This window comes from Cynocephalus volans, chromosome 7, assembly GCF_027409185.1.
Source record: "Cynocephalus volans isolate mCynVol1 chromosome 7, mCynVol1.pri, whole genome shotgun sequence".
Lineage (NCBI taxonomy): Eukaryota > Metazoa > Chordata > Mammalia > Dermoptera > Cynocephalidae > Cynocephalus > Cynocephalus volans.
Window position 1 is genome coordinate 13,534,564 of NC_084466.1, and position 144,179 is coordinate 13,678,742.

The window sequence follows — 144,179 nt, forward strand, 5'->3', positions numbered from 1 at the left end:
TGTGTACAGGATGGATTGACGTGGTGAAGAGATGATGTCAGTGTCCAGATGTCAGATGATAAGCTTCTGACCAAGTGTAGAAACTATGGGGATGAGAAGGAACATCGGAAGAGGGAAGAGATCGACAAAGGACTGGCTGAGAGGGTGAAAGAAAAGGCTGAAAGTGGAAGATGATGCCACATCTTCCCATCTGAGAGACCAAGAAATGGTGATAACTTTCAGAGACCTTGAACTTTGGACATGATTGTAGGAAAAGTAATGCGCTTAGTTTGTGCTCCGGTGGGTTTGAAGTGACAGCAGTGTAATAGAATGGCAGTGTTTGCAGTGGAAAGGTCGCTGGTTTTAGAATAAACCTGGCTGCTAACCCTGGCTTGGTGTCTTCCAGGTTGTGTGGATCTTTCCACGTAATCTGCACTCTCTGAGCCTCAGTGTCCTCCCCTGTAATAACCCTCAGAGCTGTGAGGAGCGTGGTGCTCTATGACAGCAGGTGGCGGGTTGCACTTCTGTGGGTGTTTGCTCTGCCTCACATCTTCCTGTGGGGGATGCCCCCTCTGCTGACTGGGGAGCTGTTAGTCACGTGACCAACTTCTCTGTCACCACGATGAACCCAGGCACGGGCACGTGACCCAATCAGGCAGTCAGAGTCATTTTGGGGAGATGAATATGAATGTTTGGTGAGAAAGGACTCTCTTCTTCTAATATAAAGAGTAGTAGAGACATTGTAAGTCTGATAGTATTACCATCTGGGCTGCTCTGGGGAGAGAGACCACCTGAGAATAAGCTAACACAGAGAAAAGCAAAGATGAGAGGTGCAGAAAGAGGGAAGGAGAGAGAACATCTTGATGATACTGTTTGAACCCTTAGATCAAACAGGCCAGTCATTGGGCTTTCCACCTACATGAACTGATACGAGGGAACTTCAGAAAGTTCATGGAAAGACTCATGTTCTCATTCAATTCTATTTTTCCACAAGTAGAGTTGAAAGAGAATATTTTAAAGTACACTCATATGTATATATATTTTTAATTAAGGTAGTTTAAGTTGGTTTTGGCTCTTGAAACCAAGAGTTCTAATTGAACAGGTATTCAAGAAATACCAGCTAAACAACATTCCCTGGGGAATGGCCCACTAAACTTGCCTGACTTTGTATCCCCTTTTTCTTCTTGCAGATGGCTTGAAGCCAAGTGATAGCAGAAGAGGTTTGAAGAAATCCACAGCATCAAGATAGATGGGGATTTGTGGGCCTTTGAAAGCAGTTATGAAAAGATTCAAAGCCAGAGTAATAAAAGTGATGTGCTGTTGGCAGAGGACAGTAAATAAACCAGTGGAACAGAATAAAGAGCTCAAAACAGATCTGTTGATATATGACAGGCAACACCACAAACTGTGGAGAAAGGACAGATTATTTAAAAGATGGTGTTGGGGAAACTGGTCTGCTATATGCAGGAAAATAAACACTATATCCAAAGATCAGCTTTGGATAATCCAAAATCTAAATGTGAAGGTAAAAATATGAAACCAACAGAAAAAATGTCAGATAACTTTGTTGTCTTAAGTTGGGAAGAACTTATACAAATTCTAAAGGCATAAGCTATGAGGCAAAAAGTTGATGGATTCGAATCCATCAAAATTAAATTATCCTTGTTGACAAAGGACACCACAGAGTGGGAGAAGATAACCGTAATATGAAAATCCAACAAGGAATTCTACCCAGAACAGAGGTCAGCAAACCACAGCCCACAGGCCATGTCTGGCCCTGCCATCTGCTTTTGTAAGTAAAGTAGTGTCGGCACATAGTCCCTCATCCAGTGTGTGCTGTCTGTGGCTGCTCTCGTGCTGCAATGGCAGAGCTCAGCTGGTCAGCAGAGAACATCTGGTCTGCAGTGCCTAAGATATTTACCACCTGGGCCTTTACAGAAACAGTCCATCAGCACCTTATTTAGAATATACAAAGAAATCATCTAGAATACAAGGAAAATATCCAGAACCCTGTAGAAAAATGCGCCAAGAATATAAAAGAGAAAATATGTAGAAATGCTCGAACTCACTATTCATCAGAGAAATGCAAATTATATAAAACTATGAGATAACACTTTACACCCACAACATAGAAAAAATTAGAAAGTCAGAGATAGCAATTGTTGAAAAGGATGTAGGGAAATGGATATTATCATGCACTACAGATGGGACTGCAGACTATGTAGGCTTCTGGAGAACAGCCAAGCAGAACTCAGTAGCATTCATATGTGTACACTCCATGACCCCGCAAATCCCACCCCTGGGTGTAATGCTAAGAAACTTATACCCAGGTCTGTCAAAGAATGTGTACAGGGATGTTCATCCTGGCAGTTTGTGGTAGCCGGCTGTGGGGTCAGCCTACTCACATCCAGTGGAGGAAAGGATGAGTAAGTCCATTTATCATTGGCACATCCAGGGCTAGGCAGCAGTTAGAAGCAATGAAAGAGATACCAGTAGCTGCACGGGTAGGTCTTTAGAGTACACTGTGGAGGAGAAAAGCTAGAGACAGAATGAGATCCACAGCCCAACATTATGTGTATTTACATATGTGCATGTATATGTATATATAATGCATGCACAAAATAATTCTATGTATTTTTCAACATTATTTACATGTCCAAGAAAATATACCAAACACATTACAGGGGTTGGGGTATAGTGATAATAGGAGTGGAGTTTAGAAATTAAGAGAAAAATAAAAGAGAAGGGTCTTACATGTACAGATGATAAAAAGGGAAGGAACTAAATTTTCTGAACCCAAGTTCCAAACACATGGCTGTGAACTAGAAGATCATCAGAAAAAGTGACGGCAGCTTCCAGACTGGAATAGAACTTCGGTGAACTGATAGGACTAGAGATGACGATTTGAGAGTTCTCTGTAGAGTGTTATCACTGGAGCCCTGACATGAATGAACTTTCATAGGTACAAATATTTAACTTTACTGGCTCTTCCACTGCGGTGTATCCCACTTGCACCAGATAACAATCTGTCGCCTCCACGCTCCAGATCCACCCTTCTTTGCCCTGCTATGTGACATCGAAGCTGGACTCTGTCAACATGTCTCCTTTGCTACCTGTTACAACATTAAGTTTTGTCAGTAGCAGGATGTGGAGGGACACTGCAGTTGGAAGGGGCTTTTCTTCCTGGTCCCAGTGTTTTTCTTCTTGCTCCTGCAGCACAGCCCCAGTGGGGCCAGTTAGAGTCCCAGTGGCACACACCTCCAGCAAGTTTCACTGCCACCCCGGTGGGTGTCTTCCTGGCAGTTTTTGCCAGAACCAAAGCAGGTGGTTTTCTGCTTGCCAGCTGCGAACTGCAGTGCCTCAGCAAACTTCTGTCCCATCCAGGGGCCACAGTCACTTAGTCAATGGGTCCTTTGTCTCAGCCTTGGAGGGGGCCCTCTGCCAAGTTTGTCTCTCTTGGATATTTCGCCACAGCCCCAGAGTTTCTTCCTACATCTGCCAGTCCTGCACTGTTTTTTGTTTGTTTTTTGTTTTGTAAATTGAAGGTCTCTTACAGGATCTGCTTCTGTGAGGGGCTGTGACCTGGGGAGAAGGGAGGGAAACCAGCTGGTGTGGGGAGGGTTCGTCTCCACAACAGGCCATTTATACACAGAACGAAACAGACAGGCACAGCATCACTACTGCAGTTAGAAGTTGGCAGCATGGGATGGGGGAGGAAGCGGGGGGAGCAGGAGTGTTTCTAAAAAAAATACAGGCTTCCCCCCAAGCTGGGGTGCCTGGGGGAACCCGGTCTGATTCAACCCAAGAGGAGTCAGAAGATCAAAAGCGGTTTGGGCCGGTCAGAACTGTCAGGGATGGAGGAAGGAGGAAGGTCCAGGGTACAGGGGAGCTGTGTGGCCACCGGGGTGAGGGATGGACCTCCTCCTGCTGGGATCTCCTGGCCCCTCCAGTCTGGGAGGAAGTGGACAGCCTGCGACTGTCAGGCTGTCAGGTCCAGGGCTCCAGATGCTCCAGACAGGGGTGGAGGGGCTCGCAAAGGTTCGCCCCAGCTTCTCTGCCAGGGTGCGGTGGTCCTGGACCTCCTTGCTGCAGTTTGCCCATACTCCATGCTTGGTCCCCGTCAGCTTCGTCCTGATGGCATCCTTAGAGCCGACATATGTCATTTTGCTCTTAAGGAGCACAGAGTCAGAAGATGAGCACCAGGCCCTCCTTCTTGCTCTCCTCGGTCTCGGGTTGCACTGTAGAGGGCGTGGTGGCAGTCCTTGCCTGGTGGCATCTCGACAGAGGTGGCTAGGGGCTGTCACCCACCAAGGTACCCTTGTTCTCTTCCACAATGATGTTCTTGTCTTCAGTCAGGCAGAAGAGCACTTGCCGTGAGCCGTCCTGCTATAGGGAACAGCATGGGAGCCTGAGGAGTGACACCCCTTGTCCTGCAGGCTACAAGGGGGTCCCGTGTGTGTGGCACGGCTCCATGGAAGTTCTTGTTTGTTCACCTTTGGTTGCTTGACAAGGCTTCTCAGAATTAAACAGCCTAACCTTTGGCTTAGTGTGGCTTGGGAAATTCCCTGGAGTTTCTCAAAGGACATGTTAAAATGCATCAAAATGAACCGGTTTATTTAAAGGGCATTGTCAGTACTAAAGTTGTTTTTGGTGCATGTTCCCGGTATGGGTTGGCTCCATTTAATTTTGTCATAAATCTTCCTTGTTAGTGATGTGTGCATGGACCCATTGTGGCTGTGGTCATGCTCTTGTACATGTGGAATGAAGTTATTTTGTTGGATTTCTATCCACATTCCCCCAGGGAGACGGTGGGTCTGGGTGCAGAAATGTTTATAAGTAATTGATCACAACCAGTTACAGATTTCTTTGTTTCTCCCCACTCCCACAGTTTCACTTGATTTACCAAGAACATGTTGTTTCCCTAGTAATAATAAGAATGATATAGTGTGTTTTTGTTAGTTTGAGTAGGATCATTTAACTTTTCACTTTGTCCCCTGTGCTGTTCCCGGAGGGGACATAAAAGGGAAATAAAAGGTATAAACATTGTGATTTTTATTATAAATTAAAATGATCAATATAAAGTATAAGCAATATTAAATTGTTAACCATAACTAATCAATGTTATTAAAATCAAGTATAGTAAGTATAAGTAAAATTAAAAAGGGGTTAAATTGTAAGTTAAGAAGGTTAAGAATTATACTTTAAACTAAAAGTCTGACACTCCTTAAAGCCAAGCATGCTGCTATTGTATAGTTTTCTGGCCACAAGCCACAGGCTTTGGGGTGAACTATTGATGGATGAGTGGGTGCTGTTATCACAGCGTGAGTGCTTTGGAACATTCTGATTTTTCTTTTTCTATAGAGACGAAATAATAAATGTTTTGATTAAAAGATAAGTCATCATGTAAAAGGTTAAGTAAAAAATATAAATAAAGCAAGATTTTTGTGGTTGTTGTCCACACTTGCACTAGACATCTGTGGTCCGTCTCTTCCTTTTCACCAAATCTGCACCACTTATTCAGGTCCAATGAATCCTGCGGAGCTGGTCTCCAGCAAGCACTGCCTCCTTGTGCTCCTCTGATGTCAGTGACATGTGCACCTTCCTGTCATTGAACACTTTGATGATGCCTTCAGCGACAGCCAAACTGGAGGCCTCATTTCCAGAAGCAAAAGGGAGATGTCAAGGAGAGCCAGAGAAGGTGCATGTTTTTAGAGTTCTCTTTACTCTTCTCAGTAGTTGTGATGGTTAGTTTTATGTGTCAACTTGACTGGGCCACAGGGTGACCAGATATTTAGCCAGACATTTTTCTGGTGTGTCTGTGAGGGTGTTTCTGGATGAGATTAGTGGTTACCCTCCCCCGTGTGCATGGGCCCATCCAGTCAGTTGGAGGCCTGGATAGAACAAAAAGGCTGACCCTCCCCCAGGGGAAATTTCCAGGGGGAATTCTTCCTGACTTCTTCCCAAACGGAAGCTTCGTCTCTTCCTGGGTCTCCAGCCTGCTGGCCTCTGCACTGGATTTACACCGTCAGCTCTCCTGGTTCTCAGGCCTGAATTCAGACTTGGACTGGGACTATGCCATCACCTCTCCTGGGTCCCAGATTGGGACTTGCCAGCCTCTATAATATCATGAGCCAATTTCCTATAATAAATCTCTTTCTATATCTACATATAATATATAATATATACCTATATATCTATACAGCTATACTGTAACAAATATATATACATAGATATATATAATATATGGATATATCTCATTGGTTCTGTTTCTCTGGAGAACACTGACTAATAGAGAAGTTAACTCCCTTTTTACTAATTTAATAAATCTTTATATTACATTTTCCCTATTCAAATTACTGATGTGGTTTCTGCCCCTGACTGATTGATATGCTATGCTAACAGGAAAACAACAAGACAAAACAAGGCTTTCCACTCTTTCTTACCCCTCCTTTGCCTCTTCCTCTCAATTCATTGCAATCTGACTCTCCCACTTTAAATTGAATTTCACTGATAAATTCCTAGTTGTCCAAAGAGGCACCTTCCAGGCCATTTCTCTCTTAGCCACCACCTGAAGACGTTCTCCTCCCGGATTTCATCACCTTTCCTTTTGAAGCCAATATGGTTCATACACAGTAGCAGCAGCAAGAATGCTGGACGTGGACAAACCTGCACTGAAATCCCTGCTCTGTCACATACAAGATTTGTTCTTTGTGACCTTCATCTTTGTGAGTCTTGGTCTGCCATCTCATCTGCAAATTTGGGACAATATGGGTAGTACCTAAATACAGGGTTGTTTTCAAGGAAAAATAATGTATGTAAAGCACCAGAGCATAGTAGGTGCTAACAAACGTTAGTTGCTATATTCTCCCAATGGCCCTCCTCTTCCCCTCGGTAGATGCTGGTGACACTAGGTGCCCTTTTCTCTTTCTCTCTGCTCACTATCCTTGAGCAATGTTACTGCACTTGAGGCTTTAACTACTACCTATTTTCACAGTCATGGCTTTTGAACCTATATCACCTCCTAGACCTCTCTTCTAACCCAGATTGAGGTCTGATGTCACACAAGCACCTGTCATGCACAGAAACCCCTTGTGAACTCCATGACCTTGTGCAGTTTCCTGCCTGTATCTGCATGTGTCCCAAGCACAGCTTATTGGACCAGGAACTGTTGTTTGGTCCAGAGCTGCCATCTCTAGACTGGCCACGGTGCAAAGGCTCCTTTCAAATGGGGAGGTCTGACGTGTGGTACTGGAAGACCCAATCAGATCTCTCTGTGGGCTCTTTGAATGTGAGATGGAGAGGAACTTGGTATGGGCAGCCAGAACCAAAAGAAAATGAGAAGATCCAGTACGTAAATCCCTTGTGGCAACCAAACCTAGGGGCAAGTGGTAGCATTGAGGAAAAGCAGAAATAGTCACAGGAGAAGCAGAAACATAGTGAAGCTCTGTCACACACATGTTGGAGTTCCTGGAGCCAGGAGGTAACAAAGAACACCTGATATTGGACTGCGGGAGTCGCGGGGAGTTAATGCTTGTCATGAAGGACATTTCCAAGACTCCACGGAGCCCAGGTGTTGGGATGATTTTCTGTCTTTCTTACTTCTCATCTCTTTCTCTTTCACAGAAAGAAATAGCTTTACATGTATTTTTCTCTGATTATAGAAATAGATGCTCATACTCACCATTTCTTTACAATAAATGCTGTCACCTGAAAAAGGTGAGTCTTCTCTCCTTACAACCTGAAGGAGCTTAAACAACACACCTTCAGAGCCTCAGCCCATCTAGATCTACCCACCAAACCGACAATAGGATATCCTTTTCTGGATGTCTGCAGAATTAATGAATGAGTGAATGAATGAACACACATGCTAAGGAGGAATGAGCCATGTCAGGACACAGCAAAGAAGCAACTGGAAAAGCAGGAGAGAATTAAGACAGTGCATTTCTGCAGATGACAATTGATTCAAGCTTTGGTTCCAAAACATTAGTGGGGATGACAATCACCTTGACTGGCTTCTTAAAACCCAGATTGCTGGGTGCCACCTGCAGTTTCTGATTCAGTAGGTCTGGGCGGGATCTGAGAATCTGCATTTCTAGCAAGTTCTCAGGCGGTACTGATACTGCTGGTCGGGAACCCCATTGAGCACCACCAGAATTTCAAGAAGTAGTGAGTGGCTAAAAAAATTACATACCTCACAGGCTTGGCACTGAGTCATGAACAGATTGAGAAAATTTCTACACTGTCAGTCCAGATAGCAATTTCCAAAGGATGGCAGATTTGCTGCTTCCTGCCCCTTGAAAAAATACCAAAAAAAAAAAAAGAGAGAGAGAGAGAGAGTATTCCTATCCCCTGAGATTACTCCATTGTCAAACTTTGCAGGTAGGGAGGGAGAGCCCTCTTCATTCAAGCTGTTGTCACACTGCCCCAGCACCCAGCCGTAATGGAGGGGCGGAGCTGGTTGATGTGTCATTCAGTGTCTGTCTCCCACTGAATCCTGCACTTTCAGCTAAACCCACTGCAGGTCAAAGGCATTCAGTGCAATGAAGACTTTTGTGCTTGGATTCCAAATTTCCATAGAACAGAAACTAAAAATAATCAAAATCCTTTTGAAAGGTGGTTAAGAGTCATGTCCTGAAAAGAGCTGTTATTTGCACATCATCCAGGTTAGAGTCAAATTGGAACTAAGGAAGTAAAGGCTCTAGAGCTCCCTCAGGTGGATGTTTTAATTTCAATTCTGTCCCCACATTAGAGCATATTTCATTACTTACTAGATATGGGGCTATTTCAGTCCATTTGTGTTGCTATAACAGAATACCTGACACTAGGTAATTAATAAAGAACAGAGGTTTATTTGGCTTACGATTCTGGGACAGCTACCTCAGGCTGCTTCTACTCATGGCAGAAAGCAGCAGGCAGCTGGTGGGTACAGGCAGATCACGTGGAGAGAGGAAGCAAAAGAGAGAGAGAGGGGAGGTGCCAGGGGTCTTTTAAACAACCAGCTCTCATGGGAACTAATAGAGCGAGAACTCACTCATTAATCCCCCACCTAGGGAAAGCATTAATCCATTCATGAGGAATCCACTCCTGTGACTCATACTGCCACATTGGGGATCAGATTTCCTCTTGAGTTCTGGGAAGACAATATGTCCAAACTCCATCAGGGACGTTATTGGTTATCTACCATATGAGTTTCCTAGGGCTGCCATAACAAAGTATCAGCACTGGGTGGTTTATGTAACAGAAGTCTATTCTCTCACAGTTCTGGGGCTAGAAGTCTGAAATCACGGTGTCAGTAGGGTGATGCTCCCTCTGAAACCTGAAGGGGAGAATCCTTTTTTGCCTCTTCTTAGCTTCTGGCCATTTGCTGGCAATTCTTGGAGTTGCCTGGCTGCAGCTGAGCACTTCAGTCTCTGCCTCTGTCAGGTGGCGCTCTCCCCCAGTACGTCTGTGTCTTCACACAGCATTCTCCTATTCTTATAGGGACATCAGTCATATTGAATTAGGGGCCTACCCCATTCCAGGATGACCTCATCTTAACTAATTACATCTGCAAAGACCCTATTTCCAAATAAGGTCATGTTCTGAGGTACTGGGGGTTAAGACTTCAACACGTCTTTTGGTGGAGAGACAACCCATGATTAATACCTACCCAAGATCCTTTACTGTTTTCTGTTTCCTAGTCAAACCTAGATTCTTCTAAAAAGTGTATATTAACTGATACACCTATGACTGAAAATATCCAAGCAGACTGGGAAGACCCTGCCCATGTGGCAATGGCTGGTCCCAACAAGTCACCACTCCTTGGGCACGAGAGTAGGTACTTGGGCTAACTCACAGAATATGCTCTTGAAGAGCTTCTGGTGATGGAGAGTCCAGGCCAAGCAACAAGCCTTTAAAAGACAGGGACATCAGAAGGCATGTCCAGTCATGGCTCATCTCAGATAATTACTTTGCTAATCGTCTGCTTTCCTGCCTGTTCTCCCCATTAGACTGTGAAGGCTGGCCTTTTTATCCATCTCAGCTCTTGTCATAAAACCTAGCACATACTAGGTCCCTGAATATTTTTTAAATGTTTATTTTGCTAAATAAATCCTTTTTCTGCTCTGTGGCAAGCTGTTATCTGCCCATGTCACAGAATGAGCACTAAAACAACAAGGGGCAAGGCGGGATTACACAAAAAGAGCAGACAATGGTTTCCCCAACTGGGAGCTAAGGAGGTGGACGCAGAGCTTGGGGACAGCTGTGGGTGATCAAGCTGGGGGCACGAATAAGACAAAGTAGCAAACCCTAAGGCAGGAAATCCTGGACTGTCATCAGAAGGTCTGGGTGCCCCTGGGCGCAACAAGTAACAGTGGGTCCCAGGTATGTGGATGTGTATCAAGTGGGGCTCAATGGCCTTGGAAGGGGGTCAGCTCACGGGATGACTTCAGCTCAGCCCAGGAATGACAGGCTGAACCAGATCCACAGGGCTTTCGGATGAATGCTTGTGCTCCACCCCCACCCCCAATTTATACGTCAAAGCCTAAATTCCCAATAGGATGGTATTTGAGGGTGGACATTTGGGAGGTAATTAGGTCATGAGGGTGGAGCCCTCACGAACGGGACGAGTGTCCTTAAAGAGACACAAAAGACATGCCTTCTCCGCCCTCTGCCATGTGAGGATACATCAAGAAGACAGCTGTCTGTGAACCAGGAAGCAGGTCCTTACCAGGCACCGCATCTGCTGGCACCTTGATCTTGGACGTCCAGCCTCCAGGACTGGAAGAAATAAATGTCTGTTGTTTAAACCACCTGATTTATGGCACTTTGTTATAGCACCCAAATTAAGATAGGTTAAGTCAGAGATTTAGTGACAGGTTCCTCCCCGTCTGTCACTGATGCATAAAGTTGGATGGGAAACGAAGGAGAGCTCTGTGGACCCACTTATGTATTACAAAATAGCTATGCCAGGAAAAATTGTCAAAGACCAGCAAAGGAGACTATTAGTGTCCTTCAGTGAAGTTCTGGGGGTTGTCCCCCAGACCATCCAGGGTTACTGGATCCTGGAGGGATGCGCGTGCATGTTTGATGCTCTTTACTTGGACTAGTTTACAATTCTGGAGAGAAAGTCATGCAAATGTCGCCTGTTCACAGCAGTGCCAATGAGTCCTGTTCATTGTAATGCAAAATGATTTTGTCCAGTAGAGAATATAAACCTCCGTAAGTCTAAATCTCGACCTGGTTTTAACTTCTTGCTGGTTCTCTCATTAATTAATGAGTTAAGCAAAAGCTTTCACATGCAAGCATTTTACATTTGTATGAGAGTCACAATTTTACGTTTTGGAAAATCATACCTTAACAGATAAAGAGGTAAAGAGGAGTAAAGTGGGGGAGGCGTGGATGCCTGAAGTTTCCATGGTTTGACGCAGGCATAGGTAATCATGGGAAAGTCAAGCTGGTGTTGGGAAAGGATGAGACAGCAGCCTGCTTAGGAGAAAAATCCAAAAGAGGTGATGTCTGTCATTGGGCCTTTCCAATTCTCCTTTCTCTGACCTCCTAACACTAACTTTCCTCACCTTGCTGACCCTAGGCCATGTAAACCTCTCTCTGGGACCCCCAGAGCCATTCCTCGAGATTCCCAATTCCTCAAGATTCAAAATTTCTTCCTCTTTTCCCAGCAGGACCATCAGCCCAACCAACAGGCTGAAACTGAGAACACCTCCTACAGATATATTTTTTTCTCTTCCTTTATTTAATTTAAAAAAATTTAAACTTGCTAATTTTTTAAATTGTGGTAAAATACAAATGTTTATCATTTTAACCATAGTCATACAAACATTGTCCATAGCCATGCCAGTGAGCCCTGTTCATAATAATGCAAAAGAATTTTGTCTAGGAGAGATAAAGCTTCATTTGTCTCCAAAGTCTATATTTCATTTGATCTGGTTTTAATATCTTGCTGGTTCTCTCATTAATTAATGAGTTAAATAAAATCTTTCACAGTTCAGTGGCATTTAAGTGTACAGTCCAGTGGTATTAAATACATTCTCAATGTTGTGTAACCATAACCTCAATCTGTACGTAAAATGTTTTCAACATCCCAAACTGAAACTCTGTACCCATTAAACACTAACTCCCCATTATCACCTCACCCTAACCCCTGGAAACCATCATTCTACTTTCTGTCTCCATGAATCTGACTAATCTAGGGACCTCATACGAGAGGAATCATATAGCATTTTCCTGTGTCTGGCTTATTTCACTGAGCATAATGTCCTCAAAGTTCATCCATGGGGTAGCATATATCAGAATTTCCTTCCTTCTTATGGCTGAATAACATTTCATTGTATGCGTATATACCACATTTTGTTTATTCATTCATTTATTGATGGATGCATAGGCTGTTTGCACCTTTCGACTATGCTGCTATAATTTTTTTCTCTTCTTTTTGAAAGAGCTTGTTTAGAAGGAGCTTAAAAAGATCTCTCACTGGGGCAATGTGCACAATTTGGGAAATAGGAATTCTACTTTGCCTGTCCTCATCCTCTCAGAAACCAGGATCTGCAACCAGGCACCCTGCTGCTGAAAGACGGCCATCCTCCGGCACACTCTACTGCAGAACATGCCAAGGAACTCTGGGCACCTCCCTTCTGTCCCCATCCGAACAGCTGGTATAGTAGTCTGCTGGGGCTGCCATCACAAAGTAGCACAGACTAGGTAGTTTAAACATCAGAAATTTATTGTCTGAGTTCTGGAAACTAAAAGTTTGAGATGAAGGTGTCGGCAGGATTGGTTTCTTCTGAGGCCTCTCTCCATAGCCTGCAGATGGCCGTCTTCTCGGTTTCTTCACGTGGTCTTTCTTCTCGTGCATCTGTGTCCTAATCTCCTCTTCTTATAAAGACACCAGTCATATTGGATTAGGGCCTACCCCAATGACCTCATTTTAACTCAATCACCTCTTTAAAGTCCCTATCTCCAAATGCAGTACAGTCACATTCTGAGGTACTGGGGGTCAGGACTTCAAAATATAAATTTGGTGATGGAGGGAGGGCACATATTAGAAAACTCAGCCCCTAACAGCTGGTAGCCACATTGATAGCATATCACTCTCACACACCCTGGAAGTTTTTAGTCTGCTGGTTTGACAAAATCGAGCTTGTGGAATAGGAATTCACTTATATCGATACAGCCTGGAATCTGCTTACTGGACACAAAACAATTTAAATCAAGACCAAAACCGCAGAAATCCCCGGGAGGGAATTGCATTAACTCACTGACTTAAATACATCCTAGAGCAGGATTTTCTGGCTGCTTCCTAAGAAGAACTTTTATTTTCCCTAAGCAGGGGTGCAGGGCATGTGGTGTGGGAGAGGAGCTGGTTGCAGACATTGTAGGAGCCTTCGGCTAAACTGCTCACCTTCCCTGGGCTTTGGTTTCCTCCCCTGTGAGAGGGAGGGGCTCCGTGATTCCAGCAGCCCTTAGACCCTCCCTTCTTAGACGTGGGCCAGGAGCTTCAGTGTCACCTGGAGCCAGTGGGATATGTGGATGCTCTGGACCCATCCCAGGCCCCTGGGTCAAAATCTGCATCTTAAGATCTCCAAGTGATTGAGATGCACAGCAATGTGTGAGAAGATCAGATTTAAGACCCATGGGGAGAGACCAAAGAGCCAGTCCCTAGGAAATTTAATTTCTCTTTTCCCTTGTTTCCTCCCCTCAGAGAGCAGGTTGGAGGAAAGATGTTTGTTCCTGCTTCTTAGCCACATAAACACACACAGGCACGTCCTGCACACCAGCCCACTACTCACTAATCCTTGACCAAGAGATCAAAGGAACTAACAAAGACCAACAGGATTAATGGCTTCACTGTGGAGCTCCCCCAGCCCCCTGACTGTAATCTGCCATAGACCCATGTTAAAAAAATGGAGAGCTGAGCTCAATGGTAAAAAAAACACACAGCCCAGTTAGAAAATGGGCAAAAGACAAGAACAGCCATTTCACCAAAGAAGACATACAGATGGCAAATACACACGTGAAAAGATGTCCAACATCATTAACCATTAAGAAAATGCAAATTAAAACCGCAGTAAGATGTCACTACATGCCTATCAGACTGGCTAACATAAAAATTACTGAAACACCAAATGCTGGTGAGGATGCAGAGAAATTGAATCACTCACACGTTCCTGGTGGGAGTATAAAATGGTACAGCCACTCTGGAAAACAGTTTGGCAGAAACTAAACATGTAACTTACCACATGACCTGCAATTGCATTCTTGGGCATTTACCACCCCACCCCCTACCCCCAAATAAAAACTCCCTGGAAATGCGCCAGGGATCCTGCAATGTGTGAGTAGATAAATAAACTCTGGTACATCCATGCCATGGAATATCGCTCAGCAATAAAACAGAATAGGCCATTGCTACACACAACAACCTTGATGAATCTGAGATAATAACACTCAGTTAAAAAAGCCAGTCCCCCAAAGTCACATACTGCTCGAGACCATTTATAGAACATTCTTGAAATGACAAAATTATAGAGATGAAGAACAGACTAATAATGGGAGGGGATACGGGATGTAGGTAAAGCTGCAAAAGGCAATCTGAGGGATCCTCGTCATGGTGGATGGAATGTTCTGTATCTTGAGTGTCAGTGTCAAAGTTCTGAATTTGATATTTCACTATGGTAAGATATTACCATTGGGGGAAACTGGGGAAAGGATACACAGGATCTCTTGTAACTGCGTATAAATCTACAATTATCTCTGAAAAAGAAAAAGAAAAAGAAAGAATTCTCTTCGGGGGGAGGGAGTAGGAGAGAGAGTGAGTCCTGGTCCCCCTTGATGATTTCACACTTGGGGAGTGCTGGATGCTTTTGCTGGTGAGGGGTAGGAAGGGGAGAAAGATAAGTCAGGGAGAAAGGAATTTTATTTTCTAGAAAGCCCTACATTTCTATGTGAACCAGGCACATAATCACCTCAGAAAAATAACTGGTCACCAAAACCCAGCAGCAACACTTCAGAACCTTCCAGAAAGCCTAAGAAACTACTAAGTAAGTCTCCTGCCCGCCAGTGGGCCACGGGTCAGAGGCAAGTGTTGTCAGCAGGCTGTCCTTCTCAGTCCCGCGGACACTTGGGTCTGCGGCTTCTACACGTGGGCATCCACACGTGGGAGGTGTCTGTCCGGGTGTCACTTCAGCCATTCCACCAGGAGGGCTCAGGCCTTCCTTGCGCCCCAGGCCCCAAGCAGCTTCTAAAACCTGCCATTGCCTGGGGAGCCCCTCAGTTCCCTTTGGAGACAGGAGGGAGCTTGTCTCCCCAAGGATGGTTACTTGCCACAGACTGAGAGTTCTGGAACGTCCCCCTCGGCATCCCACCCACTTGAATCTTTGCCCTCGACACTCCTGGATGTTCACAGGCTAACGCTGGCTTTCTGCCCTGCCCTGGAAGACATGAAAATGAATGTGTGAACTGAGGGCCCCCCTCTGAGCACCAATTCTATCAGGAGGCCACTCGGGTTTTTCAGGGAGCAAGTGGCATGGCGGCAGGGAGTCACATTCCGTCTCAGGTTACCAGTCAACTGCCACACCCTTTTCTATATTTGATGGGTGTATCTGTTCGCCAGAAAACCAGTAGATTTGGGTTCCTCACCCAGCAGGTCCCAGTCTATGAGGATGGCTTGGTCAGCCTCCAAAGTGGTCGCACCACTGTCCGTTCCTTTGACTGGAAGGGACTCAGGCTTGCCCATCACCACCCAGTCAGCAACTTGCACCTTCAAAACAAGCTACAGGCCAGTTCCTTCTGAGATGTGGGGGGCGGCGGGGGGATGGCAAGATTAGGGGCGAGACACTCCCGTCTCTGCCCATAGGTCACATCCTCTGACAATTTCTCTCCTTCCCATAGGGATCACATTATGCTTTTGAGGAAAATGAAGAACTATGTTACTATATGTTACTCTTTAGAATGCATAGAAAGTATAAACATTATAGAAATCCTGGTAGAATTAGAATATTGCAAACGCTAAAACATTGTGTTCATGTGACTAGAACACTGTGAGGGACAGAAGTGGCTGTGGCTTATCATAAAATGGCATCTTTACCCAATTCTCTTTCACCCTTTTGTCACTTGCTGACAGAATTTCACATATATTTATTGATACATAATTACAGCAACCTAAAGCTTATATATCTGAATGTAAATGTAAGTCACAAAGGATAAGAGTAGAGGTGTTTCAGAGCTCTGAAACAGGCTCCAGGTTCCAGTGCAAGAGGGCATCTCGCAGGCCCTGCGTGAGGCCTCTCCTTTCCTCAGCAGGGCCTTCACCCAACACCACTCTGAGCCAGGTGCTGGAGGCTCGAGAGGGTGTGTTTGGGGAATTGCTGGAACCTGAAGTCTGCATGGAATGCAACTTGAGGCACCTGCACACCTGGCCCCTCCTTCTGAGCACAGGTGAGGGAGATAACAAAGGGGCTTTCCTTTCAAACCAGCCCCAGTGGGGTCACTCTGGAGCCATCAAAACAGCCACAGCCCAGCTTCTGGGTGAGTGGAGGAAGCAGCCACCACAGGGGAGCAACATCAAGCATGCTGAGAAAAACTCACACTCCCCACCTGTCCACACTGATCCTTGCAGTTTTTTGATTTTTTCAGGAAACAAAGCTTCCCATTCCTCTGTTAATATAGTTAAAAATGCAACCGCTCAGAGATTTTTTTAAAAAAAAACACAAATAACATTCACACTTGAGGTAGAAATAAACCACACTGTTATTTCCCCAGAAATGCAGCTTTGATTAGATCAGACCGGGGAGAGCGCCGGCTCCGGAGCCAGGCCTGTAGAAGCAGTGTCCGCACACACCGCCACTGCACCTGCCGGCCGGCCAGCAGGGTGCTTCAGAGACCACTGATAAGGGGCCACATTTCTGGGAAAAATGTGTGGAGTTAGTTGGGATCTGGCAGTACTTTTATTAGACTTTTTGTCATCTATGTACTGACTGGATAGTTGAGGCATGACGCAATAGTCTCCTCTTCAGATTTCTGAATACACTCACTTCTTTTCTCCAATAGGTCCTAAGAGGTGGCTTACACTACTTTATATATTGATTAAATATCAAAGAGGTGTCATTTAATAACACTGTCAGCTTTGTATTAATATGCCGAACATACTCTGCACAATAACACCATCTCCACAGTTGCGTTTTTAAAACGCTCACACCAATTTTGAAACCAAATATTATTAATATTGTCAGTTAAATGGGTATCCAAATAAGAGGTTTCAAGTACGTAAGTTAAAATTGAAGGCCCGATTTCTGGAAGGATACGTAGGAGACGGTTAACAACGGTTAACAATGGTTGTCTCCAGGGGAGGGATCTCAGTGATTGGGGAATGAAAGAAGACTCAATTTACTTTATAACCTTTTGTACATTTTGAATTGTGTACCATGTGCATGGATTACCGATTCCAATGAAAAAATTAAATACCTAGAATCTAAGTTGAAACTTTGAATACTGAATACCCATTAAACGGCTTTTTCTAAAACATTCAAAGTAAAGGGAAACAAGCTCTGCTATTTATGAGCCCTCCCGCCTCCTCCCGGCATTTCAATCGCTATGTATAATTCCTTCAAGAAACCGAGTAAGCATGTGTGGGAGTTACAAATGCTTTTAATCATTCCCCCCCCCCAAGTTTGACAGAAGTGTGGCAAGAAGGGCCATCTGTTTTGTTTGAATGAGAAATGACCCAGCATTCTGATTTCAATTAGCCTCTTTGTAGCTTCATGTTTGGGCTGGTTCCATGGGTAACAGTTCAAACTAAGTGTAGAGAGGAGCTGGCCAAGTTCTGCCAGTGCTGATTTGTTTTAACAACTGTCAGTGAACATAGAACAAGTGTACAAGACAATGTTGCTGGATGCACATTAAAATGCATAATTTTACAGAATCAGAATAGCACGTTCTAGAATCTGAGAGCTAAACAAAATATTGAAATAGTGTCTTTAAGTTATTACATTAAACAATTTAAATATTTAAAATCAATATCACTTATCTAAATTCCTAGTTTCAGTCAATAAATATGACTACTATATGCAAAGTACTGTTATGCTCTGGGTGTGAACCAATGAATAGTAGGGGTAGTTCCTGCTCTTGTGACTGTGATCTATTTGGGAGAACAAGCCTGCAAAGTCAAACAATAACATGAGTAATATTTAAGACAATGATGGGAGAGCTGTCAAACAACGGGTATGTTACGAATTACTATGAGTTCAGAGGGTGAAAAGGGATTGCTGTGGCCCAAGGCTTTACACTGGGAGGGATTTGCTCAGTAGTGCCAGAGTAGGACTGAAATACACCTCCACGTGACTTGAAAGCCTGTGTCCCTTCCACAGCATCTCTCTTTGTATATTACACACACGCTCAGGTGCACACACATGCACATGCTGCACACATATTGGAGGTTTACAAAGATGGGTGCAGAGCTTCTAGAATGTTTAAAGGTAATCCAAAGGTGCATTCCTCTATCCAGCTGTCACCATCTCCCAGGGTGTGTTTGTCAAAGTGGGGGGTCATTTTGGATGGTGGCTGGTTTGTGCAATTCCAGTTTAATGACTGACACATTTTCCTTGAGTGTAAAGCAAATTTCATTGCACTTGGGTGTTCCTAGTCCTTACCAACTGGTTTCTTGATGTCCTGAGAGAAAATTCTACCACCTTGATTCTGTAGCTTCATCAGTTTTTCATCACTTTCCCTCTCCTCAAGTGGTTAGCAAAATTCTTCAAAATCACATCATCCAAGGCAGAGTAGTAGTAGCAGCAAACCCGGAGGGTGGCCACATGAGAAGGGATCCTGCGGCATGGCTGTGGCCCAGCGGGAGTGTCACGGGATCTGAGTCCCCAGCTCCTTCCTCCCTGGCACTGCTGAGGCAGGAAACATGGAGCAACTCTACAGTGTGGCTACCCCTAGAATTCCTACCTTAGCCTACTGCTATACGTGAGACGCCCCAGTCAACATGACGCAGCACAACTTGTCTGGCTTTAGCGTTAGCCAGAAAGCCTTGTTCACTCTGGCCCAACACATCTTCGATTCTCTCTGATAATATTGCTGACCAAAAACCATACAGCTTATATTTAGGTAGAAAATCACATTTGAATTCTAATGTATACAATGTCATTGATTGTAAGATATCACTGAAAACATTTTAAAAAGTGAAACTAATCCTTAAATCTATCATTTTCAACTTATATCTATCATATTTTTAGCTCTTTTCAGAGAAATTAATGACCTATGACCTATAATAGTGCTATTTATCATGGTATATTTACTTATTACATTTACCATTCATGCAGCCTAGACTGCTTTTTGCTAAAAATATCCAAAGGAAATAATAGAAGTTTTTAGAGCCATGTGTTCTTTACAAAATGGAAAAATTCATTATTAACGAGAATGTCAAGTAATCACTGGGTCCAAGAATGAAAGGGGAAAAAAAGGATAACCAAATCCAAGAATGCAGATATGAAGTTCAAATGAGGAGGCTGAACAAATCCAATGGAATTCCAAAAGCTAAAGGAACGTGCAGAAACAGTGACTTTTAGTGTGTAGACTGCAAATTACATAGTTAAAAAGAGAACAAATCAGTAGATGGAAACAGGTTTTGTTCTAAGTAAAAATATATGGGAAAGAAAAGCATTTTCTACATATAGATCTTATTATAGGCCATCTATTTGTGCTATAGGGAAAAAATATACATGGAAAAATTTTCTTAATGACATAAATTTACATATTAATAAAGTATGAGAATGTCTTGTTATCCATAGGCAGAATGTGAGGAATTCCTTCTGTTAAGAGGTTATTTATTCTGTTTATTAAAACTCAAAAGCAGGCCTTTATACAGCCTTCTAAAGTTTACAATTAAAAAAATCTTTAAGACCTGTAATGCTTTATAATTTTTAAACTGTTTTGTGATTTCTAGCATTATGAAATTTTAGATAGTATATATTAAGGTCTTTGAAAAGTATAAGGCCACCCTATATAATGGCATTACCTACATGGTCAAATTAGCCAAGAGTCTGGACAGAGAAAATGACATAACTAGGTGAATTTTGAGTGACAGGAAAAGGAAAAAAGATTCTGAAGAATTCATTTCTTAATTCAGAAAACACATGGCTGCCTCCTGTGTTCAAGGCACCATGGCAACCACAAAGAGTAAGACAGGGTCTCTGTCCCAGAAGAGTTTACGCATTTTACTTAGGGGGAGACACACCTGATAAATAATTGCACTGTAGAATATGAAGGAAGAGATCTTTATTCATGTGGGTTTTTAAAAACCTTTCCAAATAAACAGCTGTTTCATTTTTTTTCTAAGCAACTTTGGTTACATCAGAAACAGCATTTCTCAAACAATTATCTGGCCACGGAATACACACCCAGCCCAGAAAAAGCCCTCTATCCTCTCTGGGGTATGATTCTCCATAATTGCTCTCAGAGAGGCCCAGCTACGGCACTGACACCCTTGTGGCCTTGCTACCACCAGACTGCCTCTGCCAGGTGTGTGGGAGCCCTGGCCAGATTAGTGCCACCCCGGACAACAAACACTGAGTTTCCTCTGACAGGGGAAGTGACCCAAGAATGAATTCCCTGTAGCATTTGGTTCAATGGATGGTTCTGACTTTAAGTGCTGATTCTGGTAAAATAAGAAAAGAGAGAATCCTTACTGATATTTTTCACTAGATACAGCATCATTTTAGAAGGAGGTGTACATTATTGGCTTAGCAGTGTACCCACCCCAAATTCATGTTGAATTTGGTACTAGTACTTCCAAATGTGATTGTATTTCAAATTAGGGCCTTTAAAGAGGTAATTAAGGTTAAATGAGGTCATATATGTGGGCCTAACCCAGTCTGATTAGTGTTCTTATAAGAAGACATTTGGACACACGGAGACACAAGGGATGTGCACACATAGAGAAAAGACCATGTGAGGACACAGGGAGAAGGTGGCCATCTACAAGCCAAAGAGAGAGACCTCAGGAGGAAACCAAACTGCTGACACTTTGATCTTGGACCAGCCTCCAAAACTATAAAAAAATAAATTTCTGTTGTTTAAGGTACCCAGTCTGTAGTATTTTATTACGGCAGAACTAGTAAACTAATATAGTTATTAAAACAAAACAGATCAGTATTAAAAACAATTTGTTTTATTTTTATCAGATCTGAAATAAGGCTTTTGGAAACATAAGATTTATATGTCATACAGAACTTTGACACAACTGAATTTGTAACGCCTTTAGGTTTTCTTCTCGTCACCAATAATCTATCACAAATTCTAATATGCTTTAGACTTTGTGTAGTAATGACCACTGTCTGATGTGGTTTGCTTTAAAAAGCCCTTAATTAGTTCTACATGTTTTAACATTAAATTCTCTGTGTTGTTTTGTTACACTTTTATGAAGGCTTTTTCTCATTTCCTAAATTAGAGACACCACATGAGCAAACAGTTTAGTGTGAACGGAACATGTTATGGAGGGAGGGGAACAGCAGTGTGGCCCTCTGCTTGAGGGCCATCTGTGTGGCATGTTTCATCATGTGAAGAACATGCGAAGAACAGGGGACCTGCCAGAATTGGCTGCAGTCATCCTGGGGAGATTTCACCACAGGCCTGTGGGGAGGGGGTGGGCAAGAAGCAATGATCTGAGGACTTGGAGGTAAAATGCACAAAACTTGGTGGCTACATGAACGGAGGTGGCCAGCTGACCTGTGAGGTTCCAGCTCAGGTGATTAAGTAGATAACTAGGCCCCTGTGGAGATGGAGAATCCAGGATGAGGAAGTTTGAGGTGTAGAGAAGACATGCTCACTTTGTACTTCAGGAGCTTGAGGTTCCTGAGGAACACTCAGGTTGTCCAACAGCAGGTGGCTATATAGCTGGAGATGCAGGTAATGATTATAAAGATGAGAGTGAAATTGGACAGAGAATACCAAGTGAGAAGTAGGCCAAAGATTCTTATTGGGCAGGCAGAAGAGGGAACCCCCAAAGGAGACAGAGACAGACGGCAGGCAGAATTTGGAGGAAAAGAACTGGACAAGTACAGTGTCTCCTATTTTAATGCTCTTCTCCAGAACACATGTAGGGGGCCAAGACGTGTGTATGACAATCTCCTTGCAATTCTATGCAGGTGGTTTGAGAAACACTGCTTTAAGGACAAGGTCTCCAGGAGAGACTGAGTGTCATGTCCACAAAGACCTAGTAACATCAGGGCTGGATGAGGTGATTACGTGGGTAGTAGAGACCTCAGAAACAACATTTGCAGTAGAATCCCAGGAAATTGAGAAGCCAGAATGGCAAAGACAGATGGCAGAGATGAGGAGAAGAGGTAGAAATGGATCAGAGGTTTTGTTTTGTCTTTATAACTTGAGCGGAAAGTTAGGTATATTTAAAAACACAGAGAATGGACAGGGAGGGTTTGAACACACAGAACAAAGGAAAATTGAAGGAGGAACATGTACCACTCTTGAAAAGACAGAAGAAAATGAGCGAGGCTATAAATAAGTTTGGGTGAAGGCACAGTTAAAGCACAAGACTATGGGAAACTCTAGGCAGCTGGGGAGCTGCCTGAGTGCCTAGGGGACTTCTTGACGTGTTGGGCAAGGAAACAGGCTGCAGAAAAATGAACTTGTTTAAATAGTGCTCAGGACAGTTCCGCAAAATGGCTAGATCTCTGAAAATGTCCCAAGTAGACAAAAGGAATGAATCTCTCTAACATTTCTTCATCAGGAAAATACCTCCGTTATCTTGTTTCCAGGTCTTTGCTACATGCCCTTTTTAGCTATTAGGGCTCATGGAAGAGACTGCTCCCTGGGGTTCTTGAATGCTCACATCTCATCACACAACACAACTGGCTTTATCCTGGGGTATATGCGAATTAAGGAAAAGGACCCACCTCCATGTGCCTTAAGCAGGCGCTGCTTTCCTGGAGAATGTGCTGACCACATTTGGGAAGCTGGCCCCGCCAGACAGCCATGGTCAAAGGCACCGAGAGGAGACTGCTTTCTCAGCTGCCCTCATTACCCGTCTGGCTGTCCTCGTCATTTTCTCCTTCCTTGGCTTTCGCCCTCCTAAGTTTTTTCCTTTAATACTTGGACGTCATTTTCCAATTGCCTTTCCATTGTTTGTGTGAAATACTTCAAAGCACAAAGAAAAGTTACACCAAAACAATAAGATGACTGTTTTTAATCACTAAGCTAATTGCTCACTGAAGGAAAAATGAAATTAAAGAAACTCTGATCAATAAAAATAACCTGGTATCTGAATCAGAAGTTTTTGCTTTTTTAAATAAAACGTTTAATTTATTTAGCCAACCAGCCTATCTCAATGGTACCTTAACAGAATTACATATAAAAATTAAATACACTACAAGAGATATATAAAATAAAGTTGAAAGAAACTTTTCTATCTTAAATCCTCTACGTGAGAGATTAAGAATGACTAGAGCTCCTTCACTCTTCAAAACCAACTGTTTTCTTTAAAAAAAGATAACGATATAAAACCATTTAGTAAGAAGCCAGCAATATCATATAAGCAACAGCTAGTAATTTAAGTTGTAAGTTTAATGATAGTATCTAATTTGCTCTCATAAGCAGCAAGCAGTGAGCCCCTAAAATACAAATGAATATTCTCATAGATATAAACAGCCTGATACTTTTGAAATCACCCCACATATCTATATTCCACATAAATGGATTTCAATAAGTCAGATGAATGCCGAAGGGAAATAGTGATTTCATAACCATAAAATAAAATTGTTTGTGAAATCCAAATTAAAACAATGTAATCATAAAGATGAAAACTTGCCAGTAATTGCTAATATATAGATCATAAAACCTGACTTTAAAAAAATCAAAAATACCATATTATAAAATCCTTTATGACAATGTAGTAAGGCCCACCTTAAGTACTAGACTTACATCATTTATCTGACTAGATATGCATGACTAAAATTTGTTACTGCCTCACAGTGAAAATTTTAGACAAAGTCCAAAAGACTGAAATTACCCTTAGATCGAAGCTCAGAAGGTATTACAACAAAATTCAGGAAAATCTGATAAAGCAATATAAATCATTTTAAAACACCCTTGGTAATATTTACAGTCTCCTTGAATATATAACAGGTAATGATGCAATGAAGATGTTTTTTACAATATTTATTAAGATAACGAATTTATAAATTGAAAGACTCAGAGGCACATAGTTTAAAAGGCCAATACCATGGGAATAGTGAAGTCAACACAAAAAAGTAAGAAGATACGAACAGTTACAACCAATACAAGATTTTTTTTAAAAGCCATATTCCCCCCAATGAGCACATCATAGGAATCATCCTTCAAAATTACCATGATAAAAAGTTATTTCCTTCAAAGAAAAATAATTCTTTCCACCTACCGAGCCTAGAAAATCCTATTTACAATTAACTGTCCTGCATTTAATCTGTATTATTTAATATGGCCTCCTCTATTCTGCCATTAGAAGTTCTGAAATTTTTATAGCTACTGTATTTACAAATGCACATAATATTTAAATTTGCTCTTCATTGAGAACAACTGAATATATACTTAATCAAATCACAATACAAATGCTTTAGTGTTGAAAACACCTTTTGTGGTGTATGGGAAGAGGTGTATTTAGAATTATGTTGTTTCTGAAGCTTTACTAGGCCAATAAGTCTGATAAAACTCAAGGTAGTCACAAAAACAGGTCTTTGTTGATGAAGAATTTAATTTATTTCTGTTTTAACTGGACACACTGGGTTTCTTCAGTCAACCTTCACCACACTGTATATTTTGGTAACAAACCAAAAGCATGCAAAGAAGCCAATTGTTCCTATAAAAGAAAAAAACAAAAATAAACCTCTGTTTAAAGGAAGTTTCATAATTTACACAGAAATACAGACTTAAAATGACTGGTTCCTTAAAAAGTTCACAAAACAATTAACTATTACCCGCCAGGAACATACCACAGATCCATAAGCTTTTCTGAAAAATATACAACCACCTCAAATCAAGTTTCTTACAGAAATGGATAGAATTTTTTTTTACTATAAAATCACCTAAGCTTTTTATAATACACATTATTTTCCTTACTACATGCAAAAGACTGAAATTAAAACTTTAAAAAAATTCCAATTTCTATTCCTACTTAAGAATATTTTATCACAAAATGGAAAACCACTACTAAAATTTTTTCAAGGCATGATATGAATACTCTAAATTGAATGTCGACTTAACAAAGCTGCATCCCAGCTGAAAATGAAAAGTGGTGTGGTTCCAGAGAATAGCAGCTCCACCATGAACTGTGTACATCATCCTTGAGCAAGTTGACTGAAATCTCCAAGCCTATTTCTTTATCTCATTAAACACAGGGATACATTTATCTGCCCTAGCTGCCTCTACAAATTGTTATATGGAGTAAATGAGTTAATTCATGAAAAAATATATGTATTGATTTTCACGTATCTTCACCAGTCTAGATTCCAAAGAATTTGAATGTGAGACGAGGGCACTCAAACAATGGAACAAAAATGGGCTCAAAGGGGTCAAGTGACTGTCTCACATCCACATGGCTGGTAGGTATGGACAGAAAGCAAATTCACATTTTCTGAATTCAAGTTTTAATACTACTTTAAACTATACCATGCTTAGACTTACTAAACAGATTTATTAAATTCAGAGACTCCATTTTGCAAAAGAATATATACTAAATTGTAAAATTGCCTAACATTTAAGAATAAACTGAGGCATACCATTTTTTCCCAGGATCATCATGAGAAATATTCAGTAGGTAGGGGTGCAGACACATGTAGAAAGAATATGTATACCCCTTGTATAAGTTTTATATTTCAAGTCCCAACAGTTTTACATGTAACACACAGAAAAAGTATCAAAGGAGATTTTCTAAATCAAGAGATAATACGTGCGACATTACTGTGGGAAGATATAAACATTCTTATACTCAGTCTCACATTGCACATGTACTGAGGACCTACTACGTGCAAGGCAATATGTGTGTTTTGCAGAACACACAAACATACCTTTTGCATATTCAAAAGGGTCATTATTAAGGCTTGGGAAGAGGCTGGGGTTAATTTCAGAAAAGCAATGGTGAAAACATAAATATATTTAAATAACTTTGTGGTTAGCAAGAATTTCAAGATGACAGGAGGAGATATTTTAAGATGAGAAAAACATTTTATCACTATCCTGGCAACCTTAAGAAAGTTAAATTTAGTTACTTAATTTTCTTCTTAATATGGGATATAACATACATATGAGAAGTAGCATCTTTCCTTACATGACAGAGTAATTATTTTTGTTTTGGAAAATGGACTGATTTAAATAAAACGGTGTCAGTTTCGAGTTCTGAAGCAAATGCAGACATCCCCACACTTCAGAAAAATGTGAGGCATTTAAAGGCTCACTACTCTTACATAAAACCCCTTCCACAAAGTGAAATACACATTCAATTTGATGTGGCTCTAGGATTCAGATCACAAAATTTGCTTAGCTCAGAATGAGTGAAAACATGACACTTTAAAAATAAAAAAAAATAAAGTTTAGGTGATGGGTAAGTTATCACTTTATCATGTTGCCTGTGAAAACAACAGATAATTCACTATGGTTACTATTTTTTGTTTATAGGCGAGGAATAAATTATTCTATATATGTATTCATGGACACACAAACACAGAAGCGCAAAAACGTAATCCCTGTTTCACAGCCACTGCTGCTCTACAGACCACTTATTAAGACTTACGGCTGTGGACCTAAATCTATCAGATAGCACCAAGATCTGCACCCCACTATGTCTGATCAATGATGTGGAATACAGAATTGATGTAAGTGCCTGTAGCATGTTACACAGCAAGGGCACTTCAAAACCCTATCTAATGCTCTGAAATGTTAACAGATGAGTAAAAAGTAGAACAGTTCTAATAAAAAAAAATTGTTTTTTTCTTCCTGGCTCCTATATTTCCTCATATAATATGCATGACAATCTTACATAAAATTTTAAATGTACATTTTGAGCAATATCACTTTCTGACAAAGAACAATCCCCAAATTTTCTTTTTTTCAGTTCAGTTACTCACTCCACACGTGTTTACCAAGCACCCACAGGGCTCTGAGGTACAGAAAACTTTTATCTAGTTGGACAGAGAAGATATACATATACAAGTATATTTCAAAAGTTCCTGGAAAAATAGAATTGAAAGATAAGACAAATCTTTCCACGAGCTTTTAAAAGTACCCTCATATAAAATAGATACCAAAGCAATACACATTATATCTCATTTAGGTACTTGAATTTTAAAGTGGAGATAAAAGCTTCTAATTTAAAATTTCTAGAATAAGGAGTATCCTATTATCTTTTCTTGATATCACCTATTCTCAGCCTCGTCTTGATTTCACCTCCCCAATCTCTACTTACTTCTAAACTTAGGTAGCTATAGCTTTTTACCCTATTTCTGAAGTGGCTAAAGAAAGACTGTGTGTACCACTAAAACCTTGAGATGCACTAGCCCAGCTGCCCCTGCACTTTTAGCACAACAATGAACTCTGTTTAGCGGGCTTCCCTTAGCTTCTGTTTCTCATCTTCGGTTTACTGATCAGGAACTCACAGGTGGGCAGACTAAACTATGCCTAGTTGTACTGAGGACCAAATGCAGGAGCACTGAATACAGATGCCTTCATGTGTTTCATACAAGGAAAATATTTATAGTTTGTCTAAAAACCTACTAACTAAAAATAATGACTTAAATTATATTTTTACCTGTAAAAAGAAAGAAGATCAAAACCATTATCATGGTATAACCAAAGTATAGAATTGTACTTGCTGTTCCTGTGATTTGCAGTTTTGAAAAGAAGTAGTGTATTGCATATATTAAGAAATAAACTGCAGTAAAGCCACTGGTAAGGAATGAACGCCACTGCCAATGATAATCCTAGGGAGAAAAGAAAAAAATTAAAGAACAAGAACTACTTTGCAATTAATAGATAACATGTAGCTGAATAAAATTACAAAGCAAACACAGTTAAGTGAAAGAGCCCTCAAAATCTAATTTTTGCTCAGTTTCAGGCTCTTACTCCTGCTGAACTTTACCCATTTCCATCCTCACTAAAGTGCTAAGAAGCACCCCATCTTTGGTGGAGCTACTTAAAGACTGGCTAAAAACATGTGGAAAAAGCTTAAATTGTTTATGAATAATAAAGCATTAGGCTATATTTTAAAACTTACACTTCCCAAAGAAAAGCAACATACAAATAGCTTATTTATACTTACGTGGCTCAACATTAATACTATTTATATTAAAGTCCAGTCAACTCTATATTAGGAAGAAGATTAGTCTATTAAGGCCGGGTTGAAACCCATTTTCAGTTACTAACATAATTTAAACAAGGCAGATTATTAAAACAGCTATTCTTTAAGTAAAGTGGCTTATAGCTTAGCAGAAGATCTTTTAAAAGAAAACACTTCACTGTATCTGCTACCCTTTGGAATATATGAAAAATAAATATATTTAAAAAGCAACCCAACATTAGAAAATCCTAAAGAATCTATGCACAAAAAACAACTACTATAAATAATCAATGAATTCAGCAAAGTTGCAGGGTACAAGACCAACAAACAAAAATCAGTTGTGTTTTTATACCACAGCAGTGAGCAATCCAAAAAGGAAATTAAAAAAAAAAAAAAAAAATCCATCTAAAACAGCATCCAAAAGAATACCCAGAAATAAATTCAACCAAGGAGGTGGAAGACTTATACAATGAAAGCTATAAAACATTGTCAAAAGAAATTACAGAAGACCAAAACAAATGAAAAGACATCTGTGTCCATAGATTGGAAGACTTGTTAAGATGGCAATATTCTCCAAAGCATCTACAGATTCAGTGTAATCTCTATCAAAACCCCAATGATTTTTTTTCCCCCCAGAAATGCAAAAGGTGATCCTCAAATTCATATGAAATGTCAAGGGGCCCAAAATAGCCAAAACAATCTTAAAAAAGAACAACAAAGTTGGAGGACTCACCTTTCTTGATTTCAAAACTTACTACAAAGCTACAGTAATCAAAATAATGTAGTACTGGCATAAAGACAGTATATGACTATATGACCACCAGAATAAAATTGAGAATCTATAAGTAAACCCATACATCTATGGTAACTGATTTTTGATAATGTTGCCAAGACCATTAAATGAAAAAAGAACAGTCTCTTCAACCAGTGGTGTTGGTTCAACTGCATATCCACATACAAAAAATGAAGTTGGACCACTACTTCACACAATATACAAAAATTAACTCAAAATGAATCAACAACCTAAATATATCAGCTAAAACTATAAAACTCTGAAGAAAACATAGGAATAAATCTTCAGAACATTGAATTTGGCAATGATACTTAGAAATGACACCAAAAGCACAAGCAACAAAAGAAAATAATAAATAAATTAGACTCCATCAAATTAGAACTTCTGTGCAAAGGATATTATCAAGAAAGTGAAAAGACAACCTACAGAATGAAAGAAAATATTTGCAAATCATATATCTGATAAAGGTCTAGTGTTTAGAATATATAAAGAACACTTACAATTCAACAAAGAGACAAACAACCCAATTTTAAAAAATGGGCAAAGGACATGAATAAACATTTCTCCAAGGGAGATATACAAATGACCAACAAACACCAGAAAACATGATCACCATCATTAGTCATTGGGGAAATGCAAATCAAAACCACAATGAGACACTACCTCACTAAGACAGCTTAATTATAAAAAAACCTGGAAAATATGTGTTGGCAAGGATCTAGAGAAACTGGAACCTTTGCATATTGTTGGTGGGAATATAAAATCGTATAGCTACCATGGAAAACAATTTGGTAATTCCTCAAAAACTTAAACAAAAAATTAATATATGGCCCAGTGATTCCACTTCTAGGTATATACCCAAAAGAACTGAAGATGTACTCAAATAAATACTTGTACACAAATGTGCACAGTAGCATTATTCACAACAGCCCCAAGTGGAAACAATCAAAATGTCCATCAATAGATAAACAAATAAACTGTGAATATCCATACAATGGAATATTATTCAGCCATAAAAAAGGAATGAAGTACGAATACATTGTACAATATGGATGAACCTTGAAAACATTATGTTAGGTTAGAAAAATCCAGACACAAAAGGCCACATATTATTATGATTCTTTTTATATGAAATGTCTGGAATAGGCAAAACCATACAGACAGAAAGCAGACTGGTGGTTGCTAGGGTCTGAGGGAAGAGAGAAATGAGGAATAACTACTTAATGGGTATGGGGTTTTATTTAGGGGTAATGAAAATATTTTGGAACTAGACAGAGGTGGTAATTATACAACACTATAAATGCAGTAAGTGCCACTAAATCATTCACTTCAAAAAAGTTATTTTATGAAATGTGAATTTAACTTCAATTTTTAAAAATGCAAACCAAATTTGACAAAGTTAAATTTTATCTCCTAAACAGAAAATAACTATATAAGAATAGATTTAACATACAACCTAATCTTTAAAAATCATTTCTACCTATTACATGAGAATACCATCATTTTGGTGTTGCCATGAATATAACTTATTACAATGTAATCATAGAAACTTTTAAATGAATTCCTCCCTAGTTTATTTCTACTAAAATTTCAGAATCTAGAAATATTTATATTACAAAAAAAATTAATGTTTAAGCAGATGGTTAAACTCAGTGAAAATTTAGCATAACATGCTATTCTCAGGAAATTAATATTTTAAAGTCTCTAATTGTAAGCTCTGAATAAATATACTGAACTATGACAGAACTGGGACACTATCTTAATTCAAACCTAAAGATGGCTACATTCGATTTAGGAATACAGGTCAATTTCTATCGTAATAAACACATATCTACAGAAATTATCTCAATAATATTCAAACTACAACATGGCAAAGTTATAAATACTGTTTACAGATTAACATATGTGAACACTGCTAATACATACCTCTGCACATAGGTGGAAATAGCAAAGAAGTATAGTTGCTTCAGAACATGTAATAACCAGAATGATAAACACCAGAAACAGGAAACCAAACATGTAATACATCTGATGTGACCTACAATCAAACACATCAAGATGAAACTACAAATATTTTCTCTTTGACAAAGTACATGATACAATCTTCATTTTTCTTAAACTTAAAAGGCTTTCTTTTTCTCTCAACTAACCAAAGACAAATTCTCAGAGGTCCAGACAGTGAAGGGGTGGAGTGGGGCAGGGCAGAAGGATATGGTGATGTCACTGGACTTTACCTTCCTGCTTGGGTAGAACCTGAAACTCCTATTTGTTCACATATGGTTAGTCTAGTTGGCTATCAGTGAGTCAGACACATTTGATTAAAAACATAATAGAAAGGCAGATCCAAACTAAAAAAAGGTTACATTTGGTACATATGGTTTCTTACATATGATTAAAATCAAGTGAATATGGAAAATTACTATAACAATTGGGAAGGAAAGACATGTTCTAGGATTAGAGAAGTCGAAGTGCCTAGGGGTGGGATTTCTGTTCCCCGGGCAGAGACCAGTGCCCACAGTGGCCTCATGGTCTGTGTGGCCAGGGTCTCGTGCTGGTGGTGCTCACCCGTGGTGTAATGCACCAAGCAGGAGAATCTTAAGTACATACGTATTCAACTCCAGTAAAGAAACCAGTCTTCAGAAGCAGAAAAAAAAAAAGATATGATCTAATCACTAAAAAGTTCAAATTCAGTTGTAACTTTATGCTACCTCAAACCTTGGTACTTTCTGTAACATCTGTCAGTGTGATCAAATAATGATCATAATGTACTACTGTGTGTGCGTGTGTGTGTGTGTGTGTGTGTATACAGTACAGGAGAGTGGCTTAAAATTACCATTTGTTTGGCCATGCAAACAAGAAATCAGAGAATGAAGGCATCTGGGGATTGGAAAGGACTTCGAAGGTCATCTACATCAGCCCTTTCTCTAGTCCCCTCCATCAAGTGCTCAGATGATCCCTCTGAAGGAATACACATCAGTTAGTTAAAAACACAAGTGTGGAGAGACTTTGGCTAATTTTCTGTCACACAGCAGCTGTGTGACGTAGGCAAATTACACAACCTCCAAAGCCTCATTTTCATCTCTGTAAAATGGCGGATAATACCCACCTCATAGAGTTCTGAAAATTAAGTAAGATTAAGAATTAATAATTGCTATTATCATTGTTATTCTTTTCCCCACATAGAAAAGACAAAATAATCTTTTGTCTCAAGATTTCTGGTTATTGGAAAGCTGCTTACATTTATAAGATATAAATAGTAACCACACAAACAAACGGAAAAAGCAAGTACTATATATAATCATAATGAGAATAAGAGGACTTTGCCTTAGCTTACCATATACTATTCAGAATGAAGAAAAGCTGTATAAAGATGCAGCCAAAGGGCAAAATCCCTCCCATGATAATACCAGGCAAAGGCTTTGTGTAGAACGACTGCTCAGGAATCTGACGTGGAATCTGATTGGTTCGAACTGGGTGTTCAATGGCCTTCAGTAAAGAAAGAAAGAAAGAAAGAAAGAATTCATAATTATTTAGGTATTTTTAAAATTCTTCTTTGTACAAGATTTTTGCCTGCTTTTTCCCAGCTTCCATGCTGACACTAACAATAAAAGTTTACTTAAGCCATCAAACTAAAATTTGTATTTAGAAGCAATGAACCAGACACTAATAGGTGCAGTTCTCACTCTGTCTACTGGGACGAGTCACGACTGTTTCCAGCAGTTATCCACTGACTAATGGCTTTAGACAAAGTAGGAAATACACAGGAGATAATATAGTACTTGGGAAATAATAGTTAATAAAAAGAGAGAGTTACGTTTTTCATTTTAATTATATATTTACTGTAAGAAATCAGCTGGTTCTGAAATTTTTGTCAACATATTTCTATTTGGAGGTGGGCAATGTCATATTTATTAAAATTGCTCAATTTTACTAAGACTTACAAAGAAGACAATGATGGCTATATGAAGCTTTTTAGCCATTGGTGATGTTTTCAATTATTCTCCCTTTCATGATGTACAACATGGTGGTATAAAAATAAGTGGAACTTAGTATCTAAACATAGCTATGTGAGGGGGGAAAAAGGATACAGATGTAGAAACTCATTTTCTTGCAAAAAAAAGTTCAAAACATTCTTCTATAGCTTTTGTGATGATAAATCAAAATTTAAAACGTGGTATTTTCACTGAGATCATATTTCTGCAGGTTAGATTATTTTGCATGTGGATGCACATGAATATAGGCAGAGAATCATTATATCGTTCTTCAATATTATGTATTTTTAACTTTTAATGGGCAAATTTTTGGAATTGTAAGTACTTATTTAATCTATGAAATTAAAAAAAATTCAAACCCTGTCAGGTTACTGTTTATGACATACAGATTTAAAATAATACATTAAACAAAATGTCAAAGAATTGAAAAGTCTGTTAGGATTCTGGCATGACAGGTGCAGCAGAGACTATGAAGCAGGACAATTTCTGCCAGGGCAGGTCCCCCTCACAAAGCAAACTATACTATGTAATTCTTTTAACCTGTGGACTTGACATTTTCAGAGAAGGGTGGGCATAGTGAGGTGGATTAGAGAAGGATACTGACAAGACAGAAGAATAAGTTCTGATTTTCCTCCTAGCCTGAGGGCAGAAGGGGGCAACAGAAGTGAGAAAGGCAAACTAGAGGGAGGGAGAGAGGAAGGGAGAGAAAACACAGGTAGGACCGAACCTTGATTATAAGCTTCCTTAAAATCAAATATTAGCAGGTAAGCATACAAAATTTATTCCAAAGCTACCTATCAAAAAAAATTGCTACTCTTAATTTGTAGTCACTATTCTTCAAACTTCACTTCCTAATCCTTTGTTTACTTAGTTATGTGTAGCACAAACACTTATTGCAAGGAAAAAAATACACGTACTTTTTAGGTTAAAAAAAGTTAAAAGAATTTATTTTTAATGTCAAAAATTCAAAGGTTTCATTAGTTTATATAAGCATTTCTTTCCCAATTAATCTATATTAGTTACCATTTACTTAAAAAGCTCTGAAATCTAAGTTTACATCTGTAACCTCTCTACCACATTCTTAAATGCTACTACTATTTGAATGCTTCAATTTTCTATGAAATCCAGATCCCACAGGACAAGTTTATATCTTCTAGACACTTTTATGTCTTTCAAGGTGGCATATGCTAATTTCCACAGATGAAATTCATTTGAATAAGTCAATACGTATAAACTTACATTCTTCTTAAAACCAAAGTATGCACCAATAAATGTCAGGGGCACAGATATGCAGAACCAAAGGGCCAATATGGCAACCAATGTTCCGAAAGGAATAGCTGCTGAAGATCCTTCTCCCCAGAGAATCAGATTCATTATAAAGAAGTCAGCAAAAACAATCCTGAAAGACACAACAGGCTTCTGGGTAAAACCAGTGTTAGAAGCAAAATGGTAGGAACGATAACGTGATTAATACTACAACTTCTACGTTTCTAATATATATGCAAAGAAAGTGAAATTGCTTAGTCAGAGATTATGTGAATTTAAAACTTTACTAGAAACTACCAGATTACTCTTTAGATTGGTTTTGCCTGACAAACTCCTACTAGCAGCTTATGTAAATTACCTCTTTACATATTTTCATGACCCTTAGAATTGTCAAATTTGTCCTTTTAACTTGTATTTCCTATTGACAACTGTGGCTAGCATCTGGTGTTTGTTGGCATTTTAGGTTTTACCTTCTGTGACTTGCTGGTTACATCTACTGCTGATTTTTCATTTGGGTTGCATGCCTTATAGTCGTATATATGAGTTATTTATATACTCCAGTTTTTAATTCCTTGTAAAATATCTTATTCTCCCACTGTGGCTTTTTCTGAACCAAAACATCTGAATATGTGCAGTTAATTTCCTTTCAGTCTTTCTTCTGAGTACACTTTTTAAAACATGGCTGTAATCATACAATAATCAGTTCTATATATCCCACACAGTTTTAGATGCATCATTTTTTTTCCTTTATTCTTTGTGTATCTTGTTTAAGAGAAGAAAGCCTTTCCAAACCTGGGATCATGAAGATACTCTTCTATATCTTCATCTAATAGTTTTATGCCTGTTACATTTAGAACACATACCTAGAATGGATTTTATATGTGTGACATAAGAATAGAATTTTTCTCCCTTCATAAAGATAATCAGTGGTTCCAGCACGATTTATTTAACAGCTCCTCTGGCTTGTAATGCCACATCTAGCATGCTTCCATGTACACATGGTCTGTTTCTGTGTTCTCTAGCCTGGCAGCATCTGGACATTTCAAAACATCTTCATAATACTTGCTCTTTTCATCAAGTAATGAGGTTGACATGGCTTGAATATGTCCCCCAAAATTTCATGTATTAGAAGCTTAATCTTCATTATAACTCTTAAGAAGGTCGGAAATCCTATTATGGTAATTGAAAGGTGGGGCCTTGAAAAGGTGATTAGATCATGAGGACTGTGCCCTTGTGAATAGATTGATCCATTATGGAGTAATGGCTGTAGTTCTCATGGCTTTAAAAGCAGAGCAAGTGAGGAGCTTGGCTCTCTCTTGCCAGCCATCTACCATGTGATAGCCTGTGTCTCTGTGGAGAGTCACTGCCAACAAGAATGCCCTCACCAAATGTGTTCCCTGGACTTTGGACTTCCCAGCCTCTGAAACTATAAATAAATTTCATTTCTTTATACAGTAGCCAGTTTCAGGTATTTCTGTTATAAGCAGCAGAAACAGACTAATACAATGGTGAATATGTCTCTTACTAGTTAAAAATCTTTGTAGACTTGTCATATGGATCATGCATATTTCAACAGGTTATTTCAGGTACTGTGTGGGTTTTCTGTGAATAGAGTCCTCTTCCCACACAACTAAAACTATCATTAAAACATTTAATAGATGATTGGTGTCATTTGGGATCTTGGAATATTAACTGATCTCTAGCCCTTCTGTCACTCTTTTTATTAATTCTACAAGTTTTACAATTAAAATTTGTTGGTGTTCTTTGTGTACAAATCATATCACTTATAAATAATAGTATGATCTCTATTTTTTAGGGATGTATTCCTCTTATTTCTGTTTCTTGCCTTACTGTGAGTAGAACTTAGATAACTGAAGCCATAAAAGTGATTTAACAGAAATGTTTCTGATCTTTTATTATTATTAAATAATGTTGATTTTGAATTAGAGATAAGATTTTTTTAATATAAGGAAATATTTTTCTCTTCATTAAATTTTTTTAAAAAACGTGGAAACAATGTTAAATATTATCAAATGCCATTTTGTTGCATCTGCTGCAATAATTATATGCAGTTATTTATTTATGTAAAATTTCAGGACTAGATTTCCTGTTATTAAATGATCTTTCTATTCTTAGGAAAACACCAAGTCCCCTCATCCCTGGAATACCTGGGTTCTTAGCTCCCTCTCTCTACTTACCTCACCGTCCTGCTGATGAACACTTACTTTAAAGGGTGGGATGAAGAATATAAATCAGAGAATGGTTGATCAGAGATATAAAAAAGAACCAGCATAGGATAATTTCTTGATGCCAAAAAAGGAAGGAAGAGTTTCAAGGAAAAGGTGTTCACATGTTAGACAATATAGAGAAGCAAACACAGAGAAAATGGTTTCTAGATTGGAAAATGGGAACATAACTGGTAACCTTAGAAGTTCCAGTAAAATGATTGGGAAAAATACAGATTACATCAGTTTACACTGCAAATGTATGCTGAGAAAATGGGAATGGAAAAGAAATAAGACAGTAGAGGGGAAGATGCTTATGGGAAGCTCTTTTTAGGGTTTGGGAGGCCTAAGCATTTTTGTAGGAATAAGGGAAGAACGACATGGACAGAACATATGGAAAGGGAGCAATGGAAGATGTCAAAGACAGGGGGAGGACTGAAAGGCAGGATTCTGAGGGAAATCAAAGGTAGATAGTCTTCGTAAGGAGGAACACTTTTTGAGTTGACAGAGAACATAAAGGCTTGAGAAAAGCATGAAAATCTGAATAGAACATGAATGGCTGAGAAGGACATGGATTTTCAATGGAGATGATCACAGAAAATATTTATCCCAAACACGTACAAAACCCAAACGTGTACAAAAAATGCTGCTGTTATCACGCTTTTATTTCTGGTTTCTAGATTTCACCTTTGGCTTTTTATTCTGCTGCCTGGTTCATGTGCCAATTCTCATTCACCAGAAATGTGGAGGATAGGGAGAAAGCAGGTTCTATTTCTAGGACCAGAAGCCTGTCGGAAACTTGAGATCAGAAGCTGCCCTCCAGAAAGTCAAAATTTTTGTTTATCTAATTTGTGGTGACTGTTTATTTTTGGTACATGTTACTCTACTTAATGATATAAACTCTGAAAAGTGGCAATAGTTTTTGATAAAAATCCAAAAATCAATGCTTGCCTGAACTATCTTCAGGTGAGTATCCCTTCCTGTGATTTGGTCAAAAGCTTTAAATGCAGCCTTATATGACAACATGTCAGACTGACCACTACAGACTAAAAAATAGAAAGACTTTTAAGAAAAATGAAAACATTTCTTATGTCTATAGGTACCTTCCCCAGATAAGGCATGTAGTAGGCACTTGGCAAATGTTTATTAAATATTCACTTTTTACTCCTTCGCAAAAATTAAATTAGTTTTCTTAGGTACGTGATTTAGAGACAGAGAGGATTAAAGACTCAAGAGACTGAAAATTTGAAGACTAAAACATGACTATGTTAAGAAAGTAATTACTGAAAAATTCACTTACCCAGGACAAAGAAATGATGTCAATAAAACATTGGTTTTCCACTTCTCACCTCCAAAGGCTATAGAAGGAAACAAAATTGGTATAAATACAGAGTTAACTTTAAAACAAACCGAACATCCATATTCTGAGTCTGGTATCTTCCAAACTGTCAGGCAGCACTGGGTGCTCATTCCTAGAAAATACTAGTAAATATGACATTCTATGCCCATATCGAATGATTCAAATCTGAGATGCACAGCATGGGACCGCCTTGAATAAGTCCTGCTCTGGAGAATTTTGTTTCTGCATAAAAGAAGTCCAATATTAAAGGAAAGTCATCCAGACCAGATTTTTTTTCTTTTAACCTCAAAACAAAACAAACCCCTTAAATCCTAAGCCAGTATTAGTCAATGAGACTGAGATAGATAGGGCAGACTGGGGATTCTCATTTATCTTGCTGTCAGTTTCAGAATTTGTTATAAAACTAGGGATCTTCAAACCTGACATGCAACACATTTCCATTTCCATAGTAGGTCTGAATCTTCAGGATTCCTCTAGCATTATGGTTTCTGGTAGGGGGTGGGGAGATGAATGTGTCAGGTAAGGCAACTAAGAAGAGTTGAAGAGTTACGGCCATCTGACAGAACAAATTTGCTTAAAAACTTTTTATTCTCCTTTGGGCTTCTCCAACTTGGGTTTTACTTATTTTTTTACTTTAAAAGAAAATCAAATACTGAAGTTCATAGAGTAAAAAAATACTTCTCCGCTTCCAGTTTAAAAGTTGGAGATGAACCTGCCTGAGATCTGAGAATACCTTTGCTTTCTAAAAAAGTTTTAACATAGTTTACACATAAGTTTAAGTACCATTTCCCATAAAAGAAAATGATAAAATTGTATACACATATAAATAAATAATACATAGGATATGAATTCAGTGTTACTAATAAAGAGACTTGTGAAATTATTAATTCTGGGTTTAATACAACTCCAATCAAAATTCAAAAAATATTTTTTGAAACATTAGAAATGATTCTATAAAATGAAGTATTTTTATGATGGGGCCACGTGAAGCACCTCTCAGTAATGTTTTGCCCGATGAACATGCAAACTGGTGTGCAGTGGGGAGACCTGAAGGATGGAGAAGCATTACTGGGAGAAGTGTGGACAGGCATGACTGTGGGGAGGCAGGTGAGAAAGCACACAGCCTGGCTGAGAAGCTGACAGAAGGCCAGCATGGCTGAAATTGTGAGAAAGGGGGGCATGGCATGAAAAAAGGCTGGTGTGGCAGGCAGGGCTCTGACCATATCTCACTTGTGTTAAAATACATATGACCACCCTAATCCTATGTCCTTTAGAAAAGGGTGAAAGAAAAAAAAAAAAAAAAAAACTTGACAAAATTCACAGAAATTAAAACACACTTACATATACATACATACAAGGTTTCACATATTCAGGAGAATACTGTATCTGGCAAAGTCTAGCTAATATTTCTACTTTGGGCTAAGACTACCCAACCCCACCTTAAGGTCACCTATGGAACTCTACTGTGTTTTACCTCAAACCTTTTTCATATCAAAAGACCACGGGGAATCACTGTAAATTACAAATGACTGATGGGGCTATCTAGATGGGAGTTTAGCATTCCTAAGTAGGCCAATTCTGGCATGCACTCCCCTGCCATGTTGCTTTCTGAGTCGTCTAATCATAGTTCATCAAGACTCTGCAGCCCTGACCCATTGTTCTTTGAGCTTTATTTTACTTCTGGAAAGCAAGAATATAAGAGATTGTAACTAATGATATCACAAAATAGTGCCATCTTAATTTAGTTTACTTTTATATTCAATTGATACGACATTAAGTATGACCTTATATATGTATACTTATATATTACTTGTTTTAGTTAAGAAATCAGTGATACTCATTTGTATACATTCTTCCTTTATTAGTCTATATATGCTTCAATGAATGTAGCAAATCTAAGTTGTTCAACCCAACCTGTTAAGCCAAAGCTTGAAAGAAAAGGAGGAGGAGGAAGGGGATATGGATAAGTAGCAACTACATTTGTTTATTTCACTGTTTAAGCATTTTTGAAAAAATAAATCTAGGTATAATCATCCATATCACAAAAGAAATCACCCACCAGGCTTCTTTTAACTAAGGACAGACACCTACAATACAAACTGTTTACAGAGCATCACCTATCTGACACATAGGCTCAGACCCATTGCTGTGGCAGATTCAATTCCTGATCTGACACCCAGTCACAGTAGTTTTTACTTACACTTATAGAATCTGGCAGCAACATAGCCTGCAGGCGTGCCCAGCAGCACCCACAAGACCACAGCACATGTCATCAGTGCTCCTCGATTGGCAGGTGACAAAAATCCCAGGCAAGCAAAAACTAAAAAATAAGTCATTAGAGGTTATTAATATCACTGTTTCCTTTCTTGTGGAATGATAGAAGAACCCTCTCATTTTTTAAAACAAAAACCAGATACAACTTCATGAAAAACCATACTTTCTCCCATACAGTTATACCAAACAGTTATACCAAACCTGAGGAATATTTAATGTACTGCATCAATATATCATACATAAGGCAAACCCTACTTCATAAGTTTTTTGTCAGGGTCCATAAGACCCCATCTTTCCTGTGATTGGGGGAGGCTGACTGGATGTTAGAGTGCTTTCAGCTCTTCTGAGATTCCAGTAGGGCTTTTAAAATTAACATTAATAAAAATATTTGCACTGTGAAATACTCCTACTTTTGTTTCATTTAAAAATACTGGGTCTCCTGGGAGTGAAAAAACCTTACAACAGTCAAACATAAGCAACAAGACAGAATCTACTCAAAGAGCAAAATGGAGGAAAAGATTTCACAGTACCATTAGCTTTCTGAAAATGAATTACTGAAAAATCTGGTCAATGCTTGATTAACTTTGTTTGCTTTTCTCTGTATAACCCTTACTGCTAATGAAAATAAAAATGCTATCTTATTCCATAGAGATTCCCAGCTTTAAACTGTGGCTCAGAAGTTATGATGTGCTCAGAATCCCAACACTAGTTAGATATTGCCAAGAAGAATTTCCAGTGGCTTTTTAATCCCAGCAGTGAGAAAATCTCCAGTGTTCTCCCACAAATGTACATGAACAAGCACATACATGACCAAGCACACATACCTTCTGACTAAAACCAAAGTCATGATCAGCAGGAAACAAATCAGGGTAGTTTTAGAAGATCAACCTGGATTTCAGCTAAGCTGCACCCCACTACTCCTCCCCAGGCCTGAGAAATGGGCTGGCCTTAAGCAGGAAGTTCATATTTGAGGACTAATGGAGAACGATTCTTATCATTTCCTGTCCTAGACTCTCTGAAACTTCTTTTCCTTACAAGTTCATTTTCTAGCTGACCCCAGCAAGGACCAGATGGTGGCAGAAGGCAGCTCCTGATAAAATTTTAAAGCAAAATTTTACCTTCAAGCATCTATTCTGTTCTAAGTCCACCATGGCTCTCTGGCATCCAGGGCCTTCATGCTATCCACTGGCTGTGTCCAAACCCTGTTTATCACACCTTCTCCCAACCTACTCTCTTCAGTATAATATACTTAAAATTCTAGCCCTACCTATCAAAGCTGTATGCTGTTAGAACATTAAAAAAAATGCTCTAGTCTTCAAATTGAGGCTGGAAATGAGTCAGTGGCTCCCAAATTTATTCAGGTGCAAGACATTTAGAAATGATAATCCTCTTTGCAAAGCATTTATATAGTTAATTCCATCATAAAAATATAGAACACTTTGACTAACAAAATGACTATAGTATTATGTATTTAATATGCAATCAAACATAAGAACAAGTGTTCACTAAAACGATTATTAAAAGGTCAGCTGTTTCTGAATTCTTCCAGGAATATTCATTTGCTACTACTGTTCACCAACAGCAGGCATAAAGGAAAATATGGAAAATGTAAGTAAGGAAACAGCCTAAGTGATTCATTTTCAAGAAAAGCTTAGCAAAGTTTGTTTAACCACCTCACCCCATTCCCAGAGAGTCCCCCTGAGTGGGCAGAACTCAGAAGCAGCACATCACTCTTGAGCAATGACTTCTCAAGATGGTAGTTAGTCACTAGCCCTTTGTTCTCTTCATTTCCTGGTTCTTCTCCCTTCTCAGGACTTTTGGCAGGCCTTTTTTGTGGACTTGTCCTGAGCCATAAGACAAAGGAATGCCTTACAAGGGGGTAATAAATCTTAGATAAAGTCCAGGAAGACTGTACACCCCATATTACTCAGCCAATGAGGAACTGGGGGAGGGACTTGCGCACTAGGGAATAAATCGCTTGCCGTAACTGTTTCGGGTGTGCCCCTGTGGCTGGGCAATACCTTTAAGGGAGGTCTATTGAAAAAAAAAAAAAGATTGTCTTAATTGACAAAAATTTAAGTAATAAAATTTTTAAAGCTGTTCAGGTGGCACATAGAGGAGATAATTTTTGTATAGGAAGATCTTTCTTGAACTGCTAGAGAAAAAAAGAAGTCTTGCTTCCTAAATTCTCCCTAGATGAGAAAGATCAACAAAAAGCTTCCTGCCCCACCACCTCTTCTTCCCTCCTCCCTCAGTGGAAGCCAAGAATGTCTTGGAATCCTAATCAGACTGCTCCTTCCCCCTGAAGGCTGGGTGGGACAGTCAACCTCAGTGACCCTGATTCCAGATCACCCAGATTCAGACCCAGACAGTCCCTAAGGACCTAACTCATCTAGCGCTCAGTGCCACCATGACAAAGGCTTGGTCTCAAAGGAACTGAAGGGAGATACCAAGAGTCAGCCTTTGGGCACAGCTAACCCTTCCCCAAGTCATTTGCAGTCAAAGCACACAAATTTTGAGAACTGAAGGACTCTTAAAAACAGTCTAGCCTAGCAACCTCACTTAGGAAAACTGGTTTTCAAATAATTTTTTTTTTTTTAAGTATTTTCTACTCTTTCACCTAATACTTACATAGAGTCACAAAAGTCATAATTAAAATCTGTGTCCCGGATCCTAGAAAGACTGATAGCAGCATCCCTTTTCTTGGAGGACGGAATATATCACCATGAACTAGTTTCCAGCCAAATTCTTCCTGGGCATCCTCCTAAAAAGGGAATGAAGTCAATTGAATTGCCATGTGTTGTCACCAAAACAACCAGATAGTTTGTTCACTGTTGAATATGCTGTTACAGAAAAAGATTAAGAAAACTTAGAAATGTTAATTATCTATTTCAATTTTGAAGGATAAAGCTTGACTCACGGAACTTTATCTGGCTTTTTAAAATTGTTTTTAAAGAAATGTTGTGTGTTAAGGTCTATATTAAGAAACCTGACAAAGACAATGTGATTCCCACCTAGTTCTACTCTAAGTCAAGCTTTGTGATCCAACTTGATGACTTAATTTTTAATCATACTCTGTCCTTTTCAACCTACATTTATTAATCTCCATAATAAGCAGATACTACTAGCTCTCATATTATAGCTACTCTGCTAGTACAGTAAGTTTGGCTATCAACACATTAATAAGTTGCTGTTACTGGACCAAACTGTGCACCTGATCTCCAGACATATATCCAAGTATCTAATCAACAGCTCCACTTGGTTGTTTAAACAGACATCTTGAACAGAATTATCCACAACTGAACTCTCACACAACTGATTCTCTCTCCCCACCTAAATTGATTCTTCCTTCAGACTTCCCCAGTGAATAAAAACTCCATCCTTCCAGCTGCTCAGTCCCCAAAACCCGAGTCGTCTTTGATTTTCCCCTTTTTTCACATCTTGCATACAAACCTTTAACAAACTCTGTACCTCTATCTCCAAAATACAGATGCTCCACGACTTACTTATAAGGGGTTATGCCCAGATAAATCCACTTTTGGCTCACAATATTTTCAACTTACGATGGGTTTGTTCAGATGTAACCCCATCCTAAGTCGAAGAGTGTACTAAATGCCTATTACTTTTGCACCATCATAAAGTCAAAAATTGTAAGTTGAACCATCGTTAAGTGGGGAACTGTCTGTATATACACAAGACCTCTCCCCTGTCACCATAACTTATGGGGAGATACTGCAATACACACTAAACTGGTCTCACCATTTCTGCCCTTGCCCCTGTGCAATTGATCCTCAATACAGCAGCCAGAGGGATCCTTTAAACCAACCAGGTGATCTGAAGCAGAAACCTGAGGTCATTCACTGACTTCTCTCCCTCTTCTACACTCACCTTAGCAAAGTGGTCAACCAGCTGCACCTCATCTCCTAAACAGGAGGCATCTGTCTGTCCACTTCCTTCCTCTCCACCCCCCCACCCCCACCCCAAACAACATCCCCTGTCTCTGGGAATTCTGTAAGAGCCTCATGACTGGTCTCTCCAATCTTGCTTTGCTCTGAACAATTCTCCACATAACATTCAAAGTAATTTTTCTAAAATACACATCTGGCCAAGTCACTGCTGTTTAAAGTTCTTCAACAGTTTCTCAATGACCTTTAAATGACTCTCAATGACTGTAAAGCTTACAAGCCCTTTAGAATCTGGCCCTGCTTGCCTCCCCAGCCTCTTAACATTCACTCCAGGGTACATCTGTATCCCTCCCTCAAATTCCCAAACTTCTATCTTTGCAAGCAGTAGACAGTGCTATTGCTAACATATTACATGTATATTTTATTTTTTAGTGAATATAAATCAACTGAAATTTGAAACATGGAATATTGTATGTAGGTATTAATCCTGTTCTTACAATGACTAATTTATAAAATGATTATTTCCCTCCCCTTGATATGAAATACTTCCATACACGTAGGAATTAGACTCTATTTGGTCATTTACTAGGAAAGTACAAAGTTGAAGTATTATTAAAAGTACATGGGGCCGACCCTGTGACTCACTCGGGAGAGTACGGCACTGGGAGCGCCGAGGCTGCAGGTTTGGATCCTACATAGGGATGGCCAGTGTGCTCACTGGCTGAGCACAGTGCGGGCGACAACAAGCCAAGGTTACGATCCCCTTACGGGGGGGGGGGGGGGAGACACACACACACACACACACACACACAAAATAAAAAATAAAAGTACATGGGCTTTAAGTGGATTAAATAAAATTATATCTGTGATTGGCTTCAAAAAAACTGGGAGGGGGGAGTAGGTGGGATTCTAAAATGAAGCAAGACTAAACATGAGTTAATTGTTGGACCTAGGTGATGGGCATACTTTGCTTTTGTGACTGTTTAAAAAATAGCAGAGAAAAGTACATGCACTTCTTCTTTTAGGTAGTGCAGTATTAGATGAGGAACCCTTTCTGATTACTTTTTAAATAAAATAGGCATTAAAAAATCCAAAGGGTAAAAGTGAAAACTAAGTTTCCCCCAGAGAGCCAGGTCTCCTTTTCTGGAGCAGACCAAGGTGACTAGATTCTTGTTATCCTTGCAGAGATATTCTACCTATACGTAAGCAAATGCATGAATACATTTTGTCTTTTTCTGTTTACAAAAATGGTAGCACATTATACACATTATTTCATACCTTGCTTTTTTAGTCTAATAACATCATGAAGGTGCTTCCACTCTTTAAAATAAAGAATTACCTCATTCTTTTTAATGATTATACAGTATTCCATAATGTGGATATTCCATAATATATAAAATCAGTCTCCCATTGATGGGTATTTGGGTTGCTTATAATCTTCTGCTATTTATAAACAATAATGTATTTGTTGTCTTAAAATAAGCAAAAATAATAATAAAATCTTTTGCATCCAGGTTAATTTCCAAGAATGGAATTGTTGGGTCAAACTGTATTATAAACTAAGACAATTATTGCCAAATTGCCTTCCATAGTTTACACCACTTTACATTCTCATGTCTCAATCCCTCAACACAGGGTCACACCAAACATTTTAATTTCTGCCAAAGTACCACGAAAACAAACAATATTGCATTGTAGTTTTAACTTGCATTTCTCTTATTATGAATGATGTCACATCTTTTTATACGAGGATACTTCAGAAAGTTCATGAAGATTTGTATTACCTTTAAATTCTATTTTTCCATGAACTTTTTGAAGTACCCTCATATATTTAAGAACCATTTGTATTTTTACAGACTCTCTTTTCAGGCAACTTGTCCAGTTTCTTACTAGACTACTGATTGCTTCCTTAATGATTTTACTTCTTTCTTTATTGAGGAATTACCTGTGATAGATGTTAAAATGTTTTTCCCTGTTTGATATTTGTCTTTTTTTACTTTAAGGTATTTTTTCCTATTCGGATCTTTTCAAATGTAGTCATCACAGAGCAATCACTTCTTTTATGGTTATCATACTTGTAAAATCCCACCCTTTGCTAAGATTTAAACAAAACTTCCCATGTGTTTCTCTGGTATTTTATAGATTCACTTTCATTTAAATCATTAGTTATTTTAACCTAAGAAATAAAGTTGGAATCTTCATTTTTTTTTTTTCCAGATGAACACCTAGTTTATCCCAATACTACTTGCTAAATAATAAGTTTTCTTCCTGTTGATACATCTTTGTTAACTTCCAAATGTGGACTCATTATTATTATATATAAAAATGTTTACTTGGAATTACTTTGCTCACCAATCCTTATAAATCTCCCTTTAGATTGGTTTCATTTTTGAATTCCCTCTCTCTGATTCCATGTGTGTAAATGAGTAGATGGAATTATTAATAGTAAAAGTCTGTTTGTGATCAACTGTCTTTGCTCATCTGAAGAGGGTATTTCACCTCCATTCTTGAAAGATAGCTTCCTTGTGTAAGCAATTCTATATAAATTTTAATTTCTCTCACCAATTTAAAGATATGTAGTCTTTGAGCTTCTATTGTCAATCTAATTGTCTTTCTTCTGTAGAAGCTCAGTCTTTTTTGAGTCTGGCTGAGATCTCTTTTCTCTGGTGTTCTATGGTTTTGCCACAGTTAATCAAGAGGTGGATTTCTCTTTATTTACTCTACTTGAGATACATTGTTTCCTTTATCTATGGATTATCTTTCATCTGTTCTGCAAAATTCTTATCTGTCACTTTTTAATATATTTTATACTCTGTAACTAATAATTCCGATATCTGAAATCTCTGGGGGTCTATATCTGTTATTTACTGTAAATTTCTGTGAATGGCTCATATTTTATTGATCTTAAATTGGAGGAATCCTGTGAATCTAAATGTGGGAGACTTTCTTTCAGATGATTTCTATTTGATTCTGCCAAGAATCAGAGGTACTAACCTAGAACCATATTGGCCCTCCTTCTAGAATCCAAGCTTAATCTAGAACACTGAGGCTCAGCTCCTTGCTACTGACTCATGGGATGGCCTTCTGCTATGGTCTGAATGTGTCCCCCAAAGTTCATGTACTGGAAACTTAATCCCCAATGCAGCAGTGTTGAGAGGTGGGGCCTAATTTAGGTGATTAGGTCATGAGGCCTCTGCCCTCATGAATGGATTAATGTCATTACTGTGGGAGTAGGTTAGTTATCTCAAGGGTGGGTCTGTTATAAATGCGAATTTGGCACCCTCTTGTGCTCTTGCCCTCTCTAGCTCGTCTGCCTTCCACCATGAGATGACATAGCATGAAGACCCTTTCCAGATGCCAGTGCCACGTTCTTAGACTTCCTTGCCTTCAGCATTGTGAGCCAAATAAATTTCTGTTCTTTATAAATTTCTGTGGTATTGTTATAGCAGCTTAAAACAGACTAAGACAACTTCCAATTGATTAAAGACTTGATAGAAGCATCAACCCACAGGGAACCTCAACCTTTCAGGTTTATACTGCTTCCAGCTCACTTTTTTTGGGGGGTGAGTTGAAGTAGGGGGAGTCCTTGGATACCTCTGTTACCTATCATGACCAAGCAATGCATCAACAAGTCTGGTACATCAAGGACTGACTGATTTATTTATTAATTCATTCAATAAGTATTTATTGAGCATCAGCTATATGCTTGGCACTGTTTAAAACACCAGACATACTACAGTGGGTGTAACAGAAAAATCCCTGCTCTCATGAGTACGTGTTCTCATTGGGAAGGCAGACAATAAACAAAATCAGTAAGTAAAATACATAGTATGATAGATGGTAATAAGCATTATAGAGAGAAAATAGGAAGTAATGAATATGTGAGTAGGAAAGGATGTAATTTTAAGTCGGGAAGATCTCCAAGGGAAGATTCACATTTCAGTAGAGATCTGAAGGAGGTAAGGGAGTCGACACGGAAATATCTGAGGGACAAACATCTGAAGTAGGGAGAACAGCAAGTGTGAAGGCTCTGAGGTGGGAAAGTGTGCCTGCCATGTTTGAGGAACAGCAAGGTGGCCAGTATGGTTGGAGGAGAGCTCTGAGAGGTAATACAGGGCCTTATAGGTCATTGTACAGACTCTTACTCTGAGCGAAATAGGAAGTCACTGGAGGGTCGTGATTGGGAGTGAAATACTCTGACTTATGTTTGAGCAGATTCACTCTGTCTGGTAAGGTAAGAAACTGGAGGGAGAATACGAATGGGAGTAGCATCAAGGGTTCGAATCCCCATACTGGCAGCTGCCCCCCAAAAGAAGAACAAACAAAAAGAATGGGAGCAGTGTCACCACTGGCCTGTATTCCATACAGCAACTCTGTACAAATTAAGAAAAAAAAAAACTCCATTAACAGCAATTATTTGGAATAGCCAATTATGAACATAGTATTTTGAAATTAATTGTATAAAATATTTAATAAGAAACAAAATCAATAAAAATCATAGAAAAAAGACAGCAGGGTAGAAATGTTAAAAGTGTGTAAATACTAATATGTTCTTTTTCCAATCAGAACAGAACAGTAAGGTTGGAGGGAAAGCTGAAGAAGCTGGGGAAGAGAAAACAATGAAAATTTGAGTTTTCTGCATTCATTAAAAATTACTGTGATTCTTGTGAAAATTTTATTATTGTGGCTGCTATAAAATGAAAAAGTATAAAACGTATATTATTTTACAACTTAAAATGTTTGAGAATAAACGAGGCTAGCCCATTAAATTACTTTGAATATACCAAAAAGTTGAAATAATATAAATTCATTTAAAATTAATTTATTTTTCAATTTTATTTACATTTATTTTTGTGGGTTATAGCATGTTATTTCAAAGTGGTGGAAAACTGGGTACAAAACTAAGCTATCTACTCTAAGTGAATCATTGTGCAATATAAAATTAATTTCAAAAAAATTAAGCATACACACAAATAAAAATTGTTTGGGAGTTATTCAACTTTGCTGGTCCACAAACTGGGTGTATGCCAAGGATGGAGAATCTGACAGTCGACTGCACACGAGCGAGGAAAGAAAAGAGAGTTGGAGCTATGCACCTATAACCCATCCTGCACCAATCTAGACACAGATGAGGTTCTGAATGCTGTGGTGGCCAAATTTCTAGAGAATACCAATTCTTAAGTATTACTTCCTTATTGAATTGAAGATAACTTTTTAGAAGAATATTTTAAAAGCAGATTCTAAAGCAACTCAACTTTTTCCAAAATAACAATAAAGACTATCTTTGGCAGACCAAGGATTAGTTAAAATGTTTCCACTCACCGTAGAATCCATTTGATTATATCTGGCAATATCTTTGTGCAGTGTCCGTAACATAATCATTGCTACCATTCCAGACAAGAAGAGGACAATAACCAGGGAATTCATTATGCTGTAGAAATATGTATGTCATGATTAATCTGCAGCTTAATCTATGAAACAGTGAAACTCTTTTTTAAGCTGTTTATTGAGTAACATTAAAACAGCATTAATCAAAATCAAAATTAAAACTACCCCAAATCCAACAAATTCAATGAACTGTGTTCTTCCACGTTTCCTTCTAGTGGATATATAACTTCATATACTTATCATAACAGTTTTATAGTCTGCTTAGAACTAGAATCCTTTTGTCAATGGTCAGCACTGTTAAGTAACTACTGTGCCCATATCACTGCAGTACAAGATGCAAGGAATCAACAAAGGACTGGCCTGTACCCTCAAAAAATTTACTGAAGAACAAATTTACTCAGTGAATTGGTGAGTGTCAAAAAGACTGGTCAGTGAAACAGGAAAAGGAGAGTTATGACACCATGAACAGCCTTCTAAAATTTTGAATTATGCTTTGAGGAGATTAATAATAAATACATAGTCATAACAACAGGAACAGCTTCTTTTTACTGACAACTTTTTACAAGCCAGGTAATGTCCTCAAAAGCTCTGTTCCATTATCTCCTTTAATCCTCAGAACAATCTCACAAAGTAAGTGTTTCTATATTAAAAAAATGAACTCTGAGAAATTCTGCCCTGACTCACAACCGGATACTTAAAGCCAAGATTTAAACCCAAATCAAGACTTCTGAATAAATTGGAGAGGATTAGAAAGTAAATGAGATGTTCTAAAGGACACAGGGAAGAACAAGGAGTGAGGAAAAAGCAGACAAACTCTGGACTCTTACCTGAACCACTGAATGTGTGTATGAGGCATAGATTCCAGAATATAGTCCCATCTAGATGCCCATCTGATAGTTTTATCTTCCTAGAGGGAGGACAGAAAAAAAAATCTCTTTAAATAAGCATCTGTTGACACAGCATATTAAGAATCCAAACACTGACATTCACAGCTTGCCCTTCCATTCAGTTAATAACTTCAATTTCTAATTATCATAACTTTGGTTAGTCATGAGATTCAGGGAGTTTTAGATTTACTCAAGTCTATGGGAAATCTACGGGATGACATTAAGCAGCAAAAAAATAATAATAAGAGTTTCTAACAATACCTACATATTTGTGTTTTTAAAAGTCTTGCTTTAAATAATAACTAGTAAATATTTTAGATGTCAAAATTTAGAGCTATATTTAATATTTACAGAAAATAATTGAATGGAATAATTTATTCTTTACTCAATGCCCATAGGACAGCTAAGCACACCACAAAGTCATACCTAGGCACAATGAGCATCAAGCACTTGTCACCCACACTGAGCTCTTAATATTGAGAAATACCCAGTTTAATTTTGCAAACCTAGCATAGTAAACATTAAATTGGAATATTAAACATCACAACTATATTGGATTGCCAAAAGAGTTTTTTAAAACAGAGATGGAATACTGCCTAAACTCCTACAACAATGAACTTTCACTTTCTTCCTAAGAAACTTCTCAGTTAATGAAAACTCCTTTCCGTTTCCCAAGATAATCTGCCAACAGGAAACTCTCCATTTAAGTTCATACTGAAATCCTTACTTTAAAAGTGGTGTTATTTTCCCAAATGCTTTCTGCATATATCCTTGACATTTCCATACCACCATCCATGCCTATTTTGACCTTTTGTCTTAATATGTTTCTCTTATGCATAACACTAGATCAGGCTCAATTCTCCAATTTCCAGTATCTTCTCATTTAAACTAAGACTTAGTTTCAAGAGTGATTATATTGTTTAGTATGCTGACAAACTCTTCCAAAACTCAGCTCATTAACAGCTTATTTATTTGGCAAGCTTACTCACTAATATTTTTAATTAGTTTAAGTAGTACAAATTTAAAATCAACTTCTGCATTATATTAAAGATAAAAACAAACTCACCTGGAAACTAACAGAATAAGTATAGGCAATTTTGATCTCCCCAGAAGCCTTGTTACTTATATCCATGGGGGGTCCAGAGCAGTCTGGTTTATCTATATGGGTGTGTTTAAAGCTGTGGGAAGAAACATTTTGGCAAGAAGCTGATAAAGTACAGTTAAAAAATAATGGGGTAAAGTAAAGATTAGAGATTTTACATGTATTTCACAATGCTGCTAATAGTCAAAGGTGAAATTATTCTTGTCACATTTAATAATATATATTCACTTCTTATAAATAATGGGCTACGGTTTAAGTATGTGTACAAAATTATTACTCAAAAATATAAACAAACTTCTGAAAACACTATGCTTGAAGAGCATCAAACAATCTTAAAAACAAAAACAAAAACATAAAAACTGAGGGAGTTTAAATTAACTGCCATCTTATGGCATGCACTTCTTTACCATGAGTGATCTGAGAAAATGGCTAATTCAATGGCAGGAAAAATCATGAAAAAAATTAAATAAAGATCTCACAATAATTGATATGTAACTTTCATGCTAAAAATACTGACAACTTGAAGAGTAGCTCTTTCAATGCCTTGTCACATACTAGCAACTATCACTGTGTAGAAGCTTCAGAAATTACAACACTAATCAGCTTATTTGGGCCTCTGACCACAGGAAGGTTGCAAGTTTCTGAGGCAATGCTCTTTGTACTGTAAAGGGGAACACATCCCAACTAGTCCTGTTCACCATTCCATACTGACCAATAGAAAAGTTGTCAAAACTTCATGACTGAAAAACAAAACAAAAAAACACCTTGGCTTAACCCCTTACTGTGACAGAAAAACAATTATCTGTATGGCTTCTCTGGGCAATCCATAACTCAAGAACAAATCATGCTAAAAAGTTTTAGTAAAATCAATCCTGAAATGCCAGAATACTGATCAAGGAATAAGTTAGTTGGGCCCAAAACACTTATTCTTTGGGCCTACATTTCACTTGTATTTATTTACTTTTTAATCTATTTTTATATAGTTACCTTTTTGGTTCAAGTTTAGCAGCCACTAATCTTGCTCCTGTGGACCCGGTTTCAACAACATGATAATATATTTTGATGTCAACATGGTTGAAGATGTAAAATGTATCTCTTTCATGGAATTCTGACTGAGGAACAGAACTTAAAGTTAAAGATAAAAAACTGGCTATATGAAAGTCAAAACATAAAACTTTAAAATGGGCCACAACAAGTAAGAAAATTTAAAGCTTGGATAGAATTTTAATTATTCTTCATTAAAATATTTAAGTTCTAAGTTTAAACTCTTTATAAGCCAAAAATTAATTGGGGGAAGTATAAATTATGCTTCTTAAAGTTTAAATTTTTACATAAAATTTAATAAGCACCTATTCAAAAGAACACCAATATAAGTATTTTCTAGCTTTTCACTTATAATAAAACAAAATAAATTTTCAAATATTATGTGATGAGTGTGCTAAGTCTTACATACTTAAACATTTTCCCTAGAAGTCTGTAACTTTGGACTAAATTAATAACCTTAATTATTCAAGTGTCTGTGATAAATTCTCACAAAAGCATTAACCAATATAACTAATTTCATGACCATGCACGTGCTAACTTCTATCAGATCATATTCATTAAGAGATTAAATCAGGTTGACCTAATCACACAAAATGTATTTTAATATATATACCCAAATAATTTTAATTACCTTCTATATTAATGTCTCCATTTTATTAACCCATTTTTAAATTTAAAAGAATGCCCTGAAAGACAGCTAGGACTTACAAAAAGGTGTAAGACCTAACTTTTGCAATACAAATTTCATAAATTGACAGTGAGGTTTTTTTTGACACCCCACTATGTACATTTTTTAATACATAAGATTTATGAATCTTTTAATAGAGTTAGAACAAAGAAGTCCCATCCCTTAGTATAGCACTTAGTATACAACAGACACTCAGTAAATGAGGAACTGAATCTGAATTATTTTAATTTTAGCGTTCAATTTATACATTCTTAATCTGGCTTCAGTTTAAGACCTAAGTAGTTGTACTTCAGAACATCTGAACTGTACTCATTCAATGAATATAACAATTTTTGTCTGGGTAAAGACTGAATTCTTTTACCAGAAAGCTATGTTTTAAATAGCAGCATACAGCTTATCATGAACTTACATTAATAACACAGGCATCTTTTGCATGGCCTTTATCAGTAATGTAACAGCCAATAGGAAATCCAGGATTACAGAACCTCTGACCATCTTCAACATCGTAACACCATGTGACAGGCATATTATCCACAATCCTATGCACAGAAATAAGTCAAGTTAAAAAAAAATCCACCAGACATGACTAAGAATTACTGCCCAAATCGGTGTCATCACTTTGTAAAATTTAAACGTCTAAATGCCTTAAGTTCCAAAAACCATAAAGAATTTTGTTAAAATATGGTATTTCATGAATAATGACATAATGCCAATACATGATACACTGTAGTAAGGAAAACTTTGTAGCTTCTTTGAAACCACAAATGTGCATAAGAAAGGGGAGCTCTATAAATTAATTTATTGCAATTGCTAATTTAAACAGTATTATCTAGAAGTTTAAGTATAACTTACCTTTAGTGGAACACTCAAAGCTGTAAACAGGTGCAAAGCAATACATTTAGTTCCTCAGGAAGTTTACTGAACAGTATAAAAGTAAATATCTTTTATTACTTGAGTAACTCAATAAAAAGGAGAATATAATTGCAAGATATGGGAAAATGTTCATCTAAAGAGCCAGGTGAAAAAGTGAAAGTTATAGTATTATCTATTAAAATTGCAAATCCATGTTATTTCTAAAGGAGATACTGTTACAATGCTAGAGAACCAAATGTTCCCAGTTTTATACAGAAAAAGAACTTTTTTAAAAAGGATAAAAGCAATGAATAAAGTTCTATAGCACTGTGTAACTACATTAAAGTCCGAGTATGTGGTCCCCTAAGCCCAGAGCACACTGCAGGATACAAATAAAAAAAATTCTCAAAATATACTAGCTATATTACAGTCATAAGATGACACTCCAGGGCATGTTTTATTTGTTAATTAATGTATGCCTTAGGAAGTAAAATTATGATTCTATATTCACCCAAGGTGTACATTAATGACCTAAATAAAACATGTCTCGTCATATTTAAATGCTATTTAATAGTACCCAATGTACCAAGCTTTAGAATCACCTGTACTATAAAGTTGCTTATTATTATAACCAGCAGGCTAGTACTTCCAATGAAAACGCTATAAAATATTAGAAGCACAAGAGCAATGCTATATAAATAATTCAGATTTTCTGGCGGCCTAAAGAATCAGTTAATTGCTTTAATTTTTTAGATAGAGAATGAAGTTCAATCAACAAATACATACTTGCAATATATAATATCTTTATGCTATCATATTCGAGAAAAAGTACTACATAAAAATTATGTACAGTGCTAGTTACAAAATGAGAAATTAAGGGAGCAATTCAGGCTTTTAAAAAGCAAACATCCTGAATTTATCATTTATATAATGCCTTAACATAACAGCCTTTTTCTAGTAATAGGAAGCATTAAAAAGAAGACAACGACAAAAGCTTTGAAACAACTGTAAGAAAGTTTAAAGAATATCATCGTCAATTACTGCCTTCCTAAGTTAGGGTGTAGTATTTATTTGAATTTCTAACATCAAAAAAATTAAAAATCATATTTCCAATGTGATACAGTGAAAAATAATATGAGAAGAGGACTTGCAAGGATAAAGGTTGAATGATTGGTCCCTACATTTTACCATTAAGGACTCTGCCATGGGTTGAACTGTGTCCCCCAAAAGGTTCATGTATTAATACCCACTGTAATAGTGTTGAGAGTGGGAAATCCTATTAGAGTAACTGAAAGGTGGGGCCTTGAAGAGGTGATTAGATTTTGGACCAGGCCTTAGTGAATGAACTGATCCATTCACGGAGTAATAAGTTGATGGTTTGATGGCTGGTAATGGGCATGGTTGTGATGGCTTGATAAGGAGAGCCAGTGAGCAGGTTACCTCTCTCTTGCTCAAGCCATTCGCCATGTGATACTCTGTGTCACTATAGAAAGTCACCACCCACCAACAATAAGGCTCTTACCAGATGTGTTCCCTGGACTTTGGACTTCCCAGCCTCCAAAACTGTAAGCAATAAATATTGTTTTTTACAAATTACTCAGTTTTGGATATTCTGTAATAAGAAAGAGAAATGGACAAATACAGACTCCTTTCTATTATTTCCCTCTACACTTCAAGGACTCCATTTGAAACACTTCTACCAATGAAGCTTCATTTATTAACAACTTATTTTCCCAATAAATTAATTCCAAAAGTTTCTGATCAGAATGGAGTAACCCATGTTGCCACAATGCTCTCAGAATATTGCAGCCAAAAGCAAAGAAACTTGATGTTTAAGTCATTCTGTATAGTTTTAATATGAGTAAATTTATAGTATCCGTTAGGATTTTGAATTTTATAAAACACTGTCATTCCCCTTTGGTAACTTTGTGGGATCTGGGACTGGAACTCACTAAAATATCATTAAAACCCCCTTCTGTCCAGTGGTTCTATGATACTAAAAAATTATAAGTACTCTGATGACTAATTATATAATTATCCTTTCATAAATAAAATGTCATGAAGTTTTGGAAGCTTAGGTAAGAAGTAAAATCACAAAACATGTAGAGCACAGATAAAGGGAATTCAGGAGTCTGGTGCTGGTATCAAAATAGTAGTTAGTCTCAAAAATCATCAAGTAGCTTAGATTACTGAGAGAGTTAGTCAAAAAGATCTTCAAATTATATTCTATAGCCCCAAATAAGAATGAAAATATTCACTAACTTAATTAACAAAACTTACTTTTCTTATTTAACTGTTCTCTAAAATGAGAATAATAAATTGGCACACGGCTAAAATGTTATGAAGGAAAACTATGGTTCATTCATGCAATGGAATGCCATACAAGTATGAAAAAGAATAAGGTAAACAGAGATCTACAGAGTTACTTCACCTGGAAAAATGCCCGCAATATTTTCTTAAGTGCAACAAGCAAGTCACAGAATAATGTGTACAATACTTCAGCTGTATTATTTTTAAAAGGCCCACACCCTCTAATATGCATATGTACAAAAAATCCAGAAACATACATGAGAAATAACAGTGCTGCCTCTGGGGAACAGGATTAAAGAAGCTGGGAGAGGTGGAAGACTCTTACTTTTTATTTAGTATTTTCCTGTATTGCTTTATATTTTTTCAAAGGCATGTATTGCTTTGTAACTTAGAAAATGATTATGTTGCCCTGAAAATGTCTTAGTGCAAAGGATAAAACAAAATATGCTATATTCACAATAAAATTTCCATAACAGAACACTGCACTTTTAAAGGTCTTTCAAATTCCCATAGGTACATGCTACTACTTTATCTCTGCTTTCTAAAATCAAGTTACATAGTAAAAACTTTCTCAAATAAGTCAAGGACAGGAATATACTCAACTAAGGGTTCCAATAAATTCAACAATGTGGATCAACATTTGCCAAATGTGTAATGAACTGATTTAAGGGTTAAAGACCATTGTCTAGAATTACTAGACTGCATATTTCTGATTTGGCTTAGAGTTTTTTGTTAGTGGATTCACTCGAAATCATAAACATCTCTGATTCAAATGTAAAGTCATTATTTACTAGCACATTTCCAGTTTAGTTTTCATGCAGAATAGTTTGTTTGCAACTGGTACATCCATCTCAAGTTGCTTAGTAAATTTTACTACTGAATGTTTTCTAGCTTTGTAAACTATTAAAAATTTATTCTCCTTTTTATTAAGCATCTTGGCATCAAAACAGGACCTTTGTTAATTGCATCATAAAATAGTTTAAAATATTCCTAAGTACTTCCCTGTGAGGAGGATACTGAAGAAGTGCTGCTTCTATCACCTTCAGGAGCTTCAATTATCTGTTATCTTCCGAACTGATCTAGGCCCTTTCCCCAAAGCATAAATATGCTCTTGTTAACTATATATGAATAAAAGAAGTACTCTATGTACCAGGTCTATCTCACAAAAGAAGTACCAGAATCTAAACACTATTCTAAATGCAGAAGGGTAGAAGAGAAAGCAAAAAATCACCCACAGACCTAAGAGTCATTTTTTCATTCAGTCAACACATCAGCAGATGTTAGAGTAATGGAGATGAATGGAGCTAATACAATAAAATAATGTAAGAACTAAGCCTTAAATATTATTTTGAAGATTATAAAGAATAATTTGAAGGAAAGCAAAACACCAAGGGAAAGTTCAATTACTTACGAAAAAGCAAACGTATGCCAAATTACGCTGATCTAGCAATTAAGTAATACTCTCACAGTAACACAGGGAAAAAAGCCCTTGGTTTACCAGAAACCCAAGAAACGAGTAAACAGAGGAGCCTTTCAAGTTCCTGTCTGCACTGAGGGTCAGATGAGAAAGCAGCTGACACAAGTGCAAAAGTCTAGTTTCTGGCAGCACCAGCTGGTTCCTTCCTTTCCTCCTTCCAACAGAGCCCAGTGAGTAGATGGGGAACTCATTCCCCTGGGGCTGAAGAGTATGTTAACACACCTTCAATGTAGACAGGAGGGATGGAGGAAAGGAACTGAGGGCAGGAGGGACTAAGAGGCCACAGGATCTGGTCGGGTCTGAGCTGGGATCTGTGGCTCCCAACCTTGCTGGGTTGGGCAAATGGTTCAATCTGAAATACTGACAGGACAAACATTCAAGAGCAAGTACACAAAGACAGTCTTCTGTTCACCTCCTCCAGCATCTTACACTTTCTACAAGAGGCAAAACATACATAAACTATGATCCACACAGAATACAGGCATTTGCAAACAAAATTATCTGTAAGAATAACAATGGTTGGACTTGAACTTTATTGTTTTTTTTGGCAGCTGGCCAGTATGGAGATCCAAACCCTTGGCCTTCGTGTTATACCACCACACTCTAACCAAGTGAGCTAACCAGCCAACCCCGACAATGGTTATACCTGAAAAGCTGGATTTGAGAATTTTTTTTATTATATATTGTTTGAATATTATATAAGTACATACAACTATGGAAGCAAAAGTAGAATAGTTTTAAAAGGTTTTTGATTTAGACTCAAACTGGTACAGAACTTGTTAATGTTACATCATGTTTATGGAATAAAAGAGAGATTAAGCAAAATATGTGTTTTATTTGAAGTAGATGCTATTTATCAAACATCAAATAAAAATTAAATTTTGTTTTTCTATAATCTTTTTCAAGACCCATAAGTATAAGACAACAATATTTCTCTAGAAAACTGATCTAGGCCCTTTCCCCAAAGTATAAATATGCTCTTGTTAACTATATATGAATAAAAGAAGAATTCTGTGTACCAGGTCTATGTACCAAAAGAAGTGCCATATATTACAATAATCTAAGCACAGTTAAAAGGTGATATTTAAAATGATGCTGTCAACTTCAACTATCCTCTGGCATGTAAAAGTCACTACTCCATAATACTACTACTGGTAAGAAAAAGAAATCAATTAATATGCTATATTTTATACAATCAATGAAGTAATTTATACAGTCAATGGAACAGAGGTTTCATCTTGAAAAGGAAAAAGCCAAAAATCTGAAATCTCCATGTCTTACCAGTGATGTTGATAATTTAGTAACATGCTTTTTTTCAAGAATTCTAACTTGTGTTTGTCTTCAGCTTTCTCTGTATGGTATGTTTTCATACAAACAAGCTTACAGGTCTCCTCCTTATTAAATGTAAACTGTATTAAAAGAAAGTGGAAAGCAAATTAAGAAAAAATATCCAGGTTCTTCATACCAATACCATAAATAGAGTAAAAGTACTAGTCTCATTTAATTACTTAAGTGCATTAATATTGGTAATAAACATTTTTAAAATAGCTCAAATCAGATTTAAATTTCAATCTTATTCTGTTTCTTTAAAAACTTAAGTCATCCATTTTTCTTTTGATAAGTTTTTTTTTCTTTTTGATAATTTGAATCTACCCACCTTTTAAATGTAAACGAGTCCTAAGATAGGAAAAAAGAAACCCACATGTAAAACAAAATGAAACATCAGCCTCTCTATAGTATATACAATAGTCATGTTTAGAAATTCTGGAGTTGATGGCTTCGTAGTAATAGCAGACAAAGTTTTATGTTCAAATATTCAATAGAGGGCTGGCCCGTGGCTCACTCGGGAGAGTGTGGTGCTGATAACACCAAGGCCACGGGTTCGAATCCCATATAGGGATGGCTGGTTCGCTCACTTGGAGAGCGTGGTGCTGACAACACCAAGTCAAGGGTTAAGATCCCCTTACCGGTCATCTTTAAAAAAAAAACAAAAACAAATATTCAATAGATACTGTTAAGTGCCTGCCTTAAGTGTCAGATGATATTCAGCAGTGAATGAGACAGAATGTGCTGAATATTAGAAAAAGTCAAATTTAGATGTCTAAAATCAGAGTAAACATGACTTTTTTAAGCCCACATTTGAAAAGATTGTCAAAATAAATAAACTTAAAACAAAAATTGATAATTTTTTAAAACCCCTCCAATTTTGGAATCTAGGACTTTTTACGTGTGCCAAAAAAAAAAAATGGTATTTACCACATATTAAAACAATAGATTTACTTTAATTTACCAGGAACTATTTTTGTCTTAATTTTAAAAATATATTTCTTTGTTTTCAGAAGGCTGTAATTTACAACTATAGAGATAGTCTATAATTGTACACCTTTTAATAAATTCAAATGTTATTACAGATGGTAAAAAAATTACGTATGCTTCACTTCTAAGCAGTCCACTCTGTTGTACATTATTTATTAATATCCCTAAAGCAGTTGCTGTGCATCAACTGACAGTGAATGTTTAAGTGTAGCCCACTGCTGCCACCTGCCAGCCAACAGTTTAATTTTGGCCACATTGCTACTTCTGTCCATATAACAGTATTTGTACCATTATTTGATATTTTGATCCTTATATGAACCTTAAAGGTTCATTTTTAAAAAGTAGAAAATGGGAAAACATAAGTATACACACTATGGAATCAGAGGCATAGGCACCAAACTTATAATAAGCAGAGACAGACATTATTAGTTGCACCAAAATGGCAAATCTTACACCTTAATCCAATGCTTACTAGATTTAAGTGAGTCAACTGGTGTGTTCAACTGTGCAGGAAAATAGAAAGACCAAAGGTGACATTTAATAATAATAGTTAACATTATTTAACAATTTCAATGTTCTATGTACTTTTCATATATCAAGCCTCATGTAATTTCCCACCCACCCTATGAGGTAGGTGTTCTTATCCATATTTTACAGATTAGAAAACTAAAGCATAAAAAGTCACAACTAAGAAATGGCAAAGCCAGGATTTAACCCAAGCAAGTCGAGCTCTAGAGAAAATACTCTTAATCATAACACTCTACTGCCTCTCCCTGTAATGTTTAGTTGGGAATTTAATAATATTTTAAATCACGTTTGTTTATAAATTGAATAGTTTTTTATTTATGTCTTGTTAAGGATTTTTAAAATATTTTTAGCTCCCAAGGGAATCAAATCCTCCTTATAACACACAAGCCCATCATTGTTCTAGTTCTATATATTCAATTAAAATATAAAAACATAGTATTTAATGTATTCAGGAAAATGTTTTGTTACAATTTTTTAAAAAAAATTGTTTCAGTGAGGGTTGAAAATCCTCTTTGGAATAATTCTGTGGAAGTCATTAAATCAAATACCTTACCAACCTTGAGTCAGCCCTGGGTACAAATCCAGCTTCATCTTATTTATGAGACCTTAGTAAGCTGCTTAATCCTACTTTAGCATCAATTAACTTATCTATAAAACGAGTTTAACAATATCTGCCTTGCAGGTATACTGGATTAAATTTAGTAATATGTGAAAAACACCTAGCATTTTGACTGACAAAGATAGGTAATCACTAAATGACAGTTACTGTTTGGTATCCCACTATCAGCTTTTAGCAAATGATTAGAAAAATTATATCAATGTCCTTCACATTCTAAGGGAAACCCATAATGCTGCACGTTCCTGGTAAGACCTTTCACCTGTGCACCGTTTTCTGCCTTGAGATCATCAGGACTAATCCCATTATGTCCCTTTATCCCTCTTAACGTCAGTCACCACCAGAAGTCCTGGATTTCCACATCATCCTTCCATTCCCACATTCAAATCCCAAGACAGATATGCACCACTCCCGAACTCCTCAGACCCTTCCACTGTGCCCTTTGAAACTCATGTGTCAGCAGCAGAACCCCTTCTCTACCCTAGATATCTTCTCAGAATGTTCTCTGAAGCCTGTTCTAACAGAAACGTGGCTCTCCCTCAGGGACCGTGCCTCAACACACTCCTCACCAGTGGTGGCTGTTTCCTCTCACAGGACAGACCACACTCCCTCCTCCTGAAACCCCCAGCTCTGACTCTCATGTCCTTGGACTGCCCCGTCCCCATCTCCTTCTTGCTGCTGTCATTTGCCAACCCAGGTCACTGGCCCTCATTTCTTGAAAATGTTAGCTTCTGGCTCCTTGTCACCCCATCCTCCTCCTCACTCCTGATTCTTGGTGACTGCAACATTTACATAAGCAATACTTCAACACGCTGTCCTCTTGGCTCTCTGACATCTTCTCCAGCAATTCTAGCCTTCATCATACTTCAAAGCACTCACTCCCCTGGTCATACTCTACCTTACCCTTATCAATGACAGTGGTCCCTCCATTATCTCAATTTCAAGCTTTCCAGTGTCAAAGCACCACCTCCCCTCTTTCCAGCTCACTGGCACAAATACCTCTCAACTCCAATAAGCCTTGGACACCACTTGAATCAACAATCGAGGGGTCCTACGGGCTTTTTTACTGTCCCTTGCTCCTTTGTTGGCCTCACCTCCCTCCTTGCAAGCTCAAATTTCTAAGTCAATGGCACAATGACCTTTCTATGTCCTCAAATCCTTTGCTCTTCTCCCACTTTGCTATCCTCATTTGTCAAAACCACAAACCTGGTTAGATCCAACTCTAGCAGCAGAGCTGAAAACAGCTGGAGAAACACAAATAAACACGCTGGCAGCTCTTATTTCAAATACCCATTAGCCATGGAGGTGATGCTGCCTGGCAATCTCCCAACATTCCTCTGACCATCCCCTCTCCTACGTGAGCACCTCCTTCCTCCAATCTTCAACACCTCCTCCACTCCCTCCTCTCAGGTGATGACTGTGATTCCTACTTCACTGAGAAATCAGAAGCAATCACCATCTTTACCTTCCAGCATCATGTCCCAATTCTCTGCTTTCCCTCTAGTTATTATGGATGAACTAGGCCACTGAGGCCAACCTCTCCACAGGTACATGAGGTCCCATCCCTTCTTGCCTGTACAAGGACACACTCAGTAATTCTTCCCTCTCTCTTGAATCACTTCTGCCATCTCTACTGGATCATACTCATCCATATATAAACCTTTTAAAAAGATATAATACCAAGCCCTCTTTAACACCAGGCCCTACTTCAGCTACCACTGTTTTTATCTCATTGCCTGTTAAATGAAAGTCCTCAAGAGAGCTGTATATATGCCCATCTCCAATTGATCTTTCCATTCTCTCTCCACCTAGCTATTCTACCACAGTTGCTTTCCCATCAATGACCTTCACATTGAAGGTGAAACTCAACAGTCAATTCTCTGTCCTCATCTTACCTGATCTATCAGTGACAGATCATCTGATCTCTCCTCTCAGAGACACTTTCTCATCTTGGCTTCCAGAAACCACACTCTCCTGTTTTCTTCCTTTCTCACTAGTGGCTCTTCTCAGTTTCCTTTGCTAGGTCCTCCTGACATGTAACGCTGAGTGTGTCCCCAGGGCTCAGACCTTGGAATTCTTGTCTTCCTTATCTATCTCTTAAGGATCTCATCAATTCCATGGCTTTAAATACCATCTATACACTGATGATTTGCAAATATATACATACATACATACATATATAGGCTGAAGCCCTCCACGTATATTTAACTGTTTACTCAGCATCTCTACCTACCTGGATGCCTAATAAACACCTCACAGTTACCATGTCCAAAACTAACTCTTCCCATTCCCCCTAAACCTGCTCTTCCTACATTTTCCCAGCTCAGTACACAGATACTCCACATTCCACACCCCATCCCTAAGCAAATTCTGTTGGCTCCACCTTCAAAATATAGCAAGATTCTGAGATTCTGGCCCCTTCACAATCCCTTCCCCTTCACCCTCAAGGTCCAAGCCACTGTCAGACCCTGTCTGGATGACTGCGACAGCCTCATAACTGGTCTTCTGGCTTCTCTCCTTGCACTCCCGTGGTCCATTCTCAACACAGCAGCCAGAGTGATCCTGATAAAATCTAAACCTACTTGAAACCCTCCAATGTTAACCATCTTGCTCAGATTTAAAGGCCAGTTTTTACAGTGGCCTAGGAGGCACTCTATGTGTGGTCCCATTACTTCTTTGCCCTCATTTCCTACTATTTTCTATCTTGCTCACCCACCAGGTGAACTCTCCAGGCAAGCTCATACCTCAGACCCTGGCATTTGCTGCTCTCTTAACCTAGAACACCTTCCCTCAGATATTCACAAGGCTTACTTCCTTTTATCAAATGTCACCTTCTCAGTGAGACTTTTCAAATTTAAATTTTTAAATGTCACCTTCTCAGTAAACCTATTTAAAATTGCAAATTCCCCATCACCTTCCCTGATTTATCTGCAACAGTTCCTTCATCAGTAACTAACACACTATATATTTTAGTTATTTACTTTGTTTCCTTCTCTCCATCAGTATGGAAGATTCACAGAGATTTCTGTCCTGTTCACTGCTGTAGCACATCTCTAGCACAGTGCCTGGCACATGGAAGGTATTCAACAAACGTGTGAGACAAGTGAATGAGTGAAGATGAGCTTGAGCAAGTATGAGTAATGTCTTGAGATCAGATTTCGTGATCCTAGGAAATGTGGCTCCAGCTACATATAATATATACAATGTTTTGCACTGTTGTTATCCTAACTTACACAGAAGGCACTGATAAAAGATGGCAAAAGAGATTTGGGCTTATATTTTGTTGCTGGTTGTTACCATTGTTTTTACTGCAGATCTAAAATAAGATAAAAATCTTTTAAAATAAAGGATCTAAGAATCTACGGTGAAATGAAAAATACTAGTCAATACATTTATGGCTGGCTTGGAGGAAAAATCTGACCTCTCTGCCCAGTGTTTTTACCTATCTATATGTTGGTCTTAAAAAGTGCCTGCTCTGTCCCTTGAAGCTTGGGGCTTAAAGAATTTGTTTTAGCACAAATCTTGATCCTAAAAAGTTCTGGGAAACTCATGGAGATTGTTAGGTGTACGTCTTTCTCCACTTTAAAGCACTTCTTCTGTTCCTCTGTTTTACCGCAACTCCTAGGACAAAGAATTAAATCTGAAAAGCACTAGGCCCCCCAAAAGTACCCTCTGCAGAAGCAAAGCACAGTCTTTATATGTGTACCAGAATGAGATCCTACTAAGGGAAGTACTCAGCCCCAGGGCCAAAACCTGGGGTGGGGGGGGGGGCGGGGGGGGCACACTGCTGGCTTTCCCTCTGCTTCCTGCTATCTGTTAAGGGCTGTTTACTGCTGGAGACTTCCACGGTTCTGCATGTTCACTGATGGCATTACTGATACTCTTGCCTCTCCTCATTTCTCAAGGCCAAGGCATAAGTAAACGGAAAGATGGGGCTGAGAGACCACTGGAGTATTTAAGTCGATTACACAATTTAATAAACATTCCTGAAAATCACCCTCTGCTATAAGAAGAATGCAATAACTTCCAAAGTAATCTCCAAAATATCACAACGGGGGATGTTACACAATTCACATGCTTGCCCTACTCAATGCTACCCACTGTCCACACACTTTGAGTTCCTTTTTCCCCAATTACTTCATCCTACTAGGGCTTTCTAATTTACTGTCTTTGAAAAACTCTAAGTTGCTGGCATTTTTAGGATAGAAAATTTTATATCAGAATAATTGAAGAGGATATATTTATAGTTGAAACTATAAACCTGCAGTGGATTAAACTTGCACAATGATGTGCCTTTTCCCCCAGGGCTTCACAGTATAGGTCCAGGTGCTGGAGGGAGTGAGATGGCTAGTGGGACTAATCTAGGTGTGGGGATTTGCTGGACAGACCATGTAATAAAGTGCCATGGGAGATGGGGTTGCTTAGTGAGAAAGTAGGAAAGGTGGCTAAGCATGGAGTCTATGTCACAGGAGAGAAGGATATGAAGCCAGGAGAGGCAGATGTCAGGCTGGGGAATAACACCTGGGGTCCAGTTACAGCCATCAAAATGAATGTTCTCAGGTGGACAGAGGCCCAAGGTGAAGAGTTAAAGAAAAAAGGCAAGTACAGAGTAATATGTTAAAACATAAATAAGTAAATCTAATTTTATTTAAATAAGTTAAGTGAATGGAAAATTTCAGGAAAGATTAACAAGAAACTGAAGTGGAACTGGGGGGAAGAGAATTAATTTTCAGTTTATATTCTTCTGTACCATTTAATTTTTTATATGGTGATATGTTATTATTATAAACTACTTTAATTTTTCTAAAAGAGAAAGATCATTGTACTTTGTACAGTAGGAGAGCAGATATAAAACGATAGGGGACTGTGCAATGTGGAAGAACAGAAGACTTAAAAGACAGCAGATTTAAAAGGTAAAATAATTCTGGGAGACAATGGAGTACCTTGTGCTTCATTGTCTCCCAGACGTGAAGTATATTGTGCTTAGTTTGGTTTAACCGGTATCCTAAAAACATCGAAGATGTTCCCAATATACTTTCAATAGTCAAAACAGAAAGGTTAGCTTCCAAAAAACACAATGGCAAGAGTCCAGGCAGTGTTATATTTGCTAATAGAGAAAATATATACACACTGCCGGACAAGATGGAGAAAGAGACATGGAGCAGCTGGGACAACTTTTCATGACTGGAAGCTAGGTTCCAGATCCTTTTGTAAGGCGGGTAGGGAGTCTGAGCACTGTCCTTTAGGCCACCACTTTATCATATGTAACATTAGTTATATGAAAGTTAAGATAGACATATCATTGACATATTGTGAGAAGGAAAAGGATCCTTCTAAACTGCGATTTTAAGAATTTATTCCTGGCTGCAAAAGAGTAATATATTCCTCATTAGCTATGAGAGCTAAGTTATCTCACACTTTCCTCTTATTTAAAAATTATTTACAGCTTTTTTTTTTTTTTAACACCAAATACAAACCTTATATGGTGAAGGTTCAATTCTTTCCCCAAATAACACTTGACCAAGATTTTCAGATGGGCGTTTTCCTTCTGATGCTTGGCAAAAATCAAACCTGGGAGAAGAGTATTTAAGTTTTTAAACATAAAAGAAAACAATGAAATATAAAGTAAATATCTAGCCAATCTCGACAGCAGATTAGGCACTGTTCATTCTAGAGTTCGAGTAGATGAATAAGAAATATATTCATATTCCAAGTTCCATGTACCACACTTCCCCAAAACAAAAACAAAACACCTGAAAATCATGAGTATGCCTCAGAATACTTTGATTTCTAAATAATACTCTTTTATTAAGACATAAACTACAGGATTTTTTTAATTGGCACATTATAATTTATTTCGGTTCATTCCAATAATAAAAGTATTTACATTCTTATTCTTCAAGCAAATCTACATAACTTATCTCCTTTTGTTATAACTTTCTAATCCAAACCCGTACTTAAAAACATTTCAGGAAGATGTGTCAAGTATATCTGAAGTGCTGCCCCATCCTCATACACTGGCCAACATATCTCAATGTGAGAAGCACTACTGAACAGACCCTCTGAGATCAGTTGTGGAGAAGCCATATTCAGTCACCTGGAAGATTCTCCCTGTGGTGTAATTCCCTTGTATTATTAACCAACTTTAATAAAGTTCTGTTTAAACATTACAGCCTAATTTCAGCTTTGCCACAGAAAAGTAAAGGGTAAGTTTTGTTTTCATTCTGGAATGATACGGGGCATACCTGAGACCAGTAATACTAATGGCAAGAGATGAATGAGATTCCTAAGAGGAGGGTAAATCTCAGGTGACAAAAAATTGTAGTTGAGAAGTCCCCAAATGAAGATTCTCCACCTACTGACTATAACAGATTCACTGAGTTTTCCTAAGAATATCCACAAAGATGTAAGTAGAAATGTTTATCTAATAAAACAAAACAAACAAAAACTAGAAATAGCATTTAAGTCTCTAATAGTTATATAAATTATGGTCCATCCATTCACGAATTTTGTACTCTCATACATATTTAGGCATATGGATTCTTACAGGATAGTCTTACTTTTTTTGTATATGCTTTTCTCTACAGCAAATACATATTTTCTTTTAAAACTCTTAATAGCAGAGAAACTGGAAGCCAACTAAAATTCAGAAATATTCAAATGAATAAAGAATATTCATGCAGCATTTTTTATAATATCAAAAAGAAATAATCAAATATTGAAAAATAGGGAATTAGTGAAACAAATCATGCATGGAATCTATACAATCTCTATAATGGAATAATAAGCAGCCACTAAAAAGACTGAGGTAGCTGTGTATTGACATGGAAAGACGCCTACAATATATTCAGTGAGAAAAATAAGGTGCAAATCAAATATAATAGTTTGAGCCTATATTTGTTCAGAACAAAAATGTATAAATGAGGTTATATACATTAGAATATTCAGAGAAAAAAATGTGGAGAAGTAGAGACATCAAAGTAATTATTTCTGGGGACTGATTATGTGGGACATAAGAATTTTGTTTAAAAATGTTGGGTTTAAAGTTTTTTAAAAAATAAAATGTCTTTTTCTAGTCAGATAAAAAAGGAAATCACTAGTTTTTGTTGGTTTTTCTGTTGTACTGCAAAGCAACACAAAATGGAGATCACAATTAACGCTACCTTAGAAGTAAAGAGTATAGCTTGAAAAATGTTTTTAAACCCTGTATGTTTTTTAAATGCATATAAATCTATCCATAACTATGGATAAAATTAAGGTCTAAACAAACAAAATTTTGATGAGTTACGTAAAACTTTATAAGAAAACCAAGCTGAAAAACTTACGCTGTATATTCATAAGGAAGAACAGATTCCACTGAGTCAAGCCTGTTCACAAATAGTTCTATTTCAGCCTGAGAATGAGGAAACAGAGAATTAGAATATAAAAAACTGAAGATAAAGACTGAAATCACGCTTAGAATGGAAAAAGAATTTAACATGTTTCAAATGTGAAATTTTATAATAACCTAGTTTAAACAATTCTCTTGTAAATCCATTCATATTTTTAAACATTTTCACAGTGACCAAAAAATGCTGCTACCTTTGTTAGAAATTGTCAAATGAACTATACTAGAAATACAATCCTATGCACATGTGTACTCTCAAGCACACAGGGGATGGAAAATGACCACATGGTCTAACTTTGGAGGACTATTTGTAGTAAGAGTGACAAAGTGCACAATGAACAGATCAAGTTCAACAATGGGGGAGGGGAAGAAAAGGTGTATCAACTTCCTAGGAAATACAGGCTAATTTAAAACTACACCTTCCTACTAAAGCTTCCAAAATTTCTCCCAGGTGTAGCTGGAAGTTCTACAGGACCTGAAACTCTTACCTACCCTCTCAAAAGAAGCTCATTCCTATTCAAGACAGAATTCACTAGTTGAAGAAACTAGCAATGCATTTATACCTTGAAGTACTTTTGGTGCTAACCAAAAAGCAATTGAGTAGGAGCTATTTGCCTGGGACAAGTATTTTTACAGATAGAGTTAGACCATTATAGTTGCCTCTGCACTCTGATCATGAGGCTACCTGGAATGGTATAAAGCCATACTTGTCATTTTGATCTCTCTCTTGTTAGTGTTGTCACCAGTCCTCTATACTTGCTAACATCCCATTTTAAAAGCAAGACAAGAAGTTTGATGTACAATTAAAACAAACTAATAGTAACTGCCATGGGAAAAGCAGCAAAACACAGCAGTCAAGAGTATAGACTCTGGGGCTCAAATGCCTGGGTTCAAATCCCAGTGCTATCAGTTGTTAACTGTATGACCTTAGTCAAGTTATTTAACATGTCAGTTTCCACATAAGTCCTTCACTTTCCTTATCTGCAAAATGGGGATAACAGTATTTATCTCATAGGAATATGAGGATGAAATGAGTTAACATTTATAAAGTACGTCAAATAGTGCCTGACACATAAAGTACTATGTATTTGTTAAAATAAGACCAAATAAATTTAATGATATTCAAAACAGGGAAGGTCTAAACTATCATCCACTAAAATGCTCATCCAATATTCATGACATACGATGGAAGACATTAGCCTAACTTGTATATAGTACTAAAAGTAGTATCACATGTAACCCCTACAATTCCACTCAAAAGACATGACAACTCAAAAAACAAGACAACTCAAACAACAAAAAAAGAAATGACAACTCAATGGCAACACTGACTCCAAGACAAAAAAATTTAAATGTGTCAGCTTGCATAAAATATTCAATAGTATATCATTGGTCACGTTAGCTAAAAAAACAAAATAATTGGATATGACATTGCAGCATTACAGCATGCCTGAATAAATAACACAAATATAACTGTTGGGAGGGCAAAATTCCCAGTTGATGCCCTCCTCTGCCAAAATAATTTTCAATAATTAGAAGGAGTCAACACTGCTGTGAACATATATCAGAATTCAAACGATCTATTTAACATACTTTAATGAACACTGAAAGGTCCCTAAAAAGCTAACCCGGTTCACATCTCTAGATTTCTTTCTAAGAAGGAATGTAGCTATTATATTCTACACAAGTTTCTATATTTTGTGTTACAAAATCTGTAAAGCCACATTGTCATCACATAAACTACATTCCCCTTGCTACAATTAAGCATATTCCTCACTCTTAACCTTGCTCAGTACAAAGTGATTACAGAACTGGTTCTCTGAAGCTAGTCTGTTTTTGACACTTACTGTGTGGCAAGTTTCTTCACTTCCCTGTGTTTCCGCTTTCTCATTTGTAGAATGAAAGTAATAATAATCCCTACTTCAAGCAGTTTTTGAGAAGATTCAAGAGCAGCGCCAGGCACAAAGCACTATGTGTTTACCATTATATAGCACTGTTCATCAGAACTTTAAGCAATGGTGGAAATATTTTCCATTTGCACTGTCAAATACAGTAGCCACTAGCCACATGTGGCTGGTGGGCACTGAGAATGTGGTCAGTGTGACTGAAGAAATGAAGTTTAAATTTCATTTAATTCTAATTAAATTTAAATAGTCACAGGAGGCCCATGGCTTCTGTATTGGGTAACACAAAAATAGAAAGAACAGTATCCAGCCTAGTACCATTTATATAACATCTCTTCATAAACTTGACTTTTTTTACTCTAGTCATTACAATCTTTTCTTTTCCTGGAAAAACAACTCAATTTTATCAGTCTATCCCAGGGGTTGGCAAGTTTTTTCTGCAAAGGGCTAGAGAGTAAATGTTTTAGGTTTCACAGAATATGCAGTCTCTGCTGCTGTACTTTGAAAGCAGTCACAGACAATATGTAAATGAATGAGCATGGCGGTAGCCCAATAAAACTTTATTTATGAGCAGTAAAATTTGATTTTCACGTAATTTGCACTCATCACTTAAATACTATTCTTTTGACTTTTTTCCAACCACTTAAAAATATAAAAATAATTCTTAGCTTGAGGGCCCTACAAAAACAGGGAGCAAGATAGACTGTACTTCTACTCCATCTTTGAGCTCTGTTTTCTAGGTATTTTTCAATGTTCCTTAAATTCTAATCTCAGAGAGCCTAAAACAAGGTACAAGGTTCAAAGATCTGAGGCAAATTTTAGGACACTGTTCAAGGGTATATAAATTTAGGGTAAAAGTTTCTTCCATTTCCAACCACTGAATGAGGCAAGAACTTCTGCTTAGCTTATGATGTACTCTCTGAAGTTTCATGGTTCGTTTTTTGGTTCTAAGCTTATAAGATTGAAGGAAAACTCTATTTTTATTTTCTGCCTTCTGACTTATCTCTTTTGAGTCTTAATCTTCCAAAACTGAAAGGTCTTAATCTTTTGAATTGCCTATATCCCTGATCATGCCAGCTGCTTTTCTCAGGCCCTTGGCCTACTCGCCTATCTTTCTTAAAAGATATGTCATCGAGAATTACAGCAGAATTTAAGTTTTAGACATCAAAGTTTCATGTAAGCACAGAATAACATTATTACTTTTCGTTACCCTTTCTGTCCATAAGCATAAATTCTGCATCTCTTTCTTATGTTCTATAACTGATGGCTTAGAGCTCATCATCTCAAAAATAAGTTGTTACTCTTCAAATATACTTTCTTAATTTGTCCATGACCTAATTAATTCACTACTTTTTGCTCTCTCAGATAACTTTGAGAACTTCTGAAGATACATTCCCATTAGCTTTACAATATGTTACACAGGGAACTTAATGCTACTGGCAAATTAAAACATTTAATGTTCATTCTCTCTGCTAAATTTAAAACCTAAATCAGCACCAACCACCAGTCCTGGAAGTCTCTACTGTTACCATTCCCCATAGATTCATCCCTACCCCACTCGGCCCTTAAACTAACCTACATCACTTCCTTTAAATTCCAATTGAACTATTTTAAAAAACAATCTTGTAAAAACCTGAGAAATCAAATTCACTGGTTCCCTCTACAACTATAGCAAATCTTCAAATAACTCTAGAAGAAAGGAAACTTTTTCTTCAAGAAACCATGTCAATCTTCTGTTTATAACTTAGTACAACTTAAACCAATTATTACCACACTTACACCATTTTGGTCTATAGCCCTAAGGGAGTTTCCACACCCTTTCTTTGTCCATTTTCTTATTTGTACTTTATTAGTTATTACCCATCTTAAATGTGGCATTTTAAAACCTAATATCAAATCCCCAGTAAATTTACTTTACCTGTGAACTTTTCCTGATTTGGTGAAGCAGCTTCAAATTATCCTAATAATAAAGGTGTTAACAACACCACCTGATAGGCATACGTTTTAGCCTTGCTTTGTGATTTGTAAGGATGTCTATAATTATCAAGGGCTGTCCACAAAATTTTCCAAAATAGCAAAATCCAAAAAACAATACTCTCACAAATATTTCATCTTAAAACAAAATTAATTTTAATACACAGCACACAAATAAAGAAAATGACTTCAATTTGGAGACATCACAGCGCTGGGTTCATTTCAAATCCTAGGTATACTCCCAATAAACATGTGCTCTTGGGAAAGTAATAACTCTGAATGTGAGAAATGAATGATATAATAATAAAACAGAAAACACTGCATGCAGAAGCTGGTCCATAGCTGACATGCAATAACTACACGTTAAATGAGTAAATAAGCATAGCAGTTATTATCTATTATCTTAAAAAAACTGCATATTCCTGAATGTGAATGAAGATCTATTAGTATAAGGATAACCTTCAGAGTGTCCTCTCACTGCCCTTCCCATCGAAGCTATGAAAGTATGCTATACCAATGTTTTTAAAGGACACTAAGTAAACCTTCTGAGCTACTACATCCGTTACTCTCATCTAGGCTATTGGCCTAGGGAAGGAGAGGACGAAAATTATCAAGCACACTTCTCATAATAACTTTATGAGCTAAGGATTATTTGTCCCACTTTGAGAAGGAAACAAGTTCAAAAACTGGAATGCAGAAACAAAAACGGTGAGTAAATTCAACTGTTGTTACCATCACTTTTAATTTCTGCTGCTTTCATTTCTCCACATTTCCACACTTACTTTTATAGGAAGGTTAGTCTACCACAGATATCACTACTAAATTATGGACCTATTTCTGTTGTTCAGGGATCAAACACACCTTGGGTTCATCTTGGCTATTTTTGTAGCACTTTCATTCATTCATTCTTTTTTTTAAATTGTGAGAATCTGAAATTTTAAGAATTATTGACTCACTTAAAACATGTTAAGTAAATTAAAATTAAAAACACCTTTAACATGGACTAGAGCCATTTACAATATAACCGTAAAAATGCCACATTTGCAATTACTCTTATCAACTCTTATAGCAAGACAAGGAAATTTCCAAAGTATTATAAGAATTAGAGATCCTCCTAATGTGGCAGAGCAAATGTTAAGAATTAGATCAAAGGAAATGAGACTTCTGGAGAGTTTTGTGGTTTAATAAAGGGCTTCAAGCTCAATGTATGAAAGCATGCCACAGACATCACGATATTCATCCCCCAAACATATAAAATGCACAGATAAAACAAATACGGAAAAATGTAAAGAACTGTTGACTTTAGGTGTTCTAAGTAAGTAAAAGGTGATCATTATACCATTCTTTCAACTTTTTGAAGTTTGAAAATTGTCACAATTAAAAGATGGAAAAAGAAAGGGCTTTAAAAAAATGTATCCAGCCTTATATTCAGGAAAAAAACAAAACAAAAAAAGAGTTTTAAATTTGAGAGTACACGTTAGTCTTACTGTGAAGCAACAGAAGCCAAGTGAAAGCAATAAGAAATAAAGATAAAACAGTAAAATTTAGGAAAGATGTTCTAGAAGAAGGACCAAAAACCTCAAAAGAAGTTAATTTATTACACAGGGGGAAATAGTAGAATTTGCAATATGTGAAAACTGAAGAACATTCACAACAACAAATCTTGAAGACCTTAAGAAATTCAGCCAATATATATACTTAATGTCCACAATGTCAGGGCCGGCTCATGGCTCACTTGGGAGAGTGTGGTGCTGGTAACAACAAAGCCAAGGGTTCAGATCCCTATATATGGATGGCTGGTTAGCTTGCTTGGGAGAGCATGGTGCTGACAACACCAAGTCAAGGGTTAAGATCCCCTTACCAGTCATCTTTAAAAAAAAAAAAAAGTCCACAATGTCCTATACTAGACATTGTGGGGGATATAATAACACAAAATTAGAAACACTTACCTTCAAAGAATTTGTAATCCAGATGGAGAGACAAGGCACACACATTCAAGAAAGTAAAGGAAAAAAGCAACAATTTACATGTTCTTGGGGTAGCTATTGAATCTTTATGGGATTCTGTTTTCTTGTCATTAAAATAGCATGAGCTATAAGAGGGCAATATCTGGTTTACTTTGAGGTCATTTTCAACACTAAGCATCTTTTTTATTCTCCATCCAAAAGTTAATTAAGTTCATCTCCTTCTGGAAATTTGCCTTAAATAGAGACAGCCAATTCTAAATTATCACTGACATAACTAGAGTCATAAAGGTTACTAATTTCACATTACCACTTTCAAACTGTCCCCACCTAGGTTATTACAAACATGAAAAGTTTTGACAATAAATACTTTAAGGAAGTTACAGAATGCTAACCCACATAAAGTAAGACTGATTACAATCCCACACTAAGAAATTTTTTATGGAAATGGTTTAATTTAACTTAGAGTTCTATGGTTTCTTTTCTAAACCCTTCTCCCAAATGTACAATTTTATTTCTAGTCCTAATCTGTCCTTTCCACATCTGATCCCAGTTGTGGTCACAAGTATAGTCTATATTATTGCTTTAAGGCATATGGACCGAGCCACAGGACTGCATTTTTTCCTATTTCCCTATTCCTTTGCTTCTGCTTTTATTCTACCTTACCCAACTGCCATGACATCTGTCCCACCACACACCTAACTGGACTTTCAAAGGAGAAAGAAATCTCAGTGAAAAAATGTGACTTTGCAGAAGGATCAAAGCAGATGACCAGTTACAAAAGGGTTTGAGATACTGAGGTACAGTCATAAAAAAAGGAGAGCTGTGGCAGTTTTACCTGCTTAATACTAGAGAAATCCACACTGGAAAAATTCTGAAGGGAAGTATTAACTCAGACACAATAAAAAAATCCCAGCTGGAATGCTGGAACTCACAAATGGATATGCTCTGAATTATCTGACCAGCAATGCCCTGAAGTTGATGCCCTAGATAATCAGGGATTTCAATTGTAGACTGTATCAAAGAAAGGAATAAATGTAAAACCTGATTACTTAAACATTAATTACACAGATACAGAGTTTTTGTTGGCAACTGCATTAACTGTGGAAGTCCAGGATTATAGTGGTCAGGGTTCTCCAGAGGGAAGGCAGAGGAGGTAGAGTTGTGCTCAGAGTGGAGTGGAAGGCACAGCAGCATCCCAATGTGGTGAAGAGCCCAGGCTTTGGAGCCAGACAATCCTGCGTTTGCATCCTGGCATCACTACTTACTAGCTATGTACGCTTAAGACAGTTACTAAATCCTACTGAGCTTCCATTTCCCCATCTAAAAATCACAGGGCTTTGTTATGAAGATTAAGGTACTATATACTTGGCACACACAAAACACACAAATTGTAGTCTTTATCATTATCTTATTAGCAAAGGGGGATAAATAGGTTTGAAAGATGAGAATAAAAGGAGCAAAGAAAAAAACATTTCACAAGTCTCCTCCAAAGCCTTTCACTGATACTTGTTAATTTTAATGGCAATAGAGAATGAGCTTGTTGAGCACATGTAAACTAGCTGCAATTAACTACAAAACTTATCAAGAGACCATGGTGACAGAAAACTGCAAGGAAAAATAGGGAAGCAGGGGTTTGGGAACTGGGCTCTAAGAATGACAGAGCACAGACCAATCTCTGTAGAACTTATGTGTGTCTCTGTGTGTGCAGGATGTAAAGTGTAGAGCACAGTCTGTGATTTTGTTTCAGATGTTCAAGTGTATCAGAAGGGGCTTCCCTTTGTGAGGGGCCAAAGGCAAGAGGACACTATTTTTTATTCACATCGACCTTTCTTGCTTTCCTGATTCTCGCTCTCAGATCCACTATAATGAACAATCACATAGTTTTTGTTTTTTACAGTCACATAGTTTTAAAATCATTTTATTCAATAATTTAATATCTGAAAGGCAAACTTCAAACTCAGCTTCGGGTACTTTTTCAGGAAGGAAGAACAATTGTTAGAATGTTATGAATGAATGTTATGAATGAATCCTAGTCAAAGCGATTCTTTCCAAATCCAGATTTCAAATTTGAAACAGTAACACCCACACACTGTCTAGTTTCTAGAAGCTAAGAACCAATGCTCTTATTCTAGAAAAAACTATGAGATGTGAAACTAAATATCAATAAATAAATACTTATCACATATACAATAAGAACACATAAAAATTATATTTTTTTCTTTAAATTCTTCAAAAATCTTCAAACTGCTATGGTCAAATTAAAACACGTACAAGTATGCACACATCCATTCTGTGTCTGTTCAGAGCAGCATTCAGGACTATTTTCTTAAACTGGACTCATTCCATATTTAGAGGCAACTGCTCCCAAAATAACAGACACAATTTATAAAAAGCTTCTAAAAATAACTACCAGGAAAGAAATGTTAAAAGTATGACTCTGAGTAAGTTTCCTTTTTATTAAAAAGTTGTTAAACTAATTCATGTAAACACTCTCTTTTTTTTTTAACCACTAGGGGGTATATTTGGTCCTTTTTCTTTACAGTACCAAAGAAAATCTGAATCTTTCATCTAGGAACATGATCTATACATCAAACGGTTAAAAAGATGTGTTTGAAAGTTAATGCTACTCTGTAGTTCTTACATCTGAATTCATGTTGACAAGCCAATAATTACATTTAAGTTAAATGCAGCAAATGTGAACTGCTCACTAATCTTCAACTATTAGCCATCAGAATGCCACTCAGCAGACTAAACACTTAATCTAAGCTAAAAAGCATCCAGCAGCTAATTGAAGTAGTCAAAATTTCTACAGAGTAAATTAGAACTGCACATTTTACCCTGTAAAGATCTACTCATTTCTGATCAGGAATTTATTTTACTTGTTGCAGTCACATATTGTCCCAATTTTAGGAAAGTAAAGCAGATTCTACAGGAAAGGAATTCCATAGTTCAATCCTTTATAACTACGGTTTTAAAAACTAACAAAATAGATAAATAAAAGAAAAAATAAAAAGACATAAAAACATCAATAGTAATGAAAGTAATGCATTAAAAATATCACATAGCTGGGCTGGCCAGTTAACTTAGTTGGTGAGAGCGTGATGCTGGTAACAGCAAGGTCTAGGGTTCTACCCCTGTACCAGCCAGCTGCCAAAAAAAAAAAAAAAAAAAAGAAAAGAAAAGAAAATCACATAGCTATTAAATTGATAAATAAAATTAAAATACTGTGGAGACACAAGGAATTATTTAGCTAAGGGCAAATCAAACCTATCTTCCTGGAAAGAAAACAGGCAATATTAAATAGAATCATAAAACTGCGGCTTGCCTTTGACCCAGTAATTTTATATTTATTTATATTTTATATTTATATTTAGGAATATGAAAACAAGCCCTGCTAAATACATTCTAGCAAAGCTATTTATAATAGAGAAAAAGTGGGACCAATCTAAATGCCCTACAAGCAGGAAATGGTTAAGCAAACCATAGCTAGTACAGTAATAGGATGAAATACCATACAGTCTATAAAAAGAGATAAAAACGTCTACTATGTCAATAGTCAAATGTATGCACATTTAATGACAGTAAGTTAAAAAAAAAAAAAAAAAAAAAAAAAAAAGCCAGACAAAGTCACAGTATTTACGAAGGCTAAGATCTTAAATCAGAAGTTAGAGCAATATAAATAGAACTTTATATTCACTGGACTCCTGTTTCTCTGCCAGTAAAATAAACATAAAATAATTTTATGGAGAGAAAATTACCAAATCCTCAGGGTTCTTCTGACTGTCTCTCAAAATACATACTGAGCTAAATGCAGGACAAGGACTTTATAGTACATGTAAAGACTATATTACATAAGTTACACTTATGCTGAAAATATACAGCATTTGTTTCATCTCTACACTTATGAATACTTTATATCACAATAATAGTAAATACTGTATTTTTCCTTTAAGAAATGTAAAATACCTTTCAAGGGAAATATATAATAAGCAAATACGATTATTCCTATCTTACAGATGGAAAGAAACAGTATCAATGACTTGCCTAATTTATCCAACTGCTGATTCTCTACCCTAACAGCATCTTTTGGAAATAATTATTCCCATTTTACAACTCCCATTTCTAATTTTTAAAAGAAGTCCCTTTTGCTTTTCTTAATAATGTATACAAGACTGTCTTCCTTAACAAATATAAAATGAATGAGAATAAATTATTAATAGCCTGACTGAAGTAATAAAAAGTTAAACTGTTTACTGTTATTCATAGCACCTCCTTTGAGAGGCAAAGAGAAGAAAAGTTTATTTCAAATTCTCTACATTCGTTAGTTGAATTGTAGGAAAAAGGGGCTGAAAGTACATTCTCCTGCTCTTCCATAGACCAAGATGTGAGAGTAGCAGGCAACGAAGATAGAAATACAAACATTTCAGAAAAATTATCTGCCTTACCTGTTTTATCCTTATACCTATGAAAATTAAAAACCCGAAAGGACCCCCAAAGTTAACTGAACACTAAAACGTAGCCACTTAAAGAAGGGCTTGTTGAGAAAATAAAATCTTCTAACTTGCAGATCACCTGTAAATTTCACTCATTTTCATTTTCTGAGTCCATCTCAAATGTCACTGCCTGTATCTTTCCCTGAAGACTCCAATCCACAGATGTTTCCTCATTTGTGTTTCAGAGCACTTTGCATACACATCTTTTATAATACATCAGATTTCGATAATATGCTCATAAGCTTATGTCCCTTACTTTGAGGTTCCTAAGGGTAAGGAATATATTTTTCATCTCTGAGTTACTAAGAACACAATATATAATTGCTGTTAAAATTAGATTTAAAGATTAAATACTAGGTTTTAAAGGCTGGTTACTAAAATATTTAATGGAAAAACCACTGTGCTTGCAAGACTAGCTCTCCCAATTGGAAGCACTATATTCTTTCAGTCAGAGACCTCAAAAAGGAGCTAACACTTCTTACACTACAGATTATGAGTACTTCAGTACTGAAGTGCTAGCTGTTAACTTGAGTAAACCTTAAAAGATCCTTAGACATTTTACAGGTAAAGTACAAGTCTTTGAAAAGATGTATCCAATATCATTCAGGACAGCTGACAAACCTAAACAGAAACTGCAAAGTGCTATGAAAAATTTAATAGCTTCTCTAATGCCCTAAAATAACCTCAAAATTCACAGCTACAATAAAGCTAGCAGCAATAAAATAAACACCACCTTTAAAAAAATCGAACTTAGTAAATAAACCTATTTATAGATTGTAAAAGTTTGCTGAACGATTATTTAAATTGTTGAAATTATTAATGCTTTCAAAGAGATCCTCGTCCCCCAACGGTAAGTTTTAGCAACTTAGCAGAACCATTGTGCATGTATAAATGTCAAGTCCTTCACAGAATAACCTCTTTACTTACACCTCTTTTATTACCAATTAAACTGAAAACTTTTAGTGTAAATGTCTTAAGAGATCAAAGTTTTCCAGACTTGCCCTAGGAAAACACGAGTTTCTCCCGTCATCGCCTTTTAAGTGTTTAGAACAATCTAAGAGAAACTAAATAGTGGGATCTTACATATTTTTTGTATTTTAAAAAGACTTTTTTTTTTTTTTTTTACACGTAGAAGGCAGAAATTAGGTGTCTCAACCGTTACATCAACTCTTTCTTAATGCATTATATGCGGTTCTCGGTGCTATATTCCAAGTAAGAACCAAGTGCTAATCGTGAAGTTAGTATCAAAGTCCTAGAAAGAACAAGCTCTCATAAGCAACCGGGAGTTGCGGGAAAGTACAATCAAACAGGAAGCAGTAAAGTTAAAATCCACTGGAAGTTCTAGCTACGCTAGGAGTTGCTCACACGCAGGGACCTGGTCTCCCACCTTCTCCGCGTGCGCGACACAGGGCTGTGAGCGAACTTTCACTCGCGGAACGCTCGCAGACCTGCATACATCCAACTCCAAGGCTCCGGGACGTGAAGCCCAACTCCAAGGGCGCTCCACGCACAGTCCCCGGTCCAGGAAAACTGAAGACAGCTGCGGTGCTGTTTGGCCCGCAAGGCAGGAGGCGAGCGTGAGGCCCACCTAGTCCTCTAGAACCTGCCCCTGCAAGGGCCGTCCCACAGCTTCCGACCCAAAGCCCTGCCGATCTCAGGCGTTTCTGGGGAAACTCGACCCCACCCACTGCTACGCCCCCTTCCCCCGGCTCCGACCCGAGGACCCCTGCTACCCCGGAAAGGCGCGACTCCCCTTTCCGACAGGGCACCCGGGGGCCCGCCAGGCCTCACCCACCTTGCACTCGTCGCTCTTTTTCCCTTCGTCGCAGAAGTTAACGGGCGCCAGGCCAGGCAGGTAGAAAGCGGCTCCTCGGCGCGGGCCCGGGTCCGCCCCCAGGAAGAGCAGCGACAGCAGCAACAGCCGCGGCCACCGAGGTGGAGACGACGCCGAGAGCCTCGCGCTCATGACGGCTGTTTCGGGGAAAGGGCAGCCGAGCTTAGGGAGTGAAGAGGGAAGGAGGGACAGGGAGGCTCCGAGGCGACGACAAGGCCGCCGGAGATGAGGGAGGCCAGCCCCGCGACGGCTAGTTCCGGTTGCGCTAGGAGACACCGCGAGTTCCGCAACAGAAACCGAACCGGACCTCGACGGAGCATGCGCAGCGCCGTCTGCACATGCTCAGTGAGAGAGGCCGCAAGCGCCCGGAGGAGTTTCCGGGAGAGAGCGTGGAGGAAATCCACTTCCCGGGTTTGCAGCGAGCCGGCTGGGGAGGTTGCTGGGAAAGCTGTTCCGGCGCTGACGTAGCGATCCCCAGTTCCGATCTGGAGCTCCCGCGGGACGCTCCGCGTTGACTGCCTTGTCGTATTAATTCCCAATAAACGTCATATGGCTGCCTTATCGCACTGCCTGAGACACGCCAACCCCTATTGTAGAGCTGGTCCAGCTCCAGAAAATACTTGCTGTTGGAGGCTGAGGTGGTGACGGGGAAGAAAAGTTCGGGAGACACCCGGTTGGCAGCAGGATGAGGAAACAAACGGGGAGGAACTAGCCATCAATCGTCAAAAAGACAGCTACTGAAAGGCATCTGCACGGACTGTTTCCAAGCATTGGATGCGGCGACGCATTCTTGCGTGGGACCGTGACTGTGTGCACAGAATAAATAGGCCTCTTTATGGAACAGTGAAAATGAGTTGGGGAGAAATGGGAGTAGGCGAGTAGAATAAGGCAGTGAATACAGGGCACACCTGACAGCTCAGTGAGGAAAGTAGTTCTGGTGAAATAGATGAGTGTGGTATGATTACCCTTGAGCAAGTTCCTGTCACTTTTCCCATGGATGATGTGAATATGGGGTGTGTGGGGGGGTGGCTTTTGAGTATTTTTCAAGGAGGTACTTACTTTTTGGTGACATAAAGAAGTCAATTCAACTGAGCTTTAGAGTTCGATCAAATACTTCGGAAAAGTGCATCATTTTATAGTACGTAATAAAGAATCATAACCCAGGAGTACCTCCAAACTCAGAATTCGAGAATGAGCAAGTTAGGAAAATAGGCAAGTGCGGAAGAGTTTGGAGCCCCATGAACTCCTATCTAAATTCTGCCGGGCGTTTGCATGTTTTCCCCAGGGAAGGTTTCTAACTTTCATCAGATTTGCAAAGGGACCTAGGACCCTGCAAAAAATGTTAAGAATGCTGTGGGGTAACCAGAACAATGACAGAAAAGTCTTGTTTGCAACCACTATCTAGTTGTATGACCCTGAGCAAGTTAATCAAGAGAACGGGGACGTAGAGAGAAACATCCACTTTCTTGAGGTTGTTGTGAAGATAAAATTTTAAATGCACGGAAAGCGCTGAGCACATTGGCACCAAGGAATGGCAGACATTTTTATCACAAAAGCTGATGTAGTGGTGGCCTGAGCAGGGAAATGTATCTAAGTGGCTTCTCCCCCTCACACCTTCTCCCTCAAATAAATCAACATTTTTATTGGACTTTGGGCTAGGGAAAAAAATTTATAATATTCTGTAGTTGGAAGTCATGGAGACTTACAGTATAACAAGAGGAAGCGGACATTCTCTCCAAATAGAAAGGAAAGGGGCGGCAAATTAACATTTGTTCACTATCTTATACTTATGTGGCGCCACTAAAACTTGATCTTCACTGTCTTACTGCCCCCACTTTATCTTTTCCTCCCCCCCCCCCGTTTTCCCCATCCCAGGAAAAAGCACTGTTGTGCACCCGCTTCTCAGGCCCCAAACCTGAGAGATAATCTAAATTTCTCGTTCCCTTACTCCCCACTTCCAGTCCTTCGACAAGTCCTGTTTGCTGTGCCACTAAACTATGGTCTAAATCTTTTCAACACTTTCCATGTCCACAGCTACCATCCTAGTCCACACCACTTAACTCCCTTGGACTCCTTCCTGCAACAGCCTCTCAACTTCCACTTTGCCAAGAGCGATCTTTCAAATCTTGCAATCCCTTCATCCCACTCTTCTGCTTAAACCACGGCATCCCACAGGATTTACCACTATCTGGAATTATCACGTTTATTTATTTACTGCCACACTCCCTCATTTATATGTGAACTCCATGAGAGTGGAGGGGTTAGAATATGCTATTCTGGCATATTGATTATTTAAGTTAAAGGCACTTGAAAACCAGCAGGTGCAAGACCACTTTGACCTTTGTGCTGTTTATTAAAAGAAAATTCCCGTGTGAAAGATACTCTTCCTATACTAGAAGAAAAGCCTACATTTTTATCTTCAAAGAGAAGTTGAGACGGAGAGAATACTGTACAAACCTTGTTAGACTCTTATTTTTTAAGCCTCCCCACATAATTTAATCACTTTGTTTAATCCAGTATATGAGTAACTGACTCTAACTGCTTCTTTGGATCTTCACTTCTTTATGAGGGTTCCCGTGCCACGCAAAACTTGTATTATGCTTTTCTCTTGTTAATCTCTCTCATGTCAATTTAATTCTTGGACTCAGCTGAGACCTTAAGAGGACGGAGGTGGAGTTTTTGCCCTCCCTGCAAGAGTTCAGGGCCTAGTTTTTACATCTTACACCTCTGCATACTCAGAGCCTGGAGACACGAGGGGCAAGTAACCAAAAAACACTACATAACTAATACTGGCCAGACCACACCAGTTCTAGCTCTGAATTTTGAATCGCAGACTTTCAGCGCTGAAATAAACCTGAGATTTTCCAGATGCTTTTAACCTCCTCCTTTTACAGATGAAAAAGAGCCTAAGAAAGGCAAGTGGCTTCCCTCAGTGACCCGGTCACTTCTTGTCTCGAGCTCGCAGCGTTCTTGGGGGTCCCTTCCAAACTCCTCTCTGCCTCCATCCCCTGGGCTCAGCATCAGCAAAAGCCCGGAGAAGTGGAATCTCTCTCAATGAAAATGACCTCCAGACTCCGGACCCAGCCAGCCCGACCAGAGAGCGGATCGCGCATGCGCAGGGCCAGCGGGCCGCACCTCGCCAACTCCTACTCGGACACGTCATCCATCTTGGCCGATGCCGGGTGGGCGGGGCTCGGCCGCGGGGCGGGGCGGACCCCTTACTTCCGGTTCCGGCCTCTCCTGGGCAACGCCGTGCGGGGATTCTTTGATTACCCTGCAGGGGTCTGCGGGGTGCCGGGGTGTGGCGGAGGGGGGTCACCCCGCCCTTCATGCAGGCTGAGAAATGGAGTCCCTGCCTCAGGCTTGTTCTCTGGGCGCCGTCCTTCAGAAAGGCATAAGGAAGAGTGGATTCCAGTTCCGTATTAGGAAGGAATGAAGTTCTCCTTCCATTCTCCCCTTGACCGTGACGCGCCTTTCCTCGAAGTGCTGATATTTCTGACAGGACTGTAGAACTTCAGGAATATGGTTTTCTCCTTTCCTGTGCTACAGATCGCGTACGCGAACTCCGATTTAAAGCTAATAATACGTTCACAGGGACAGAAAGTAGAACAATGGTGACAGAAGGGGGCTGGGGGAGGAGGAGCGGGCAGTTCTAGTTTGATGGGTACAGTTTCAAGCATGGGATGGTGAAGACGCCCTGGAGCTGGATAGTGGTGGTGCTGTACAACTGAATGTGCTAATGTCACTGAACTGTACACTTAAAAAGGGTTAAAATGGTAAATTTATGTTATATATATTTCCCCACAATTAAAAAAAAAAATCTGGCATTTTTTCTTCAACTTCTCCACTCCTCTCTACCAAAATAATTTGGACATCCTGTTTGAGTTTCCTGTAACTTCTGTGTAGATTGTCAGATTTAGCGAATAAAAGTGTTGGATGCCCAGGTAAATTTTAATTTCGGATACTCAATGAACAATTTTTTAGTATAAATACATTCCATATATTCTATGGAACATAAGTGTATTTTATCTGGCCACCCTACTTTTGTGTTAAGTTGAAACTAGCAAAGCTGCTTCCATTTACAGAAGTGTATGCTATACACTACTAGTTGTATGCCTGTAAATGAATGGGTTTTCAAGATTTTCTGGAAGAAAAAAAAAATCACCTCGTCCTTTGCTGATATAAAACTGTGATCCCAAGGGACAAAAAAGGGGATCAATATGCTATCCCTAAATATACTTTGGCATAAGGATTGTTTTGAGCTGAAGGCAATTGAGAAATAGCAAACAAAGGAAGAGCTCTCTGCCTTCCCATTCTCTACCTAAAAGTAGAGGATGAATTTCCATTTGTAAAGATGACAGATTTCCATTTATACAGGTGTTCCCCTCTACTGTACCAGGAAAACCTGAGATGGCACTAAGATGAATCTGCATGATAAACCTTACTAAGCAACTCTTATCTACCACACATTTCCTAGTCACCTTCCCACACTTTACTGCCCCTACGAGCCTAAACCCCTTTCTTTTGTCTAGTCACTTTCCCACAATTTATTGCCTTTTGTTAAAATGGTATATAAGCCCCCAAGTCTAACCACTTTTTTGGTTTTCACATCTTTTTTATGAAGCCCGCATGCACATTAAAATATCAACAAAATTTGTATTCCTTTTCTCCTAATCTGTTTTTTGTAAGTTTGATTAGCAGGCCCCAGGTACAGACATAAGAGGATAAAAGAAAAGTTTTTCATCCTCTACACCCCCTTCCCTCCCAGTCTAAATACTACAACTTGGAAATAAAACTGGCCCTGAAGCAACTCATGGTAGGTCAGAGCCAAGGTATGAGAGATCTTTTTAAGTTTTAAGATAAAAAATTTTTCCCAGGACATAATTTGATTTATAAGGTAATGTAGGAGTTGCAACCAGAAGAGGGATTATTTGGCCATCAGAACCTGGAAAAATAAAAGCCACAGAGACAAATGCCAAAGTATCACTAGGGAAGACAATGGTGTAGCTCTATGCTACAGATGGAAATATTCTAATCATGTAAATAATTCTACTTGCTCTGAGTTTATGCCCACCAACCAGCTTTTTGCTTAAAATTTAGCTTGCTATGTAGTTTGCTTACAGAGGGAGAATATTTGCCTGCTGGATTCAAATAAGTCTCCTTTGGGATTATTGTTGCTTTAACAACCTTATTGAGGTATAATTTACATACCATACAATTCACTCACTGTAAGTGTTCGATTCAATGACATTTAATAAATTTCCTGAGTTGTGCAGCCATTATAAAACAGTTTTAGAATATTTCCATCACCCTCATAAGATCCCTCATACCCTTTAACATTTAATCCCCCTTTCCACACCCAGCTCCAGGAAACCACTAATCTATTTTCTATCTCTATACATTTGCTCTTTCTGATTCCTTTGGAGTTTTATTTCTTTTTATATATTAATAAATTAGTATATTTATGCATCTGTTTCTGTGTCTGTGGCTAACATAAATTCACTTCTGAGAAATAGGTCTATTTTTAATGTCCTGACAAGTAAATTGTCTCCAGCTATTGAATTATCCTGGATTTGTCAATGTCAACCCAGGAACACTCCTGTGCTTGGGTTTATTACTTTTTGCAGCAAGGGAGACTGCACACCATGGGGAATCTTGGGGTGTCTCAATAGGAGGGTGGTAGAAATTAATAGGATTTAAGCTTGTGTTTTGTGGTTTGGGGGAATCTTTAAAGAAGTTGAGCTTTGTTCTCGCTTGGACACTGCCAGGAAGAAGGGATAGTTTTTAAGACTGGAAATTCTAATATATCTTAACTAGAAGAAGGACAGACTAGACTAAGGCTAAAGCTGTGATTGGTAAACAGAAGCAGTCACTATTCTTAGCCAAGATAGGGGTATGTTTGGTCATTTTGTGGTCTGGACAATGTTCAGGTTTTTGTGTGTTGTTTAGACATGATTACAGAGTGTCAGGTTTTTGTGTTGATCCACCAAGGTCACAGAGTGGCCTTGTCTGATGTTCATGTTCTGCAAAATTGCTTATATTCAACAATATAATGTATATAAGAATACCAAGGCCTACCCATAAGGACCAGATTAGGTCCTCATGCCAGGGCATGCTTTTCTCTATCTCACCAAGATAATGCCATCCAGTGGGCAACTTGTCTGAGTAACAACCATTCATCCATTCACTCCTCTGTACCACTGTATGATTTTGCCTTTTTCTTGACACTTCTACAAATATATTAGACCACTGAGTAAATCCCAACACTCAACCTCAGATTATGATAGTTTTTATAGATCTTTACATGGTACACCCCTCATTTTTATAAATGAAACATTGAACAATCTTAGTACTCTATTTGCTTTCTTTTATAACCATAGAAATCTTTTTAAGGCAGTTTAGCATATTTGCAGTGTATATAGCTAACAAAGAATTCCTATCTAGGATATAAGAACTTACAAATCAAATTATAAAAAAAAAAAAAACTAAGTAGAAAAATGGGCAAAAGACAAAAACAGTCATATCACAAGATAGACAGCCAACAAAATGACAGTCAACAAAAATGGAAACATGTTCAATCTCATTATTCATCAAGAAATTACAAATTTAAACCTCAATGAGATACAGCTACATAAGCAGAATAGATAAAATTTAAAAGACTGACAATACCAAGTATTGACAAGTGTGAAGCAACTAAAATGCTTATACACAGCTGGTACAAGTGTAAATTTGCAGAAAATTGTTTGGCACATATATTCTATACTCCAGGAATTCTATTCTTATGCCTCTTTATAGTCACCAAAAGATGGGTTCTCCAAAACAGAACTCAAATGCCCATCTTCAGTAGAATTGATAAAGAAATTGTAATATAGTTTTATTATAAAACATTACACAGCAATGAAACAAATTACTATTAAGCACAACAACATGCATCAATCTCACAAACATGATGTTAAGAGAAGTCAGACAACAAAACACTTGTATGATTCCATTTACATAAAGTTCAAAAGACGCAAAACTAATATGTGATGTTTGAAGTCAAGAGAGTTACCTTTTGGGAATTAGGAAGTGGTAGTAATTAGAAAAGCACAGGGCTTCTGCATGCTGGTAATGTTTGTAGCTTGATCTGGGTGGTGGTTATCTTGATCAGGTCACTATGTAATAATTCATAGAACTGTATACTCAGGATCTGTGCACTTTTCCTTGTGTATGTTACACTTCGAACAAAATTTAATAAAATATATATCATTACTGTGAAAAATTTGACAATCATTAAAGCTGGGTATTGTGTACATGGAGGTTGATTATAACATTCTCTCTACTTTTACGCATTTGAAATTTTCCACGATAAATAAAAACTTTAAATATATATGTATACATCTGTTTGTATATGTATGCATATATATGCATGTGTACGAATACGTATGTATACATATGGATGTATGTTTATTTGTAAATGTTTGAGTTGCTTCTTGTCCCGCTAATCTATTCAAAAGTGAACACTATTTGCCAGAGACCACAGCAATATGAGTAGGGCCATGTGGTTTTTCTATCCCAAATTAGATTTGGAAATTAACATGTAAGGTCAGTGTGCTTAGACAGAATTAACCAACAAAAGCAATATACCTAATATGTACAATGACGATCTGAACATTTTCATGCATGTATTAGTATAAATATACTGAATATATGTTACATGTATACTGTAGATATAGATATAAATATATTGAAGAAAATGCAGACAATACGCCAGTGTCTTTTACTACAGGCTGAATCCTATTCAAATGAACTTTGGCTAGGATTACAATTTTTTTATTTCATGGGAAAGTTCTGAATATGCTAGAAGTAAATGGAATTTGAATGTCACTCACAAACTGTGTTTGAGTAAAATGAATACATCATTCTGTCACCTTTTCCCTCCTGGCTAATGATTGCTTTGAAACTTCTGAGTGTTCCTAGGTATACAAGGTGACTCCCCGCTCCTTCCTCCTCCTTCTACCCTATTTCCCTCCCCCTTTTCCTCTCCCCTTCCCCCCAATTGCTCTGCAACACATCTTAGAATGTAAAAAAATAATATTAATAAATAAATAATTTTTAAAAAAGAGTTCATGTAAAGATTCGTGTTATCTTTCGACTTCATTTTTCCGTGAGCTTTTTGAAGTATCCTCTATTTCACTGAAATAAAATACTGGGCGAAGTTTCCACAAAAGCATCCATAAAAAGAAAGAGAAACAAAGGATGCATGAAACAGGATAATATCACACAAGAGATTTGAGGCCCTTCACCATGATTGCTCTTAAGTAGCTGCTGAATGATCCAAAATACACAAGTTCTTCCAGAAGAAAAATATTTAAGAGTAATTTGGGGGTAGGATATTTATTGAAAATAAAATTTAGACTGAGGGATTTGGGGAGAGTGGATTGCAGGGTAACTGTATAAAAATAGTTTGGTAGAATCACGACGTGGTCATTTTTTTTTTGAGATATAACTTTAGAACATAGTGCCCATGTTAGACCTTCACTATTGTCTCTCGTTTAACCATCACAACTACCAGCAAATACTTGTTTAAACATTTTAGACAGCTGATATAAAACAGAACAAAGCCTGCAGGCAGGCAGAAACTCTTTGACTTTGTCACCTTTCCCTCCCTATGCCTATTGACACAAGAGTGAGATGGTTTGAATGATCTTTTATTCTTTGAGAGGTTCTTAACTTCTCTGTGCTTAACAATTAACATATAGGGTCAAAGGCAGAACTCCATGAATACTGAACATTGAAAGCTATTTAAAAAACTTTTCAGGGTACTTTTGGCCTTATACAATTTTTGCCAAATGTGCTGACTTTAGAACCTAATAATAACCAGCCGTATTCCACTATAGCAGCAGCCCCTACCCAGGGCTACCAGATAAAATTCAGGATGTCCGGTTGTATTTAAATTTCAGATAAAGAGCAAACAATTTTTTAGTATAAGTATGTTCCATGCAAAAAATATTTTTAATTAATTATTTATTTATTTAAATTTTTATTGAATCAAAATTGATTATACATATTTTTGGGGTTCAACGTTGAGATACGTGGATCAAATAAATATTACTAGCATATATATTGTTACAAATCATACTTATTGTTTGTGCCCCTTGTCCAATCTCACCCCCTCTCTCTCCCCCCACTAATTACCATAGATTTCTTCTCTCCTTCTGAAAGAGTAATGGTTACTCTGTTGATTTGTTGCCTAGATGATCTGTCCAGTGCTGAGAGGTGTGATCAGGTTCCCCAATATTATCGTAGAGTAGATGCTTCTTCTGTCACTCTGGAATGGGCATTGTGGAGAGAGATGTCCTCTTCTTTTCTTTATCTCTGCTAGTGACTCTCCTTATATCAATGCACTCCAGTGGCTGGTGGACCATCTGTGTGGTGGTTGTGGCATCCAGCTGCTTTCGCGGCAGCCATGGTTATTGTGGTGGCTGTGGTGGGCCACCCACATGGAAGTGATGATTTTGGCATGCTCCTCGGTGCTGGTGGTGTGACTGGTTGTGGGGGGGTCCAGTCCCAGGCTCCATCCCTTGTGTCCCCGGATGTGCCCCAAGGCACTGGCACAATGAGTCTGGTTGAGGGGAGGGGGATACAGTCCCTGGATCCATGCCTTGGGTCCCTGGGCAAGCCCCAAGGCACTGGTGTGGTGTGCCTGGTTGAGGGGAGGGGGATCCGGTCACTGGCTCCATCCCTCAGGACTCTGGGTGGGCCCTGAGGTGCTGGCGGTGTGTCTAGTTGTGGATGAGGACTTTGGTCCCTGGCTCCATGCCTCACATTCCCCAGCAGACCTGGGGCACTGGCAGTGTGTCTGAGCCAGAACTAATTTTTTTGTCCTTTGCTTGCTTCTAAAGTGGGGGAACTTGCTCTTGGGACCAGTACTTGAGCTCAGTGGTTGAGCTAAATTGCTGCTTTGCTGCTGATTCTCTAGGGAAGGCTTTTTGTGCAGCTCAGGTTATAATGGTTGACTTTATAGCACTTTCAGGTTTAGTGAAATCCAATGCACCCGGGTTGTGCAGAAACACTGGTCTAGGCCTGAGTCTTTTCATCAAACTACACCTCGTGCAATTCTACATTCCTTTTTTTTTTTTTTTTTGAAAGATGACCAGTAAGGGGATCCTAACCCTTGACTTGGTGTTGTCAGCACCATGCTCTCCCAAGTGAGCTAACTGGCCATCTCTGTATAGGGATCTGAACCCGTGGCTTTGGTGTTATCAGCACCGCACTCTCCCGAGTGAGCCACCAGCCAGCCCTATGTATTCCTGACCAGTCTCCTCTGAGTGGTCCTGCACTGATTGGGGGCAGATCAGCTGTCCTTGCTGTGCCCCAGTGTTCCACTGGTGGTCCTGTCCCCCCCACCGCCCCTGCTGCAAACACTTCCCATGGGACAGGCCATGCTCCAGTCACTCGTGATGACTCACTGGCCTCTCAGTGGATCCATTTTTTCAGTTGTTGTGGCTCCTTGCTCCTATATGGGTCCACAGGAACCCTATTAGTGGTCTTGATGGCCTGGGGGCCACCAAGTCCCTCTTCTCCCCTGCCACCTTGAAGCAACTCCACCCAAAGGCCACAGCTGCAGCTTTTGCCAGCTCCTGCTCCCTGCACTCAGCAGTTCCAACCTTAAAGCGGCCATGGCAGGAAATGGTCAGAGCAGTTTTTTCTTTCTCTCATCGTGGCTTCTCCCACCTTCATGCACTCCATAGGTCTCTCCTCCTCTTCCTTTCAGCTCTCGTGGCCCCAGTTTGGCTGTTGTTGCTTTTTTATATAGTTGTAAAGTGGTTGATTTCTGGGAGAGAGTGACACTGGGGACCGTCTATTCCACCATCTTGACTGGAACTCCCCACGCATAATTATTAAAGAAGTTTTGGTTGTTTATTTTTATTTGCTAAATCTGGATCTTTGGTTTACAAGGATTCAATCAAGGACTCAAAAGGGCTGCACCATCTTAGTGTATTGAATAAAACAGGGAGGTGAGGAAGCATTTGCAATAAAATAGTTACTGTAGAATAAGAAAAAAGAGGAACTACCTCATATAAGAATGCACAAAGGACATGAAGAGAAAATTCACATATACAAAAACAATATACAAATGGCAAAAAGCATTTAAATAAATATTCTGCCTTACTTGCAATAAAAGAATAACATATTTTTTAAAAAACTCTAAGATTCTTTTTTTTAAGCTACCAAAGAAGCAAAGTTAAAAAGCAATGATAGTGCACAGTTTGTTTCCTACCCTAATGATGAGTGTTAAACAGCCTTTTTTGAGGACAATTTGGTGCTACATATTTTTTAAGAGCCTTAACAATGTATATAATCTTAAAGAACAATTCCACTTCTCAGGATCTGTCTCAGGGAAATATTTAGAATGTGAAAAGATTTAGCTTTGAGTATGCTCACCAATGTGTTTTTAACAGTAAAAAATAGCAAACAACCTAAATGTCCAACACAGGAGTTTGTTGAATAAATTATGGTACTATATTCACGCAGGAGAATACAACCACTAACAGTATGTTGAGAAGAACTAGTAATATAGAAAGATGTTTCAGATACGTTGCTAAATGAAAAAAGTATATTATAAAATAGCATAAACATTCTGACTTCAATTTTGTTTTTTAAACATGTATACACTGATAAGAGAATAAAAAGAGAAAGTACAGACTAGGAGAAAATAGTTGTAAATTATCTAGACAACAAAGTGTTTGATTCCAATATATAAAGAACTCTTAAAACTCAACACTAAGAAAACAAACAATCCAATTAAAAAATGGTGAAAGATTTGAACAGACACTTTAGCAAAAAGGATATGTGATAGCTAATAAGAACAGGAGAAGATACTCAACATCATTAGACATTCAGACAATGCAAATTAAAACCATAATGAGATACCACTACACACCTATTAGAATGGTTGAGATTAAATATACTGACAATATCAAGTGCTGACAAGGATGTGAAGCATCTGGAACTCCCATTACTGCTGTTGGGAATGTAAAATAGTACAGCCACACTGGTGAACAGTTTGGCAGTTTCTCACAAAGTTAAACATACACTTACCATTTGACCCAATAATCCCATTGCTGGGTATTTAAACCCTAAAGAAATAAAAACTTATATTCACGTGAAAACTTGTATGCACATATTTACAGCAGCTCTATTCATAATTGCCAAAACTGGAAACCACCCAAATGTCTTTCAACCAGTAAATGGATAAACAAACCCTGGTACATTTATACAATGGAATACTATTCAGCAATAAAGTGGAATGAACTGTTAATACACACAGTGTTTTGTTTTGTTTATTGGATTTTGGGTTTTTTAAAAATTTTATTTTACTTCTCAATATACATTGTAGTTGATTTTCATGCCCTGTTCCTCCCACCCCCCCACATCACATCTGTTCACTTGACTTAAAAAGTTCAAGGAATTTTTGTGATTGTTGTGTCTTCTTCCCCTCCCCCTTTGTTTGTGTGTTTATTTATTTATTTTTAGCTCCCACAAATAAGTGAGAACATGAATACACACAATATTTTGGATGAATCTCATACACACTGAGGTGAAGAAACCAGTCTCGGGAGGTTACATACTCTATGATTGCATTTACATGACATTTTTGAAAACCCGAAACTACAGTGACCAGGAACAGATCAGTGGGTGCCAGGGATTAGAGGTGAGAGAAGGCATTACTACGAAGGGATACAAGAGGGAATTTGGGGACAGTGGGTGATAGAACTGTTGTGTATCCTGATTTTGGTGGGGGTAACACAAATCAATGCATGTGTTAAAACTCATATAAAGAAGTTTGAAAAGTCAAAAAGTATATATAAACATAGAAAAAAGTATGGAAGGATGCTCACAAAAATACCAACCGTCAGTTATTTCTATGTACTCCAATATAGATGATTTCCCCCCTCTGGATTATGTAATATTTTCAATGTTTCATTTGCAAGGAGATTTTGTATAAATAAGTAACATACATATTTACTTATATATGTAAATATATCTTGCTATAGGAAAACTCGAGTGATGCCTGGCATTATTTCACATTGGCTCATCCTCTTGGGGGCAAAGAGGCTTCACTGTGTTACTGGAAAAATATCTTTTGGATAAGATGTTTCGTTTACTTCTAATAGAACTGGCAGTGCTATCATCTCCCCATAAAGCTCATGCTTTGTCATGGGCCATAGCGCAAAGTGTACTGGCCCTCTGCTACATCATTAGGTTTCCCATTAGCATCCATTAACCAACAACTTTCACTTCTTGGTGTGCAGCCAGAATTCCTTATGAAATGAAAAAAAACGTAGGAGCGATGATGCAATTGCAGACTAAGTATCTGCTTCCCTTTCTTATCAATTTTAGCCTGTCTTGCAAGCAGACCAAGATTCACATCAAGTATAAAGCATTAGGAAGCTGCCAGGAGTTCCAGTGGCACTTGGTTTATTTGATTTTGCTTTACTAAAGTAACCAAAGTTATGCTAGGTGAAATTTTAAAATTGTTTTATCCAAAGATCTAGAGAGAAGAACTTAAACCCAATGCATCTGGCCTCCTTAGTCATTATTTGCAGCATCTGTGACAGAAATCAGATTCTGAAAACAGGACGGACCCTGAGCAGCAGCCCACTGCTGGAAAATGGCGATCAACACTTCTAACCCCTCTGGGGGATCCCAGCCTCCCTCAACTATTCCTGCCATGACTACCAGCAGGAAGGGAGGCCACAGGCATGCTGTAGGCCGACACTGTTTCCCCCAAATCCACAGCTATTATCATTATTATTAATGCTTCAGTTTGGCAGTCTGGCAGTGAGCAATTGTCTGACTTTGAGAACTACACCACACAGGGCAAGAATATTACAAAAGGCAAGGCGTTTATGATTTCTTATGGGTTTGGCCTTGACTTCCATTAATAGTTCTAAAACTTGAAATAAAACCAAACACTTCTATGTATTTCCACAGCTACCCAAACATATATGTAAGTACATAGAAAATGGTCTGGAAGGATACACACTAGCTTGGTGAAAATAGTTAAGATTGGAAGTGGGAGGACTTTAAATTTGTCTATAGGTCTTGAAGTTTTCACAATGTATGTTATCTGTGTTATTTTAAATTAATTTAAAATAATCTAAATCATAGGATCTTTTCCTTTTCCTTCCAAGAAAGGGGGATAAATTCACCATTTTATCATTTTTTAAGAGCAGGTTTTCTGAAGGATGTAAGGGCAGATGAATTTGAAATGAGTAATGGTCTTCCATTCTTTCCTTAACTATGAAAGTCTTTCCCTAACTGTGAAGTCAGCACCTAAAGAAGGAATTGGCATTTTAATAGTACTGAATAGAGAAGGTCGTTGGATAGTTGGGGAAAGCACCATGAAGAAATGATGCAATAGGAGGTGATGGTCTAGTGATACTCAAACAGTTTGCAAGTGGGATTATTTCTGTTTTTCCTGTTAGTGAATGTGAAATGGAAGAATATCCAGAAACAAAGGATGATCACGTGAGAAAAGAGACAGGAGATCTGGGAGGGAGTGTGTGGAGGTCAGTTTATGGAGACCGGCAAGCCAGCTGGTGACCACGGCAGGGGATGGTTCAGAACCATTCCTAACCAGCTGAGTGCCGAGATTTCAGGTGAAGGACCATGGGAGGCCATGGGAAACCTTTTGAGAAAGAACCTCACTTGACCTGTGTGTCAGCTTGAAAGGAAGGTGGCAGCATTTTCCTGAGTAGAAAGTGAAGAAACGACATGATCAGGCTTATGCTGAGTTTCCACAGAGGAGGGGATTACAGAGGTGAAAGACAGGGTTGCTGTCCTCAAGGAGCTCATTGTTCCATGAGGAAGCCAGACAAAAGAATGATGACAATGTAATGTGACAAAAGTCCGTAAAGTAGACATGCAAAGTGAAAGGTGAACAGAGAGGAGGTTGTGACAAAATTACCTGGGTGTGTCTGGGAAGTTTTTTAAAGGACTTGATCACTGGGCTGGTTCTTGGGATAATTGTAGCTGTGGGGCACAGAGGACTGCGGGGACCAGAAATTTAGGTCTGGTGCCGAGAAGGTTTCAAATGTTCAGCATAATAAAAACAATCAGAATTAGCAAAGAATAGCCTGAGGTACACCAAGAGAAATGTTGTAAGAAATCTTGTATATAATGTTAATAACTCAAGAAAAAACTGAAGGGTTGAGTCACTAGTTTTTTTGGGAAGCTGTCTTTCTGACCCTAGTTTGATGACAGGTAACAGTAAATAGGCACCAGAAGGCTTTCTCTTTCCTTCCTTCCTTCCTTACCCCTCCTTTCCTTCCTTCTTTCTTTTCTCCCTTCTTTCTTTTCATCATTAAAGAATTATTTTTCTGGAGAATCAAGAATGAGAACATTTCAAAGGGACCATGACAGATAATGTAACAAACTTTTATTAGGAAATCACAGTCAGTGATTCAGTGCAGGAAAATGAGTCACTGTGTTAGTCTAAAAGCAACAGAAGTTCACGAAAGTAACAGGGATGAATGTTCTACCAGAGAAGGAACAAGTCACTAAAATAAAATACCATTATTCTTAAATATAGCCCACTTTTAAACATGCAGAATTTCCAAGTAAGAAATTTTGACTCTTTGATGATGCCCTTAAATTCTATTATTATTTATAATCTGGGTACAATCTGACATGTTTTAATAAGAAAAAAAGTAATACAATTATTCACGTGACCTTGCTTTTTTAAATACATAATTGCTTTTTTCCCTTTATTAAAATTTAAGATATTATTTTCAAAGACATTACTAAAATTACATATATATACTCAATGTCTGTCAGAAAATAGATTTCCAAGACTGGTGATGGGTCAGTCTGTATTTCAAGAAAAACAGCTGTTTTTAGAGAAAAATTTCTTCCCTTAATGCATTTATTCAATTAATTAATTCATTCTTTCAGGTTCTTTGCATGGTTTCCTCTAGTAATAAAGTGAAGGCTCTCTGTCCAAGGTGAGGGTGTAAAACAAACAAACAAACAAACAAACAAAGAATAAAGTGAAGGAAATTTCCCTGAAGATTAAAGATGTTTCTTGCTAGTTGCATTAGAATAAAAAGTGCAGCAGGGACCCAGAACCTCCAGTGGGGCTGTAGGCATGGAGCTTGAGAGAGAAAGAGGTTTACGGTGGGAATGACAAGGACACCTCAGAAAAATTACTTTTCTAGGATTCTCCAGCTTCCTGAACTACTTTCTGTCCAATTTTAAAGGCTTCCTTCCTATTGAACAGAAAACAAATTAGGAGCTATGAGAGACACCAAGCAGATAATACAGTCATTGCCCTCTGGGGCTCACAATAAAAATGGAGGAAAAGAGACTTTTGTTAGTCAAAAGTCCTAATGACTCTCATGGGAGACGAGCAGCGGGAAGTGTAACAATCAGGGGTAAAAACAAAGTATAAATGGTCCACCAAAGATGAAATAACAAATTCTGACTAGGAAGGTCTAGGATGTCAGTGACAGTAGAATGTCAGAAGGACCTTCAAGGTGGTTGGACTGTTGACTGGTGAGGCGTTGAGAGAAAAAGGGGAAGAGATTCCCACACCGGATGAGGCAGGGAAGCTGAAGAATACAGGATGTGCTGAAATATGGCTTAATTGGCCCAGCCTTGGTGCAAGTTGTCTGAAAGGGAGGGGCACGTAGTAGATGGTGATGCTGAGAAAACTATGTGGAGGCAGATGATGAAGTGTCTACAAGCCAGTGTGGATTTTAGTATTTATTGTAATGGAGAGACATTGAAGGTTCTCGGTAAAGGAAGTAACACATCCATATATGCTCTTTGGAAAGATAACTCTAGCAGTAATGTCCAGAACAGACCGGCATGGTAGGGTCACAACTTGCTCCATGCCAAGGGCACTATTTGCAACTTTGTAGAATACAATACAAATGTCACCTTCTGGAGTTGTATGGTGCAAAGGCCTTGAGTGTGTAGATGTTAGAGACAAAGCGGTGGAGGTAGTAAGTAGGCTTCTTTGATCACAAACAACAGAAAAGAACTCTGATTAACCTAAGGAAAAACAAAGTAATTAAGTAGAAGGATAGGGGTCGCTCAAATAGTTAAAAGAAAAGAATAGAAAACACAAATATCAGATCTATTTCATGGATCAAATGGAGAATCTCTTCAGGGCATTGCCATTGGGGTGAATCTCTTTCCATCCTTTCCATTCTTTTTTTTCTTTTTAATATTTATTGAATATACTTGATTATACATATTTTGGGGGTTCAACATTGACATATGTTGATTAAATTAATATTACTAGCATATATATATTGTTACAAATTGTACTTATCCAATCTGTCTCCATCCCCCCTCCCTCCCCTACCCCCTAATTACCCTAGATTTCTTCTCTCCTTCTGAAAGAGTAATGGTTATTCTGTTGATTTGTTGCCTAGATGATCTGTCCAATGCTGAGAGGTATGTTCAGTTCCCCCAATATTATTATAGAGCAGATGCTTCTTCTGTCACTCTGGAATGAGCTTTGTGCAGAGACATCCTCTTCTTTTCTTTGGTCTCTGCTGGTGACTTTCCTTGTGTCAATGCACTCCAGTGGCTGGTGGACCATCTGCATGGTGGTTGTGGCATCTAGCCACTTTTGCAGCAGCTGTGGTTATTGTGATGGCTGTGGTGGACCACTCACATGGAGGTGATGTTTTTGGTATGCTCCTTACCTAGTTGGTGGTGGCAATGGTGGTGTGCCTGGCTGTGGGAGGGGGTCCAGTCCCTGGATCCATGCCTCAGGACCCCAGGCAGGCCCCATCGGGCAGTGTGCCTGGTCATCCCCACTTTCTGGCTTGGTAGCCCAGGGGATTTCTGGTCCTTCTGGGTGTCATAGGTGTTCTTTGGTGAAATGAGACCTTAACTAGATAATATCAAACTTTGTCTCTGGTTATGGGTACTCTGTTTTTTCTTTCAGTTCTGTGTTGGATTATTTGCTGTTCCCACTACTTAAACTCTGTGGTAGAACTAATTTGCAGTCCTTTGCTTACTTCTAAGGTGGGGGATCTTCCTGTGGGGACCAGTACTCAAGCTCTGTGGTGGAACTAAATTGCTGCTTTGCTGTTGATTCCCTGGAGAAAGCTTTTTGTGCAGCTCAGGTTTTAATGGTTGACTTTATAAGACTTCCAGGTTTAGTGAAATCCAATGCACCTGGGCTGAATAGAAATACTGGTCTGGTCCTGAGTCTTTTCATCAAACTGCACCCCATGCAATTCTATATTCCTGACCAGTCTCCTCTGAGTGGTCCTATGCTGATTGGGGGGCAGATCAGCTGTCCTTGCTGTGCCCCAGTGTTCCCCCAGTGGGCCCATCTCCCCCACCACCTGTGCTGCAAACACTTCCCACTGGACAGGCCATGTGCTGGTCCCTTGTGATGACTCACCGGCCTCTGAGTGGCTCCTTTTTTTCAGTTTTTGTGGCTTCTCACTCCTATGTCGATCCACGGGAACCCGATTAGTGGTCTTGCCGGCCTGGGGGCCAACAAAGCCCTCTTCTCCTCTGCCACCTCCAAGCAACTTCATCCGAAGGGCACAACTGCAGCTTTTGCCAGCTCCTACTCTGTGTGCTCAGCAGCTCCAGCCTGGAAGTGGCCAGGGCTCAAAATGGTCAGAGAAGTTTTTCTTTCTCTCATTGTGGCTTCTCTGGCCTTCCTGCACTCTATAGGTCTCTCCTTCTCTTCCCCTGAGCTCTAGTGGCCCCAGCTTAGCTATTGTTGCTTTTTAATAGTTGTAAATTAGTTGATTTGTGGGAGGGAGTGATGCTGGGGACCATCTATTATGCCATCTTGACCAGAAGTCCATCCTTTCATCTTTTTGACACTCTCTTCAAGGGTAAAATTCCAGGAAGAAAGGATGAGATTGTCCTGTTTCAGGTGATGTGCTCTCTTCTTGGTCAAAAGAATATAAGGGCATGTTGGCTGAAAGTCCTACCAAGATTTCAGGCAATGATAGAAGAAAAAACTGAGGTGCTGTTAACAGAAGAAGGGACAGATGCTGGACGGGCCATCAAAAACTAAGTGTATAAGCTCCAATAGTCATGGCAGAGATAGCTATTTGCCCAACAAACAGCCAATCTAGTCCTCTTCCTTAGTAAAAGACACTGATTGTATTCAGATGACACCATGCCTAGCTAAAAGAGTACATCCTTCACAGCTAGGTATGGCCATGTGACTAAATCTGATGTAAATCTGAAAGTTAAATGGGACTTCATCAAAATCTTCTTAAGAAGGTGGGTAGACAACTGACAGGTATACTTCCATCCCCACCCCATTCACTCCTCCTTCTTATCTTCTTCCTGAAAAGCAGATATGATAACTGGTGCTCCAGTAGCCATTCTGCAATTATAGAACAGAAAGACAAAAGCTTGGATTCCTAGCCACACTGTGGAGCTGCTGTATTAGCACTGGACCTGCTACCACTGGACTTCATTTATGAGAGAGAGAGAGAGAGAGAGACAGAGAGACAGAGAGACAGAGAGAGACGGAGAGACAGAGAGAGAAAACTTCTATATTTTTAATCCCCTCTTATTTTCTGTGTTTGTTATTAATAGTTTTCATCTTTCAGGGGTTTATTATAACTTAAAAGTCTATGACTTGGAGGAAAGTTGAAATTGAAGGGGCATATGGATAAAAGGTGAAGAAGACTGAACAAGAACTAGAGCAATGGCAAACCAGGAGTAAGCAGGATTATGAAAGTCAGGGGAAGTGAGACTTTCAAGAGTTTGAGAGAAATGTGAACCAAGAATAGATCAGTGGGTTGGGTAACTTGTACCCCCCTAATATATTAAATTTAATGCTTTTGGGACTTTTGGCTGTTTGGAAACAAATGGAGGATGAGAAAGCAGAGGTGGCGTGTGTACCTCTTCAGAATTTCATTCCCAGCTAAACTGTCAACAAGTATAAAAATAAAATAAAGACAGACAAGGCCTCAATGCTATGTAAATGCTGCATTGTTTAGGTAATAATGACAAGGGAAAAAGTCTGTACTTGAACAATACAGATTTTTAAAAACTTTTTAATTTTTTAATATTTCAATCCACAATGCAGAATCCACATAGAGGGAGGGCTAACTGTATTTACCATGTGCTAGGCATTATAAGTAAAACCTTATGCATATTTTCTCATTCCCTCTCTTTCCAAATTGTTCTTAATCAGGTCTCCTCTCAGCTCCTTGACACTGTTACAGCTGTACCAGTTGTTAAAATATGGAAATACTACACTACTGGCTGGTAACTAGGTGCTGGCTGAGCCCACCAAGAGCCTCCCATCCACTCACTTCCCTGGCCCCAAATGTAATGCATTGCTATGGTTTGTATGTCCTCTCAAGAACTCATGTTAAAATTTAATTGCCATTGTGACAACATGAAGAGGTGGGACATTAAGCAGTGATTAGGTCATGAGGGCTTTGCCCTCATGAATGGATCAATGCATAAGTTAGTTACATGGGAGTGGGTTGCTTATCACAGAAGTGTGCTCATCACAAAAGGACAAGTTTGGCCCCCATTTTCTCTATCTTGAATGCTCACTTGCCCTTTTGCTACACTATAATGCAGCAAGAAGGGCCTCACCAGATGCCAAGCAGATGCTGGTGCCATGTCCTTGAACTTCCCAGCCTCCAAAACTGTGCGCCAAATAAGCTCTGTTCTTTATAAATGAGCCAGTCTGTGGTGTTCTCTTATGGCCTCAGAAAATGGATTAAGACATGTGTACACTTAAAAATATCTAAAGTAAAAGGTAGTCCCCTTCCCCACACAAGTAACGACTCGTAGGAGTTTGAAGCACCTCCTCACAGCTGCCTCCTGCGAGTTTGGTCCTCTCAAAAACTTTGTGATACAAGCGGGGAAACTATTATGGTGCCTGCTCAGAAAGCCAGAGAGTCACAGAGTCTCTGGGGACAGGTGCGATTTGGCCAGTTTCCATGAGACAACACCCCAAAGGTACCATCTCAGTGCCTGGCACAAAGGAAGTCCTGAAAAAAATGATATTTTCACTTTCTTTCCTGTAATGATTATTTGAAAATGTACACCTTTATTTGAAGTAAAGCATTTTAAAATATGGTCAAACAAAAAGATTGAAGGCTCTGGTGTTTTTGTTTGTTTGTTTGTTTTTAATGTTTATTAAAAAATAAGACGTTGCTGAGGAGCTGGTCGAATTGCCTCCTTTATTTCCAGGGACTAACTTTTTTTTTTTTTTTTTCAAATTTTATTTATTTATTTTATTTTTTTGTCATTTTTTCGTGACCGGCACTCAGCCAGTGAGTGCACGGGTCATTCCTGTATAGGATCCGAACCCGCGGCGGGAGCAGTGCTGCGCTCCCAGCACAGCACTCTACCGAGTGCGCCACAGGCTCGGCCCTCCAGGGACTAACTTTTAAGGTATTTAGCAATCCCAGTTCCAGGAAAGGATAGCCTTTTGAATCAAAATACCCAGGACTGGGTGAACTTAGAGTAGAATGCCCTGTTTGGGAAATGACTCATTAGATATCCAGCTGTCAGTAATATTAGTGTTTGCTTGGGTTTATGAAATTTTTCATTGATTTAGGCATTCTGGTTTGAGTGTTTTCATTCTCCACCTGTTTGGGCGTGGATTTCTATGACTGGTGTCGAATTCCTTTTTTTACACATTGACTTCTATTTCTTGCTTGATATTTAGTGAAGGAAATTGAGCTGTTCTTTCCATTGCCTTAAAAGCAGCAGATCCTGGGGGTAAATACTGCTGTGTGACAAACCAGACCAGGAAAAGCACTATAGAAACAAGCTTTGAAAAGAGAGGTATTTAGATCAAGCCAAAACTGCTCCGTTAGGTAAATCCTATTGCTAAATTGCCTCCAGCAAGCGAAGCACAGAATAATACTTTGTTCCAGTGGGGGGGGGGGGGGGGATTTAAAGTCTTAGCAACGGGAAAGTGTTCCAAATACCTAGTATTTTCAAATCCTCTCTTATTTTGCTTTTTTACTTTTCCAACTTAAAAGAAGGCATGCAAAGTGTAGGGACCATTGATTTAGGGCACAGGAAAGGGTACCCAGTTTTTTAAAATGTTCTCATAAATAAACAAATGTGTCACTTGAGATCACTAAGTGATGTTTCTGAGAAATTAATGATCTTATTCTAGAACTTAATGGACAGGCTGTATTTTCAAAACTAATGATTTCTTCTAGTTGTCCTACTTTAGCCTATTTTAATTGTAGTCTTAGTACTTCAAAAATCTTTGAAGTATCATGGGGAATGAGTTTCCCCCAAGAAAAGGGCAGTAAAACAAGTAATGTAAGAACCAAAGAAACAGGTATCTTGGCAACGTTGTAATTACAGATGTTTATGAAGGTCTACAGGAATTTCTTCTCCATAACTATGAATTCAGCCCATTAGGAAAACTTTGTCTAGCTATCCGATAACTTTTGGGGAAATTTATGAGATCAGATCTCATATTTTTCAGATCCTATCAAAGTGGGATCTGATAAATCATTACAATAATAATTTTGAAAACTACGTAATAGTTTGGGAAAATGCTTACGATGTAATGTTACATAAAAGAAGCAAGATGAAAAACAAACTTTGCTGTGATTACAACTGCGTAAAAATTATGGATATATACAAACAAGGTTTCTAACACAACAGCTAAAAATAAAAAAATATCTTATTTCTGGTGAGGTTTTTAAAAATCTCTTAGTTGCTTTTGATTTAATCTTATTGTAGTTGGTGCAAAAAGAAAAAGGGAAGAAAAGAAGAAGGGGCAACATTAAAAATATTTAATAACTTGTATTCTACACTATGGAGGTTGCTCCAACAAGTGGCTGCAATCATTATGGAGAGTGCCAGATGGCAGCAGGTAATTACAGCCTCAGAAAGCCAGGTGGACACCTGGCATTTTCCCACTGGGGTTCCAGAGTGACATCTCCCCTTCCAGGGTCTGGGCCCAGTCTGTCTGGGGGGTTACAAATGGGATGAGAGCTGTTGGAGCCCCAGCAGGTTGCTGGTGGGTAGATGCCAGGGCAACCCCTCGGGACTCCCTACCTGGGGCCAGGGAAACGGGTGGGTGGGAGGCACTTGGTGGGCTCAGCCAGCACCTCGTTACCCCCAGTAGTGTAGTATTTCCATATTTTAACAACTGGTACAGCTGTAACAGTGCCAATGAGCTGATAGGAGACCTGATTAAGAACAATTTGGAAAGAGAGGAAATGAGAAAATGTGCATAAGGTTTTACTTATAATGCCTAGCACACGGGAAATACAGTTAGCCCTCCCTCTATGTGGATTCTGCATTGTGGATTGAAATATTAAAAAAATAAAAAGTTTTTAAAAATCTGTACTGATCAAGTACAAAATTTTCCCCTCATCATTATTACCTGAACGATGCAGCGATTACATAGCATTTACATTGTTTTAGGTATTATGAGTAATCTAGAGATGGTTTAAAGTATACTGCAGGATGTGAACAGGTTATACACAAACACTACGTCGTCATATATCAGGGACTCGAGTATCTGAGGATTTTGGTGTCTGCGGGGGTCCTGGAATCAGTTCTCCACGGGAAACTAGGGACAACTGTGCTCTGTAACTGCTGGCTGTTGTGATAGCATTGCACTCCTGCTTGCACTTTTATTCTTGTTAATAAGCAAAGAGTACACAGCCTGGAGGTTGCTTGAGGCCAGGAGGAGAGTAGGGTGTGCCCATCAGCCCTGGCACGGGAAGAGTTTGTGTAGACAGAGGCTTCGTTCAGGTCTTCATTCTGACCTAGCCATATTATCTCTTAGTTTCTCTGTCCCTTTTCCCCACTTCTGCCCATCTGCCTTTGGCCCTTGGCACGGAGATAGGGACAGAGAAGGAACATGAAAGCACTTGAACCTCGGAGATGGTCCCCAATTGCCTTTTAATATCAGTATTTTCCTTCCAGACAACACTCACAGAAATGTGCTCCTATACAACAGAGATAGCATCCAGGGATTAGGAAACCCCAGTGAAAGTGCCATGTACACCCCAGAAAGCCAGACACAGTACTGTAGCTAATCTCCTAACCATCTCATTTTATAAATGAGAAAACTTAGGCTCCAAGAGAACATGTACCGTCTTCAACTTCATAAGTTGCCTTTTTCTGTAAGTACCTTTTCTGTGTCTAGTTTGTCTTACTCAATAAACACAGATACCTGCTTCCAGTTCTGTTAAGAATGTGTTTGAAAAACTCAGTTGAAAAACACAATGGAGAGGGCCGGCCCGTGGCTCACTCGGGAGAGTGTGGTGCTGATAACACCAAGGCCGCGGGTTCGGATCCTGTATAGGGATGGCCGGTTGGCTCACTAGCTGAGCGTGGTGCTGACAACACCAAGTCAAGGGTTAAGATCCCCTTACTGGTCATCTTTTAAAAAAAAAAAAGAAAAAAAAAGAAAAACACAATGGAGGATCCACAAAGGTCTGTCACCTCACATACACAGGAGGAATTAGTGTTCGGACCTGTTCTGGAGTGAAATGCTCAACACAGAGACACCGCCCAGCTACAGCAAGCCAACGTTCCAGAAAGGCAGCCCTGGCCATCCATAAACAGCCACCTCACCTATGGGGTGGGGCAGGGATGCCTTCCATCACAGATTCAACGTGTATCTTCCTCTTCTTCCAAGGAAGAGGAGTCGGAGCCCTGTGAAGACACCTGCAGAGCCATCAGCACAGTGGCCTCACCATGACCTACATCTACTGATTTTCTTCCTACAAGTACTATCATTTCCAGTAGAACTCTGCTCTTTCTATTGGCTGACATGGAGTATGTGTTTACTATGTGCTAGACATTGTGCTAAGCAGTTTACATAAATTACTCCCTCCTCTGCCATTAGGGAGATACTCATTATGTCCGTTTTGCAAATGGTGAAACTGAGGTTACAGACAGATGAATAGATAGATGATGGCAAAGCTGAGATCTAAATCCAGTCTTAACAATTAAAATTGCCTTTATGGACAATGTTGTAAAATGAGACAAATTCAAACTTCTTTAATTCAAATCTAGGGATGAGTAGTGAGAAATGTAAAGTAATGATAATGGTACCAAGTGCTCTAACGATCTTATGAGACAGTGCCATTATCATCTCTGTTTTACAAAAATGCCTAAAGTATTACTGGCTCTTTCAATGAAACCACATCCAGAAGGAGAAACACACGTAGATGCAAGCACAAAGGACGTAAACAAGCACACATGCGTTTAGAGCTGGGTGCAGAAATATCCTCACGGGCAGAAGCAGATTGTCTTAGCTTGGGGTGCTGTAATAAAATACCAACGACTGGCTGGCTTAAATAACAGACATTCATTTCTCATGGTTTTGGAGCCTGGGAAGTCCCAGATCAAGGTGCCAGCAGATTGGTTCTTTGTGAGGGCTCTTTATTGACTTGTAGATGGCTGCCTTCTTACTGCGTACTTGCAGGGCCTTTCCTTGTTGCATAGAAATGGAGAGAGAGGAAGCTCTGGTGCCTTCTCTCCTTCCTACAAGGGCTCTCGTAGCTCGCTTCCTCGAGACCTAATCTAAACATAAAGGCTCCACTCCAAATATCATCTCATTGGGGGTTAAGGCACCAATACATGAATTCAGGAGAGGACACGAACATCCAGCCCGTAACACAGATCTTATGCAAAAATCATAGCAGGACAGCTACACAGAGAAAGCAGGTTCCCACCATCTATCCATCAACCCACCCTCCTACCCACTGACTCGTGCAGCCATTTACTCACCCCCATACCCATCCTTCCTTCCATCTATCCATCCACCCAGCCATTCATTCATTCAGTGAGAAAGAAAACTAACATCAGGTTCCTTCCCAATGTATCTGCCTTAGTGTTAGTTAGGGTATAAAATTCTAGTTTCAAAGTGAAATTAGAAGCAGGTTATTTTCTCTCTAAATTGCCTTTCATCCTTCTTTTCAGTAGGAAAGACTGGGTCTAATTCATCTCTAGCTAAAGAAGGCAGTCAAAGCTTACAGCTTCTAACCATCGTGGGCAAAAGTCTGTTGGTGCATGCTGATGGGGGAGAGGGTTGGAGGAGTGCCGGAGACCAGCTCCAGTCGAGTTGTGGGTACCCGAAAAGGGAGAGAGAGGGTCGGCGAAAATAACAAACACAGACGGAGACCTCAATGCAACAATACGCACGTTCTCTCTCTGCGGGCTGTCAGCGTGTTGCAGCTGGAGCCCAGAAGAGCATGAGACAATGCCTTTTATTTAGATTTTTCTCTGCAGGGGGGTTTTGGGTGCTATTTTTACTGTATCAGTAAGTCAATAATCCAGAAAGCAGGGAGGAAACTTTTTTAGAGGTCAGCACGTCTTAGGTGATCAACTGGTGCTTCTTTTTCCTGGAATCAGGTTTATCAGATTCAAACCATCCCTTCATTGTCTTGAAGTTAACTCGTGACTTTTTTCTGTTAGCAAGCTGTGGTTAATATCCACCCTGTTAACAGGGTGGGAGCCAAATGTAAAAAGAACAGTGGATATTTGAGCAGCATTATCATGCACATTTTAAGGATATGCATTGGCTGTGGCCCTGTCATCTTGATCTAAATGTTAAAGTGTCCTTGTGCACAGCACCATCCCTCACAAAACTAGATGTACTCTTTTATTTTTCTAAGATCTAGTTTTGCAGGTTTAATAATTTTACAGCATATATTTTTATCCCAACACCTGATTCTTAATGATCTATTTAAAACTGGACACCACCAAGTAAAGGGGGTTCTACAGTTTCGTTCCCATATACTTAATTTGTCCCAATCATGTAATTTCTCATTAATGCCAACCGTTCTCTTGCCATGAATATAACCTCCAGTAAATGGTGTTTGCCAACTTACATTATGCTGCAGCTCATATTTAGTCATGAGCAGTGCTTTTGGAACATATGTTGGTGTGGTCAATTTATCATAAGGGGATAAGTTTGAATTGTCCAATTTACTCGGATCCTCTGTGGGAATGTTTAGTTCAATGACCGCATAATCATTTGTGTTATTTTTATAATCTTTTGGGAATTCAGAGAACTGCCATGCTAACCAAAATATCGAAAGAGAAGGCAAAAGCCACGAAGCTGAGGCAGGATCCCTTACGGTTGTAGCAAGTGCTCGTAGCTGCGGCCTTGCCAGCAGTTCTCCCTCCGGCGGTCCTGCCAACTCGGAGAGGGCAGCCCAAGCTGACTCCTTAGGATCCTGCCATGGCGTGGACCGCGCCAGAGGAGTCCTCGGGGAACCTCTGTGTGTCCTTTTCCGGTCAGTGGAGGAAGGTTGCATTGAAGAGTGAACCTCAGCAGTTTCAACATAACACTGCAGATGCCTGTGGTCTGTCCTGCTGTGATGGCCTTTGGGCCTCCCTCTTCTGGGCCAGCTGAGTATTGCCCTGAGCCTTCTCAAGAGTGGTCCACAAGGCAGCTGGGTTGGGGTTATGATTCCACAGGGAACAGGCAAGCAACTAGAGGCTGAAGATGCCCAGGCAAAAGTATCCATCAGCCCTTTAAAATATTTAGCTAAAAGCCAGTCGCATATTTATATTTAAAATAGCCTTGCTGCTCAAATCCAAGTGCTTTATTTTAATCACTTTGCAAAAGCAAACTTTTTACCTAGAGACTTCAAATACTTTGAGGGTTACTTTAGTAACCAAAGGAAAAAAAAGTCTCATTACAAACAGGCATTTGTTTTGTGGACAAGAGGGTATTGTCTGATCCCCTTACTAAGTCACTATTCTATGAGATAGGCGTTATTAATCCCATGTAATAGGTGACGACACTGAGACTCAGTCAGTTACTTACTCGGTTGGTTTTAAACACTTGTCAGATCAGGTGGCCCCTTTCTCTGGAACTGGCCTACTTTGACTTTCTTTCATTCTCTCTCTCAACTTTTTCTTATGGAAATGTTCACATTACACAAAATTTAGGAGAAAGTACAAGAAACCTCCATGTACCCATCACCCGGCTACAGCAATCACCAACTCACGGTATCTCTTGTTTCAACTATGATTCTTTTAACACTCAGTGAAATGGAAGTTTCTGCATAACAATAGGTAGTGTCTTAGCCCATTTGAGCTGCTATAACAAAATACCATAAAATGAGAAGCTGATAAACAATAGAAACTTATTTCTTACAGTTCTGAAGACTGGGCAGTCCAAGATCAAGGCACTGGCAGATTCTGTGTCTGGTGAGGGCCCACTCCCTGGTTCACAGATGGAGCCTTCTTGCTGTGTCCCCACGTGGTACAAAGGAACAAGGCAGCTCTCGGGGACCTTTTTCATAAGGCAACTGATCCCATTCGTGAGTGCTCTGTCTTCATGACCCAATCACCTCCAAAAAGGCTCCACCTCCTAATACTATCACATTGGTGATTAGGATTCAACATGTGAATTTGGGGAGGAGGTGCACAAACATTCAGACCATAACAGGTAGGGTATCATGCCTTTTATTTTCTATCTAAAACAAGTTTCTTGACAAAATCTAGGGAATATCTACACAATTTTCCAGCCCCTTGCTCAATGATGAATTTTCCAAATGTTTGAGCATTTTGGGGACCCTGCTTACCTGATCTAGGGGAGGTACAGAAGTGCTGCCCATGACCCTAGCCAAGTTCTGTAGGGTAGGGAAGGGAAGGTGCCAGTTTCAAAAAGGGGAGGGACCAGAGCTCCTTTGATGACCTCTCCTGGGCAGGAATGATGGGCATGGAACATCCAGCCATAATTCTAAATGAGGATTTCAAGTACATTTAATGGGCACTTCCTCATTTACTCTTTAATACAATCATTAAAGCAGTAAGGAAGAATAATTTTTAGACAGAGAGGTTTCTCATAGGAATTTGGCAAATATTATTCAATCTCTTTTTTTCACCACAATGTGTATAATTTATCTTCTGAAAAAGAAGGTGTAGTGCTGTGACTTAATACTGGTAACAACAGTCACAGTTTGTCCATCCTATTTGGCCTTCACAAGAATGGGAAAATCATTAACCATATTTAATTTACAAGCCTCTAAAGGCACATTTGACCAAAAGTCTTCCAGAACATAAGCTTCTTTCAGCGAGCAAACGGCACAGACACAACCAGAAATTCAGGCCCACCTGTCTCTGTATCAAACAGGTTTGTGCTAGTTACGAATGGCCCTCGTAGGGAAGGAGGAACTTTTCCTCTGTCTTCTTATGTTCTGTGCCTGAGGCCTGTGAGTGAAACTAACAGAGACAGATTAACAGGAGAAAAAATTGAGAGTTTATTTATGCACGCAGTGTTTAAATACAGAAGAACTCAGTGATGAGAAATTCAAAGAGTGGTTAGAATTTGGGGACTTCTATACCATCTTAGTAAGAGAAGGGGAGAGAAAAAAGCACTTATGGGAAAACAATGACTTTTTGGAAAGATAAATAGGTTTTCAAGAGATAAGAATTTTTGTGATATGTTTGCCTGTACAGATATGAGGGGTCTTTATGACTCCTTAAGGGCCATAAAACTTCCCTGGAGAAAGGTTTATTGACGTTCTCCCTTCCTGAAGTAGATACGCCCTAAAAAGGAATTTGTGGTAGCCTTATTTTCTAGAAGTTGCTGCTCTCAGTCAGATAAGGGAAGCTTGGAGAAGGCTTTTTTATGGATCTGTTGAATCTCAAGTGCCTTCCTCTTAAAATAATCTTCATAGCAACTCTGGGGTTCTGAGTGGGTCCCCACATCCCCAAATCTCAGTAGCTTACAATAATAAAGATTTACTTCTCAATCACAGTACACATCAGCTGTGTATTGGTGACAGCTCTGCTCCATGTGTCTTCTTCATTCCAGGATTCAGTCTGAAAGAACAGCCCCTATTTGTGACACGCTGTTTTGTTGTGGCAGAAGGCAAAGAGAAATGGCTTAGCCATGCAATGTTTCTGACTACTTCCATTTGAATGTGGTGTTTGTCACTTCTGCTCACAGTCCATTGGCCAAAGCCAGTCACATGGCCGAGTCTGATATTAGTGGTGGGGGAGAGGTACACGCTTCCTACAGGGAGGTCACTGCCAGTCTCAGGGCAACTGGGGGTGAGTGGTTGGAGGACTCTTACTGGTAAGGGCAGTGAGTAATTGGGAAAAATACTACTAATAGAATTTATCAGAGCCTGCAAAGATTTACTCTTCCCACTCTACTTTGCTTACAAAAGTTTCAAAGAAAACGTAAGACTTGAGTTGGCTTTTCAAGAATGATTCTAGGCAGAGGTGAAGGAGATACTAAGAACGTTTGGAAGATGAGGAGCAATCCCAAGAGGTCAGGTCACATGGAGTGGTGAGCAGCGGTGACTACGAAGATGGAGATTAAGATGGGAACAAATGATCAAATTGGGACAAATAAAAAATTTGGCTTTTGTGCTTTTCAAACCTTGGCCCCCTAATGGCTAAGGACAATTAATGCATTTCCTGAGGTTTTGAAAATCATCTTTGGAGGCTTGAGTGTCATCTTTAAAAATGACAAAAGTTTGCAGTGTCCTTCAGAAATATTCAAGTTGGTTTTATTACAGAAACAGTGTTTTATTCCACCAAAGATCTTCAAAGAAAACTGACACCCCAGGAAGTAGCACCACGGTCAGCCATGTCTGTGCTCTGACTTAATAAGCTCCCTGGAGCCAGCTGAGTGTCCCAGTGGAGAAGTACAACTTCCTTCTACTTTTCTCTAAGTTTAAAACATTTTCCAAATAAAAGTTCAGGGGAAGAAAAAGATATAACCTATTCATGTGACATATAGTTCTTGGTATAGGTTGATTGATTTGTTAGCTATATTGTTTAGATCCTCTGTTTATTTGGTTATTTATTTTTACTCCATCTGTTGTACATTAACAATGGGGAATTAGACTTTACTATTACAATTATATTTCTATATGTCCATTTCTCTTGACATTCACACATGTTGTTACTGCTGTCTGGAATATATTTGCATGGTCCTCTCCACCCTATCCTTTGTCTTCCAGAGCAGTCCCTACTCAGCTTTTCAAGCCAAGCGACCACCTCTGAGAAGGCTTCCCAGATCCCGGTGGGCTAATCATTCATCCTGGGGAACTATCACTGTGCTTTGCATATACCTTTCTTTGGAGAAAAGAGAACTTAGAGCTACAGAAATTTGAGTGTTATCCAAGTGAAAATAAAGATGGAGAGATGGCAGTGGGCAAGAGAGAGAATGCAGAAAGGATGAGTTGAAGGTTAAGGAGAGAACCTCAGAGAAATTCTCTGGTCAAAGAGGCAAAACAAATTATTAGAGATCACGGGAGCAGGAGCCTGAGGGGTGATGGAGACGTTCTGCTCCCTGTTCACACGAGAAGATTGACAGTTCATTTCTCAAATAAATTTCCTGAGTACTGTTGTCACTGTCATACTGCAGTTCAACCTAGTTCAAAAACCTATCATGAAAGTGAACTAAACACAGAAAGTAGCAGTCTTGCTTCTAATTTATTGCCTTCTACCACATCCACCAAATCAGTGAGTAAAGTTATGATAAGATTATATCCTCATTTGCATCTCCTTTTGAATTTTGAGATAAACAAAAAGACAAAGTTCCTGCCCCAAGGAGCTCACATTCTAGTGATCCTCGGGTCTTTATGTCTCTAGTGATTGGTCATGGTCATAGGTCCTTAAATCTTGACCTAGACCTGATGGATTTGGTCTTTGAGAAACAGGCCTTCTACCCATTGCTGTTCCTGAAAAGAAAAGAGATAGGCCTATGTGCTCACATTCTCCTTGGCTTAATGATGACAATTTTGGCTTCTAATAAAATGGCAGTCATTTTCCTTTTGACCTAAGGCATCCTAGTGGATTGCTCTTTACAGTGAGGATGGGCATTTCCCAGGCATTTTCTTGCTCTGGCTGGATGTACACGGGCAGGGTGTTTGGGAGGTTCCTGGAAGTCAGGATCTGGCTCCAACTCAGTCTATTTCCTGCTTTACTTCCAGGCTGTCTGCCTTCGCTTGACCTTATGCTAATTTCAGCTCAAGGTAGATGATCCCATTTTTCCAAATCTGAAAGGAGGCACATGACTATTTGATCTTCAGGCTTCTTTGCTTGTTGGTGTCTGGGGGAAATGTCTGCTCTTGGAAAGCAATGTTTCCTTTGCTCTCTTATTTCAAGGCTTGTGTCCTTTTTGTTAGATTCTACTAGAGGCCTCAAGGAGTAGCCAAGACATGACGTGCTTCCTTCAGGTCCCCTAAAGCTCTAGCTTCAGGAGGTACATGGACAGAATCACAGGATCCGAAGGCATCTGGATAGCCAGTAGCTTTCTAACCACACTGCAGGAATCTCTAACTTCCTAGAGAAGGTCGGGAACTTCTCTCACCTTATCTTAACTCAGCCAGTTCCACATGTTGGAAGCCATCATCTCCCTGTGAGGTATTTGTCAGAGCTCTTTGATTGTAAGCCATAGACCCCAACTCTGGTTAACTAAAGCAAAAATGGAACTTATTCACGGTACGTGGTATAGCTCACAGAGTGCAAGGAGAAGCAGGCCCCAGAAAGGGAGGAAAACCAAGACAGCTCTGCAGAGCAAGACCTGTAGGGTAGGATTTTTGTTTTGTTTTGTTTTAGTACAGGCTTTTGGAATAAGCAACTGCAATCATTTTCGGTGTTTATGTCAAGGCCAAGGAGATAGGTTTTTATTCTCTAAACTCAGGTCAACAGTTCACCCCCTTGGCAAAGGTAGGAAAACACACTTCCAGTTAACAGCCCTACCTAGACCACGTGCAATGGGAAGTGCATTTCAGCAAAGCAAAGTCAAGGTGCTCCTCACAAAGGAGAAGGCCATGGTCACCATGGAAGCCAGAACAGTGAATCCAAACTCAACGTGACCATGAAGCACCCAGGAATCTTGTTAAAATGCAGATTCTGATTCAGTGGGTCTGGGGGTGAGGCCTGAGATATTGCAATTAATAATCTCGCAATTAGGCCAATGCCACTGGTTTAAGGACCGCGCTCTGAGTTGCAAAGCATGACATCATTTTCTGTCAAGAAGAGTGCCTTTCAACCATCTCATACTCATTCTTTTTCTTGGTACCTTCAGATGGTGTGAACTTTGCTGAAAACAATTTCTATCATTCCAAGACCACACAATGAAGAGAGTATTCTTTTATCCCACAGGAAAAAAAAAAAAAAAACTGGAGTGATTTCTTTCTTAAAATGTCTTAAAATTATAAAATTAAATATTATATTTTCTATACACCAAAAAACACAAGTAGAAAATGCAATGGCAAAGAATCCTGATTTGATAAAAAGTGGTATTTCAAGTCAGTGGAGGAAAGATTTATCATTCCATAACAATGTTGGGGCAATTGGCTATCTATTTGGAAAAAAATAAAGTTAGAGCCCTGTGTCATACTACACATAAAACAAAAATTCTCAAATGAAATAAAGTTTTAATTTTACAAAAGACTAAATGGACTAAAAGTAAAAGCAAGAGAATGGTTTTATAATCTTGTATGGGAAAGACCTTTCTAAACAAGAATCAAAACTCGAGGCCATAAAGGAAAAGGTGACAATTGTCTGCTTGAAAACAAGAAATCCCTGTATGACAAATGATATCATAAACTAAAATGAAAGTCATGAGAGAGACTGGGGAATTTATTTGCAACATATAAAATGGACAAAAGACATGTATTCATAATATACAAAGAGCCCCTACCCATCAATAAGAAGACAACTCAAGAGGTGTATAGGCAAAGAATATGAACAAGTAATTCACAGAAGGAGAAACACTTATGATTAGTAAGTCTATGAAAATATGCCTAACCTCAGCTTCACTTTCATTCAGGAAATGGAATATTTTTTGCCTGTCAGATAGGCAAAACGTTTAAAAACTGATAATATTCAGCATTTCTGAAAGAACTAGTCAGTTGGAAACTGTTGGTGGAATGTATATGGTTCAGCTTGTGGGAATGGCAATACAGCAGTATCTACAGAAACTAAAAATGCAAATACCCTTTGATCCACCAATTCCACTTCTAGGAATCTCCCCTGCAAGAATATTTGTTCATGTGCACAAATGTGTATATACAAAAGATGCCCAATGAACTGGAAAATGAAGGAACTGTCCACCAATGTGAGAATTGTAAAATAAGCCACAGTAGCAGAATACCATGCAGCCATTAAAAAGAATAAAGCATATTTATTCTCTCTGTATATATATGCATATGGAGATATATTCCAAGATCATACACACTTTGTTAAGCACAAAGGGCAAGTCACAACATGTGATATTATCAAAACATATAATACTATGAAAACCACGAACAAATGTAAATCAAGTATTAGTGGGGTGTACGTTGAGCTGCTCCACATGGTACAGCTGCAGCACACAGAAAGTTGGGTGGGTGGTAACAGTGGTGCAGGACCTCACTTTCTACTCCGGATACTTCAGGGTTGTTTGAATCTTTTATGACTAGAACATATTCAAGTATGATTTGGCACAATTAAACAAATTAAAGTAATTCCAATTTATTCTAGAATATTTGTAAAATTCAGGGCTGGCCGGTTAGCTTGGTTAGTTAAAGCACAGTATTATAACACCAAGGTAAAAGATTGAGATCCTGGTACTGGCCAGCTACTCCCCAACCCCACCACTGCCCCCCAAAAAGGATATTTGTAAAATTCAGGACCAAAATAAAGAAGTAATAAAAATCACCAGTAGAGTCGTACTTTTTATAAGCAAAATCATTGAAAGATTGGTCATGAGCAGAATCCTCTTGTTTTGATCAGCTCCATTCTGAAAATTAGACACCCATAAGATAGCATTTTATGAAATGCTATCCAATAGACACCTCCAAATAGCTTTAATCGGTTGACTTAATTTTGTTAGCAGCTAAGAAAGTACAATCTCAAAACACTTATAGTAAACACAACTGGTTTCAAAAGTATTGAGGAAAAATTGTGATAGAAAACTGAGCTACTAAGAAGTGTCTAATGCAAGAGAATTTTCGGGACTGGTGCTTAAAAGAGAGTTTGACTAAAACATGACTTTGTATGGCTTACTTCAACCAATCACACGCTGCATTCCAGCCAAGTTTGTTACCTGCTCGAATCAAATTAATAATCTTGGTTATATAAAGCATGCTTCAGTGGTTTCAATTTTCTTTTGTCATCAGAAGAACTGAATAAGAACTGGAGTAACAAATGGGAAAAATTTTTAATTCTTCATCAAGCTGAGTTGGAGGTTTCCTGAAGCCAGAATTCTATCAACTGTATAAATTGTTAAAAGCTTTGCACCCAGAAAGCTGCTCACTGCCATTTTCTTCCCTGATGCACTTGTCCTCACGTGTGCTTTATGCTGTACTTTTCCTTACTAGACCGTTACATTATTCATTTTACAAGTCAGGTGCATTTTATAAGGTGTCCTGAGACCAAGATGCTTCTCCAATCAACCCTTGTATAAATGACTATCCCATTATTGTATTTATGCTTCATATGCCAAGAATCACCTCTAATGGCACCATGTAAAAAATATACTATTATCAGAGTTAGAGGTGCTAGGCATTCCTGTGATCTTTAGAAAATGCCCAGCGCTGTCTACAGGAGGACTATGAAGCCCAGAGTAGTTGGGTAACGTGTTCAGCTCATAGCTGTCAATTTCTGATGGATTTCCAGTGGCAAAGGTTGTTTCGCCCCAGCACCACCTGGAATGAATGCTGGATTTAGGAGCAGCAAATTGCCTGTTAAGCAGGTAGACAAAAATGAAAGTGAGTCCTGAATCCCTGTGCCTGCAGGCAGTTTTAAACCGCTCTGTGCTATTTTTAAAAAACATCTTTATTAAGGTATAATTTACATACCATAAATTCACTTGTTTCAAGTGTACAATTCAAAGATTTTTGTTACATTTACAGAGCGGTGCAGCCATTACAATAATCCAATTTGGGAACATTTTCATCATCCCCTACAGAGATCTCTTGTGTCCATTTGCAGTCACTTCCTGACCCCAGCCCTCCAGTCCACCCCCTAGCACAAGGCAACCACGAATCTGCTTTCGGTCTCCATAGATTTGCTTTCTCTGGACCTCTCATATAAAGGCACTCATACAATATGTGGTCGTTTCTCAGCACCGTTTGTCTTCCTGAGCACGCAGTGTTCACATCGGAATTCTGCTGTTTTCTGCTGATCTCTATTTCTGCTGTGTGTTCACAGCCTGCCTGGAGGAGACATCTTGTGGGAAGGCAGACACATTTCATCCCTCTTGTAGTACCCTGTTTGGTGCCTGCCACAGCCCCTGTTCAGACCACCCCAGTGCACACCAGTCCAAGTTCAAGCTGCCAGATCTCCTTTTTCTCTATTTTGGTGGAGGGCTTTTTCTGGCCGTGTTCATTGCAGAGGCAGAGAACGCCCCCTGGGAGCAGCTCAACCAATGGCTGACAGGAGACAGTATATAAAGACCTCAAATCACTCAGCCCTTGGTAAGACCTCGGAGGTGTGTGCTCTGTATGGGCTCTCAGTTTCCCTAGAGGGACCGAGCTCTGGCTTGATCACTGGCCCACACTGGCTGCCTTGCCTTCCCAGAATCATGTCCCAACTCGCCTTCCAGCATTTTCCTTTCCTCCAAAATAAAGGACTTGCACTGGAATCCCTGTCTCAAGGTCTGATTCTGAGGGAACCCAAATTAAGACACCCCCACCATGTTGAGCCTAATGTCATGTCCATTCCACTCCTGACATTGTAAATTTTCCACTTTCATCAATTAATTCCTGACACAGGAAAGCCAGCTGCTATAGGATGGCTAGAATAAAAAAGACAGATAATAACAAGTGTTGGTGAGGATGTGGAGAAATTGGAACCCTCATACACCATTGGTGGGATTGTAAAATGGTTCAGCCAGTGTGGAAAACAGTCTGGCAGTTCCTGAAAGGGTTAAACACAGAGTTACCATGTGACCCCCAGTTGTTCCACTGTAAGGTATGTGGCCAAGAGACTTGGAAACATATATCCACACAAAAACTTCTAGGTGCATGTTCATTATTCATATTAGCCAAAAAGTGGAAACAACCCTAATATCCATCAACGGATAAATGGATAAAATAGTGGTATATCCATACAATGGAATATTATCCATCCATGAAAAGAAATGAAGTACTGACACATGCTGCAACATGGATGAACCCTGAAGACATTATTCTAAGTGAAAAAAGCTAGTCACAGAAGGGCGTATATTGCATGATTCCATCTATGTGAAAATGTCAAGGACCAGCAAAACTACAGAGGCAGAAAATAGTTTAGTGGTTGCCTAGAGTTGGGGAAGAGTAAGGCAGATAGAGGGATTGCAAGTCGCCCACTAAAGGGTATGCGGTTTCTTTTTGGGGTGATGGAAATATTCTAAAATTGATTGTGGTGATAACTACAAGACATTGTGAATATACTAAAAAACATTAATTTGTACACTTTAAATGGGTGAAGTTTATGATATGAGAATTATCTCTCAATAAAGCTTTTGTTTTAAAAAAAAACCCAGCTGCCAAGAAGAGTGACTATTCCAGGAAACTGCCCAGGACACACTCCACTTACAGTCACAAAGACGCCTCTGCATCTTGGTCCTCATATTTCTGGCATCAACCCCCAAACTTCAAGACATTTGATGGCATTTAAGTATGTGGAAAAATGTTCAACATCATTAGTCATCATGGAAATGAAAGTTAAAATCACAGTGAGATACCACTACACACCTATTAAAACGACAGGAACTAAAAGCCTGACCATCCCGAGTGTTGGTGAGGATGTGGGGGAGATGGAATGCTGGGCATGGAATACGGCACAGCCACTTTGGAAAACATCTTGGAAAATTTTTAAGACGTTAAACACACACCAGTCATAGGATCCGGCTACTTCACTCCTAGGTATTATCCAAGAGAACGGGAAATACATGCTTATACAAAGATTTGTACATGAATGTTCATATCGGCTTTGTTTGTAAGAGTCCCAAACTGGAAATAGCCTAAATGGATAACAAATGAATCAACAAGTTGTGGTTGAGACAATGTATTTATACACATACAATATATTTATATACAATATATTTATATTGTATAATATAATTATTTATATACATACATTTATATACATAAACACACATATATAGTATATAATTATGTATCATATACGCAAACACATACATACAGTTGTCCCTCGATATCCATGGTGCATTGGTTCCAGGACCCCTATGGACACCAAAATCTGTGGTCCCTTTTATAAAATGGCATAGTATTTGCATATAACCTATGCACATCCTCCTGTGTACTTTAAATCATCTCTAGATTACTTATAATACCTAATACAATGTAAATGCTATGTAAATAGCTGTCATACTGTATCTTTAAAAATTGTATTGTTGTTATATATATATTGTTTTGAACATTTTCTATTTGCAGTTGGTTAAATCTACGGATGCAGAACCCACAGATACAGATGGCTGATTTTATATGATTACATTAATATGAATATATGTAATATATGTTAATGTAATTATGTCATTCCTATCATGACTTAATCACGGGAGTGACATCATGTCACCGTTGCCATGGGCTTTAGGGGTGATAAATCGCGGGGACGCGACTAGGAAATGCATGGCAGGTAAGGTTTGTCTCCTCCTGGTGTGGGAGACATCTGGAGAGGAGGACACCTTTACAAATGGAAACTTGTCACCTTTACAAAGGAACATTTATGCCCTACTTTCAGACAGGGGAGGGCAGAGAGTTCCTTGGGTGTCTGCTGTTTCTTAATTGCCATCAGCTCAAAATAATCCTGATGCTAAAGTAGCCTGTTGGGGGGTGGCATATTCTGATCTCTTCTGAAAGCTGAATCCACTTGCTGATCCGTGGAAGCCAGATAGCTCAGTCAATAAAAACCGTGATGCCAGACTGCTTTCCTTGTGTACTTAATGACTGACCCTCAGTTGTAAGCAAGGCACCGTCCGGTATAATGACAGCCACAGGCAAAATGCCCACCTACCGTCCATGTGAAGTCACAACACTGGGACTAACATGTGCATGAGCTCAGGAACGGCTGGGATGAGGGGTCCCAAATTAGGGTGCATGACCCATTAGGGAGTATTAAGAACTGGCGAAGCTGTGGTGGAAAGAATTTGTTTTTTATTACTGAGCCGAGCACCAGGGCTTGAAGCCGGGAGCCAGCGTTCCGCGGTGCTGGGCCAGCTTCAGCAGAGCCACCGGCTGCAGGGAAAGTGCACAGGGAAGCCCGGGGCTGGGAGGAGGAGGTCCTGCTGCTGGAACTTTGTCGCGAGATGCACTGGTTCTCATAAAACAGCTCTGTCCCTGGAGCGTGAAGCTTTTTTCCAGGACCCAGAACCTTGATTTTTAGTGATTTCACAACAGGCCTGGGCCACAGCAGGATGGTTTCTGTATGATCTAACGCCAGGAAGGAAAATGTAAAAAAGGGACAATGACTGCTGCACACTGTCAGCATTAGGAGGTTAAAAAAAAAAAAAAAGTGTATTTCAGGGCAAAACTACAGTATCCATCGTGTACAGCACACCCCTCTGCCTTATCAGATTCGGGCTTTTCCCCCTTATGATTCTGAGTCAGTTCTGATCTACTTTACAACTTTGCAAGCTGTGGATCGAGGTTAGTCGTATAAGTGCTGTCCTGGCTGGTCTACCTTGCTCCCTCTCCCCCCTGCCAACTTGTGGGAAAAACCAGTTTTGCCTCTTTTACAATTCATTTCAACAATTCCTTTACTCCATATAAATCTGTGCTCTGACTTGTTCTCTGAACCAGTTACAAAATCTGCCTGATTGCCGCATCGAAAGAGCTAAATAAAATCTTTACCATGTGTCCATTGTTGTATCTGAAGAGGAGCCACGATTTTACCTTTTCCTGAAAATTATCCTTTAACAGCCTCCACCCGACCTCTTTCCAAGTCTTTCTGAGATCATCGGGGACACTCAAGCATGGTCTGTGTGGGTCTTCAAAGGGGAAGTACGTATTTTGGGGGAGCAGAAAGGGAAGGGGCTCACATCTACTGGATACCCAGTGTGCACTGGCTGCTTTATAAAACACAATTGAATTTAATTTTCACAACAACCCTGGGAAACAGCAATTGCTACCCCATTTTATGGAGGAGGAAACTGATGTTCAGAGAAATTTTCAAAGATAAGTATTTTGCAGAGATAAGTATTATTTCAGACAGATGTATTATGCAGAGATAATGTTCAGAGATAAGCAATTTGCCCAATGTCATTCAGGATTTTCAGGTTGGATTTGAAGTCATATCCATCTAACCTCAAGTTATCCCATAGGGTTGTCATACAGTTTGGTGGCGAGATGGCCCTGCGCTATATAGCTTTTAGTTTGGGGGACCATTTCTCCCCCACGTCCTGGGCTACAGGGTTACATGTGGACTGAGATGTTTAGAAAACCTTTGTTGTTAATTCAGAGGCCATACCCATCAAGACAGCAGTTCCCAATTTCAAGGGGAAAATGAGGTGGGGCCCGCCCTGTCATTGCATTTTCCTCATTCTGTGATACTGTTCCACCAGCAAAGCCAGGCAGAAGACTGCAAGTTCACTGTGTCAACCTAAAGTGAGAGATCGACTCTCCAAAACAAAGAGTTTATTCAGGAATAGCAAGAGATTGCAGCCCAGGGTATGCAAGCCGTGGCAAACCATTGGCACATTTGAGGGGGTTGGGGCAAGAGGAAACCTTTAAAGGCAAAAAGAAGTCCACAAAAGCTGTTTTGAAACAAAGACCATTGGTTTCAGCTCATTGCAGGCAGTGATGTTCATTGCTGATACTGGCTGTTGCTGGGAGAGAGTTTTCATAGAAGTGGCTTAACCTGAAAGTTCCATTTGGGAACGTCCTTTGTGGGAGTTCCTGTTACAAGCGTAGGTAAGTGCGGGACCTTCCTTCATGGCCCCCAGCTCCAATTTGTGAGCATTTGATGTAAGTGACTCCATTTGGGTACTGACAACTTCCACAGCTGTCCACGTTCGGCCCTGGGCTAGGTGATAGAAGATGGGAGAAAGAGAAGGACAAAAAATGTTCTGCCATCAAACCTGCCTCCAGGTCAAAATTGTTGTGTATGATAAGCAATTGAATTACAAAGCACCCGGTTCTTCTGGATAACTTAATAAATATCCAAATGATCAGGCTCAGAAAATGCAATTTGAAAGGGTTTCTTTTGCCAAGAAAAGAAGCGACTACGTTATATACACTAAGGGAACCTATAGGTAATGTTCTAGTTGGGATTGGCGAGGACCTAGAAGGCCCTTCTCTCCTGTAGGGCACCCAACCTGCTGTTATTACCATGGATGCACACTATTCGGTATCCTGTGCATATTGTGGTGTAGGCAGGCTATTCTTTATATTAATTTCCATTTCATGCTCATTTCATACTTTCATATAGGACACAAAAATTACAAAGTAGTTCCAACTATAGGATACAGTTTAAAAGCAACTTCAACAATTGTCCATGTAAGCTAAGCATTTTTAAACGGTGAGGAAAATAAATAAATAAACAAAATGGTATGGAAATTTTAAGTCAACAAAAAAATAGAATAGCAGGCATTAAAGTATTCACATATTCTGATCACAGTGCATACATTATTAATATTCTAAAAATAATGTGAATCTAAAGGGCATTGCTGTATGTGCAATGGAGACAAATGCAGTATATTGTGCAGTATTAATGTCTATGAAGCCGCGCCTAGGTGCTCTGGTGCCCTCTTCTGGATACACTGTAGTACTGCAGTTCAGGCAGAACTTTATCGAACCCCCCTTGCCATTTTGCAGAAGCATCCCGAACAATGTTTTTAAATTCATAAAACAAAATAAAGACAATAATAAAGAAAATCAATATATTGAAATACAGTTATGAAAAGATAAAAATATTTTAAAAACAAATTTATAAGTTATTTATTACCTCATTAAATAAAAAATATTTCAGCTTTGGGTCTAATAACCACTGTAATTTCAAAGTAGTGGTGAGCTTAAACAATATTTTGAGGTATCTGCAGCAATCATAATTTTGCATGAAAATGTCTGATTTCTCTTGGTGACAAAGTTACAGATAGTATGTAAATTCGTTTGCTAGGGCTGCTGAAACAAAGTACCATGAACTGGGTGGCTTAAAACACCAGAAACTTGTTTTCTCACAGTTCTGGAGGCTAGAAATCTGTACTCAAGATGCTGGCAGGGCCATGCTCCCCCTGAAACCTCTAGAGAAGATCCTTTCGTGCCCCTTCCTGCTTGTGGTGGCCTCAGACATTCCTTGGCTGGAGGTTGTACCCCTCCCATCTCTGCCTCTGTCCTCACAGGGCCATATTCTCCCTGTCGATGTGTGTCTCTCTCTTCTTATGAGGACAACAGTAATACTCATACAATGTAATGTAATATAACATCATATAATATAATGCAATATTCAGGACATCCTGAATTCTATCTGTGGAACATAGTTGGAGAAGCTTTGGAGCTGGCTGGTTAGCTCAGTTAGTTAGAGTGCTGCCTTCTTGTAGCACTAAGGTCAAGGGTTCAAATCCCCTTACTGCCAGCCACTCCCCCCTACTCCCCCCAAAAAAGAACCTTTGCAGATTATTTCAAGTTAAAAAGTGTTTATCATGTTTATACTTCGTTCCCAGGAGAATCTTAAGTGTTGTGAAGAATATAAAAGATGCCCTTGCTTTTTAGAAGCTTTCTATCTTAGGGGAATAAGACTTATACATGCAAAGCAACCAGAGAACTATATCAGGCAGTGTGAAACTTTGTGGGATAAATTTCATACTTCTAGTGCTGCATGACTGAGCGGAGGGAGAGGTCATGGGGACAGGAACACCTGGGCATGTTTTATTGAGGATGTGGGACTTGGTTTGGGTTTAAGATGCTGGGAGAATATGAACCATTAGGACATATGTCAGATGATAGAAACAGTATGAGATGAAACAATATCTTGGAGAAGAAAAGTGAAACACCACAAAAAGATTTAATATTTAACTAACCAAAGAATTAAACTTGGGAAAGTTTACCACATGAAAAGTCACTGTATTCATCTAATTCCTAGAAATAAATAAGAAAATTGCCTTCAGTAATCAATTATACTACTACAATTACAATGAACTATTCACAAAATGAAAGGAAAAAATTCTGCTTAAGTAATATGGAATTTCTATTTCATCCTACACACGTCCCATGCAAAGTCCTAATTTCCCTAATAAATGAAGAGCGCTACAAACCAATAAGAAAAAAAAGTACAGCAAGAAAATGGTCAAAGGAAATGACCTAACTGTTCACTCACAGATAGGAAATAGAAAAAAGGCTCTTAAACATGTAAAAAAAAAAAAGTTCAATCTTACTTTTATACAAAAAGTACAAGTTAAAATTACACTGAGATGCCATTTCATCTATCAGATTGCCACAGATCAAAACGTTTGATAATACATCACGTTGGCAAGAGTGTCAGGGAGAAGACACTCTTATATATGCATATTCTTGGGGGGAGCGTGAATTGATATAACCCTTTTGGAGGTCATTCTGGCAATATCGATCAAAATCGCAAACACACCTTTTGAAACTTTTGAAAATCCTCCTCTTTATGTTACAGATATGCACATGCAAATCACTTTTGTGAAAGGTAATTAATTGCACCATTGCTTGCAAAAGACTGGAAACAGTTGAAACATGGCACATCTACACAATGAAACCCTAGGCAACTGTAATAAAAAAAAAAAAAGGAAGAAGAATGAAGGAATTCCTTAAAAACTACTGTAGGTCAGGAAAAAAATATTTTCCTTCTACCTTTCTTGGTTCTTGGGGGGGCCCGGTAACAAAAGACAGATTAACAAGAGAAAAGCAGTTACACATTTATTTAATATAAGTTTACGTGGCAGGGAAGGCTTCATAAAGAAATGAAGACCTGATGAAATGATTAAACCTGAGTGTTTTTACACTAGGTTTAATGAAGATTGCAGAGTCATGGAAAATGTGAGAGGACAAAGAGGGGTAAGAGCAAAGAGCAGCCACCTTGGGGGAGTTAGCAGGGCCTGTGCCTTCGGATTCCACTTGGTGTCTCTCCATCTTCAGAGATAAGGACGCTTCTTTCCCCTGGGTATAGGGAGGGCATCCTCATATGAGGATCTCATCGCCTGCCTAGGGGAAGGTCAGAGAGTCCTTCCAGCACTGGCCATTTCTCAAATTCCTTTGGCTTAAAATATTCAGCATGCTGTATTAGTCTGTTTCTGTTGCTAATAACAAAATACACAGAACTGGGTAATTTGTAAGAAAATGAAATTTATTGTCCATAATTTCGGAGGCTGGGAAGTCCAAAGTCCAGGGAACACATCTGGTGAGGGTCTTGGTGGTGGCAACGGTGACCCAGGGCATCACATTGCGAAATGGCAGAGCAGAGAGAACAAGAGAGCAGCCTCCTCGTGCGCTCTCCTTTTAAAGCCCTCAGAACCATGCCCCTGGCCACCATTTTTAATCCATTCACTACTGCATGGTCCTACAATCTAATCACCTCTTTAAGGCTCCACCTTTCAATTACCATAATAGGATTTTCTACCCTCTTTACACTGTCACAGTGGGTACTAAGTTTTGGGAGGACATTCAACCCAAGGCACAGTCCAAGGTGCATATTTTGGGTAGCTTGTCCTGAACCTTGTTACTACTATCGAATGACTTCTAAGATGTTGCAAAATGGAAAAAGCACTCTGCATGCACGTTTTTGCTCATATATGCATAAACTATCCTGCAAGAATACGCGTGATGCTGATAACACCAGTAGCCACAACCCAGACCTGTGGGAGGACTGCATCCTTCTGCAACTTCTGCATTTTGAACTGTATCAATGCACACCCTATGCATTAAGCAGATGATATTTTGGTAATATTTTAAAATTACAAATGTTGTTACTAACTTATTTTTGATGGATTTATTCATTTGACCAGCAGTTGTGTGGCAACACCTAAGTGCAGTGGGCTCTCCTGGAAGGGCTGCTCCTATCTGAAGTCCTTAGAGCTTTAGATGTCCCAGAGTGGAGAATCTCCCACCAACAAACCCTTCTCGGCCAAATATTGACCAAGTCGCAACAGCACAACTTCAGTGAGTTATGATGCTAGGAAACAAAGGGGTTGCCAGCGCAGTTAAGTGCCCCCCTGCAGCACTGTATTAAGGACTTTGAGTGATGGGAGCCACGGTGAAGCCTGGGCAGATTCACCTTTTGGAGATACGACTCCCTAGGGTGGAGAATGCGAAGGCAGGGCGACCCGGTGGGTACCTGCTGTAATGACTCCAGTAACACTGCAGGTGAATGAAAAGCAAACCCCTGCAGAAAAAACTCTGCCAGGCATCATCTCTTAACTGCATTCCTTGACACAACCGGTAAGTGGTAGCTGCCTCCCTCCTGCAGAAATAAAGCAAGGCAATGCCACAATGCTGGCAAACAGTCACTTGAGTAGAAAGATCATTGCAGAGACCTGCTTGCACGGCGGTCACGCCAGGCCCGACCTGTCAGCCAGAGGTGTGCAATGCTGTCCCACTCTGTCCTTCTATCAGACTCACCCCTGACTCCAGCTAAGGGGGGTGGGGGGTGAACAGCTCCAACAGGCCTCCAGCCACAGGACACCGAGCGCTCTCACCTCCAGGAAGCAGGGCCTGTCTCCTGCATCCCACCTGTGGCAGGCTGAAAATGGCTCCCCAAAGACGTGTCCAGTCATGCTCCCTGGAGCCTGCAAACATGACCTCACTTGGGAAAAAAGGTCTTGGCAGATGTGATTAAGGATCTTCAGATGAGGAAATCATCCTGGATTATTGGGTGGGCCCTAAAAGCCATCACAAGTGTCCTTTTAAGGGAGAGGCAGGGGGAGATTTAACACACATACAGAGGAGAAGACCATGTGAAGATGAGGCAGAGATTGGAGGGATGTGGCCACAAGCCCGGGAATGCTGGCAGCCACCTGAAGCTGGAAGAGGCCAGGAAAGATTCTCCCCCAGAGACCCTGCAGGGAGTGTGGCCTGGTGACACATAGATTTGGACTCAGTGAAATGGATATTGGACTTCTGGCCTCTGGAACTGTGAGAGAATACACTGCTGTGGTTGTAAGGCACACAGTTTGTGGTCATTTGCTACAGCAGCCACAGGGAAGGGACAGAGCATGCCAGGGCTTCTCAGTGTCTGCAGAAGCCACTGCTCAGGGCAGGGTTACTTCCCTGGGGAACCCTCAACCAGTGTGCGGGGGTGAGGAGTCAGGGATGAAGGCTTTCCATCCCTCCCTGACGTCATTCCTGGGCAGCTTTCCCGCCTCGGTTTCCCTGCCCCGTCCTTCCCTCCAGCCTCTGTGGATCTCCTCCCGGTAAACCAGCACATGGGCCTGAGTCTCAGCGCCGCCTTCGGGGGCTCAGGCAGGGCTGCCTCTCCAAGGTCAGGATCAAATGGAAGCCAAGAAAAGACTTAGGGATTTTTAAAATTTAATTTTTTCATTGACAAATAAACATCATGTATATTTATTGTGTAAACACGATGTTTTGAAATATGTATCCATTATGGAAAGGCTAAATTGAGACGACCCACATATGCATTGCCTCACATGCTTAGTTTTTTTGTCATGAGAACACTTAAAACCTATTCTTTTAGCAATTTTTGAGAGCATAATACTTGTTACTAACTACAGTCTCCATGTTATCCAATCGATTTTGAACTTATTCCTCCTGACTGGAATTTTATGTCCTTTGACCAACATCTCTTCAAGCCCCCACCACACATTCTACTCTCTGCTTCTATGAGTTCAATTTTTTTAGATTCCGCATGTGAGATCATGTGGTATTTGTCTCTCTGTGCCTGGCTTACTTCCTTAACATAATGCCCTCTAGGTTAATTCGTGTGGTTGCAAGTGACCGGATTTCCTTTTTTTTTTAAAGGCTGACTAGTATTCCATTGTGCGTCTATATCACATTTCCTTTATCCGTTCATCTGTTGATGGGCACTTAGATTGATTCCATATCTCAGCTATTGTGAATAGTGCTACAATAAACACTGGAGTGCAGATATCCCTTCGACATGCTGATTTCCTTCCCTCTGGATAAATACCCAGAAGTGGGACTGATGGATCATATGGGAGTTCTATTTTTAATTTTTGGAGGAACCTCCATACTGTTTTCCATAATGGCTGCACTGATTTCCATTCCCACCAACAGTGTACAAGGGTTCCCTTTCCTCACATCCTCTGCAACACTAATCGTTTATCTTTCTGATAATAGCCATTCTAACTGGTATGAAGCGATACCTCCTTGTGGTTTTAATTTGCATTTCCCTGATGATTAGTGATGTTGAGCATTTTTTCATATATCTGTTGGCCATTTGTGTGTCTTGTTTTAAGAAATGTCTATTCAGATTCTTTGTCCATTTTAATCAGGTAGTTTGTCTTCTTGCTATTGAGGTGTTTGAGTTCCTTATATTTTGGGGATATTAACCCTTATCAGATGTATGGTTTGCAAATATTTTTTCACATTTGGTAGGCTGTCTCTTCACTTTGTTGATTATTTCCTTTGCTGTGCAGAAGCTTTTAGTATGATGTAATCCCATCTGTCATTTTTTGCTTTTGTTGCCTGTGCTTTTAAGGTCATATCCAAAAAAATCATTGCCCAGGTCAATGTCATGGAGCTTTTCTCTTATGTTTTCTTCTAGTAGTTTTACAGTTTTGGGTCTTACATTTAAGCCTTTAATCCATTTTGAGTTGGTTTTTGTATATGGTGTGAGATAAGGGGCTAATTTCATTTTTCTGCATGTGGATATTAAGGGAATTTCTTACAATATAAGATTAAAGGGCCAGCCAACCAAAAACACGATGATAATCACTATTCACTGGACAATGTGACACCAATAGCTTTATTCTTTACCCATGTCCTAGGTGGGTATTTATCAGACTGGGGTCCATTAAAAATGCATTGCAGAGTTGATGGAGAAAGGCAGTATCTTGTCACATATCCCTTGAGAATTAAATTTAGTTATGTTTTCATTTCAGTGCAAATCTGAAAAAATGAATAGGTTTATTCCGGACCAACCAAATGGTGCCCTCTAGAGAAGCGCCCAGGCTCCTTGCAGTTTCTGCCTTGTGCTGTGTTGGTGTCACGGTGGTACCCGGGGAACACCTGCCCTTACAGAGCTTTACTTTTAGTGCAGTTTGTCAAACTCTTTTTTATTCATGAGAACATTTCAGCCCTCATGGACCTCTTGTTTGAGAAATACTGCTCTGACCGTGCATGGTGGGGTTTGTGGAGTGGGTAAATTCTTCAGAGCAGGGGCAAGGCCTGGGGTTAAGTCGTAGACTCTTTTCTTATGAGTTGTGTGACTCTAGACAGGTTACTTCACCTCTCTGAGCTGTAGCTTCCTGCTCTGTGAAGTGCAGTGTTAACAATAGTTACCCAACAGGTTTGTTATGAATATTTCATGAGGTAAGGTTTCTGAAGGGCTTACCTGGCACGGTGGCAAGCTATATGGCTAATATTAGATTATCATCATGAACGACAACAATCAGCCAGCAGAGAGCGCAGTGTTAACAATAACAACGACTATAACAAGGATGACTGAGGTCCGTGCCCCAGACCAGTCACCCGGTCGTGCTCCCCTTCGACCACAAGGTGGCGCAGTCATACGTTCAAACTATTTCATGAGAAAGACAAGTTGCTTTCCCTACAGGTGGCACAGGTTTTGTACACAAAGGCGGGCTGCTCTCCTTGGTGTCCCAGGGTCTATACTCCTGAAGGCTGCATTTTCGTCCACACTGGATTTTAAAGGCAAGACTCTCATCTGAAGCAACATTAGTAACAATAGCAGTTACTTATTGCATACTGAAGCCCTGAGTGAAGTCGTGTGTGTGCACTGTGTGTGTGTGTGTGTGCAGATGCGTGAGCTCATGCGCCCATGTATGCACACATACATATTTAAATATATCCTAGGTACGTAGTATTTTTCAGTATAAGGGGCAGAGCATAACTGCTATGAAGAAAAATTGCATTGAGAAGCAGATATTCTCAGGACCAAAATATTCTTAACAGTTAGACCCAGCCAAGAAAAAGTTGTGTGAGTCTGAACTTGGAGTGTTTCCCCCTTTATACACACACATCACACTCACATGTATCACACACATATGAAACACACACCAACAAACCCTCTAAATATATCGGGAGGGCATTTGGGCTCATCGACATGGAGAAGCCACGATGACGTGAGAAGCCCCCACCAGAGCTATGGGTGCGTCCCCAGTTCTGGTACGAAAAGTATGGCCACTGCCCCCGATGACAAAAGGTGCACTACAGCCCTGCCAGACTCCGTAAATGTCTTAGATTTGACCAAAATACTTTCTGCATTATTATGTTCTAAACATGCTTTAGACCAGATTAATTCGCCCAGCCTTGCAAACCCACCTAACCTCCTGGCTGGGTGCCCTGGTGATGTGAGCAAAGAAAGGAACTGGCAGCCACTGGACAATGGCAAAGCATGGCAGGCTGCCCTTGGATATCCTCTGCGAAACCTTGATCTTCACAAAGGATCCAGCTTGAGGCCCTCCTGCTGGTTTCTCCTCAACAAGAACAAAACCAGCCTCTGCCATAAGAAAGAATGAAATTCTGCCATTCGCAGCAACACGGGTGAACTCAGAGAAAATGATGTTAAGTGAAATAAGCCAGGCACGGAAAGAGAAATATTGCATATTCTCACTCATAAGTGGGAGCTAAAAAAAAAAAAGTAAGATACAACAATCACAATAATTTCTTGAACTTTCAAAAGAAAAGAACAGAACTGAGGCCACCAGACATGGGAAAGGGGAAGGGGGTGGGGGGTTAGTGAGAAATTGGTAAAGGGCCACAAAAAATGACTTCATTGTGTAATGTTGAATATACTAATTCTGATTTGAGCATCACAGTTGCACACAGGTATTGATATTCAATGCTGCACCCCACAGATATGTATGATTATGTTTCAATAAAAAATTATGTTCCAAAAAAAATTTTAAAAACAGAATAAAACCAAGATTACATTTCTTCATCCAAATGACAGAGTGCAGAATGAGATGTCAAGAAACCCAGAGAAATTCTTTTCTCTGAATTATTTGCCTAGCTTAAACAGGTTCTCATTACAAACTGAGAAGCTTGCAGTTTCTGGGTAGCTTTCTCAATTTATGATTTTAATATGGGAGCTGATTTTACTATCCCCAAGGCAGAGGTGTGAGACAGGACCATCTATATTTAGTTTCTTCATCTACTGAGAGAGAAAGAGCTACCAGTGCAGCTCTGCTACCAGGAAGGCCTTTTCTTTGAGGCCTTGGAAGCTGTAACAATTACTCTAAGATGCTCAGGCAGTTGAGTAAAACAGACTTGGGTTCACATTTGCACAGAAAAAAGACTGGAAGGGAATATTGCAAACTATTAACCAATGATTATCTCTGGATGCTGGTATTGTCTATAATAGTTTCTTCTTTATGTTTTCACACATATTCCATGCTTTCTACAAGGAACATGAATTACTTTTATAAATAGAAAAAATAGTTTTTAAATTCACATGGATCAAAGGCAGTCCCAGCTGAGCCAGGTACCGGTGAGTGACATTGGGATATGAATGAGACTGGGACAGCACTTTGTAAACACACTCTTGTTCTGGTCTTAGCGCTGTGTACAGCATCGTGCTAGGTGATGAGGGGGCATGGAGGAGAAGCCAGGGTCCTGCCAGCAAGGGGAGGGAAGGGGGAAAAGGGAAGGAACATTTAGCATTGAATGCACCCCAGACATGGTCCATGCGCACGTCACTCCCTCAGCTCTCACAACGGTCCTCTGAGGGGGCTGTCGTTATTACTCTCAACTTACAGAGGAGGAAACCAAGGTAACGTGGCAAGGGAACAGCAAAGGCTGCACCTCCGGATGGCCCTGCCCTGCCCTGCCCTGCCCGACTGGCCCATGAAGAGTTCATTAACCTCCGGCGGTGTGGACAGGGGAGGTGGTATACCCCAACAGACAGGATCTGGGTTATAACCCAACCTGTTTCATAAAGGAGTCTTGGCCATCAGTCACTCTTATTTTGGAAATTAACAATTTGCCAGCACTTTCTCTGGAAGCAGAGGGAGGTCTGGGCTTATGAAAGTGGGGCCCAGCTGGAGGCAAAGTGAGCTGGAGGGAAGGGACTGAGAGTTGGGACCCTGCACGTGTCTCCAAAGTCCTCGGAGGCATTTCCAGTTAATCAGTGAAATGTGCTTAAATTTAAAGACTGGCTGCCAAGTGCCTCATGAAACCTCAAAGTTGGACTGACTTTTATTATTCTCTTTGTGCTGTAAAGTCAGGCACATTTCTGATAAACCTGAAAGAAGACTAAGGCAGGACACGAGATTATCTTTTTGTAACATCATCAAAAACCGAGTGACTTCCCCGCAGACGGTGGCCGTTCGCCCTGACTCGGGGCTGGTGGCCCTCGGCATGTAAGGCCTGCGTCAGCAAACGTCAGCTCGGGCTCCTCCGACTCCAGCAAGCAGCCCCCGGCGCTGCAGGGAAACTCAGGCTCTGAATCGCTGCTTTTCTTACCGTGTAAGTGGTAAGGTCACCCAGTAACCAAATAACCCACTCTGGAGTCACGGAGCCTTTCTGACCTATGACTCTGTGGAGGGCACTTCTGTTTATTTCTTCTTTGTGGTAACAGAATGTGGGTGTCACCTCCAGGAGCCCATTGAAAGAATTCACTGAGTGAGATCGCTTGCACGAGTCTGCTCGGGCTGCCGCGACGAGGTGCCCATGGGCTGCTGGGTAGCTCTGCTGGCTCTAGTGCTGATAACACCAAGGTCCAGGGTTCGATCCCTATGTAGGGCAGCCACTGAGAAAAGAAAAGAAAAGAAAGTACCCCAGACTGGGGGGCGTAACCAACAGAAATGTACTGTGGACTTTCCCCTAGTTCTGCAGGCTGGAAGCCCCGGTTTCTCCTAAGGCCTCTCTCCGTGACACACAGATGGCCATCTTCTCCCTGTGCTGACGTGGTCTTCACTCTGTGTGTCTGTGTCCGAATCTCCTTTTTTTATAAGGACACTAATCATAGTGGATTAAGCCCACTCGTAGGACAGTGTTTAACCTTAATTACCTCTCCAAATACAATCATATTCTGAGATACCTGGGGGTGAGGACTGCAACCTATGAATTCTGTGGAGACACAATTCAGCCCATAACTTTGCTGAAAGTAATAGAGGTGATGTTGTAGAAATACCCTGCTTTATCCTTACTGATCAGGGACCAGCCTACGTCGGGCCTGGTGAGGAGGTGGCCTTCCCCCCCACCCCACCCCACCGTGAGCTCAAAGACAGAGGTTCTCCAGGAGGATGTCCCCTGCCCTCTGCCCCCACTATCCTGGGACTCATCCTTCCCGCTCAGATCAAGCTCTGAGGAAAGGGATCCGTGATCCAGGCAGCTCAGACACCTGTTAGGACTCTCTGGATTCCTGTAACAACATCTTGTGATCCTAGGAAAGGGCAGAATTATGTACACCCGAATAGCCTGGATGTTGAGGTCTCCGCCTGCTCAACGCCATGAGCAGAAGCAGTTCTGTATCTACTGGAGTGCGAGGGAGGGTGTCTTTCCAGGCCACATAGAATGCAGGGCACCATACAGGGAGACAGAGCCACTGCCTGCCCTCTGCAGCTGCCCCATCAGTTCAGGACGGACCCAGCTGCATTTGCTGATTCATTCAACAAATATTTGCAGGAGGCAAATTGGTGCCAGGCACAGGTGATTGGGTTCATTAGCAAACAAATCAGACAACAACCTATGACCCCACAGAGCTTCCATTCCAACGGGGAGGGGCACAGATGGGAGTTTTGCCCAGAGATGCTTCCTGTGAACCTGGCCCTGGGACACTGGCAATCCCCGGCCCTCTTCTGCACAGGGCTCCTGGGTGATTTCCTGTTTCAGTCCCACAGCCAGGGGAAATTTTTGGTTTTTGCTATTCTGAACTCTAACCTGAGAGATGCACACTCTTGACAAGGGATTTTTCTGGTTAAAGGAAAGTCCTGTGTCCCTGTGCACACTTTCAGAAGTGTGAAAAAGCCAGTTCAAATGTCACTTCCCGTGAGAAACTCTGTCTGGCCCTCCAACCCTCCTCTGCACTCGTAGCATGAATCATGTTGCCTGATAGTTACTTGTCTTGCTCAGCTGTGTGCCTCCCGCATTCCCTGAATTCCTCCCAGGTGGGGTCTCTGCCTGGTTCAACTTTGGACCTGCCCTAGGGCCACCAATGTCTGACACAGAGAATGTATATAATAAACGTTTGCTGGATTGAATGACAAAATCGAAGGTCTAGGTGGGCCACCTCCATCCTACCTTCCGCCTGATCTTTAGGTCCCAGCACTCCCACACTCTTTCTGATACCCAGGAGGATGGGTCTCTGATCACGTGATTTCAAAGTAGCAATGAGCATAAACAGTATTCTGAGATATTGGCAACAACTAAAGAGTGGAATGAAAGTTTCTGTTATTTCCGCTGGTTAATACTAAGGGGCTGTCATCCATGTTCAGTTGCAGTTAATGAAAATAGACATACTTTCTCCCCACTGAAGTTCATGAACCCCCTAAGTTCTATTCATGTACACGCTGCTGTTAAGACCCTCCCGACAAGACCCGTTCATCTCCCAAGTGAGCCTGTCATCTTTCAACCACAGGCTGCTCAGGTGTAAGGGTCTTCAGGTTACACCTTAACCTTGGTGTAACCTGAAGCCAGGTGCCCTCAGCTCCTACCCCTCCCCTGCGTGGTGTCCTCTATCTGAGACAGAACAGGTCACTTTCTATTGCTCCCCCAGTGGATCCCTTGCACGAAAGTCTCAGCGAGCAGGAACTTACTGGCACAGACGCAGCAGACGGCCTACAAGCCTGGGTAGACTTTCTGCTCTCCCTGGAGGCCCTCCTTGGCTGCCCCAATGCCAGGGCTGGTTTCTTGTCTTTTTCTCCTTTCTCCCAAGCGCTGCCTGGTCTCTCTGGCTTCCCCGCTTCCTCTCCCTTCTCCAGTTCCTTCCTCTCCTTTCCATTCCACAGAGAATTCGGCTCTGCCCCAGCCCCTGCCCAGTCTTGCTCTTCCAGCTCCTCGGTTCTTTGCCTCACACAAGAGGCTCCTTGGGTCGGCAGTTTAATCATTTCAAGCTATTTATCCACGTATTTCCCCAAACGCACCTAAAACTCTCCTCAAGGTTAATTCTGACAAATACAATTTTCTCCATTTTATTACAATAGGGTCAGTGGTTCTTTGAATAATCTTGCTCCTTTGGGGCTTTTCCCCACTGATGTGCTATTTGGGGGCATAGGTCATATCCGACACTATCTCTTCTGTCTCCTCAATCCTTGGCCACCTGTTCATTTGCGGTAGTCTAGAGCAGCCCAGAGATCCCATGGAATCCTTGTCAAGACCTTGGGCTAAACACAAGTACTTCATGACAAGTAGGTTCATCCAACAAACGCAAGAACGAGTTAGCATTCGGGAATCTATTGATGTCATTCACTGCACTGAGCTGTACAGTTATCTCAATAGACGCCCCCAAAAGCATTTGACAAAGTTGAATATTGTTGATAAAACTCTAAGCCATCCAAGCACAGAAGGCCATGTTCCTAACTTGGTAAGAGTGTCTACAGAAACTTGCACAAACCAGGATGTACACCAGTGAAAGATCAGAGAGCGGGGGAGCCTCCATCACGGCTTCTTTCCAGCCTGGCCATGTGGGTCCTTGCCAATGCAGTAAAATAAGAAAAGGTGGCATGGGTACTAAAATGAGAAAAAGTACAATTGCCAGCATTGCAGATGATGTGACATTTTACCTAGAAAATCTGAGGCATCAGATGAAAACCTACTGTGAGAGTCTGGTAAGATGGTTAGGTTCAAGATTAACATATAAAAATCAATGGCTTTCACACCCATTAGGAAGGCTATTATGGGACAAAACAATATAAAACAGAAAATAACGAGGGTTAGTGAGGATTAGTTAGAAATTGGAAACTTGTGCACTGCTGGTGGGATGTAAAATGGTGCAGCCACTGGGGAAAACACTACGGTGGTTCCTCAGAAAATTACACATAGAATCCCACACGATCCAGCAAGCCCACTTCTGGGTATACATTCAAAAGAATTGAAAGCAGAGATTTAAAGAAATAACGAGGGACCTTCCATTTTTCCACAAACTTTTTGAAGTTCCTTTGTGTTTGTACACCAATGTTCACAGAAGCATTATTCACAACAGCCAAAAGGTGGAGACAACCCAAGTGTCCATCGACAGATGAATGGATAAACAAAGTATGGTTCATACACACAACAGAATATTACTTGGCCTTAAAAAAAGAGAGAAATCCTATCATGCTATATAACAGGATGAACCTTGAAGACATTGTGCTGAGTGAAATAGCCAGTCACAAAAGGACAAGAACTATATGATCCACTTCCATGAGGTATCTAGAGTAGTCACATTCATAGAGACAGAAAGACAGAATGCAGGTGACCAGGGGCTGGCAGGGAGGCCCAATGCGGAGTTGTTGTTTAATGGCTATAGAGTTTCTGTTTGGGGAGATGAAAAGTTCTGGAGATGGATACTGGTGACGGTTACACAACAATGTGAATGTACTTAATACCATTTAATCATTTAAAAGTGATTTTTAAATAGTTAAAATGGTAAATTTTGTGTTGTGTGTATTTTACCACAATCAAAAAAAAAAAAAATCAGTGATCTTCTTAGTCACTAACTATAACCAATTAGACAATGTAAGGGGACAGGAAGCTACTTACAGGAGCAACAAAATCCATACTGTATCCAAGAATGGAACCACTGACTTTAGAGTCATAGTGACTAAAACAGGCACAGGAACAGGCGATGAACAAAGCTGAACCAGAGTCCAGAATTCCCAGCCATTCCACTTCTAAGAGTCTACCCTATTTAAAAAAAAAGCGGACATGTGCAAAGGTATAAGCACAAGGAGCTCACGGAAATAGCATTTGGAAGAGCAAAAAACGTTGAGACCAGAGCATCTTTTCATCAACGGGGGAACAGTTAAATGAATAATGCTACATCCCATTTTCCAGTTGTTTTAGACAGGAAGCAGAGCTGTGAGCTCTGACAAAGAATGACCCTGGTGATATATTGAAAAGCAAGTTCTAACATAATTCCTCAAGCCCAATCTCAGTTGTCTATACACAAAACAAAAACTACACATTGGTATGTTTAGGTATAGAGATAAATGCATAGAAAAAATACCTAGAGTGATACACATCCAACCATTATTTTGATTAGTCTTGAGGGACATTTTCTTTATAAATTTTCTATGAGAATATATTCATGTAGTTCTTGTCAATTATTTTCTTTTTAAATAAAATGGAAAGAACCAGGCTTCTTAGTGCTGTGACATGCTGGCCTTGTCTATGTCTCCACCAGGGGAGATGTGCGTGGTGGCTCAGGGTTTGGATGGGGCAGCACCATGGTGTTTGCTCCAGCCCTTCTCCAAGGGCTCAGCATTGGGGTGGAGGGCATGACGGACAATAGCTACAGCCTCCCGGGTGGCCTTCCAGAAAGAGGGACTGCTGGGGGAGGGCCAGAGATTTCACTCCCTGGAAAGAAAGGCACGGATGCTTCCTCTTGGTACAGTTCAGTACTTTGGGTGCCTAATAACCATTTAGTGGAGCTGTCCTTGACTTTGACCTTGGCTGCACACTGGAATCACCTGGGAGGATTAAAAACTACTGATGACTAATCTGTACATGGAGATTTTATTTATTTGCTCCAGGGGTGGTCCTGGCATTGGAATTATTAAAAGTTCCCTGGGCAATTCTGATGCACAGCCCTAAGGACATCTCTAGGAATTCAGGCTCTTTCATTTTCCATGCATCTCCAAGGTACGCCACTCCCAATGTATGCAATTGATATTTTAAACCAAACAGGAGAATTTTTTTTTCAGTTGACCTAACTGGTTTCTGCAATCCCACTGGGCTCTGTGAACTTCTGCCATCCAGTGTGTTAGGGTGAGGAGAGTACGCTTCCGTATGCACGTCTTTCTGACGGAGGTCCCCATCTGCAATGAAGACATCTTGGTCTCCAGACACGGAGGCCTCCCCCAGGTCAACCTCCCTTTTCGTGGGGTCCTTGAAGGAAGAAATAGTTTCTACATGACTAAAGATATCTTCCTCTTCTGTTGACAAAAATCCAAGGCCTGGGAATACTGTTCAGCAATAAAAAAACAAACGCTGATATGTGCACACAACACGAACCTGACAAATGCCACGTTCAGTGAAAGAAGCCAGACACCGGACTACACACTATGATTCCGTTCACAAGAAATGTCCAGAAAAGGCAAATCTATAGAGAGAGAAAGCAGACCAGAGGTTGGTTGGGGCTGGGATGGAATAGGCACTGACTGCAAAAGGACACAAAGGATTTTATTTTTTATTGTAACATAGTTGATTGCAAGGGATCTTCTGGGGGGCATTGTAAATGTTCTAGAACTGGACTGTAGTGATGGCTGCACAACTGTGAATTTACTAAAGATCATTGAATCACTCTAGAACAGGGTAACTTATACCTCCATAAAGCGCACCAGGGAGACTAGAATTGGGTCCTCTTAACGGGATGTTCTTGGAGACAGTGAGACAAGCGGGACTGAACACTGCTTGGGTGACGGGTGACGGGTGATGGTCTCAAACAGCTCAGCTTTGGCTCTGGAACTGCACATCCCACTCAGAAAAACCAAAGCCCCTAGCTGACTCTTGGCCTGGGTCTCCCTCTCTCCCTCTGCACCCCTCACCTTGGCAGAGGCGCCTGCTCACCTCCTGGGGGGTCTTCGCTCCGCACCGTATGGTCCCCAGGGCCAAGCAGTTTTCAGAAGGCCTCTCCCTGGCGCGGGGTGAGAGGGTGAGAGGCGTCCTTGCGAAACCCGGGAAGCTGGGGTCCACCTGGCATCAACTACTCGATTGGTTAGAACAGTGGAAAGCTGTAAAACCAGCTTTCATGGAGCAACCAGAAAGGAGAGCGCTGCCCAGTGCCCGCCCATAACTGGCTCCTCCCACCCTCTCTCCCCGCCCTCGCGTCCTCTCTTTTCTGCCCTGCATCCCCCACCCACACCCCACCCCCACCCCTCCCCCTCCCCCCACGCCCTCCCCTGCACGCGCGGTGCTGGAGGCTGGTGTCTCCACAGCAGTGAGCAAAACCAACCTGCACCCGTCTTCAGAGTTCACAGCTCCCGGGGGACAGACACCCTAACAAGCGCACAATCCAAACTTGACTCACGGCACAGAAGGTGTCTGAGACAAGAGCCATCGTGTGACATGGGGCTCTCATCCGAGTGGGGTCCGGGAAGCCCCTCGGCCGCGGTGACACTCAGGTGGAGACCTGAAGGGTGCCGGGTGGCGGCCTGGCGGGAAGGCAGGGGCTCCAGGGAGGCCCGGGCGACAGCGTCCCAGGAAGGGTACTGGGTGCTCGGTGAGGGAGGAGCGAGACAGGCGGGGGACAAGCGGAGGGGTGTGGAGGAAAGCGGGGGAGTCCGGCCCGTCCCCCGACAGGCTCACGACCTTTTCTCCTCCTCCCCGAAGGCAGCCCCCAAAGCAACTCCAAACGCAGCCCCTGTCGCTGCGAAGAGGCCGGGGGTCGTTGCGGGGGTCAGGAGCTCATGTGAGGCATGAGCCACCGCTGGCTGGTGACAGACTCGTGCCGTGGGGGCCTCTGGGCTGAGACCCCGGCGGACGGGTCCCCTCCCCCCCGAGGCCGGGACCGGGGGTTGGCACTGGCTTCCCGCGCCTGAGAAGGGGCTGGGAAAGGTTCTGGCGGAGGCGGGCTGGGGCGGGGACCGGATCGTGACCTGCAACTCGAAAAGCCCCGCCGGGGCCCTAGACCGAGAGCCGAGAAGACGCCGGGAGGACACGCCCCGCCCCTCCCGCCCCTCCGCCCCCCCCGCTCCGCCCCCGCCCCTCCCGCTCCGCCCCTCCCCCACCCCGCCACCCCCCCTGCTATTTTTAGCGCTTCCGCTCCAGAGCTCGCCCAAGTGCCCTGAGACACGCAGCAGAGAACAACACCGAAAAATGTCAAACCACAGGCCCTTTCCCCACTCTTCTTTTAAGTTTCTAGGTTTGTACGATTCCTGGTTGACCCCAAAGCAGACAGGGTCAAATGGGGCGCCCGCGGGTTATCACCGTGGGGTTCACAAGGCGCTGGTTGCAGAGGCCGCGCTCGCTCTGCAGCCTGTTGGGGACGAACTCGACGGGCAGGGACTGTGAGACCCGTCATCACCAGTAAAAATATGGGGCCACCAAGGGATGGCCCCGTGAGTTTGACAAGATCAACAGCAAAAAGGGTGATGGGAGTTGGGAAATACGCTGAATGGGAAGCCCGGGGTCACGTTGGGGTCCAGGCTCTGTTGGGAGCGTCACTTGTGCCTCCGAGCATATTTCTCACCCTGTAAATTAAAAGAGTTGAACTAGACCCGTCTTGTGCAGACCTTTGATCTGGAGCACACACAACTGAAACAAAAGTTGCACGAAACAGTTTATGCTTTGCTTTTCTATTCTGTTTCATTTCTATTTCAATTTTTAAAAATTCTGATCATGACCCACTAAAATCTCAAAACCCACCATAATTGATTAAATGGTCAATTTTATATTGTGTTTATTTTCCTACAATAAAGAAAAATTTAACCAACCCATTGTAGATTTCAACCCAAAGGTTGAAAAATACTGAATTACACATACTTTGCTTCTCTTCCAATTATTTTCAAACGTAATTGTGCCATCACAGGGGAAAAGTTCCTCTTTGACAAAATACTCAATTTCAATTTTATTGTCAGGTTTTTTTTAAAAAAACTAAGTTTTAAAATGTTTTCTCTCTTGTTCTCTCTGTCTTTCAAAAATCAGCTAAGAATAGTATCAACTGAAGGTGAACCTAGACATAGGGCCCAGCAATTTCGGCCCTGGTCATACCCAATGCAGAGCGGTATGTAAGCTCACTAAATGACACACGCAGGAATGTTCACAGCAGCGCTATGCGTAACAGCCCAGCCAGACGGGTACACCTCAGATACTTATCAAAAGGAGGATGAGTAAATCACGCTGGTACATCCAAACAAAGGAATGTCACATGGCAATGAGAGTGAGGCAGCCAGAGTTAAAGATCACGTACTGTGTGATTGCATTTATATACAGTTTAAAACCAGGCAGAAATCATTTAGGGCATAGTGCTAACCTGGGTGGGTAGAGACTAGAAGGGGCTTCTAGGTGCACAAAACGTTCTGTTTTTGATTAGAGTGCTAGTTACACGGGCATGTTTACTTTGTGAAATTCATTGAGCTTGTGATTTGTGCTCTTTCTGTAAGTATTGTCAGGGCTCAGAATATGATACCCCAAATATGGCCCCTTGGCTTATTGAGTGTTTTAAACTGAAGGAAGCTGGGAAAACCACAGAAGCAGGAAAGTCACCTTCTCCTGCCTTTCTCCACTGAAGCACGGCCATAAAAGACTTCTCTGACCTACGTCCCCTGAAAGTAGGTCATAAGACCCTCATGTGACAGGTGTCCTGCCCTATACCTGGAGGCTGCAAGGGCCAAGGGGAAACTTCCTCTTCACCCCTGAAGGTTCAATAAAAAAAAAAAAAAAATCAACTGTCAATATTCAATTAATATGAATAAAAGGCATAACAAATTTTATTATTTTAACGTGCATGAGGGAATCACAAAATTTTCCCCAAATCTCAATAATCCAGTGGGGTACAGAAGTTTATATACTAGTGTTCATAAGAGAGACTGGGCAGCGGGGTCAGGGGGGCAGGTACCAGCCCCAGAGAGTGGCCTGGGAGCCCGGGAGGTGGCATCACAGGTGAAAGAAGGAAGGCAGAAGTAAAAGTTAAGCAGAGACCATGTTCTGCAGATGAAAATATCTCAGGTAAAGTCGCAGCTGCCCTCGGGAAGAATAGAGAATGGAGCAAGGAGGAGCCTCAGAGGACGCCAGGCTCTTGGCAGCTACAGATGTAAATTTTTTTCCACCAAAAAAACAGCCTTCTGGCTAACCTTGTTTTTCCATTTCTCTGGAATTAGCCATCTCGAAATATTTCAAAGAAGTAGATTTTGGGCTGAAAGATTTTGCTTTCCCTTAAGGCCAAGAAGAATCTGAACAAACAGATTGCTAAATTCCCCCCCGTTGGTGACTATTCGGTCCTACCCCTCTGTCCAATCACACGTCTGCATGACTGTCCGCTGGACATCAAAACTAAGCACAAAAGTATACAGTCCTCCTGCTTCTTTGGGTCTTCATTTCTGAGGCTTGCATCATGTAAAACTTACATTAAATGCATTTGTTACGCTTTTCTCTTGTTAGTCTGTCTTTTGTTGTATGGGGCATCAGCCACGAACCTTGTGATGAGTAAGGAAAAGATACTGCCTTTCTCCACTGTAGAATGTTATACATCAATAAAAAAGCTTACAAAACAACAACAAAGGTTAAGGAGATACTTGTAGGGGAAAAGAACTATCTTTCCTCACTCATTGCTAGGTTCGTGGCTGAGGCCCCTGTAACAAAAGACAGGTTGACCAGAGAACAGCATACGAATTAATTTAAGTTCAGTGACACAGGGGTCTTCATAAAGGAATGAAGTCCCAGAGAAACAGGAAAACCAGTGTGTTTTCATGCCTACCTTTGATGAAGAGCAGATAGTTGTGGGGAAATGTGATTGGAGGACAGAAGGGTGTGAGCTAAATAAACTGGGGGACTCAGCAAGGCCCGTTTGTTCCGAGTCTTCTCTGTGTCCCCGTGTCCCCAGAGATAAGGATGCTCCCTTCCTCCAGGACTAGAGTGGGCACCTCTCACATGAGGGTCTCACGGCCTGCTTCAGGGAAGAAGGGTGAGGGGAGGGTGAGAGTGACATTCCCGCTTCAGCTGTTTTTTCAAATGTCAAGGGGCCGCATTTGGGGTAGTGTGACCTGAACCCCATCGTACTCTGTTGGGGCTGAAGCCTTGCAGTAGGGAAGCTTTAGAAAGATGAAAGTGTGCATTCACCCTGCACACACTGGTCCTGGTGACGGGGACAGGCACCGCATCCCCAGCTGCTGGGAGAGCTGGGGCCGCACGGAAAGTGTGACCCGATGATTACAGTCTCGTCCGACGTGCCCACTCTGCACCTCAGGGCTGGGGCCCGGCCTCTGAAGTCGCAGCACACGGCAGGACCACAGACCGGGCTGATCAGGGTGGGCGTTGAGTTGAGCCCAGGGATCTCCCCAGGAATTGCTTTTCTGACTAGATCTCTCCTTGGGGCATTTTCTTGTGACATTTCCACCAGCCGTCATCATCGGCCGGACCACTGTCTGGCGATTCCCTGGCCACCTCTGTCACCCTAACGGCACACGCTCTCGGCTCCACAGCCCCAAGCAAGCATGGGTTTTTTGTCTCTCGGGTCATCGACTGTACCTTGAACAAGGAAAGTGCTTAAGTCACAACTGTTGACTAAAAGCGAGGAAGAAGAAACAGTTCGGTTACGTGGTCACTTCCTCCTGAAGGAAGAGTGCAGGGAAGAAGCCAGGGCCGGTCTCGTGCATGGACAGTGTCCTACACTCCCGTGTGCCATGTGGCAGCCGAAGCGCTGCGTCCTTTCCTTCTTGAAAAGCATTTGCTCCGGAGGCCTCCGCTGGCCTGGGTTTCAGTGGTGCTGGCAGCCACCTCCGTGGCTAGATGACTCGTTCTCCTCTCTGGGCCTCAGCTTCCTCATCTGCAACATGGGAGGCCTGGATAGGGCCTTGATCGGGTTCCTCTGTATGGTGACTTTGTGAGGCCCAGGGAGGAGGTAAGGGGTGGCCTCTCACCCCAGCTGTCAGCCCCGTGCTGAGCACCACGAGGTTCTCAGGCATCCCAACTTCCCACTCGATCTAAAAGCTCCTTGCCAGCTATGCAGTGGCTTGGGCTAACCAAGTCCCCTCACCAGTGGCCAGCCCAGGGCACAGAGCAGATGCTCGATGAATCCCTGTGGGAGGAAGGCTGTGGAAAATGGGCAGGGATAGCGCTGACCACTGCTCTGCACTTCCTACAGGCACCTCTTCTGTACCGCCCCTGTGTCAGGTGTCAGGCCCCAGGCCCCAGGCCGAGAGATGAGCAAGAGCCTGACGCTTCCCTAAATGGCTCTCAATCTGAGACAGGAGTCATTGCAGCACACACTGACATAGAGACGCGTAGGGTGCTATGGGGGGTTGGAAGCGGAGCATCTCAGCCAGGTTGGAGGTAGGGTCAGTCAAGGAAGACTGCCTGGAGGAGGGCTGTCTTGAGTGAGTAGTCCGGCGGAATTGACCAGGACATGCAGGGAGGGAGATGCATTTCAGGCAGAGAGAGCAGCATGCCAGCTCATAGAGTTAAGATCGTGTCCTAAAGA

At 40.0% G+C, this 144,179-nt stretch overlaps 1 protein-coding gene and 1 pseudogene across 1 annotated transcript; both read right to left on the reverse strand.

Moving 5' to 3' along the window:
* Nucleotides 1-3,827: 3,827 nt before the first annotated feature.
* On the reverse strand, nt 3,828-12,555 carry LOC134381587 (cofilin-1-like; annotated as a pseudogene).
* A 12,139-nt stretch (nt 12,556-24,694) lies between these two features.
* On the reverse strand, nt 24,695-81,174 carry TM9SF2 (transmembrane 9 superfamily member 2). Its single transcript, XM_063102214.1, has 17 exons — nt 80,832-81,174; nt 68,637-68,704; nt 66,789-66,882; nt 59,133-59,260; nt 53,622-53,751; nt 52,468-52,592; nt 51,445-51,556; nt 50,319-50,398; nt 49,426-49,534; nt 42,830-42,962; nt 40,125-40,244; nt 37,865-37,922; nt 34,313-34,472; nt 32,416-32,567; nt 31,008-31,119; nt 27,761-27,932; nt 24,695-24,817 (listed from the first exon to the last, which is right to left on the reverse strand). Exons 1-17 carry the CDS (start codon nt 81,000-81,002, stop codon nt 24,750-24,752), a joined length of 1,992 nt encoding a protein of 663 aa, XP_062958284.1. The 5' UTR covers nt 81,003-81,174; the 3' UTR covers nt 24,695-24,749.
* Nucleotides 81,175-144,179: the final 63,005 nt, after the last annotated feature.

Bases quoted from the DNA above. Each gene is read 5' to 3' on its own strand.
- TM9SF2 (XM_063102214.1), bottom strand. From the start codon at position 81,002: ATGAGCGCGAGGCTCTCGGCGTCGTCTCCACCTCGGTGGCCGCGGCTG. The intron at 68,705-80,831 runs GTGGGTGAGGCC...CCTCATTCTCAG, and splicing joins AAAAGAGCGACGAGTGCAAG to GCTGAAATAGAACTATTTGT. The intron at 59,261-66,788 runs GTTTGTATTTGG...CTTTTAATACAG, and splicing joins TTGAACCTTCACCATATAAG to TTTACATTTAATAAGGAGGA.